This window comes from Mesoplodon densirostris, chromosome 3 (genome assembly GCF_025265405.1).
Source record: "Mesoplodon densirostris isolate mMesDen1 chromosome 3, mMesDen1 primary haplotype, whole genome shotgun sequence".
NCBI lineage: Eukaryota > Metazoa > Chordata > Mammalia > Artiodactyla > Ziphiidae > Mesoplodon > Mesoplodon densirostris.
This window is the reverse complement of record NC_082663.1, coordinates 176,896,254-177,040,432: the sequence shown is the minus strand read 5'-3', so window position 1 is coordinate 177,040,432 and position 144,179 is coordinate 176,896,254. Positions and strand designations below refer to the sequence as shown.

The window sequence follows — 144,179 nt, the reverse complement described above, 5'->3', positions numbered from 1 at the left end:
ACAAATTCCTGCAGAACGAGTTTTTTATTCTTTTATAGTCTGAAATCAGTCACTGTTTATTAACTGACCAGATTACAAAAATAATCATGGTAGACACACCTCAGTTCATCCATCTAACAAGCCTGTTAGATCTGTTGATCTGGGCTCCTGGAGAAGATAATTTGAAGGGCCACAGGAAGCTGTATTTTCCAACAGTATGGATCTCATCAATAAGATCCTCCATGTAGATGATGCCATATTTACCAAGGGATGGAGCAAAGTGTTATCTGTCAGGGCAATTCTCTTCTTGTTGGTTTTGCCATAACAATAATTGTAGATGCATTCATTTTCTGACTTCAGGTTCTGGTACCCCCATGAAATATGGTTCCACAATCCTCAAGTGTTAACTGAAGCCTTGCTGAGCTTAACAAAGGTGCCGTTGAAGATGCAGCGAAAACGAAGAAGCTGTAACACCTTTCAGATCTCTGGGCTCACACCATTGATACCTGTGATCCTGATGAGGAATGCCCATGTGGGTCCAGCAGGTACACCAAACTTGCCCACTTTTCTTGTCATCCTTGCCATCTGAATCTCAGTTCTATCTGCCTACATTCCTTGTGACAGTGATTAGCTTTTTCATAGATAAGCTTCTTCCTTGCCTTTTGAAGCATCTTTTGGGCAAACTTCTTTCTCAGGCACTCGATCTCAGGCTCTGTAAAATCCCTCCACTTGTTTCTTAAGGCTTTTCCTTCTCTTCTACACCCACCATGGTTCCAGCTGGAAAAAGGCATAAGATCTTTTCTTGCTAATGCAAAAGGTACTTTGAGGTATTGGAGTATGTCTTTAAGAGAAATAATCATTTTATAATTCTTAGATGTCGAACGTGTGGGAGATTGGGTTGAATGTGTTTTGACCTTAAAATCTGCAAGATGATTTTCAAAATAAATTATTTATATTCATTTAAAAATGCACATATGGGGCCTCCCTGGTGGCGCAGTGGTTAAGAGTCCGCCTGCCGATGCAGGGGATACGGGTTCGTGCCCCGGTCTGGGAGGATCCCATATGCCGCGGAGCGGCTGGGCCCGTGAGCTATGGCCGCTGGGCCTGCGCATCCGGAGCCTGTGCTCCGCAACGGGAGAGGCCACAACAGTGAGAGGCCCACATACCGCAAAAAGAAAAAAAAAAAAAAATGCACATATGGGGACTTCCCTGGTGGTCCAGTGAGTAAGACTCTGCGCTCCCAATGCAGAGGACCTGGGTTCGATCCCTGGCTGGGGAACTAGATCCCGCGTGCATGCGTGCCGCAACTAAGAGTTTGTGTGCTACAACTAAGAGTTCAAATGCTTCAACTAAGAAGCCCGCATGCTGCAACTAAAGATCCTGCATGCTGCAACGAAGATCCTGCGTGCTGCAACTAAGACCCAGAGCAACCAAAATGAATAAATTTTAAAAAAACTTAAAAAAAATAAAAATAAAATAAAAATGCACATATGCTTTGGCCCAGCAATTCTACTCCTGGGAATATATCTGTATCTATATCTAGGTTTGATAGAATATTCACATGATGTACTTGTGTTTAAAAATATACACAGTGATGTGCATTGCAGCACTGTGTGTAGTATCCAAATCCTAGAAACAACCTAACCACCATCATAGAGAACTGGTTAAATAAAATATAGCTCATCCATATAATGGTTCTGCATTGGAAAGCATTCAGTGAACACATATGTGTATAGATATGATTGCCAAGATTTCGTGTTATGTGAAAAAGCACTGAGAAAAGTATGTTTCCTTTCATGTTGCCAAGGGAGCTATATTCTCATGGATATAAGCTTGGACAAACAAGCTTTCTGGAAAGATGCATGAGAAACTGCTAAGAGTGGTTGATGCCCAAGAGGTGGCTAAGACTTTGGAAATGGAAAGGAGATATTTTTATAATGTGTATGTTATTTTTTCAATAAGTAGTCAAATTTCTGCTTTTGTGCTTAGATTTTCAAAAAAGATAGAATATATATTAAAAACCCACCATAGGGCTTCCACCGCAAGCCTAGAGCCCATTCTCCGCAACAAGAGAAGCCACCGCAGTGAGAAGCCTGAGCACTGCAATGAGGAGTAGCCCCCACTCACTGTGACTAGAGAAAGCTCGTGCGCAGCAATGAAGACCCAACACAGCCAAAAATAAATAAATAAAATAAATTTTTTTAAAAAGTAATCTTTTGATGTTCCGACTACCTGGTTTTTGTTGCAAAACCCCCTATATATCTTGATTCCTACCTTACCTCTTTGGAGCAGTCCCTCTGAGCTATATGAGAGGCTATCCCCTGGGCTTAAGTCCTCAGCAAGCCCACCAAATAAAACATAATTCTCAACTTTTAGGTTGTGCAATTTTTTTTTTTTTTCAGTTAACAGACTGCTCTTCAGCCACTGTTGCTGGACCTCCTTGTACCACCTCCTGGGTTCAGATCTCCTGTTTCCTCAACTCCTAGACCCCACATTTTAAAAATTCAACTTTATTGTACAGTTCCATGATTTTGGTAATGTACAGCACATACCATGTAACCACTACATAATGAAGATATAGAACATTTCCATTACCCCATAAGTTTCCTCTGAAGTTCTTTCTTTTCCCCCGACACCAAATATGTGTTCTCTTCTGACACCACTTCTGTCAGTTCAATTCAGTTTTGACACTAACTACCCGGTTAGTCTCAGACACCACAGGTTTAGAGGCTAAGACTGCCCCCACATCAGATGCCCAGCTGCAAATGAGGTGCACAGGCTACCCACATGTCTGCTTGACCAGCTACAAATTTGGTGGTTCCCATGACCCCTCCCTTCAGGTTCAGTAATTCAAGAGAATAACTCACAGAACTCAGGAGAGTGCTTTACTTGCTATCACAGGTTTACTAAAAAAGCTACAACTCAGGAACAAATGGAAAAATGCATAGGGCAAGGTATGGGTGTGTATGTGTGTGAATGTGCAGACCTTCAGTACTCTCGCTGGGCATGCAACCTCCCAGCACCTGCATGTGTTGACCAAGCTGCAAGCTTTCTGAACACCATTATTTAGGAGTTTTTTATGGAGGTTCCATTAGTAGGCACGATTGATAAATCGTTGACCATTGGTGATTGTACTCAATCTCCAGTCCCTCTCCCCTTCCTAAAGGTCAGAAGTGGAGCTGAAAATCCTACTCCTCTAAATCACTTGTTTTGGTTTCTCTAGCACCCTTATCCTGAATTGATCAAGGGGCCCAGCAATAATCACCTGATTAGCATAAACTCAGGTGTTGTTGGAAGGGGACATCATCATAATGATATGATGATATGATATTCATAATGATATGAAAAACAAAAGGCACTCATCACTCAGGAAATGCCAAGGGTTTTAGAAGCTCTGTGCCAGGAACCCAGAATAAAGACCAAATGTATATTTTATTATACCACAGTTTCCTCATATCCATTCCCATTCCGTCCCCACCACCAGCATCAGGCAAAAAATTGATCTGCTTTCTGTTACTGTAGAAAAGACTGGTCATTTCTAGAGCTTAATATAAATGCAATTATATAGTATATAGTGTTTTGTATCTGGCTTATTTCACTCATATTGTTTTGAGATCCTCATCTGTGTTGTAAAATGTATCAGTAATTTGTTGCTTTTAATTGCTGAGTAGTAGTCTATTGTACAACTATGCCACAGTTTATTTATCCATTAACCAGGTAATAAGACAACTGGGCTGTTCTCAATTTTTGGCTATATGATATACAACTGCTATGGACATGGTGTACCACTCTTTGTATAGACATATATTTTATTTTTCCCTTAAAACCCAACATTTTCACTTTTTCTTGGTTTACTACCTCAATTAATAGTTACATCTATCCCAAGAAAGACTGTGTAGTAATTTTTTTTGAAATCTTGCACATCTAAAAGTGTCTTTCTTCTACCCTCACATAGTTTTTTTAACTTTATTGAAATATAATTTACATCCCATAAAGTTTTCCCACTGTAAGTGAATGATTCGTTGATTTTTAGTAAATTTATAGAATTGTGCAACCATTACCACAATCCAATTTTAGAATAACTCCACCACCGAACTTCCCTGGTGGTGCAGTGGTTGAGAATCTGCCCGCCAATGCAGGGGACATGGGTTCGAGCCCTGGTCCGGGAAGATCCCACATGCCGCGAAGCAACTAAGCCCATGCGCCACAACTACTGAGCCTGTGCTCTAGAGCCCGTGAGCCACAACTACTGAGCCCGTGTGCCACAACTACTGAAGCCCACGCACCTAGAGCCCGTGCTCCACAACAAGAGAAGCCACTGCAATGAGAAGCCCGTGCACCGCAACGAAAAGTAGCCCCGGCTTGCTGCAACTAGAGAAAGCCTGCGCACAGCAATGAATACCCTATGCAGCCTAATTAATTAATTTTTTTTTAAAAGTATAACTCCACCACCAAAAAGTTCCTTTGTGCCTATTTGTAGTCAATTCCCAACCAACCCAAGGCAACCATAGAACTGCTTTCTCCCGCTATTGATCTCCCTTTTCTAGATATTTCACATAAATGGAATCATTATCTGACTTCTTTCACTTAGCATAATGTTTTTGCACTTCATTCATGTTGTAGCATGTATCAAGAATTGATTCTTTTTCCATTATTGAATAATATTACATTGCATAGGTATACATTTTGTTTATCCATGGCCACGCCGTGCAGCTTCCAGGGATTGAACCCAGGCCAGGGCAGTGAAAGCGCCAAATCCTAACTACTGGACCACCAGGGAACTCCCTGTATACAAGTCTTCATATGGACATGTTTCCATTTGAGTAGTACATAGGAATAGAATTGCTGACTTGTATGCTAAGTTTATGTTTAACTGTTTGACACTACTAAATTGTCTTCCAAATTGGCTGCTGATTTTACATTTCCCATGTAGGAGGATTTCAGTTTCTCCACATCATCGCCAATAGCCATTTTAGTAGATATAGAGTAGTATCTCACTGTGGTTTGCTTCAGATTCAGTGAGCCCCCTCTGGCAGTGAAGCTGTTGGTTTGTGCAGCCTCCCCAGGTCTGGGACAGCTAGCTTGCTGACCAAGCTGGGGGAATGTTAGCAGCCTCAGACAAGAATGCCACAGACTGTCACTGTTCTAACCAGAGTTCAGAAGTTTTTCATGGATAAATGCTTCTCAATTTCTCATTTACTTTTGGTCAATTTCCAGAGCCCTGAATCTTTAAAAAAATCTTTTTTTCCAGTTTCATAATTGTTTTCTGGGGAGAAAATTTGCTGACTACTTTTGGTTGAAGATTTTTTTCTCTGTATGTTTTCGCTGTTTCCTGTTTGCTTGCCTTGGTCTCTATGTTTTACATTGCAAGGGTTTTTTTGTTTTGTTTTTGTTGTTTTTGTTTTTTGCCTTGTCTGCACATTGGAATTACCTGGAAGGCTTTTAAAATCCTAGTGCCCAAGCTGTACCCCCAGAACATTACATCAGAATCTCTGGGGGAGGGCCCAGCCATCTGAGAATCAAAATAATTAAATGAACTATAAACCACTGAAAAAGAGAACTGTAAACAAATTTTAAAAAGGAGAAGAAAAATAGAATTAATAAGTCTATACCTGTAAAGAAAAAACTTACACTCCTCTTGTGTTTCTTTTTTTAAAATAAATTTATTTATTTTTTATTTATTTATTTTTGGCTGTGTTGGGTCTTCATCGCTGCACGTGGGCTTTTCTTTAGTTGCAGCGAGTAGGGGCTACTCGTGGTTGTGGTGCGCAGGCTTCTCATTGCGGTGGCTTCTCTTGTTGCAGAGCACAGGCTCTAGGCACGTGGGCTTCAGTAGTTGTGGCTCACAGGCTCTAGAGCGCAGGCTCAATAGTTGTGGCGCACGGGCTTAGTTGCTCCGCGGCATGTGGGCTCTTCCCGGACTAGGGCTCGAACCTGTGTGACCTGTATTGACAGGCAGATTCTTAACCACTGCACCACCAGGGAAGTCCCCCTCCTGTGTTTCTTCTTTACTGTCACACTACTACCACATTCACATCACTTCGTACACCAGATGTGTGGGAGTTTTCCCCATGCCAAGCAATTCTGTGACACCAGCTGGGTGTCCTACAACTTAATTCTGACACTAGCTACCTGGAGATAGCTAGTGTCAGATCCCACAGGTTAAGGGCTTAGTTGTGTAAGACTGACCCCACTTCAGATGCTAATCGCAAGAATTGGATCCTCAGCTTACCCGCAATTTCTGTCCAACTTGGCTATAAATCAGAGGTTTCCATGACTTCCTCCCCCTTGGCTTCGATTATTTGCTAGAACAGCTCACAGAATTCAGAGAAACACTTACATGTATCAGTTTATTAAAGGATATGATAAAGGATACTGATGAGCAGCGAGATGAAGAGATACACAAGGCGAGGTCCGGGAGGGTCCCAAGCACGAACTTCTGTCCCCGTGGAGCTGGATGTGTCGCCCTCCCAGTACATGGCTGTGTTCACCAATCTGGAAACTTTTTGAAACCAGTACTTAGGGGATTTTTATGGAAGCAGGATCAATCATTAACTCCATTTCCAACCCCTCTCCCCTTTGGAGAATGGGGGAGGGGAGGAGGGCCTGAAAGTCCCAAGTGTCCAATCATGGCTCTGTCTTTCTGGTGAACAGCTCCTGTCCAGGAGCCCACCATGAGTCACTTCATTAGACCAAAAGACACTGCTATAACGCAGGAAATTGAGGGATTTAGAAACTGTCAGGAACCGGGGTCAAAGACCAAATATTAGAACAAAAGATGTGCCTAGTGCTCTTAACACCTAGGAAATTACAAGGGTTTTAGGAACTCTGTGCCAGGAACTGGGGGCGGAGATATATATATATATATATATTTTTTTTTTTCTCTCTCTCTCTCTCTCTCTATTATCTCACCATACCAGCAGAGGAGAAAGAAGATCTCTTGCTTAGAGTAGACTGCTGAGGGCCAACTGATACGTATGTGCTAGTGTTGGAAAAGCATGATTTGGCAATCATAAAGATTGGATCAGGCAAGAGTCACCAGTGGATGCTAACTTTAGTGGGAATTTTGAGGAACAGGACATTTAAATGGTCTTAAAAGTGTCTTCCCACAGTAGGGAAGGTTCCTTTGCAACACTTAAATGCAATACCTATCCCTAGATGGGATTCTGTACTAGAGGGAAAAAATGCTATAAAGGACATTCTTAGTAAACTGACAAAATTGAAATATGGATGTTGTATTATATCAACGTAAATTCATAAGGTTGATAACTGTACCTGTGGTTACATAAGAGAATACACATTGAAGTATTTAGGGCAAAGGACTATGATGTATGTAAAAGGTTCATAAATGATCAAGGAAATAGGGTAAAATGCTGAGTGTAGGGGAATCTAGATAAAGGGTATAATGGTGTTCCTTGAACAATTTTTATTAAAAAAAAATTTTTTTTCCTTGCACAATTTTTAAATTTACAACTTAAAAAAGAAAAAAAAAAGTTCCCTGGTGGTCTAGTAGTTAGGATTCGGCGCTTTCACTGCGGTGGCCAGGGTTCAATCTCTGGTCGGGGGACTGAACTGAGATCCTGCAAGCCATGCAGCGAGCGTGGCAAAAAAAAAAAAAAAAAGGTCAGGCTCTCACAATTCAAGACAATTGTTCAGAGTTGTTCAGATCCTATAGAGCCTATTTTGGAAGTTAGAAGCCCCCAAATAATTCTGTTTTCTGCAGAAAGCCTCAGATTTTCATTTAAATGATAACAGGTACCTGTATAAAAAGGAATATTCAGGACAACTATATATGGGCTAATCAAAATATTAACCCACCACACATTCTTGTTTAAATGTCTATAAACATAAGCCAACCTATTTACAGCTGTTATACAAATATAAAACCACAGTAAATTTATAAATTACCTATAAAGCATTTAAATTAACATTTCAATAGGACAACAAAAAATGTTTTTCTGCTGAAAATAAGTGCTATTTGACCTGTGATCTGCTCCCAGTGCCCTGAAGCAGATGTTTCCAAATTCAGCTGGCACACACTCTGTACTGTGCCATGACGCACATTCCAAGTCCACTTTTCACTCTTCAGAAGACTGAAATCTTCCATTCTCAGGGGAACTCGGTGCTCTCATGCCTGTCTGCTTACCTTCCCTTCTGGTTAGCCACCACCACTCAAACCCAAGTGCGGACTCTCAGGTTCCAGGGCGCTTCCTGGTGGTTATCTAGAGCAGATAGAACATCATCAACACTTTTTTTCAGTTATTTTTTAAAACAAAATTTAAACATTTTCTATAGAGTATTGCAGATTCCAAAGAACATGCATGTAACTAATTTTAAGGCAAAATGGCTTGGGAACAGCATGGGTATGAGAGAGGAAGCAATAGCAACCCTTAGACCACCACTGTGGTTACCCCTCATGCTGCATCCCACCCCTGCTGAAACCACCAAGCCCAAGAGGAAGGCTGAAGGAGAGCTAAAGAAGAAAAAGCCCAAGGGAAGGATGAACCACATAGGGGATGGGCATCCTTTCATGCATCCTAAAAAGGCACTGTGCAGAAAATGGAAGTACCGGGTGAAGCGTGTGCATTTTGTATAACTATGTTCTTCTTGTGTTCCGTGCTACTTGAATTACTGTTTTTATCAGGTCTTATACAAATGCAAATATCTGTTTTTTTTAAAAAAACTATGTTAGCACAGAGAACCCCTCATTGTTTCAAGGAAGGTTAAATATCACTAACAGATTACCTTACAAGCTGGATTGAAATGGTCATGAGGGTAAACAAGATTTTGCTTCCTTGGTTTTGGAACTATTCCTCTTGGTTGCCAAGAGAAGGGATCCACTGACATTTACAGCCACTATGGCTGTAAAGAAATGAAAATTCTTTTTAAAGTCCTCTCTCCTTTCCTCTGTGCCATCAGAATGAGCTCTACATCCTTAAACTCAGACCTGTTGGGACCTGGCGCTCCTTTCCTCACAGGCTCCAAATCTGGTCTTTTCAGTGACATTTAGATGGAGTCCCTCAAAGGAGCCAGGAACCATTGTTATTGACTGTGCATTTTTAAATTCTACAGTTTTCAGGACTTCCCTGGCAGTCCAGTGGTTGGGACTCCGCGCTTCCACTTCAGGGGTCATGGGTTTGATCACTGTTAGGGGAACTGGGATCCCGCATGCTGCACCGTGCAGCAAAAAAAACAAACAAAACTAGTTTTCATTAAATTTCTTCAAAATCAAGGTCCGTTTGTGAAAGGAGTTAACATGTTAAGTGGGAGTTATTCCTCCTTAAACTTTCCCTTTTCAAATCATCAGAAAAGACTTCCTCGGGTTTTGTATCTTTTCCTCTTTTGTAGACCATGGAAATAGGGAAATTGAAAGTTGCTGAATACCATTCCTGATGATCACTCAGGACCTTCCTGAAATATCATGAGTGTTAATGAAAAGTAGATTTAATAACATAGACACAATTGGGGGGGGTGGAAGAGGGAGTGAGGGAGAGAAGGAGAATGTGTGATTGGCTGGGTTAAAATATTCCTGGGCTCTGATTCCATGTCCATTAGACAACCTGCTGAGGGCTGATTCAAGCTTATCCTGATGATAAGAGAGAGCTTTGAACAGTGAGCATAAAGGTTTATTTGCGAAAACTGACATTCTAATTCTAAAATTAGGATAGAAATTCAATTACATGGAATTGAAATTATATGAAAATTCCAAGGACCTAGAAAACCAAAGCAGTCTTAAAAAAATTGTTTGAAGATTTACATTACCAGATAAAGACTTACTGTAAGCTACAATAATTAAGAAAATATGGTATTGGTACAAGAATAAAAACAATAAAGAGAATAGAGAGCCCAGAAACAGTCATACATACACAGTCACATGATGAACAATAAAGACATAACGGCAAATAGTGGGGAAAGGCTAGTCTTTATAAATTGACAACCATATGAAAAGAACACTATCAACAAAAATTAACTCAAAATGGAACACAAAATGTAAAGCTAAAATGGTGAAACTTTTAGTTTGGCAAAGTGTTCTTTAATATGACATGAAAAGCATGACCTTTTGAGGGTCAAAGTAAAAATTGATAAATTGGACTTTATTAAAAACTTTTGCTTTAATAGGCAAGCCATAGACTGGGAAAAAAATATTTGCAAAACATATCTGACAAAGGACTTTTATCTAGCATTAAAGAACTTACACTCAACAAGACTAACAATCCAGTTTAAAAAAGGTCAAAAGACAAGAACAACTTCAGCAACAAGGGTAACAAATAAGCACATGAAAAGACACTCAACATTATTAGCCAACAGAGAAATGAAATCAAAATCACAATTTAGACACACCCACTAGAATAACTACACTTTTTTAAATAAACTTATTTATTTATTGGCTGCGTTGGGTCTTCGTTGCTGTGCGCAGGCCTCCTCTAGTTGCAGGGAGTGGGGGCTACTCTTCGTTGCGTTGTGCGCAGTCTTCTCGTTGCGGTGACTTCGTTTGTTGCAGAGCACAGGCTCTAGGCGCGCGGGCTTCAGTAGTTGTGGTGCACGGGCTTAGTAGTTGTGGCTCGCGGGCTCTAGAGCACAGGCTCAGTAGTTGTGGCGCACGGGCTTAGTTGCTCCGCGGCATGTGGGATCTTCCCGGACCAGGGCTCGAACCTGTGTCCCCTGCATTGGCAGGTGGATTCTTAACCACTGCGCCATCAGGGAAGCCCATAGAATAACTAAAATTAAAAGGGTTTACCATACTAAGTGTTGGCAAGTATGTGGAGGAACAGGAACAGAAACTCTTTCAATGATGGTAGGGATATGGTACAACCATTTTGGAAAAACCTTGGTAACTTCATAAAAAGGTAAATACACCTACCATATTACCCAGCCATTCTACTCCTAGGTATTTATTCAAGAGAAATTAAAGCACGTGGCCACACAACGAGTAGTACACAGATGTTTATAGCAGCTGTATTTGTAATAGCCCCCCAAATGGAAACAACCCAAATTTCCATCAACAGGTGGATGGAAAAACAAATTGTGGTATTTCCATATAATGGACTACTACTCACCAAAAAAGGAATGAATTGTTAATAAATGCGACAACATGAATGAATTTCAACTTAAAATAATTATGCTGCAAGAAGCCAGTGCAGGGACTTCCCTGGTGGCGCAGTGGTTAAGAATCTGCCTGCCAATGCAGGGAACACGGGTCCGAGCCTCGGTCCGAGAAGATCCCACATGCTGCGGAGCAACTAAGCCCGTGAGCCACAACTACTGAGCCTGTGCTCTAGAGCCCACGAACCGCAACTACTGAGGCCGCGTGCCACAACTACCGAAGCCCACGTGCCTAGAGCCCGTGCTCCGCAACGAGAAGCCACCACAATGGGAAGCCCACGCACCGCAACAAATAGTAGCCCCCGCTCACCACAACTAGAGAAAAGAGCCCACGTGCAGCAACGAAGACCCAACGCAGCCAAAAATAAATATATTTTTTAAAAAAGCCAGTGCAAAAATAAAAGTACATACTAAATAATTCTATTTATATAAAATTCAAACTAATCTATATAGTGATGGGAGCAGAGGAAACTTCTGAAGGTAATGTGTATCTTCATTATCTTGATTTTGGTTATGATTTCTTACATCAAATTATCCAAACATATCAAAGTGTACATTATAAATATTGAATATATGTAGTTTATTGTGTCAATTATACCTCAATAAAACTGTTACAGAAAAAGGTTTCCCAGAAGGTGGCACTACCACTTGGCTCTGCCCTATGTTGTGAGCTCCCTGGAGCTGGGTGACCCCTTCTAGAGCCATCAGGATGCTGGACTAACTGGGAGGCCCCTGCAAGAGACCCTTGCGGTCAGGAAAGCCAAGTAAACGTGATGGCAATTGATTGGGTGTGGCTGGCGAGTAGGGCTGACTTCATTTCCTTCCACAGCTCAACACAGCACTTGTCCTTCCAACAAGCCCAACTCCTTTGTACCTCTAGCCCCTGTCTTCATGTAGCTAGTCTCTCATCATTCAGGTCTTAGTATGAATATCAAGTGCCTTCATCGAGTTCCAGGTCTAAATTGGTTCGTACACCTCATTTTGTCCTAAAGTCACTTTCTGTATTTCTCTATTTTCTTCATGGCATGTATCACAATCATATATTCTTATTCATTTAGTTATTTCCTTTCATTTAAAAAATTATTTATTTTTATTTCTGGCTGATTTGGGTCTTCGTTGCCGCGCGTGGGCTTTCTCTAGTTGCGGTGAGCGGAGGTTACTCTTCGTTGTGGTGCGCAGGCTTCTCATTGTGGTGGCTTCTCTTGTTACGGAGCACAGGCTCTAGGCACGCGGGCTCACCAGTTGTGGCTTGCGGGCTCTAGAGCACAGGTACAGTAGTTGTGGCACACGGGCTTAGTTGCTCTGCGGCATGTGGGATCTTCCCGGACCAGGGCTCCAACCCGTGTCCCCTGAATTGGCAGGCGGATTCTTAACCACTGTGCCACCAGGGAAGCCCCATTTCCTTTCATTTTTATTATCTATTCTCTTCCTCCCCCTTTTATGCTGCTGACATCCTACAAATCCCTTTACTGGGGGTGCACCCACCCCATAGGTGCCTTAAGTGTTGGCTGACAACTCACAGTTGCCCCTGACAATGACTGACTGAGGGCTGGGTAGGGGAGAAGAAAGGCACAGAAGATTGGCTCCCTTGCAGTAAGGAGACCTAACTCTGTGGCACAATTTCTACAGTTCCCCGTGGGATCTGGCTAGAGCTAGTCTCCACTTGAGGCCACATTCCTGCCTAGCTTTAGCTCTTTTCCCTGCCCTGTCCTGCTTCCCTTACTCTCTTCTCCCAAGAACACTCCCCCAGTAAATCCCTCAATAATTGTCATCTGAGGCTCTGCTTCTAGGAAACCTGACCCATGACACCCTTGGTTAGCTTCATGAGGGACTATTTTGTTCAATCCCCTAGAACAAATTCCTATCTTAGGCTCTGCTTATGACCTTCTCCCCCTTAAGAATGATAGCTTGATGACGGAAGATCTTCCTCACGTTGGAAGAACAGTGTCTGGAATACAGAAGGCACTCAATAAGTGTGCTGAATGAATACAGGGGAGAGCCCAGGGGTCTGTTTTATAGCTTAGCTGATCTGGCCTAGAGGCATTGTTGAGTCATAGCCGGTAGACAGCAACTGAGTGGTTCAGGGATGCGGCCAGGCCTGGGACAGCAGCTTGGCACCTCCAAAACATCCTCCAGGTGAGGTACAACATGTGAGGATTATCGGGGAAGGATCCTCTGGAAAGATGCAACCTCAAGGGTGGGTTGGGTTCTAGCCTTGGGCTTCCAAGAGACATGTCCCTGAGCCAGGTCTAGGGGGTAGTACTGCCCAGCTATGTGTGAGGAGTAAGTGTGTGTTGAATTAATGAGGGCATGACAGAGGGAACCCTGCCCCAGGGTTCCTTCTCTTTTCACTTTCCATTGGGAGGAGAGGAATTCAAAAGAAAGCATACAGTCTTCTTTCTCACACAACAGAATCAGCACGTACAGGAATGGGGGGAGAAGGAGTATGGGACATGTCTGTTATCTAGACTTTAGTTTCCTTGAGCATGTAGTCTGCTTGGGATAAAAGTCACATCCAGTCTGCGCAACGCCTGTTGGCTCAAGCCCTAAGCATAGGTCCTAGCCCATGGCACATGCCCCTACTGGACTGACCACACCAGACTGTGATCTACACGCACACATCTGGCTTCCCAGCTGGACCAGGAGCATCTTGAGGGCAGGGACAGGCTGTGCTGGCACCGTCTACCCAGACCAGAGCCTGGCACAAAGCAGATGCCAGTCAGTTCAAGGTTGTAAAATAACCGAATGACGAAGGCAGTAATGCTGTTGGGTATGCTAGACATCCACCAGATACTTTTCAGAATGTAGATCCAGCCCTGGCTTCGCAATGCTTCAGCAGCGCCCTCTAACCCACAGAAGGAAGTCTAAACTTTTAAGCCGGCCTGTACAGCACCCTCATATAGTGCCCTGGTCCCCCTTTCCAGCTTCCTCTTCTGCTATTTCCAGCTCAATACCCTACACCAATTCTACCCCAAGCTCTTTCTCACATGTGCAACATTCGAGCCTTGCCTAGTTCTTCACTCTGCCTAGAGGCTCTCCCTTATCCACCCCCAATCTACTGTCCAATTCCTGTGCATCTTTTAAGTACCTACTTGTTTCTGCTATCATTCCTTCCTCCCTTAAGGGCCTATTAACCCCTTCCAGCAGCCACCCAGCACTCAGAGAGCAGGGTTCTGGTCCTTCACCTGCCTATCTATCACCAAAGCCTGACAGAGTAACCTTCGGGGAAGGGGGTTTCGGGGAGACTTCTGCTAGTGCGAGTGTGCAGGGATGGACTCCTCAGTGGCCAGCAGCTGGCTAACCCTGAGCGCCAGCTGCGGGCCTGAGCCCTGCCCACCAGGCCTCGCGGTTTGAGGGGGCAGCTCGTCCAAGCCGGTTGCTCACCCAGACTCTTGCTCCCCAGCAGTGCCCCTGGCTCGCCTTTTCATTCTGGACATCGAGGCTTGCGAGGCAAGGGAGCAGCTTGGGTCGCCCGCGTCCTCAAGGCTCTGCTCCGGGTATCCGTACGCCCAACGAGGCCCACACGGCCCTTGCCCTGGAGGCCTTCGGGTGCCCGGCCTCGTGCCACACGAGCCGCCTGTGGGAGCAGCTGCGGCAGTTCTGGGCCCACCATTTCTCGCGGCGCTTCTCGCCGCGTCGCCCTCCGCTGCGCCGCATCTCCTCCATGTCCACCTTCTACCTGCTGGACCACCCGACGCGCCAGGCAGAGCTAGGCCTCAGCTACGGCACGCCGCGCACGCGCCTCAGCGACAAGACCTTCGTGTTCCGCGGCGGCCGGTGGACCGCAGAGCGCCAGCCGGTGCGGTCGCGGCCGCAACTGCCCTCGCCAACCACCTCTGGCTGGAAGGCGCAGGTGCAGCGGATCAAGACCCAGGTGCTGCTGGAGGAGAACAACTTCCTGAAGCTACAGCAGGAACTGCTCATGGACATGCTGACGGAGACCACAGAACGCATGCACCTGTTGGAAAAAAAGATAGACGAGGCAAGCACTGCCGCTGCGGCGCGCGCATGAGAGAGGAAGATGCGCAAGCGCGAAGGCGCGTGCGGCGTGCTCCTGATCGAGCCGCTTGCCCCAGAGTCGCAGTGACGCAATAAAACCCGTGCGGCGCATGCGCACCTCGCTCCTCACCTTCGGCCCCGGCGCGTTCCTGTGGCCCCTCGAGTTCCCGGCCAGGAGAGGGCTCCGGGTGCGCGGGGGGTCCGCTGCGCGCCTTCAGGGACCATCACTCCGGGCCTGGTGTGGAGACTCAGCCAGCAGCCCGTCTCGGGAGGGTGCGATAGGGCGGTGGAGGAAGATGTTTGCAGCCCGTTGGGAACGCGGAGTGGGAGCCAGGCTTGCAACAGTGCAGCAGGGGGCGGGGATGTCAGGCGATGAGAGGTAGTGGCAGCAATGGCTTTCTTGGCCCAAGAGACGGAGGGCAAAGTCCGGGAGGCAGGGAAACCTGGGCTCAGGGATGGAGGGTGCGGTTGGGCGGGCGGGTGGGGTCGGTGACCTTACAGTTGGCCTTTCCCTCCCTGAGGCGCTCCCGGGAGGGGTTTCAGCCTGAGTCCAGGATAAAAGTGTATTTTACGACCTGGAAACTGTTTCCCGAAAGAATCCCTCGAAACTTTGAGCTCTGCCTCCCCCTCCTGGCTGTGTGGCTTTTGGCGAGTCGCTTCTTCGTTGCGGCTTTCCTTTTCCTCTCTCTAGAATTATGGGTCGGGGATACAAACAAGCACTGTCCAGAGCTAGTCCAGCGCACAGATAGGAGTTGCTCGACCCACTTTATTTTACAATTTTGCATGAGTTGCCAACATTTAAGAGTTTGGAGATTTCACATTAAAAATCCAGATTTCCCGTGTTCTCCTGAAAACCCGGAAGACTCAGCTATGCTGGACCTTGGTTTTGCCCAGCAGCAGTTGCCTGAATTGTGGCTGTCAGCTCCTGCTCAGCTTCACTCCTTTCCTCCTATAGGTGTCTGATTTTGGATCTCCTTCTATATCCGTTCTAGATCGATGCTCTCTCCTGGGGCATAGGGAGCCCTGTGCCCAAGGTATCATATAAAGTGCTTTTGGTGAGGGTGTTGTGAGTGATGTGGCTGCACAACAAAGGTGATGACACTGGTCCTTGCAATCTGTAACCATTCCTTTCCTTGGAATGTAGACAGACCCTTTCAGCACCCAGTGAAACTTAAGTCCGGTAGGATTCCAACACATTTTCCTAGAGCCATGTGAAAACTTGGAGAGAAGTGGGTGTCCTTCTTCAGCCTAACTTGCTTTCAGGAGAAAGACTAGGGATTACTAAACCACTACTTAAAATGTGGCCTGATTAAATCAGCAAAACAACACAAAACGTCATTAGGCACTATGCTTAAAAACATTTCTTTTGAGCAGTGCTCTTTTGTATTTTAATAATTCTATATTTATATTAACATGGATTAAAATATTTTTAAATAGTTGTAAAATATAATTTCCTTTTAGAATAACTTAGAAAATAAAAAATGTATAGATAAGGAAATGAGAAGGGAATCAAAACAATACCTAGAAAAAAACACAAAATAAGGCACTGATGGAGACATTATACTAAGTGAAAGAAGCCAGATGCAAAGGACCACATATTGTATGATTTTGTTTATATAAAATATCCAGAATAGACAAATCCACAGCCAGGGAATGTGGGGAGGAAGGAGTGACTACTTAACAGGAGCAGGGTTTCCTTTTGGGTTGATGAAAAATGTTTCGGAGCTATAGTGGTAATGGTCGTACAACATTGTGAATGTTCTAAAAGCCACTGAATAGCACACTTTAAAATAGTGAGTTTTATGTGAATTTTACCACAATAAAAAAGATTTTTTTAAATGAGGAAAGTGCTTTACATTAAAACATGAGATAAAAACTATGTGGTATGGGGAAATAGCAAAAATCATAAAGGTGATCCAAGAGTACCTAAAGTTTAGGGAATATTGCTTTGGCCAGAGCACCTGCAAACAAATAATTTATTTTCTAGAACAGAGAAAAGTATCTGCTCTGACAGGTCAGCAGCAGATGGGGAGCCCCATGTTTAGGGAGGGGTATCCAAGTGGATAAAGGACCCAGATCAAATGGGGCAGAATGATATTTTAAGATATCTGACTTTGTTCTCTCTGCTCTGGAACTTCACCCCCTGACTGAGGCAGCAAGCTCATTGCCCCGGGGGTGGGGGTGGGGCTGTGTGTGTGCGACAGAGCAGAAAGCAGGAGCAAAGAACTCTGTGTGGCTTTTACCTTCTACAGCTCAGAACCCTCTGGGGAACAGAGCTTTGAAAACATATTTTTTGGGCTTGAGGAAGGAGGTCAAAAAGGCTGTAGATTTGTCTCCAGCAAGAGGAAAGATGAAGGGAAATGGAAGTAGAGATCCTGGTAGGTCTTCCATCTTGGAGAGAAGTCCTTTCTTGACCCTACATTACTTTCCAGCTACTGCCCCATTTCTCTGCTTCCCTGTATAACTAAGCTCCAAAAAGTTGCTTATATTCACTGTCTTCAATTCCTCCCCTCCCTCTTTGCTCTTAGTTCCCCTCAGCTTTGGATTTCTCACCTCCAAGCCTCCCCAGTCTGCTCTTGTCAAGGATGACATTGACTCCAGTGTTAAGTCCTTTGGCTAATTCTCCATCCTCATCTTGGCCCATCAGCAGCATTTCATGCAGTTGACGCCTCCTCATCTTCACTTGTCTCCTAGGACACTACACTCTTCTGATTTCTCTCCTACCTCACAGTTGCTCCTTCTCAGTGTCTTGCTGATTTTACTTCCTTCAGGTGTCTACTTAAATGTCACCTTTTCAGTGAAGTTTTCCCTGATGATTTTATTTAAAAGAGCATGCATTCTCCCCACACCCAACCAAACCAGCACAACTTCTCCTCCTTTCCTGCTTTGTTTTCTAGCATCTGTCACCATCTGACATGCTATGTATTTTGCCAGTCTCCCTCCACCCCCTCTGCCCCAACTAGAGTGTAAGTTCCATAGGGGTTTTTTTCTGTTTTTATTTTTTTCTGTATCTTAGTTAGAAAAGTGCTTAACACTTACTAGGCTCTCTCCAGAGATTTCTAGAATGAACAAAGGCCTATAAGAGACAGGCACCTGAATCCCAGGAGCAGATGGTGTTAGGCCTTTGGTATTGTCATAGGTATCTAATCCTCTAGGAGGCAGGGAAGGTGTATCAGATGCCTTTGGAACTTTTGGTTGCGTCTGATAAGCCCACCTCTGATTTTAGCCGCAACTATGGTGGACGGCTCTGCGTATACCGTCAGTGCCCCATTTCAAGTGTCTACTGTGGGTTTCTCGGCCTTTCTGCTTCAGGGCTTTCTCCTAAGCCTCAGGAGCTCTCTCAACCCACAGACATAGCCTGGGAGTGCAGGAGAGTCAATGCCTTCTGGGGCAACCTCCAGTAGAGGACAGAAACCCAAACACACTTTGTTGAATTTTCCTTCTACCATTTTCCTCACTCCCCCTCTCTCAGTTCGAGGAATCATCTACCAGATAAACTGCACCCAAGTTCTAAGCTCAGGCTCTGATTTTATGGGGATTCAAGCTAAGGCAGTTAGTAGGAAGTAGCACTAGAAGGCAGGCCATAGGGAAAGGAATCTAGAACTAGATCACCCCCCGTTCAGAAGGCAACAAAGACCTCTCACCACTGTTGGTGAGAAGGATGGTAGTAACCCCTAGTGTCCTGAAGCATAAGACCCTTACCTTTGGTGGATTGGAATGAGATAGAAATTGAAGGGGAAGTTTGGCTCATGTAGTAGCTTTGGCACTCCACAGATATGGAGGCGGCTGTAATGACAAGGATTATGGAGGTGGTTAACTTTTCTAAACTGTCTTAGAAGCTTTGAGGAAGAATGAAAGGCTCTTCTTAGCCCACTCAACTGGGGGCATGATGTGAAAGCTGGAAAGTCTCCCAAGGCAACATGTAAAGAACTGCTCACTTCTGCTGCCAGGAAGCAGAGTGTGCTGAAAATAAGGCTCAAGATTCAATCTAGGGCAGTAGAGCTGCAGATTAGACCCGTGCATCCTTAACAATTTTCCTGTACTAAAGTCAAGCGTTTTAAGGGGAAGGAACGGGACCCTAAGGCCTGGCATGGGGATGTTTGGGTGGATACACCTAAGAACCTTGAGCCCCCAGAGCCCCTGAACCCTTCTGGCCAGTAGCAGCTGCTCCTTCCCTTGATAGAGAAGAACAGCTTTATTTTTCCTGGAGACAATGCAGCGATCTCACCTGAGGTAGATGTCATAAAATGATGCTAATCCTTCTGAAGCTCCACCTCTCATTGCCTCTAGACCAATAACTAGGATCGAGTCTCAGCATAGCCCAAGCCTTGAAGCACAGTCCCTACTCTAGAAGGAAATAGATTGATCATCCAAAAGGTTGCAGGACATGTCTAACCGCAGGACCTCTGGGGGAACAGACATGGGAGTGGATCTAGAGGGTGGGGGTGTATATAAGACTGGGTAGGAAGTTGATTGCAATGGAACATTTCCCATGACTCAAGACTAGAGTTCTGCCAAGGACACGTGGAGCTTGTCCTAATGTGCTACTAGATGACTCTGGAAAACTGGACACGATGGTGGCCTAAGGTCAATGAGGTGGAGACGACAGAATTGCCTTGGCTGAGTTTAAAGAAGGTTCTGAAGGCTACAGGGAAGTGGGAATATTAGAATGGGTTTATTACATGAGACCAGAAGATTCACCATTTGATTCTGTTCTCTGGGAGATGCCCAGAGGATGCTCCTTTGGCTAAAGCAGTAGGGAATATGACAGTGAGGGGGGGCATTGCATCATTGAGAAGGTGTTCATGGCTGTCCCCGGTATGCCAGGGTTGACAGCAGGACATGCTGCCATGGAACTGGGCTCCCTAGTGTCATTGGGGATGATGGGATTCGGGAATGGCATTTAACCATTCTGGATGGTGACATTTACAGATCAGAAGCCAGGAGGGCATTCTTATCGTACTTTGCAGCAAGAGTGGAATGGCAACTTGGGGGGCCTTGCTTCTCAGAGACCTGTGGTAGTGATGATAATAGGCCACAGTGTTGTTAGGGGCAAAATAAATGGGCAGCCAATGGAGGCAGAGAATAAGTGATAGAAAAGGTTGGGGAACAAGGATGAGAGACATGCCAGCAAAGACAATCTTGCTATTAAAATGCCTTACTTAGTATTAGGTTAGCATTTAGATACATCCTAGGAAAGGTAGGTGAGGAATGCTCCAAATAGACTGAAGTTAAGTTTCCACCACTGCAGCAGAGTGGCAGGTTTGACATACAAATTGAGTTATTGAAAAGCAGTTAAAAACCATGTTTCTTGAACACCCAAGAACATGGAGCAAGATCTGTACCAGCCACAAATACCAACAAGGAGACAAGGCAGTGTGAGATGCTGTTGTACGGCATGCAGAGAAGTGAATGTGACAGTGACTAACCAAATTCAGACCTTTTGTGGATGTCTTAGTTCAGGCTACTGTAACAAAACATCATAGACTGGAGGACTTATAAACAACCGAAATTAGTTCCTCACAGTTTTAGAGGGTGGAAATCTTAGGTCAGGATGCCAGCATGGTCAAGTGAGGGCCCTCCTGCCGATGGCTAACTTCTTGTGTCCTCACATGGCAGAGAGCAGAGGTGGGAAGCCAGCTCTCTGTGACTCTTATAAAGGCACTAATCCCATCATGAGGTCTCCACGTCATGATCTATTCTAATCCTAATAATCTCCCAAGGCCCCACCTCCTAATACCATCACACTGCAGGGTAGGGTTTTGACATATGTTGTGGACACATTCAGTCCATAACAGGAGGCAAATCCCAGAACTGGAATCAAGCTCAGCAGGTAGCAGGGATGAGACCAGGACCTCTACCTGCAGCCACAGGGCTCTGCACTTAACTCACCCCACCAGTCCAGGTGATAAATGGCAGCAGGGACAGTAACATGGGCCAGTAAAAATGGTCAGTGGTTTCACTTTTGCAAGATGAAGAGAGTTATGGGGATGGATGATGGTGATGATTGTACAACAATGTGAATGTGTTTAATACCACTAAACAGTACACTGAAAAATGATTAAGATAGCAAATGTTATGTCATGTATATTTTACCATAATAAAAAAAAAGAAAAAAATGATTAGTGGTGACTGTGTAGAGATTGGGGTCTAGAATAGAATATTAGCCAGAGGAGCATAAGAAGCAGCACAACTCTTAAGAGGAAAAACAGACTGTATCTGAAAAACAGTATGTGTCCACAAAACAACCTGCAAATCCCAGGACAGAAGTGCTTTCGAAAATACATGTAGGATAAAAGGGGAGAGGAACAGGATGTGACTGCCGAGCGGGTGTAGACAATGGTCATGTGTCCAGGAGAGCCAATGCATTGGCCTTGCGTTGGTTAGGTTGGGGCTGTGCCCTCTTGCCTTTTGTAGGGGACCCAGCCGTCTGGTGGTAGCTCATCTGGGGTATCTCCCAGAAAATCACCTGCTTCCCCTGTGTCTGGCCAGGAAGACAGTGCTCACAGCTCCGCCCCATTTCTCTACTTTCCTGTCTCCATCTAGCTTAGCTCTGAACAGCTTCCTGCTGACACTTACCGTTGCTCCTGCCTCACCTGCCAGTTCCAACACATGTGTGTCTCCTCCCTCGTACTCCTGGGGCCACTCCTACCAGGACCGACCTCCTCACCTGGTCAGTCTGGGAGGCTGTCTGTGCATGGCCTTGCCTGCTTTGATTCTCAGACATGTCTAGCACAGGGACCAGATCACTCGGAAGCCTGTGCCCATGGTGTTCCGTGTGCATCTGCACACACGTGGGATGGGATCACCACAGAAGTCCGTGGCGACCAGAGAGGATGGGCAAGGACCAAAGGCCCACAGAGCCTGCTTGGTCACCAAGAACAGTGCTGACAGGGGAGGAAGGGGGCCTTGCATGGGATCCTGGGAGCAGGAGTGGCCTAGGGCTGGACCAGCACCAGCTGCCTCTGGAGCACAGTTCGGGAGCTCTGGCTCCTGCCCCCTTGGGAGCCAGCGCCAGTGGTGTGTCTGCTGCTTTCTGTCCTCTCCTTATATATTGCACCTACAAAAGTTTAATAAAACTGTAGTACCGATATCTTCAAATACTCAGTCTGTTTTCCACTGGTCTATGTCCAACCTAGCTCTAATCAGCCAGGGCTGACATGATGTAAGGGAAGCAGGGTCATGGGGCTTCTGTGCGTTCAACAGGGTCTGGGGATGGGTTTGGACTCTTGAGATCCATGTCCTGGGGTCATACCAGTGGTCCCACAGCTCTCCAGAGAGAAAGCACAAGGCCAGTCAATGGCTTGGGGTGTGGCCTGTGTGTAAGCCTAAGAAGTAAAAGGCAGGTGGGAGAGTGGAGCCTAACCCTCGAGCCGTGTGCAGACCTATTAAGAGACTTAAGAGATATATAGGCTAGTTACAATGCATGGACATTATATGGCCCCTGATTTTCAAGCAAACAAACTACAAACAAAACAACAATAGGACTTTCCTGGTGGTGCAGTGGCTAAGAATCCACCTGCCAATGCAGGGGGCACGGGTTCGAGCCCTGGTCCAGGAAGATCCCACACGCCGTGGGACAACTAAGCCTGTGTGCCACAACTACTGAAGCCCGCACTCCTAAAAGCCTGTGCTCCAAGACAAGAGAGGCCACTGCAGTGAGAAGCCCGCGCACCGCAGCCAAGAGTAGCCCCCGCTCACCGCAACTTAGAGAAAGCCTGTTGCGCAGCAATGAAGACCCAATGCAGCCAAAAATAAATAAAATAAATAAATAAATTTTAAAAAAGAAAGAAATTTCTAATTAGATAGATGTCCTCCAAACACAACATCCATTGTTTTTAGGTATTGTTTATTATCTCATCCATTTTTTGTAAACAATTAACTGCACATATTTAAAGTGTATAATTGGATGAGTTTTGACTTATGTATATACCCATGAAACCAACAACACAATCAAGTAATGAACATACTCATCACCCCCAAAAGTTCCTTGTGTTCCTTAGTAATTCTTCCCTCCTACCCCTGCCCCAGGACAACACTGATCTACTTTTTGTCATTATAGATTAGTTTTCATTTTTTAGAAATTTCTACAAAATGAATTATTCAGTATGTACTAAAAAACAAAAACAAAACCCTAGTTTCTTTTGCTCTGCATTATTATTTTGAGATTCATCTATGTTGTTGTATACATCATTTCCATTGTATGGAAACACCACAATTTGTTTATCTACTCGCCTTTCGGTAGAAATTTGGGTTGTTCCTAGTTTTTGGCTATTATAAATAAAGCTGCTATGAACATTTGTGTACAAGCCTTTGTGTGGATGTGTGTTTTCATTTCTCTTGGATATGCTAATTCTGTGTTTACATTTTTGACGAAGTCAGGCTATTTTCCAAAGCAGTCATTTTACATTCCCACCAGTAGTGTATGAGTTCCAATTTCTCCACGTTCTCATCAATACTTGTTATTTTCTGTGTTTTTTTTTATACCCACCCTAGTGGAAGAAATCTCAAAAATTACCATCCATACCCCTCTCATGTTATGCTTACTAAGACTGCAGAGAAATCAATTCAACTAACTCTATATTGATTAAATTAAAAAAAATTGTGCACACTTTTACATGTTTCCAGAGAAAAAACCATGAAGCAAGGTGTATACAGATATGTCTAGCTACACCCCTGTGCCTTCTACCTTGATCATTCCTCCCCATCTAGGTAAATGTTTATATTAAATTTTTAAATTTAAATTGTTTCTATTGAAAAATATAAAGCACATATATTTGCATTTCAAGGCCAGTTGCATTGACAAGTCCAGTCAATGGCTTGGAGTGCGGCCCGTGTATAGCCTAAGAGGTTCTGTGTGCAGTAACCTTTCTTGGTTACTGCAGCATACAGTAAAACCTGTAAACCCTTTTGTATGGTCAGGCCACTCAAGATGGCTGTTCTCTTGCTCTCTGTACATTCCCTCCTCGACCAGTCCCTGCTTCACATACATCCTACTCACATGACTATCCAATCCTCTTAATCATAGGGCTTAATTAATAACCGCCTAGTGTTTGCCCCTTGCCCCATCCACTGGTTTCCCTGGTAACTGATGTGCCAACCTAATGTCAACTCCCCCTTATAAATGGTATCCTCCTCCCCCCGCCCAGGAGTGAAGATTGCTGCCCTGCCTTGCCTGCCATCTGCCACCCACAGTGGGGTGCCACTCCAGGACTCTGCTTCAGACTTGTAAGATTCCCTATCCAATAAATTGTTGATGTCTCTGGGCTCTTTCTTTAGTCTCACAGCTGGGCAATTACAAGGCTTGGAGTCCTGTGGGTTACAGTCAAACACCCTTACTTTCTTCACTGAGTGACATATCCTGCAGGTCGCACCTCAGCAGGACATAGAGATACTCCTTATTCCTTTTTATAGCTGCAATGTATCCCACTGGGTGAGTGTAGCACAATCTATTTCACTATGTATTCAGTGTTTGGATTGTTTCTTGTCCCTTTTAAAATTGTGATGAAATACATGTAAAATTTATCATCTTAACCAATTTTAAGTGTACAGTTCAGTGGCATGAAGTACATTCACCTTCCTGTGCAACCGTAACCACCATCCATTCCCAGAACTCTTTTCATCTTGCAAAACTGAAATTCTGTACCCATTAGATGACTTTCCATTTCTCCCTCCCCCCGATCCCCAGCCCTTGGTACTTCTACTTTCTGTTTCTATGAATTTCACTAAGTACTTCATATATAGTATTTGTCCTTTCATGACTGGCTGATTTCACGCAGCACGATATCCTCAAGATTCATCTATGTTGTAGCATGTGTAAGAATTTCCTTGCTTTTTAAGGTTGAATAATATTCCATTGTATGGCTGCACCACATTTTGTTTATCCATTCATCTGTCAGTGGATATGTGGGTTGCTTCCACCTTTCGGCTATTGTGGATAATGCTGCTGTGAACATGGGTGTGCAAATATCTCTTTGAAACTCTGCTTCTAATTCTTTAGGGTGCGTTCCCAGTGGAACTGCTGGATTATATGGTAATCCCATGCTAAATTTTTAAAGGAACCACCATACTGTTTTCCACAGTGGTTGTATGATTTTACATGCCCACCAACACTGTACAAGGGCTCCAACTTCTCCACATCCTCACCAATACTTGCTATTTTCTGTTTTTGCTCCGTTTAATAGTCATTATCCTAATGGGTGTGAGGTGATCTCTCATTGTGGTTTTGTATTTCCTGTAATTAGCTAATGTAATTAATATTGCAGTGAAGAGCCTAGTGCCATGAATATCCTTTTGCATAAGCTGGGTGCTCAATCTTGCTCATAATAACAGAAATACAAAATGAAAGTGTACTAAGATGTCATTTCTCACCTGTCAGATCAGCAAAAACCCAAGTTTTTCCAACATATTTCATTGGCAAGGCTGTGGGGAATCTGGCACTCACATGAATTGTTGGGGAAAATGCAAAAATGGTACAACCTGCTGGGTTTGAAGATTTGACATGTGCCTTTACCCTTTAGCCAGGCAATCCCACTTCCCGGAATCTACTCCAAACTCACACCAACTTCCCCCTAGTATAAAGGGCCCTGAGATGAAGGGCTTGGTAGTTATTGTGAGTGGTTCCCTTAGGGGAACCTTGCTTCCTTTAGGTCCCTTTCTCAGGCGGGGTTCTGAGCGCATGTGCACCTCTTCAGACTCTCTTACCCTCGCTCACCTTTATTCCAGGCCCCACTGGGAAAACTTCCTGGGCAGGCTTTACACAGGTACAACTGGACAGAAGCTCCCTTTAGACCTGTGCTGGAAGAGGGGGTCAGGAGCCAATGGATAAATTCCTTTTCTCCTTCCCAGCAGGATGGTTTAGAGACATTTCATGATGTGCCCTAGAATGTCCTGGGGGACTGAGTAATGAGGGGCTATTTTGGTGCTCACATTCCTTATGGTCACCTGCTAAATCAATACCCCATAGGCTCTGCTTTCAGGGGCACCCAGGCCAGTCAGATAAAGAACATACACTCTATCAAAATGATACAAGCTTATAAATGTGTCAAACAGTATGTTTAGTATTTAAGGAGCAGGGGTCCTTATCCTAACCCAGTGCAATTCCACAATGGTAACAAGGGATAATAGTTTCCAACCACTTTCAATGCACTAACAGGGAAAGGACTTCCCTGGGCTGAATCAAGTCCCCAGGCCCAACCTAGCTTCAGGCTTCGGGTGGGAGCGTGGGGATGGGGCACCCCCTGCTGGTTACATGGAGTCTGGAGTGGCTTTGCCTCCTAGAGGGGCGGCACCTTTCTGGCTCTGGGTAGGGCTCTGGATTGGTTTGCACGTTGCTGCTCCTGAAACTTCTTTGAGATTCTGGGCGACTCCTCCTCCTGGGGTCCACCAGAGGCCTGAGGCTTCTCTCTCACAGCAGTCCTGGAGTGTAGTCGCACCTTCTTCTCAGGAGCTCGCAGCTCCTCAAGTGTTCCTTTTGGCCAGGTGCCCTTGGCTCTCCCACTGCTTGGAGTGGAGGAAGTGGCACAGGCTTTGGACGTGTCCTGGAGTCTAGTTCCACTCCGCCCACTCACTGGATCTCTGACTGCACATCTCTGAGCCTGTTTCTTGAAGACTTGGGATTGTAGAGAGGCCCCAGGGAGACAGAGATAGTGAAGTACCCAGCAATGAGGTCTGGCCCTGAAATAGTCATTGAACCCAATGGCCTGAACTTTCATAACCTCCCTCTAGTCTTTCCCAACCCTGGCCCCCCAGCTTGTGACCAGCCCTCAAACATTGGTTCCTCTGCTCAACTGGAAACGCCCGACCCACTCCCTGTCATACCACTCCAAGTGACTTTGCGTAGCCCTTGGGCCTGACCATGGGCTTCGCTTTTCTTTTATAGTAGCCCAGGGTCGTAGGGAAGTCTTACATTTCTCAGACTCATGTGACTCAGAAGTAACTCAACACTAAAATAATGATTTATCAAATTCTAGGCCAAAACACTAGAGTCTTATCAGTTGGGAGACTTAGCCCTGAATGGGGAAAACCCAGTGGGGAGGGTATGGAAAGTGAGAAACACAAGGGCTTTAGTGTAAGTGGCTGTTATTGACAAGGCCATGCTCTCTGGGGATGCTGCCCTGTCTCCTGACTGATTGATTGATTGGGACAGGGTATTCACTGAGGTGAATGGTTCAAAGGCTAAATGAAGCTTAGCAATGCCACAAAGCACATGCTCTGTTTTTACTGCAAGAGGCATTTCCTCTTCCATGCGTGTTTATAAACACTCACCTAGGGTGGTCATACTAATTGTTCACTGATACTTCTGGTTCTTCTCTTTCCAGGCTCATAAGATTTCATTCCTGGTGTCAACTGGGAAAAAAAAAACCCACCATACAAAAACAGTGAGTTTCAGTTTTATTTAGGGACCCTTACTGAGGACTATAGCCTGGGAGATAGCCTCTCAGACAGCTCTGAGGAACTTCTCAGAAGAGGTAGGGGAGGAACTAGTATATATGTGAAATTTTTGACTGGGAAATATAGTCATGCATACATCTTTTTAAAAAAAACTTATTTATTTATTTATTTGGCTGCACCAGGTCTTAGTTGTGGCATGCGGGATATTTAGTTGCATCATGTGGGCTCTTAGCTGTGGCATTTGAACTCTTAGTTGTGGCATGCATGTGGGATCTAGTTCCTTGACCAGGGATTGAACCCGGGCCCCCTGCATTGGGAGTGGGGGAGTCTTAACTACTGGACAACCAGGGAAGTTCTCAAGTTAAAAATTTTAGTGCTTTTCTATGTATGGGAAGATGCAAGAATCCGGGGTCATTGAAATTCTTCCTTAGATCTGCATCTTAACTGTCTAGGAGCCATATATCCAAGACACAGAATTCTTCACCCTGTTTTTCTCCATACTGAATTCTCCTCAGTGCACACTGTTGGTGGGCGACTGCAGTGGGTTGTGACTTAACCCTTTTTTTTATAAGTGGATGTTGGGCAAGATTCTTTGTTCTTTTATGTTTACATTGGCCTCCTGAGGAAAGGTTTGTCCATGTGACTTATTTGGTTAATGAACTGTTGGTAGAAGTATACGTGTCATTTCTGGGCAGAAGACTCTAAGGGCCAGAGTGGTGGTTCTGGATGGTGGAGGATTCCCTCAGCCTAAGTCCTTGAAAGAGGCAAAATGGAGCAGACCCCCGATCTAAGATGGACATGTAGTATGAGCAATGAGAAATCAACTTTTCTGTGTTGAGCCACTGATATTTTGGGTTGTTATTGCAGGATAACCTAGCACATCTTGACTAATGCATTCTAAATCCTTTCTGAAACAGAACAGTACAAACTAGAAAGCCAGGAGATTATTTCCCTTGAGATTGTGAGCCCTGAGAATACAGAATTTATTCTTGAACAATGGATGGCAGGTCAAAGTATCCTCAAATCCAAGCACATCTTTTTCTGAGCCCCATTCCTACTAAAGGGAAGCCGAGCAAACTTGCTCTTTAATGGTGACAGTCTCTCTGGATTTAATTTAGTCTTTGGGGTAATTCCTCAGTCTTTCAATTTTTCTTCCTTTCCCCCTTCTTATTCTGTAGCAGACACTGGGTTGCCTGCATTATCTCTATTCCCTGATTCTTTGCCTACAGAATTGTGACGGTTTGGGTTCCACCCTTGGAGAAGGTACCTGTTATCGTGGTTCAGGGATAAATCCTGACTTGTCTAAGCCAATTATGGCAGCGCCATCTTCCCGCCCTTGGTGGGTTGGGGCTGAGAATGTGACCAAGTTCTGACTATGGAGAGAGACAGGGGAGGTATTTGCCTTGGGGCTTGTTTTTTTTGTTTGTTTGTTTTTTTTGCGGTATGCGGGCCTCTCACTGCCGTGGCCTCAGGCTCCGGACGCGCAGGCTCATCGGCCATGGCTCACTGGGCCCAGCCACTCCGTGGCACGTGGGATCCTCCTGGACCGGGGCACGAACCCACGTCCCCTGCATCGGCAGGCGGACTCCCAACCACTGCGCCACCAAGGAAGCCTGGGGCTTGTTTTTAAAAAGAGACACAGGTTAAGAAACTGATTTTGTTATCCAAACATTCTCCCAAAGGAAAATCCAGGCTCAGATGATTTCACTGGTCAATTTTATTAAAGTAGAAATAAACCCCAATCTCATACAAACACTTGCAGAAAATAGAGTAGTGAGGAACACTGAAGAAACTCTTTTTCTGAGGCCAGTATTACCTAGGACAGAAACCTATGAAGTCATTACAAAAAGAAAATTGCAGACCAATAGCCCTCATGAATACAGACTTAAATATCCTTATAAAATATTAGCAAATCAAATCCAACATTATATAAAAATATAACACATTATGACCAAGTAGGATTTATCTCAGGGATGCAGGGTTGTTTTAATATTTGAAAATCAGTCAGTTCATGCTTCTCTCACTCTGCATCCTTGCCAGCCCTGGAGATTACAGATCTATAAGCTCTTATTCAAAATCCTCACATATGTTTCAGAATGCAGAATTTTTTGGATTTTAGGAAATTCTATGACACTCCCAGCAGGCTCTGAATCAGTATTTCCTAATCAAACTCATTAATGGTTTTGTAGCAGAATATAAGAAATATTCTCACCAAGCAAGATGAGTCAATGCTGCAAAGAGCCTCATATTAGCTCAGGTTAAGTCTTGCTGCTAAATGAACTGGCCTCAAACTTACCATCTTTCTGGTTTCCAGGACTTTATGAATTTTGGATTGGGGATAAGGGATTGTGGACACAAATCGTTCTTTAATTTTAGCCCATCCTGCTGCTGCTTTACTTTGCATTTATCTGACCACTTGTTAGGTTGAACCCCTATTCGTAAGCTTTAGACCATTTACATATCCTGTTTTCTTATTGGTCTGTTAGAAATTGTAGGTACTTTTGACTTAGGGCTTTTGAATTTTTGTCTTTCACGTATTTTATAAATATTTCCTCGGCCTATCATTTGTTTATATATTTTATCTTCTACTAGGAAAACTAAAAATTTGCGTGCAGTCAAATGTATCTTTTTTTTTTTTTTTTTTTGGCTTTTTGGTTTCCAGACTTAGGGAGGATTTTCCACGCCAAAGTATTATAAATATGCTTGTTTTTTTCTTCTGCTATCTGGTTTTATATTTAAATATTTAGTATGAAATCTTTAACGCGTCAGAAAAGTATTTTGGTGTTTTGTGTTATTTCAGAGCAAGGTTTCTAAACCAGGGCACTACTGACATTTGGAGTCAGTTCTTTGGTGTGGGGGACTATCCTGTGCATTGTAGGATGCTTAGCAGCATCTCTGGCCTCTACTCACTACATGCAATAGCACCCCCCAGTTGTGACAACCAAAATGTCACCAGACATTGCCAAATGTCTGTTGGGGGTAAAGTCCCCCCTAGTTGAGAAAGACTGGATTGGAGCCCAGCTTTTGTTTCTTTTCCCCATAATCATGGCCAATAATATCAGCACCAGTCATCAAATTAATCACCCCTTTTTCCATCCAACATGTATCTGCAGCTATTTCTGAATTCTTCTTGTCCTTTTCTTGGCCAGTTCCACTCCACTACCATTCTTCTATTCACAGTATTCTGGGATCTACTCAGGCATTTGTTCTTCCAATTGAACTTTAAAATTATTTAAACCAGCTCTAATCACACGGTATAGCTAGACTCTCTTAACACAGTCTTAAGAAGTAGTGGGCATACTTGTCTTGATCTGGATTTTAGTGGAAACGACTTTGATATTTCCTTTTAGTTTGCTTTATATTTTTGGTTTTTGATAAATAGTATTTTCATATTTAAGTATTTTACTTCTATTCCTATTTGACTTATGATTTTATTAGGGATAGAGATCTATCCATCAATTCTATCTAGTGAGTGTTTATGGATTTTGGTAATCATATGATTTTTCTTCTTAATTTGCAAGAAAATGAACGATCCTTTTTATTTCCTGGACTAAACCCTGTATTAGTTTCCTGATACTGCTATAAAAAATGACCACAAATTTAGTGGCTTAAATCGACACACGTTTATTATATTAGTTTCTAAGAAGTGTAGGCTGGTATTGCATTTGCCCTCAATCTTCTCTGCATTTCTAGTCTTGTTTCCACCCTTTCTGCTCAACCTAAACTGCTCTTGCTAAAGGCACCAGAGACTTAAATTCTGGGGCCTCCGTTCCTCTATCTTCTGAGTCCTCTCACCATAATTTGATGCTGTTGACCACACTGTTTCACCTGAAACCCTGTCCTTTTTTCCCTTTGTTACCCTAATGATTCCCAGGTTTGCCCATCTTTCTGGCCACCCCCTTTCAGCCTCCTTTGTTGTTTTCTCCCATTCATTCACTCATTCTTTCATTGTCACAAACTCCCAATCTGTCATGTGTGTGATACCTTGTGTTGGAATCTCTAAGATCCTCTTCTCAAAGGTCAGCCCCTTTATTCATTCCTAAGGTTTTCAATATCATCTGTATCCTGTGACATCCAGATTTTACATCCAGCTTAGATTACTCTTTTTAGCTCTAAACTCATAAAAACGCCAGCTGCTTATATGACATCTCCACTTGGATATCTTGGAGGCATTTCAAATTTAACATGTTTAAAACGGATCTGACATGCCCCTTCCTTTCTGCCTGCCTGCAGCTCTCCCCATCCTCACCCACTCCAGTGCACTGACCTTCACATGTCCTTCTACCTCCTCTCCCTAACCCATCTCTCATCCAACACTTACTTGTTCATGCCTACTACAGGCCAGGCACTCCATCCAGTGTTAGCAATATAACCAACATTCTAGTGTGGGGAACAGGCAACAAAAAGTAATTACATAGGGCTTCCCTGGTGGCGCAGTGGTTGGGAGTCCGCCTGCTGGTGCAGGGGAGGTGGGTTCGTGCCGCGGTCCGGGAGAATCCCGCGTGCCGCGGAGCGGCTGGGTCCGTGAGCCATGGCCGCTGGGCCTGCGCGTCCGGAGCCTGTGCTCCGCAACTGGAGAGGCCACAACAGTGAGAGGCCCGCGTACCGCAAAAAAACCCCCCAAAACCCAAGTAATTACATAAATAAATAAGTTAATCACAGAGTGCAGAAACACTGTGAAGGAAATGAATAGAGGAATTTGATAGAGAAAGACCTGAAGAAGGAGCTAGTGAGGATGAGCATTTGGGGAGAGAGCTCCAGGCAGAGGAGACACCATCTGCAAAGGCCTACAGGTGGAAAAGAGCAGAAAGGAGGTCAGTGTGGCTGGGGAGTAAAAAAGGGGGAGGAAAAGTAATGAGGTGCTGGAGAGGTACACAGCATCACATCATGCAGGACCCTGAAGACCACAGCAAAGAAAGGACTTAACTTGAAGTGCAGTGAGAGCCACCGAGGATTTAAAGCAGGGGAGTTACATGATATGATTTGCAGTTTTGAAAGATGACTCTGGATAATGGTTATGGGGTTTCTTTATGGGGTGATGAAAATGTTCTAAACTTAGAATGTGATGGTTGGACAACTCTGTGAATATACTAAAAAAAAATTGTATGGTATGTGAATTATATCTCAGAAAAGCTGTTGGCAGGGAAAAAAAATCATTCTGACTGTGGTGAGGGTGACCAGACAAATGCCAAGAGTATAGCCAGGGAGATCAAATGCATTCATCAGATGACAGAGGGATGATGGCCATGGGTACAAGGCAGGGTGTGGTGAATGTCATATGGGGTGGGGGGAGGAAGGAGGATTCCTTATGAAACTATTCCCAGCACAGAAGCAAGAATAATCTTTGAAGGATATAAATTGGATCGTGCCACTGTGCACCTTGACCATTCAGTGGTTTCCTTCTGCAGGTAGAAGCAACCCCTCCCTGCCCATCTGGCCTTGGGGCTGCCACTCCTGCCTTGGAGTCTCCCAGCCTCAAAGCCTCCCCTCTGCCAAATCATTCTCTTCTAACCAGGCCCTGTCACCTGTCAAATCCCAGTTTAAGTGCCACTTTCCAGAAACTTTCTCATCCCCCAAATTACATTAGGGGCTCCTGCACAGCACTTGCCAAAATCTGTAGTCATGGACTGAATTGCATATTTCTTAATTTTTTGTTCATCTCCCCCTCTAGATTGGAAGTTCCTAGGGTAGGGATATTTTCTCCTGTGATCATGCCTCTAGGGCTCATCCCAGAGCATGGCGTAGGAATTCTACTGGAACATTTGTTGGGTGAGTGAATTCATGAATAGAATGCATATGTGAAAGTTAGTAAGCAGTGGGTGAAGGAAGCTTCCGAAAGGAGAATGAAATTAAAGACTCAAAAATGTAAGGGGCAACCCACAGTGAGAAAAAATATTTGTAAATCATATATCTGATAGGGGATTAATATCCAGAGTATATAAAGAACCCCTAAAACTCAACAACAAAAAAAACAAACAACCCAATTCAAATATAGACAAAGGACATGAATAGACATTCTCCAAATGAGATATGCAAATGGCCAATAAGCACATGAAAAAAAATGCTCAGTGTCTCTAATCATTAGGGAAATGCAAATCAAAACCACAGTGAGATACTGTTTCACACTTTTTAGGACAGCTACTGTCAAAAAACAAAAACAAAGCCAGAAAATAGCAAGTGTTGGTGAGGATGAGGAAAGACTTGGAAGCAGCGTGAATTGCTGGGAGGAATGTAAAATAGTTAAGGTACATATCTAGGAATGGAATTGCTGAATCATATGGTAATTCTATGTTTAACTTTTTGAAGAACTGCCAAAATGTTTTCCTTACAGGCTGAAAGAATGGAAAGCAGGAAATCAAACAGATAGTTGCACACCAAAGTTCAAAGCAGCACTATTTACAATAGCTAAAAGGTGGAACCAACCCATTAATGAATTAATGGGTAAGCAAAATGTATTATATACATACAACAGAATGTTATTCAGCTTTAAAAGGAAGGAAACTGAGGACATGGATAGACCTTGAAAACATTATGTTACGTTAAATAAACCATACACAAAAGGATAATTATTGTATGATTCCACTTATATCAGGTACTAGAATAGGCAAATTCCTAGAGACAGATAGTAGAATAGAGGTTACCAGGGTCTGGGGGAGCAGGACTGGGGAGTTAAGTGTTTAAATGGTACAGAGTTTCAGTTGGAGAAGATGAAAAAGTTCTAGAGATGGAGAGTGGAAATATTCACGCAACATTGTAAATGTACTTAATACCACTGAACTGTACGCTTAAAAATGGTTAAAATGGGGCTTCCCTGGTGGCGCAGTGGTTAAGAATCTGCCTGCCAATGCAGGGGACACGGGTTCGATCCCTACTCTGGGAAGATCCCACATGCCGCGGAGCAACTAAGCCCGTGTGCCACAACTACTGAGGCCCACGCGCCTAGAGCCCATGCTCCTCAACAAGAAAAGCCACTGCAATGAGAAGCCCGCTGCACCTCAACAGAGTAGGCCCTGCTCAACGCAACTAGAGAAAGCCCACGCACAGCAACGAAGACCCAACAGATCCAAAAATAAATAAAACATTTTAAAAGGTAAGTAATGACACTAGTCATCAGTACATTTTGAACACATGGTCGAAGGATTCAACCACAGTGAGTGTCCCAGCTGAAGCTTTGGGAAATCAGGGCCAATACCCTGAAGGTTGAAAACCAATGGTTGTCACATTCTGCCTAAAGGAGATGCGCTGAGAGAACCGAAGAGGGCGTGTTAGGATCCCCTTTCCAGGTCACCCCAGCAGCTGACCTCACTCCATCAGGAGCGCCAGCCCCTCCCCTCAGCCGCGTCGCCGGGCTGGCTGTGGGGACGCCTTTGTTTTTCTATCTCACTTCGGAAAAGTACGTATCAGAATTCACACTGAGCGGTTTAAATGGTTTCGGAGCCCTCACCAGGTGTTAGAGGAGCTCTTATTTAAGACAACCATGATTATGCAGCTGAAAGGGCCGAGCCATGCTGCACCGGGTTGGGATGGGCTTGGGACTCTGTACCCAGGTTCTAACCACTGAGCCACCGTCGCTGTGCTTCCAGTCTCCAGCTTCAAAGTGGGGTTCCTCGGTCCTCAGCACGATCTGGAGGCAGCTGATGCCGCGGTGCTAGGAGGTTGGGAGGAAACCCACATTCAAACGTTCTCAATCCTTACTACTCGGAAAATTTTAAAGTTTTATAGCTACAAGTAATGTGTTCAGCATTAAAACAATTTAAAATACAGGGGAGAGTGAGTTCCCTGGCAGTCCAGGGCTTAAGAACCCACACTTACACTGCAGGGCACAGGGGCCCAATCCCTGGATGGGGAACTAAGATCCCGAGAGTGGTGTGTGGCCAAAAAAAAAAAAAAAAAAAAGAAAGAAAGAAAGAAAAAGAAGAGAAAATAGAGAAGAAAAAAAATTTTTTATATATGTATAAGATTATACATATATCTTTTCCATATATGTATAATTTTTCTTTATGTATGTGTGTAATTATATTATATTTCCAGGAGGTTGAACCATACCGTATTATTGCTTCATAATAATGCATAATAATTATTGTTTCATTTTTTTTCCTCAATGAATATTGTAAACATCTTTCCAAAAATATAATTCTAGTCACCATTTTTAAAAACTGCAAAGTATTGTATTATATAGATCAGTTTTTCTCAACTTTTTTTTCCTATGATTGTCACCCAAAGGAACCTTTTTAGACAATTTGTTTCCTAATTCCCACGTGAAATGTTAATAGCATAGATATACTGTATATCTTTTTAGGTACCATGGCCAAAAACCAATGTAATAGCCTAGATGTATTCATTCTTCTCCCCACAATCAAGAACCAATTTTGCCCCCTTGGGAGGCTATATTGACCCCGGTGACAATGTATGATAAAGTTGTACTATAATTTATTCAATACACCATTAGACATTTAAGTTGCTTTTAAAATTTACCTATTTCACGCTGTGATGAACATTCTTACAAATTTAAATCTGTGCAAAAGTAGATGTGGAATGTATGGGTCCAAGGTAATGCATATTTTTAAGACCTTGAATATACATTGCAAGTAGCCCTCTAGTGTACCGATTTACAGTCCAATGGGCATGGCACTTCCCTGCATTCTTTCCAGCTCTATTATGACTCTTTTTAGTGGTCATTACTTTTTTTGTGTCAGAGCCACGTGGCTTGTTGGATCTTTGTTCCCTAGTTGTGGTGTGCAGGCTTAGCTGCCCCGTGGCTTGGGGGATCTTAGTTCCCTGACCAGGGATCAAACCCGCGTCCCCTGCATTGGAAGGTGGATTCTTTACCACTGGACCACGAGGGATGTCCCGAGGTCATCAATTTTAAGACACACCATGTTTTCTGTACCACTTATAAAAAAATTCCGCCAATTAAACTAGGACGCGCCACTGGTTCTTAAGGCACATCTCTATTTTGAGAGGTTAAACTGAAAAAAATGTGCTTCAGAATTGGTGAAAAAGATAATGAATAAATGTGCTTCATCTCTGTATAGGAAAGGGCTTGCTAAGCTTAAAGACAAACTCAAAGTATCCATGGCTTTGACTTCACCAAAATGAAATCCTCTGTATGTCTAAACATTAAAAACAACAATTAAAAGGTAATCAAACAGAAAAATGTTTGGGGCAATTATGGCCAAGGCAATAGTCTTAATAAAGACCAAAAGAGCACTGGAGAAAGAAGATGAACTGACAATTTATATGAGGGAATCAGCATTAATTGTATATAATTTATTCTATTTTACTAATAATCAAACATGCAAATTAGAGATATGGTTTTTCTCAGTATTAAATTAGCAAAGATTAGAGGAAAGGAAAATTTCAACGCCAGCAAAACAAAGGGATACGGAACCCTCACGTGCTGCTGAGAGTGTTGTCAAGTGCGATAACCTTTTACTCTAAGTAGCCCTAAAAATATTCAGATTCTTTCGTTGAATAATTTTACTCCTAGAAATCTATCCTGAGGAAATTATCTAATATTTCTATGATGATTATACATTATATCTACTTATTATGGAAGAAAATCCTAGAAAACTTTAGGAAAAATAAACATCTTAGGGACCTCCCTGGCGGTCTGGTGGTTAGGACTCTGCGCTTTCACTGCTGAGGGCACGGGTTCGATCCCTGGTCGGGGAACTAAGATCCCGCAAGCCAGGCTGCCAAAAAACAAACAAATCTTAGAAGTGTAGCCGTGTTGTTAAAGGGCGAAAACATGATATACTGTGTATCTTTTTAGGGTTTTTTTGGCCACGCAGCTTGCGGGATCTCAGTTCCAGGACCAGGGATTCAACCCAGGCCACGGCAGCGAAAGCGCCAAGTCCTAACCGCTGGACCACAAGGGAATTCCCGAAAACATGATTTTATAATGCACTACCAAGGGGATCAGGGTTTTTCCCTCATCTAATCAGAAACTAGTGTTCTTAGGTCATTTATTTTTTTTTGCCCTCGCCCTGCAGTTTCCGGAATCCTAGTTCCCTGAACAGGGATGGAACTCAGGCCCTCGGCGTGGTGTCCCAACCACTGGACCTCCAGGGAACTCCCTTCTTAGGTCATTTAATTAGACCAGAGCTCTCAAATGCTGTAACCTATTAAGAAACCTTGAGAGATATCTTTGTGATGTCCTGGAGAGATAGCACCCAAGAGCAAAAACTGTTTTTGCTTTTGAATCACTCAGAGATAGACCTTCAATCTGGAAGACTTGGGAATTCCCACATCTTGGTGACTTCAGCCAAAATGCCCTCTATTTCCTCTAGCTCTTTTTGCAATTGAGGGCAAGGAGCATCATTCACCATGCTTGTCCCGTCTGAGTCCCCTTCACACCCAGCAACAGAGTTTTCCTTTTCAAACAGGTCCTATTGCGCCCTGCTGAAGACCTGCCAAAGCCTTCTCGTGTGCTTTGAATTATCACACTTGCCAAGGCCTAAATGGCCTTTCAGGATCGGGCCTCGCCTACCTCTGGGACCTTATCTTGGATCATCTTCTCCCTGTTCCATTGATGTCCTCTCCAGTTTTCTCAAACCTGTTAAAACCGGATACGACTTCCAAACAATTGTAGGGGCGAAAACGTGCTTTACTTGCATCTTCCCGTGGTGGCACTCAGAGAGGCCTTCGCTGTGGTACCCCTGTGTTTATTGCATGTGTCCACCAGGCCGAGGTGGGGAGGACAGCCGGCATCAGACAAGGGGAGGACTGGAAGGCTATGGGAATGGTCCCAGTTTCCGCAGTGCTGCCGGAAATCACGAACATCACTAGTCTCGGGCCATATGCATACGTGGGGTGACCCTGGAGTCTTGCCGAACTGAACGCCTCCACCTGGGGAATGGACATAACGGTATCTACTTAGCTTTGGGAGAATTAAGGGGGAACCTGCTTGGGAGAGCGAAGTCCGGCGTGCACCGGCGGCTCACCCTGCGCTCACGAGGCGCGACGGGACGCGCATCCGGCGCCCCCGTCTCGTGCGAGCGCCCAGCCGGCCGACCCCGGGGCGAGGCAGCGGGGGTCGCAGGGTGGGAGTTCGTTAGGGCAAAAGCGGGGTACGGGACTGGGGTCCGGGCCCCAGGCCCAACGGCGTTAGGTAAGGGGCAGTGGCAGCACGAAGGACTTGGACATGCTCACGGCGCCGCGGGGGGTGGCTTCGGGTGCAGGAAGTATGCAGTCCCGCAGCCCCCAGTTTGTCACGGGATGGCTCTAGGGAGAAAAGGAGTATAGGCGGCGCGAGGGAGGGGAGCGCTTGTACTTTCAGGTCTGCTAGGACTGCGGATAATAGGCTAGGGACACCTCATCACAACCCAGAGCCCGGTACGGTTCCTGTATGGAACTAATTGCCGCCATACCCTTCCCCCTTCTGGCGGGTAAGTCGAGCGAACGGTTTGAAGGAAGACGCATGCGCGTGAAACTCAAACCGCTAAGGCTCGCATAATCGCGGTAAGGCGCAGGCGCAAAAAAGCCCGGCGGGTTTAAGGAGGGGGCGGGACTGACCCAAATACGCATGCGTATAATAATTTACTGGCGGGAGGTGGGCCGCCTCACGATATTACGCATGCGCCCGAGCTCCGTGTGACGCAAGGGGGCGGTGCGGGAACCTAGCTGCGCGTGCGCAGAGCTTGTTCAAAGGGCCTTATTTAGGTTGCGCAGGCGCCCGCTAGCCATTTCTTTTCAGCCGCGCCGAAGTTGTGTGTGCGGGTGAGTGTTTGGTGTTCCGTATTTACCACCTAGCGGCCCCCGACGATGCCAGTTTTGCGAGGATTGCTTGTCCCAAGGTCTCTGTAGAGGCTGCGGGGGCTTTAGCAAGGTGCGGGCTGCCGTTAGACACCAGGAGTGGTTCGCCGAGTCGTGGCAGGGCCGCTGAGGCCTGCAGGCCGCGCCGACTCTATTGTGTGAGATGTCGGAGGAGGCGGAGCGGAAGCGGTCGCCGCCATTTCCTTGCCTCCACGCTGGCGCTAGGCCGGGTGCCCCCTCGGCTTGGGGCACTGGTACCTGGTGCGCAGAGCGGCTTCGGGGACCCGGCCGGTGGCCAACTGGGCGTTCGGTGTTGGAGTCGCCTGGGTCGGAACGTCCGCACGGGCTCGACCTTTACGGAGGCGCCGCCGGCCGGCAGGGCGTTTCGAGATCGGAGGGCTGTTTAATTTTAACATTTCTCAGTTCTGACCCTCATCCCCGTCTTGCAGGCTGTTTCGACGCCAGGACCCCCTAAGACGATGATGTTGGGCACCGAAGGCGGCGAGGGATTCGTGGTGAAGGTCCGGGGCTTGCCTTGGTCTTGCTCGGCCGACGAAGTGCAGCGGTTTTTTTCTGGTGAGTCTGAAGCGGAGGCGGGAGTTCAGCCCGGGCTGCAGGGCGGGCGGGGAGGCGGCGGCGGCTGGGTGGGGGGTGGGGGTGGGCCGAGCCCAGGGCGCCCCCTGGTGGGGCGCGGGCGGCAGCGGTTCCCGCTGTCCCGCTCGCGCCTGGCCGGCCGCTGTTACGCAATGGAAATTGCGAAAGCCCCGCCCGCCCGGCCCTCTTCGGGGAATGCGGCCTCTCTGGCGGATTTTTTTTTTCTTTACTTTAAGTAAGTACTAGTCATTCTGTGGATGGCTTTTAGAAAGGATAAATGGGGTTAGATGGGATTTCCCCTTCAATCTTGAGAACTTTGCCCAGCAGCTGAACAAATACAACACCTTTCCAGTTTTGGCGTTTATTTGAAAAGGGGCATTCTGCTTTGGAAAGATAAAATGTCATTTCTTAATTTCAGAGAATTTTCCTAATCAAGATTTTGTAACTGAAGAGCTCTTTCTCATAGTTCTTGATCTGGCTCACTTTACAGTTGAGGACACTGAAGCCCAGGAAAGTTTTCTTGCCTGTGTAGTTTTTTACCCAGTGTGTAGGTTTCCTGAATGACGTCTGCCAAATGTCGTTGTTCTCATTATTAGTGTAAGATTAGATTGAAAGACATATTTGGGAGAAATTTACAGGTTTTGGAAGGATATTTGTAGTATTGACTTACTATCTGAATTTAGCGTGTGTAACGGAAAACGACCTGTAAAACAAGAACCAAGTACACTGGAAGCCACCTTGCAGTGGGCAAGACTGGGTTTGGCTTCAGCTGTGCAACTTGGAGCATTTTAGCTTGGTAACATTGATCCCCTTTGAGGTGAGTATTGGCCCTGCAATTCGGATTCGAGCAAGAAATTGTAATGTTGCTGCTAGTAAGGTAAAACTGTCAAATACCCCAAATCAAAACTCCAAACCACGTTTATTCAGAAAATGTCATAAAATCACAAGGTCCAGACTTAAAAGTTTACTGAGGAGTTATAAAAAGGATGTTTAATGGACACTTGAGTAGTGAGGACTTGGAGATAACTTCATTAAGAAAGTGCTTTGAATATTGGATTTTCTTGATGGATTGGGAATATATTTAGGGAATAAGAAAGTTTGGTCATGAGAAGAAAACTGCTTAATTACTGAAAGAGACACCCTAGGAGTTAGTAATACCTTGCTTATTTTAGGCTTTGCAAATGCTCTGCTTTGTAGTGGGGGTGTGTATAGGCATTTCATCACCCAGAGGTGGTTTTTAGTTTTAAATTCTGTATTAACGGTTGTTTTCTTTCCAGACTGCAAAATTCAAAATGGGGCTCAAGGTATTCGTTTCATCTACACCAGAGAAGGCAGACCGAGTGGCGAGGCTTTTGTTGAACTTGAATCAGAAGATGAAGTCAAATTGGCCCTGAAAAAAGACAGAGAAACTATGGGACACAGATATGTTGAAGGTTTGATTTACATTGCCCTAGTAACAGTAAATAAAACATTAAACAAATAGAAATCTATCTTACCCCTTCTGAATTTTAGGTATTTGACCGCATGGAAATGGTCATCTAAGAGTTTATGGCAGCTCTACCTAGATTATCTAAAGACCCAGGAAGTCTGAACTTGGTTTTCTAACTTTCCAAAGTTGACTAATTCTAAGCACCTCTTTCAGTATTCAAGTCAAACAACGTTGAAATGGATTGGGTGTTGAAGCATACTGGTCCAAATAGTCCTGACACGGCCAATGATGGCTTTGTGCGGCTTAGAGGACTCCCCTTTGGATGTAGCAAGGAAGAAATTGTTCAGTTCTTCTCAGGTATGTAGTCCTGTTTGTTGCTGAGCAGTGAGTTCTGGCTAGCCTCTGGCAACGTGATTGAATAGACCTTAAGTTGAGTAGCTTAGATATTTAAACAGGTTGTGAGTATATGAAGATGAATTAATGTTTTCTTTTTCCTGGAGACCTTCAAATAATTTAAGCCCATCTTAAAGGTGGATTGATTAAGTACTTCCAAAATGCTAACTGCCTATATTTAGTATTGTAGTTCAGAGTAGATCTTTGAGGATTGTCCTCAACAACTTAACTACTTTTCTCACATTGCTGTACAGCTAAGTACTTCAAGTTAAAGGTAAGATCCCTTAACATTAGATTAGTATGTTAGGTTGTTGTAATTTATGGCAAGTGTCTATATTGTAAGAGACACTGGGTCATGGGACCAGAAATTCTCTAATGATCTCATTCTGTTTATACAAAAAAAACTTACGGAAACAATTGGTTTAGCTAGGGAATTAAACTTACTGAAAGTCAATCTAATACAAGTGTAGGTTGAATGTAGTCTTAGTATCTGAAGTACAGAAAGTGTTTTGAAATTGTTTTGGGCCTAAAGTATTTGAATGTTTAGCAGAATGTTAGAGCATATGTTTTAAATATTGTTGCTTAATATTCATGTTGTGATAAACTGGAATTAAGAACAAGAAATCCTTTCATGGTTTAGTGTAGTATGTGTTAAAATCTTGACTTAACTAGATACATATCAAGTCCTAATATTTTGCCAGAATTTTTGCAATCAAGTCTGTTTTTATTGTTTTTGTCTAAATTGGTGAGAATTGAATGCTATCTGTCAACATCGTTAAATATGAACATAATTTCATATCTTCTAGGAAAGTGCTTTAAGTCCTTTTTGTAAGCTTGGGAATGTTTCCACGGAAAGGATTTTTCATAGACGGAATTTCCAGAAGTGAATCTTACTACTGTTAGAGCATAAGAGTGCATGATTGTGCTGTGTTAGATCAGTTGTTTGTTGAAAGCTTTAGATTGTATGTTTGTCAATTATATGACTAAACTATGTTTCAATTTGTATATTAAATGTTTAAATATGTAATTTCTTAAAACTGAAGTTCCACTAACTTTAAAACATTGCAATATGAAATGAGGTAAAAGGTGTATCTTGAATTTAGTAAAACTGTTGTCTTTAATGCTTGAAAATTTGTTAAATTCTTGTATAATTTTCAACATTAAGTTGCATAGATAAATAAGTGTTCTTAATTGTTGAATTCTTAATGCATCCTGTGTTCAGCAAGTTTTTTCTTACATACCATGTCATGGGGTGTGTTAAGAATTGAGTTAATAGTTTGTTATAATGGAACTTCATATTACTGCAATGAATTTTTAAAGAGTACTTGTTGAAAGCATACCGTTCACCTAAAGTTAAAATTCTGGTGTATTTAAAGCTATAAGAAGAATCATTTCTGGGCTTGTGATGTTAATATTGCCCCCCTACTGGGGTTATTTGTCCTTGGGTTGAAGGGTTGGAAATCGTGCCAAATGGGATAACATTGCCGGTGGACTTCCAGGGGAGGAGTACGGGGGAGGCCTTCGTGCAGTTTGCTTCACAGGAAATAGCTGAAAAGGCTCTAAAGAAACACAAGGAAAGAATAGGGCACAGGTGGGGATGGATGGTTGGTTGGATTTGTCACTTTTCTTATGGTAAACAATTAAATCCATATTCTCTCTGCTTAGAATCAAGGAAGAAAATCTGATTCCTAGTCCCAATTACTTGATATTTTGCTATAATTTTCAAAGTTCTCCTATGTCAAAGTCCCATAGTGCTTTCAGATTAAATTATAGGTTTGAAATTGTCCCCAGTTAATTTGGTCTACTTTACAATTTTGTAGGATTCCTAATTAACCCCAGTCACTGGAGTTGAGAGACTATGGTTTTAAAAATGTTAATGCAAACCTGGCTTTAGCTGTAATAACTCCACCTAGTAAATTAATATTACCATAAGAAAATGTGATACTTTCTGATCTTGTTTTTAAAGTTGAAATGCAACAAACTTTTCTTGCTGTATAAATGTTTTCTGCATATGTATTAATAAGCATAGCTTTCAAGAAATTGTCACAAAAGGTTTTATTCTCTTTGCTTGTGACTATTTTTCATTGAAGCATGCGCTTACCTATGCTGATTCCTACTAAAAGCATAGGCTGGGGTATTTATTGGCAGAAGGAAATGTGCAGTGTGGGCTAGACTGTTGGTGGAGGCTGGCTTTTTAGCTCACTTGCTATACATGATGCCAATGGATTTAAGACATGAAATGTTGAAAGTTGAGTGGAATTCTTTCCCTCCTAAGACATTTATTTACAGTACTCCTCTCTACCCCTAAGGTTGGGCTTTCTGCCTCAGAGGAGTGAATTTTTTTTTTCTATAAAGTTTACATTAAATCTTAAAATTGAGTGAATTTCTGGTCATTGCCTATACAAATATAAGAAATCTGGCTTTAAATATTAGTCAGTTTCATGGCTATGACTACATTGTTTTCTTGTGTAACTGAATACCTGTATGAAATGAACTAATGTTTTCTCTCCCTTCCCCACTCCCTTTCCTCTTGAACAATGCTTTAGGTATATCGAAATCTTTAAGAGCAGTCGAGCTGAAGTTAGAACTCACTATGATCCACCACGAAAACTTATGGCCATGCAGCGGCCAGGTCCCTATGACAGACCTGGGGCTGGCAGAGGGTATAACAGCATTGGAAGAGGAGCTGGCTTTGAAAGGATGAGGCGTGGTGCTTATGGTGGAGGTATGTGTATTGCGCAGGTGTCACGAGGTCTGTTCTTTATGTGGCTTATCATTTAGTGATTGTACTTCTTGCCTTTCAGGTTATGGAGGCTATGATGATTATAATGGCTATAATGATGGCTATGGATTTGGGTCAGATAGATTTGGAAGAGGTAAGGTAAGAATTGAATTTCTCATCTGAGGGATACTTAACTCTTGTTCATCTAGACCTCAATTATTGTTTTTCAGGAATGTCAGATCACAGATACGGGGATGGTGGCTCTACTTTCCAGAGCACAACAGGACACTGTGTACACATGCGGGGATTACCTTACAGAGCTACTGAGAACGACATTTATAATGTAAGTGTAGGATAAATTCATAAGTTGTATGTCTCAGTATAACAGTAAAAACATGGTTCTTATTCTACTTAAGTGAAGCAGCATGTTAAAGTTTTGCTTCCTGTAACAGTATTTGACGTGATTCATTCTCTGAAATACCTTATATTTAGTTTTTTTCACCACTCAACCCTGTGAGAGTACATATTGAAATTGGTCCCGATGGCAGAGTAACTGGTGAAGCAGATGTCGAGTTTGCAACTCATGAAGATGCTGTGGCAGCTATGTCAAAAGACAAAGCAAATATGCGTAAGTGTGATTTAAGGATCTTCAGGTTTCTTATAGGTAGCTGTGTGACTAATGATTACGATAAAGGAATAGTAAGGATGAGAAAAGTTTGTAATCCAATAATAGGGTTCTATGGGATGTTTAAAAAGTGCGTGGGTTTTTAAAGTTAGTATGATTAAAAATTTTGTGATAACACTAAGGTATATGCTTAATTGACAAACTTAAAGCAATTTAGGTGAATGTTTAAGACTGCTTTTTGAAACTTGCATAAAGTAAATCACCTGAGAGAAGCAGCTAGAATTTTTTTTTTTACTGAAAGTATTTATAGTTCACAGATCTACTTAAAAGAACTAAAAGTGCTTATCTTTTTCTTTCACCAACAAACATTTTCAACTTTTTTTTTCTCATTTCAGAACACAGATATGTAGAACTCTTCTTGAATTCTACAGCAGGAGCAAGCGGTGGTGCTTACGGTAGCCAAATGCTAGGAGGCATGGGTTTGTGTAAATATCACTTTAGTGTCCTTTTTTTAAAGCTAATCTTGTATGCCTTTTCTCTCATTTCAGAACACAGATATGTAGAACTCTTCTTGAATTCTACAGCAGGAGCAAGCGGTGGTGCTTATGGTAGCCAAATGATGGGAGGCATGGGCTTGTGTAAATATCGTTAGTTTTTTTAAAAACCAAAACCTTTATATCTGTATAAGTTAATTGTATAAGTTAAGTTAATTTATATATAAGGAGTTTAGCATAATTTAGGCAAAGAAAAGTTTTGATGTGAATAGTATGTGTGCCTTAAATCGTTTACATAAAACTGTTAGATAACAAATTAGTTTGAAGTACTTTGGGGGAGGGAACTACAGAAAGAAACTAGTTGAATTGTCTATAAGTATGAAGTATAAATCTAAAAGTAATATTTAGCAAAAAGCACAGGATCAAAATTTTGGGGCATAATCAGGTGTTTAGTGATACCTGTGTATTGACCTACCCTTAATATATCGAATTATGGGGGAAATCCCACTAAATCCAATTAAGCATTTTCATAAGGTCTTGTCAAAATGCCTCTGCTTACGGAAACGTGGATTCAGTCCTGCTGATGTGTATTCTGTTGGCCTTGTGGTTTATAAGTGTTTGACTAGCTCAAATGATGGATAGAAAGGTAGTCTGGTCATAGACAATAGGCAGAAGGAGGGCACAGAGGGTTATATATAGTGATGTAAGATCAAGACTGGAAAATAATAGATTTAGAATTACAAGCCCGGTACCACCAGGTACCACATTACACAAGGAACAAGGTTCTAACGTTCTCTTAACTTAACAGCAAACCAGTCCAGTTATGGCGGCCCAGCCAGCCAGCAGCTGAGTGGTGGTTATGGAGGCGGCTATGGTGGCCAGAGCAGCATGAGTGGATATGGTAAGTGTGTTTTTTCATATACTTGAGTAAGTTTCAGGCAGGTTTCTTTAGTTGGGAATATTCAGGCTCCTTTTTGGAGAAATGGGGTTATTAAATGTATGCTCTTGATCCTAATTGTTCAAATAGCTTAACTTTCAGAATCATTGGGAGGGGGAAGTATTCTATGAATGCAAAATAGTCATTATTGCAACTTTGAATAATGTCGAGCCAGAAAACATCTGCCTCCATTTGTTAAAACATTAAGTAAAATTGTTCACTTTTTCTATCTTTTTGTTAGCAATAAATCCATTTTAGATGGAGGGAGAATTTTAAATAATAGAATGGTGGTTGGGTTTAGGACCGTATTTACTAGTCAGTTAACCTAGGATTGGTTTTATTAACTAATTTTTTCAATTGGTCTAAAGAATGGTGATTTTGGTATTATAGTCTTACCCTACAAAATCCTTTTGCAGACCAAGTTTTACAGGAAAACTCCAGTGATTTTCAATCAAACATTGCATAGGTAAATATTTTCTCAAAAAGTATAATTTAAATTCCCAATAGCAAATACTGATATGTTGTAGTAACACTTTCTATAGCAGTCAATGGCTCTGATTTAACTACATGGAGGCTGCCATTTTGGGCACAGTGAGTTGCCTTTAGTCCAACTTCCGTCGTCTCACTTCCTGCCCGCCATGAATAGGAAAAGCAAGAGATTGCCCCTGTGCTCCCTATTCATATATGCCATTCGATGGACACATTGTGAATGTTTATGGTAAATTTTTTTTAAATGCTTTGTTTAGCTTTAAAAACAACATGAAGTAATTTTGCAATTTTTGAAAAACACTAGTTTTCCTTTAAACTTAATTTTCCACGTTGATCCTGAAGCATCCAATTAAATGGTAGCACAAGAGTCTGGCAAGTTGGTACTGCAGAGAAAAGGGGTTAATTGAGATTTGTTTGGAGTCGGGAGTCCCTTTTCCCAAACATGCTTCTCGCCACTTGGACAGCAGCCATTTGTACTCGTATACTTTTTAAACTTTTTCTTGGAATGCTATATTTTAGTTGACTGATAATCTGATACTTATCCTGACTTGTCAAATTGATCTCTTTGCAGGCAGCCAAGGAGCAGTGAACAGCAGCTACTACAGTAGTGGAAGCCGAGCATCTATGGGAGTGAACGGAATGGGAGGGATGTCTAGCATGTCCAGTATGAGTGGTGGATGGGGAATGTAATTGATCCTGATCACTGACTCTTGGTCAACATTTTTTAAAAGAAAAACAAAACTTAAGTTTTAACAGTTTTGCAATACAAACTTGTGATTTATGCTTACTCTAAGTGGAAACCAGGATTGTTTTAAAGACTTAAGGTTCAGTATTTTTGAACACAAACATTCATTTAGGATGTAACTAGGTTGAGTAATCTGTTACTGTTAATTTTCAGCTTTTCTCAAGTTAGTTATATTGTAGGATGTACTTAAGCAGTAGGTGTATTTAGGTTAAAGCAGTTGAATTATGTTAAATGTTGCTTACACCACATTACATTGAACACTGCTTGGATGCGTTGTTGAAAGACATGCTTTTTTGTAAAACTCTATAGGAGCTGTGTCTACAATTAAAAGTGAAACATTTGGCATGTTTGTTAATTCTAGTTTCATTTAATAATCTCTATGGCACGTAAGTTTAAGCTTTTTTTAAGTTAATGGGGAAAATTTGAGACGCAATACCAATACTTTAGGATTTTGGTCTTGGTGTTTGTATGAAATTCTGAGGCCTTGATTTAAATCTCTTCATTGTATTGTGATTTTCCTTTTAGGTGTATTGCGCTAAGTGAAACTTGTTGAATAAATCTTCCTTTTAAAAACTGCACTTTGTCTTATTTGTGCTTCAGTGTCATGTGGACTGTTTCTTGGTGATCTATTCCTGCCTGGGGCGTAGGTGAACAGTGGCCCACGTCTCTGGCTGTGGCAGACAGGCTCGGCAGTTGTGGCCGTTTTGTAGATGTCTTCAGACCTCTCTTCCCTCCAGTGCAACTGAAGGTAAACGTAGCTCTGGGGCCCTGTGGAAGAGCTTGTATGTCTGGCCTGGCTGCACAGGATCTGATCTGAATTGCCTTTGACTTGCTAAGCACTTGCACAAAGCCAAGGGGGAGGCAGAAGTCTCCTCACTGCATGCGATGCATGTCCATGGAAGCCTTTGAGCATGGCTGAGGGAAGTGCCGGGGGCAGGGGGTGGCTGACTAGAGCCGCCCCTTCCTAGTCTGATGGCACCTTTTGAATTTTGCTTAGATGTGGTATCTTCTAGAAGGAGCTATATCATAGAGAACTTCCACATTGAGGTTTCAACCTTTATTTTTGCCTCATTCCTCAAGATCAAAACTACTTAAGTGTGACATTATTCCATTTATTTACAAAGCTTCTGAAGTAGAATACCAAGTTGTACTTCAGGAGAACAAATGATTCGTTTATATCAGTAATTGAAACTATTATTGTAGGTAAGAACTCAATGACATTTGCTAGGAAAGTAGTAAGCAGTTCTTAAAAGTGTAGTTTTAGGATTCCCTTCAGATACTTAACACTGGTTTGGGAATTGCCACTCGTTCATCATCCCTCTAATAGAAGAAGTTCGCTGTACTGAGGTTAGAATTAAGAATCGGAGCTGTGAATGTAGGCTTGTGCCGTTTGAAGCCACATGTGTACATTTTTACTTGCTGTGACTGCTGAAGGTTTCCTCTTGGATGAGGTGAGTATGGGGAGTGCACTCTGAAAAATGGCTTGGAATGACAGTCGTTATTTACAGACTGTAGCTGGCAGCACTGCGCGAAGGGCCCTGCAGTCTGCCCTGCCACAGGCTCTCGGAAGGCTGGGTGCGTACCTTCGGTTGGGCTGGGGGTACAGGAGTGTTGGACTTGGTAATTTTCTGGGGAGGCGCTGTTGAGCATTGGTGTTCAGCTACTGCCCCCGAGATCTTTACTGAGTTACTCCATGTCTGGGGAATTGGACACGGGAGGGTTCCTTCCCCTGGTCCTCTCGTTTTTCGCGAGGAACATCTTTGTTGAAAAACATGCCTTATTGGAGGAGGAAAAGGGACTAGAATTAGAAACTTGAAAGAACCTAGAAACATTGTGGTTCTTTGGAACCTTGTGAAAATCTGTAGTTTGAAATGAATGCAGCTTTGGAGCTGGGCACACAGTTTTGGAGGCTGGCCATACAGATTCGTGTTTTTCTGTAAGATGTTAGGAAAAACTCGAGCAAACTTTTTGGCCAGCCCAAATATATAAGGGAACAACTTTTGGGCTTTGGTGACAGGTACTTTCTCTGTGCGTGTTGGACTTAATGGCCCAACTTGTCCTTGGCTCAACTGGGCAGAGCAGTCTGCACCCCAGAACACAACAGGCTCAGGTCTTCACCTCGAATGCAGCCGCCCTCACCAAGGGCCTCTAGTCCTGAAATGGGGGTTGCTCTGGGTATCCTGTGAAGCTGACACAGCTCCTTCATTTTCTGCACCAGCATGAAAAATAAATGATTTTATTGCAGGGCTAATGATGGGTATTCACGAGTGTGAAACAGCAAATTTCTTGACTCTATGAAAAATGATTTTACTACAGGGCTAATGATGGATATTCATTCACAAGAGTGTGAAACAGCAAATTTCTTGACTATGAAAAATAAATGATTTTATTGCAGGGCTAATGATGGATATTCACAAGGGTGTGAAATCGATTTCTTGACTCTGAAGCAGGGAAGGCATGCTGGGGCAGCGGGAGGGAAAGGAATTGATGACTCACTACACTAGTGGGTCTGCTACAAAATAGGTTAATTCTTTGGAAACTGAAAAATGACAATAGCAAAATCATGAAGTTCTATCTGAACCAAAGCCAGTGGTGTCAAAGGAGAAGAATTTCAATCCAGAGGAGCTGAATCCATACAATTTGGAAAGCAGAGGCGTGCAGCTTCTAGTCCCGCGTGTGGTGTTCCAGAGTGCCCGCAGCCTAGGCGAGGCTCTTGTTCTCTTGGGAAACTAACCTCCCAAGCCCCTGGCCACCTCGAGACCCAGAGAGTTTGGCACTGCTCTGAGGCTGCCCATGCCCATGGAGACAGGCTGGCAACTGGTCCACCTTAGGAGCCGGTGGAGGAGGAGCAGCGCTGGAGGAGCAGCGTGTGGCAGCCGTCGCACACACGCACTGGCTTGGGGTAGGAGGGCAGGGCCAGCTCATTACTGGAGCATGTGTTGCAGAAGATGTGGCCACAGTTTCGGCAGTGGTGCTAGAGGATGGAAAAGAACTCACGCTCAGAACATGCTGAGCTGCCTGGGTCTGCCCACCCGCTCGAGTTCATCGACGTTTAAAAAAGTTTAATGCTTTAAAACCCCTCCCTCGTGTATCAGTGAGGCTTGTACCAATTCGGAATGGGTTCTTGTAGACCTCTTGTTTCTACATTTATGTTCCTGTAAAATCCACGGAGTTGTGGAGGGGTGAGTTAAGGCTCTTTTCCTTTGTGTTTTATTGGACTTGACAGCTCTTAACTCACTGAGCTGGTAGTCCGTGGTACTTAAAAAAGAGCCCAGGTTCATTCTCTGCAATTGCTACATTCCATGGTGGTGACCCAAGGTTTCTTTAGCCAGCCCCTCATGAGAAGGGCATCTTGCTTTTGTAAACAGGGCTGCTATTTGAACCTTGGGCACATGGCAGACGCCAAGACAAGGACCTGTGTGTCCCTCTATAGATCACTTCTGCCAGCTGCCCCCCACTCCCCCAGTCAGGCTAGACAATGGACCTTGAACTGGGCCATTCAGTGTGGGGAGCCTTAGTAAAGGCTCTATTTTGTGTGAGATCTATATCCTACCCCTGTCCTGCCCAACTGGTCAATAAAGGCCCTGTCAACCCTGGACCAAAGACTCTGGGCCCCAAAGACCTAGACCTTCTGTTCCCGGAACCTGAAGGCAGGCTACACAGGCATTCACTGGGGGCAAGTGCCCTGCCCAGATTGCCAGTTACCTTTTGGTGCCACCTGGATGCCTGTCCTGAGACTTAAATTGCCCATAGGTTCCCCATAGATTCTGTTTTTGCCTAACTTAGATTTTGGTCCTATTGCTTCCAGAGAATTTTCAGTTGATATACACACGTAGACCATTTCTGCAAACAAGCAGCCCCACCTCCCAAACGATTGAGAGGACTGTGATGGAGACAAGGCCTGTAACTTACCGGCTGGGGTCCCTGAAAGGGGGCAGGCTGGAAGGTCGTCTGCATGGGCCAGCAGACCAGTGAGCATGAACACAATGCAGTGGGCCTAGTCCCACAGGCCAGAACCAGAGGAAGGAGAGCCCAGGCAGGGCACGAACTCAGCCCCTGGGTGAGTGAGTGGAGGGCTACCCCACATACCTTTCTCCGGGAAATGGAAAACTCCTTTTCACACTGCTTACAGTGCGTGGCTTCATCGTCTTTCAGCCAAGTATGGCCCTGAGGAGGAAAGAACACCACAGAATCCCACTTCACGGCCTGGTTCCTGATGAACCTTTAGCCGTGTTCATCCTTCAGCCCAGCATCTGCTGTCCCTTCCTAAGAGCACCTGGTCTGCTTTTGCGGGACTGCCTCTTCTCCACTAGAAGGGGCCTCACAGGACTGTCCCCCACCCTGACCACAGCTGGAGCTCATGTCCTGCAGCCTGCCTGCCCTCTGGCTTCCTCGTCTCCACAGGTTGCCCCCAGTCCTCAAGCCAGATTCTCCAGCTTTCCGTTAACCTGAGGCTCACCCACCCCCTTTCCATAAACGCCCTGTGGCTGAGGTAACCAGAATCAGGATCTGGTTAACTCCAACCCTGGCTGAGACATTATCCAAGGTGCCTCCTGAACTGGCAGGAGGAGGAAGGGCCAACCCTGTCAGCCAGACTAGAAAATCTGTGACAACGGTCCCCACCGTGAGACAGGAGGCAACGTGCTGTGGAGACAGGAAGCCCTTCTCCACACACACTGACCCCCAGTCCTCAGGGCATCGTGGGAGGCAGATGTCTGCATTCTGCCCAGGAGCCAACTGAGGCTTAGAGAGATGCCTTTTTGGAGGTCTTCTAAGGGAAAGCTAGGATACGCGATTTATTCCGCCTCAGGGACTGAGGTGGCCAGGGGTCAAGGGCCCTGTGTACTTTCATGGCTCCTTGGCTTTTGTTGGCCATCACTTTCCTGATGACACGATCTTATGGTTGGGAGCTGCAGCACCGCACCCAGGGCTTTCAGCCTTGCGTTCACTAGTCCATGCAGCTCGAGTCCCATTTTATGATTTTTATCCTCCCTCTGGCACTGTCAGCTGACGTTTTGTGCACACTTTTGTGCAGTGCAGGGGATACAAAGATAAACAGCTCACAGCAATGACATCCAAGGAACTTTCAGTCTACAAGGGAGGGTACAGTAAACCGATGTGAACTGCAAGTCCAGGCTGCTGTCAGTTGCTGTGACAATTTGCTGCTTCTGACCCGAGGTGCCCTGGTAGAGACATTAGGATCTCGGCTCTAGCATCCGCTGGAGGGTGCCTTGTGAAGAGGGTGTTTGTGCTCTGCTGCCACAGCAGAGCTGAGGCTGAAGGCTAGGAGCTCCTGCACCCTCCTCTCCACTCTCTCAGCCCCAGCAGGCCAGCTTGGTACTGCACGGGGTCACCGGGACCACATGTTCCTGCTCTCCTTAAGCTGTGTGTGCCACTCTGCCCTCCCCAAAATGGTCCAGAAACTTGGCCCAGCTCAGGGCTCAGGTGGTTCCCAGAAATGGCACAGGGCACCTTAGTGGGCCAGTGTGGCCTCTGGCCCCTCACTTGGAGGGAAAGGTCTTACTCTCACTACTTAAAAAAAAAAATACCTGTATCTCTTTCTGCCACTTTTCATTTCCTTCATTAGGGTACCTATGATCTAGGTCTAATGTCAAACTATAGCTGACAGCAGAGAAACCAGAACCAGAGAACCTTGGTTCCAGCTTGGGCCCTGCCACTTGCAGCATCGTCATCTCAGCCAAGTTACAAGGCTCTGAGCAGCATTTTCTTATCTATAAATAAGTGACAATAACCACCAATCAACCACACATTCTCACCTGATTTTTGTGAGAAAACCTAAGAGCACGCTAGGATATTAGCACGAGCTGACTAATAGCTACGAGTAGTGATTCTTATGTTAATAACATTAATAATCCAGTACCTTCAGTGCCTTATTTACTTCTTTGATGTCTTCCATCTTCAGCTTTGACCTTAAAAAAAAAAGAGAGCAAGAAAGAGAGAGATTCATTGCCTCACTAGAGGGGCTTTCAAACTCGAAGTAAACCCACAAAACCTTTTTGGCTTTGTGAAGTCAACAAGACTTGTAAGAGAGGAGTGTGATAACGCGAGTTCTTGTAAAATTATTTCTTTCCACCTTTTTATAATCCCAGAGTCATCTCACTATTGGCTCAAGTCTGGCGCAGTCTGCAGCTGAGCCTGTGGACTGAATCTGGCCTAAGAACAAACTGTTGAATTGGCAAGGATTTAAAAAGACTTTGAAACAGCTGCAAGCATTTAAAAATTGAGAATTATCTCATAAAAGCCCATGTTTCTGGCTTCTCTGGGCAACTATTCCTGAGTGTGACACGTGCTTTAAGTTGGGGTGGGGGAGGGGGGGGCGCCCGTATCAGGCGTGGGCTCCCCCATGGCAGGAACCTGAATCTGTAGGCCTCTCACCAGCCCCTTTCCCGCTGCCTGCTCTGTCTAGAAAGGCCAGGCTCAGGGGGCATGATTGTTTGTTCTTGTTCCATTCTTTTAAAAAATATTTATTTATTTATTTGGTTGCAGTGGATCTTAGTTGCGGCATGTGGGCTCCTTAGTTGCAGCTTGCAGGGTCCTTAGTTGTGGCATGCGAACTCTTAGTTGTGGCATGCATACCGGATCTAGTTCCCTGACCAGGGATTGAACCCAGGCTCCCGGCATTGCGAGTCCTAACAACTGTGCCACCAGGGAAGTCCCCTTGTTCCATTCTTGTTAGTGCAAGAATAATTCCTTAGTTCTCCACATAAAAGACAGGACTGAACATTGTCTAAACTGGAAGAATTAAACCAGATAAAACGAAACATATGTATTTGTCAAAGCCTTTTTAAAAAAGCTGAGATTAGCCTAAACTGTCACTGGATTAGCCTAATCTAAGTGCCAGAGAGGCAGGCCTCGGAGACACAGGCTAGACTTCTAGGGAAGGATTAGGAAACCAAACATCAAGGCCTTTTAAAGAAAAAACCCTGTGGCCTTCAGGAATGCTTGGAGGTGCTCCTTCCGTCCCCTGACTGGCTGCAGAAATAGGCCAGTGGGCTGACAGGGCCAGAGGCTGTCTGGGATGGACAAGGTCAAGATGGCAGCCTCAACATATAAGAACTTGCCTGGGAAATACAATTCGAAAAGAATCCAGATGTTCCTGAGATAAACTGGGCAGCTGTGCCTGTAGTTGGTGGAGGCATGTGAGAACAGGCTTCTCTGTCATCTGGTGTTGGCTTTGCCAAAAGAAGGGAGGAGGGGAGAAAGCCGCAGCCTTGCCGTGGTATGTACCCCTGACACGGCAACACTACACAACCGGCTGTGAAGGACGTTCTGAGGCTGGGTCAGGCAGCAGTGCTGGGAGGCTGCCAAGTGCAGGGGTGCGTGTTCAAGACCAGGCCTGTGGCCTACTAGGAGTGTGTCTCTGACTCTGTTTGCTGCCTGTCCAACATGAAGAGGACAGGCAGGAGAAAAAGTGGGGCTAGCCACCCGAGAAGGGGGGAGGGCACCCCGAGGACACCTCCCTCTCCATCTGTCTAAACGCCACTGCAAATCCAAGAAGCCAGCACCACGCCAGCCTCCGTATCTGGTTCTCATTAGTCTCAGGGACGCCCTCAGACCTGGCCTGTGCCCTGAGTGTGGGGTTGACACCTGGCCTTGCCCACTCGCCGGGAGCTCTCCCCACGGTGCGGGTAGCAGCGGCCCAGGGCACTCGGCCTGAGAGGTGGCAGGCAGCCCCCAGGGCACAAGGGACCAGCAGCCCTGAGCTGACCCAGAAAGATATGGTGAGTGGGAGAGGATGGCGGATGGGCAGCATCGTCATGTCAAACTACTGAAAAGACCACATTCCCACCAGAGTCATAACATTGTCCTTTCTTGTTCTTCTTCATACTTTTGTGGGCCAGCTCAGAGCACTGCTTGAAACCTTCCAACTTCCCAGACAGAAAAATCCTAAGGTTGTGCGCATGTGTGGACTACTTTAGTGTGTTTCTGGCTTATCCTCACGTTAGTTCCTATCTCTGGACCTTTTCTGGTCACAGTGTCTTCTGCACTGGGCCTGAGCCCGGGCTGTGCTGCTCACTGTGCCTGCATCAGGACTCAGGTGGGAGCAGTGAGTCAACCTGGGGTCTCTGTGTGAGTGATGGGGAAAGAGGAACTTTCGTTTCTCTGATGGACAGCTCTGCTGGGTGCCACACTGCCCCCGTGGGGGCCAGACCCACCTGTGAGGTAAGTGACAGACAGAGCTGGGAGGTAGAGACTGATTCCTGATGACTTTTTTTTTGCTTAAGCAAGCCAGTGTGAGTTGGGTATCTGTCACTGGCAACCAAGAGTCCTGACTCGAAGAGAAAAAGCTACACACTGGGTTTAAAAATGCAATCATCACACCAACGGGCAAGTTCCACAATCTGCAGTGTGACCTACCAGACTGTCCAGAGCAACCTGGCAGGACTGGCACACCAGGGAGGACAGCTGTCCAGTCGAAGGGGAGACAGAACCAGCAGGGTCTGCACTCCTTCAGCATCACCCATTGGAGACAGACAGACTCTGCTAGATGTGAGTATCCAGTCTCAAGAGAGGTTCAGTGGTCACCATACTTGCACTGTGGCAGGCTTACATTCTCAAGCCATAGTCCTCCCTCTGGAGCTAAACACATAACCCTCTCATCACCCATCTTGTTCCCTTGGGACACAGATACTAAGTTTGTGAACATGAGGGTTCCAAGTCACTAGCAAAGGATATTCTTGATGAATCAATTAACCCAAACCAGTGCTGTGTCCCTGGGGCCTGACTTCCTGGGTTTGGTGGGGGTGGGGGTGGGGGGTGTCACCCTTGAATAGCTGGCAGGCCTCCTTGACTGGCCTTCCCTCCTCTGACAAGAGGACACAGGTTTGGGACTTGAGTGATGCAGTGGGCAGGCTGGTGTGACTCTCCAGGGGGAGGGAGGCCTAGTGGCCCTAATGGAGGCGGCAGACAAGGGGAGTGGGGTTCTTACTGGCTGAGATGCAGACCCATTTCCTGGAGGGCTTGTTCCTGCTCGTCACAAACCTTCTGTAACTCTGTCTTCTCATCCTGGAGCTCCCGCAGCTCCTAAAGTGAACAAACCAGGTGCTTGACACAGACTTGAAAGTCTTTTTTTTTTTTTTTTTTTTTAAGGTTTAGTAATCATAGTGACAAGCAGGTTGGAATGTTTTTCTTTTTTTTTTTCTGTTGTGTTTTTTCTTTTCTGGCCACTCCGCGAGGCATGGAGGATCTTCATTCCCTGACCAGGGATCGAACCTGTGGCCCCTGCAGTGGAAGTGCCAAGTCTTAATCACTGGACCGCTAGGGAAGTCCCTGGAATGATTTTCAAGAGCAAGAAACAGTTTTGTTGTATTAACCTTCTTCAAGACAGGGTTATTTCATAGGTTCCCTCATGTTTCACCAGAATGGGCAACTGGAAGGTGAGCGCTTCAGGAGTGGCTCTGCAGTGCAGACAGTGACGCGGGGCGAGAAACGTTCAAAACAGACCCTCACAGTGCAAAAAAGGCTTTGTCTATCTGAGTTTCTATGAAAAGACAGATTTGCATCAGGGCAAGCTAGTTTAGGAATAAACTTTTTCGGAAAGGGCTGGTCAAAATTTCCTGAGAATGAATGAGCAAGGCTGATGAAGGCCAAGATCTGGGATCTCTTTCATGGCCCCGAGAGTGGCAAGCCCTTCTGGAGGCCCCGAGCCATGGAGTGAAACTCGCTGGGGATGATGCTGATGACTGTTTGTAATCTGGGGCCAGCACACCTTGAGGACACAGGCTGGCAAGGGCAGAGACAAAGACCCAGAAAAGTAACTTGGGTTTTCAGGGCTGACCCCGGGGCAGCAGCAGGGCTTAGGCCTGAGGGGTGGCAGTTCCCCCTTAGCCGGTCCTGGGCCCTGTGCTCCAGAGCCTATTAACACAGGCTCACAAGGGCATGCTGAGGCTTCCCAGTGATGTTAGACACATTGTTTTGTTTCTTTTGCAGGGGTGTGTAATTCAAATCTTAGATCAAAGTATTTTGAAGTAAAGGGAGCATGTTCCATCATGCGGCAGAACTTTCTAGAAGTCCTCTCCTCCCACCTCTGAGCCGGAGTGGCTCTTGAGGAAGCTCTCCCCTCCCTAGCAATCCCCACACTGGGCCTAGCAGGCTCTCTCATGAGGGGCTCTAGGTACTTTCCAATGGAAATCAAAGGGCATTTCTCTCAAATTGCAGTGGTACACATTACCGTGCTCAACAAGACAAAATCTAGGTCTGGAACGGCCCCTGCTGCAGGGATCTTCCTCCAGGGATGGTGTGGTGCCGGACGGCCGCCTGAGGCCTCTGCTCAAGCCCTCCTTCCTCTGCTATCACACCTCAGCCACACAGCCCTTCTTTCTGCTCCTTTGCTGCGACAGACCCTCACACGTCCTGGTGGCTCTGCATGGCTGGCCCTTGTTCAGCATTCAGTTGTCTGCTTAACTGTCACTCTCTTCCCAGGCCACCCGCCACGCCAGTGTGGGGACATTTTCCTGTTTTACTCTCTTCACTGTCCTCATTACCGAGTCTCTCTGGTTTGCTCACTGGATTATGATGCATCTTTGCCTTTTCCTCCTAGAGCCGATGTGGGAACAGTCTCCCAGGCCTGGAGCAGGCTGGCACACAGCGGGGACCGGCCCTGCAGCTGCGGAGTCACGAGTCACGCGTGTGGCTCACTTGCCCACTGGGAAACTCTGAAGCAGGAGTTTCTGCAGACGCTAGAAGCTCTTTTTCTCCCCAAGACAGTCTGCCTTACCTTTTTTTTTTTTTTTTTTGCGGTACGCGGGCCTCTCACTGTTGTGGCCTCTCCCGTTGCGGAGCACAGGCTCTGGACGCGCAGGCTCAGCGGCCATGGCTCACGGGCCCAGCCGCTCCGCGGCACGCGGGATCCTCCCGGACCGGGGCATGAACCCGTGTCCCCTGCATCGGCAGGCGGACTCCCAACAACCGCGCCACCAGGGAAGCCCTGCCTTACCTTTTTTAATCCTTCTACTTGCTGTAGCTCTGCTCGGAGGAGAGAGGAAGTGTCTTTCTCATGCTGTAATTCTCGCTGAAGAGCCTGTCTTTGCTCTTTTTCCGATTTCAACTCTTTCTCTAGACTTGAGCTGTTTTCGCAAAATGAACTTGAGTTAGTCTCACTGAGAGATTTTCATGGAGGTCCACAATCCACAACTCAGGTCACCACTCAAGAAACGGGGGATTCACAGGAATCTGAATTGCCACGTGAGCATCTAGACCTTTCAACGAAGCATGGAAATAAGGCTCCCTCTCCCACAGGGCCATCTGCACCGCCATAGGAAAGACCAGGAACATGTCGTGGAAAGCAGGCACAGGCACACACTTGACAGTTATGCGAATGGAGAGGGAGGAAAAGAGCTCTAACACTTGGGGTCACACACACAGAACCCTCTACTGAGATGGAGACCTGAGGAAAAGAGACGTTTATTCTGCAACACGTATCCTGCTTTTTCCAACCCAGAGCCAGCTGACAATGGAGGATATTGGGGGGTTGGGGGCAAAGAGAAAGCTACAGAGGGGTAGGAAGTGAACCGCAGCTAAATCCTGACACCCTTCTCACCAGCTGAGTAGCCCTGGGGACTATACTGAACCCCCTGCAATCGTTTTTCTCATCCGTGAAACAGGGAATAGACATCTCTTCTCTCATCTGAATCCTAGCCTTGCAGGGACCGCCTCTGAAGTGGACACGGGGAGACTGTCTGCCCCAGTTGGGAGATGGCCTTCCCAGTCCTTCCCGCACCGCTCAGCCACCTGCTGCCTCCAGGGCTCCTACCACTGCTCGAGCAGCTGGGAGAGCTGCTGCTGCAGAGCGCTGCTCCTCCCGCCGAGCTCCTGCTGCAGCTCGTGGCTCCGCTCCTCGGCCCCCTGCCTCGCCCGCTCTGAGTGCTGTAACCTAGACCAAATGAACCAAGTCTTTGTCAGGAAAGGATCATTCCTCACATTTACCATATAATTTTTGCATATTCTTGCTGGCTTTCTTTTACATTTAAAAATTAATATACGGTAAAATTGACTCCTTTTTGTGAATAGTTCCTGGAGTTTCAGCATAGGCATAAGTTCATGTAACCATGACCACAATCCATCCTACCAGGTGATACAGAATAGTTCCATCACTCCACAAAACACCTTGGCACTGGCCCTCTGAGTCACACCTTCTCTCCACCCCTAATGTCATATACATGAAATTATACTTCATATAACCTTTTGAGACTGGCTTCTTTTTAGCATATCTTTGCAATCAATCCAAGTTTTTGTGTGTATCAGTGGTCATTCCTTTTTATGGCTGAGTAGAATTTCATTGCATTGATGTATCAGTTTATCCATTCATTTGATGAAAGATATCTGAGCTGCTTTTAGTTTTTGGCAATTATGAACAGAGCTGCAATAAGCATTTGTGTACAGGTTTTTGGGTGAACATGAGTTTTCATTTCTTTTGGGCAAACAGCCAGGAGTGGGATTATTGGGTCATATGGTAAGAGTATGTTTGGCTTTTTAAGAAACTGTTTTCCAAAGTGGTTGTACCATTCTGCATTCCCACTGGTAATGTATGACTGTTCCAGTTGCTTTGTAGCCTCTCCAGCACCTGGTACTGTCATTATAAAAATATGTAGCTGTTCTAATAGGTGTGCAGTGGCATCTCATTGTGATTTTAACATGCACTGCCCTAATGGCTAATGATGCTGAACATCTTTTTTTTTTTTTAAACTCAAGTATTGTTGATTTACAATATTGTGTTAGTTTCAGGTGTACAGTAATTTGGTTATACAATACATATGTATGTATACATCTATATTCTTTTTTTTCCAATTCTTTTCCATTATAGGTTATTACAAGATATTGAATATAGTTGCCTGTGCTACACAGTAAATCTCTGTTGTTTATCTAGTTTATATATAGTGGCGTATATCTGTTAATCCCATACTCCCAATTTATTCCTCCTCCCCTTCCCCTTTGGTAACCATAAGTCTGTTTTCTAAGTCTGTGAGTCTCTTTCTGTGCTGTAAATAAGTTCATTTGTATCATTTTTAGATTCCACATGTAAGTGATATCATGTATTTGTCTTTCTCTGCCTGACTCACTTACACTTAGTATGATAATCTCTAGGTTCATCCATGTTGCTGCAAATGGCATTATTTCATTCTTTTTTATTGCTGAGTAATATTCCATTGTGTGTGTGTGTGTGTGTGTGTGTGTGTGTGTGTGTGTGTGTATGTATCTCACATCTTCTTTATCCATTCATTTACTGATGGACATTTAGGTTGCTTCCATGTCTCGGCTACTGTAAATAGTAGTATTGATTTCAACATTGGGGTGCACATATCTTTTGAAATTAGAGCTTTCATCTTTTCTGGATATATGTCCAGAAGTGGGACTGCTGGGTCATATGGCAACTCTATTTTTAGTTTTTTAAGGAACCATCATATTGTTTTCCATAATGGCTGCACCAAGTTATATTCCCACCAACAGTGTACGAGGGTTCCCATTTCTTCACACCCGCTCCTGCATTTATTTGTAGACTTTTGATGATGGCCATTCTGACCGGTGTGAGGTAATACTTCATTGTAGTTTCAATTTGCATTTCTCTAATAACTAGTCATGTTGAGCATCTTTACATGTGTCTATTGGCCAACTGTATGTCTTCTTTGGGGACATGCTTATTTAGGTGTTCTGCCCATTTTTTTTAGTATTGTATTGTATTTATTTATTTATGGCTGTGTTGGGTATTTGTAGCTGCACACGGGCTTTCTCTAGTTGCGGTGAGTGGGGGCTACTCTTTGTTGCGGTGTGCGGGCTTCTCATCATGGTGGCTTCTCTTGTTGCGGAGCATGGGCTCTAGGTGCGTGGGCTTCAGTAGTTGTGGCTCCCAGGCTCTAGAGTGCAGGCTCAGCAGTTGTGGCGCACAGGCTTAGTTGCTCTGCAGCATGTGGGATCTTCCTGGACCAGGGATCAAACCCATGTCCCTTGTATTGGCAGGCAGATTCTTAACTACCAGGGAAGTCCCTTCTGCCCATTTTTTGATTGTGTTGTTTCTCTGTTATTGAGTCATTTGAGGTGTTAGTATGTTTTGGAAATTAAGCCCTTGTCAGTTGCATCATTTTGCAAATATTTTCTCCCAGTCTGTAGGTTGTCTTTTCATTTTTTTATGGTTTCCTTTGCTGTGCAAAAGTTTGTAAGTTTGATTAGGTCCCATTTGTTAATTTTTGCTTTTATTTCTTTTGCCTTGGGAGACTGACCTAAGAAACCATTGCTACAATTTATGTCAGAGAATGTTTTGCCTATGTTCTAAGAGTTTTATGATGTCACGTCTTATATTTAAATCTTTAAGCCACTTTGAGTTATTTCTGTGTATGATGTGAGGGAGTGTTCTAACTTCAATGATTTACATGAGGCTGTCCAGCTTTCCCAACACCACTTGCTGAAGAGACTTTGTTTTCTCCATTGTACATCCTTGCCTCCTCTGTCAAAGATTAATTGATGTAGGTGTGTGGATTTATTTCTGGGCTCTCTATTCCAATGATCCATATGTCTGTTTTTGTGCCAATACCATGTTGTTTTGACTACTATAGCTTTGTAGTATCATTTGAAGTCTGGAAGGGTTATGCGTCCAGCTTTGTTCTTTTTCCTCAGGATTGCTTTGGCAATTCAGGGTCTTCTGTGGTTCCACATAAATTTTAGGATTATATGTTGAAGTTTTGTGAAAAATGTCATGGGTAATTTGATAGTGATCACATTAAATCTGTAGATTGCTTTGGGTAGTATGGTCATTTTAACTATATAAATTCTTCCAATCCAAGAGCACAGGATATCTTTATATTTCGTTGAATCATCTTCGATTTTCAATTTCTTTTATCAATGTTTTGTAGTTCTCTGCATATAAGTTTTTCACCTCCTTGGTTAGGTTTATTCCTAGGTTTTTTGGTTTTTTTTTTGCAGTATGTGGGCCTCCCACTGCTGTGGCCCCTCCCGTTGCAGAGCACAGGCTCCAGACGTGCAGGCTCAGTGGCCATGGCTCACGGGCCCAGCCACTCCACGGCACGTGGGATCCTCCCGGACTGGGGTGCGAACACGTGTTCCCTGCATTGGCAGGCGGACCCCCAACCACCGCGCCACCAGGGAAGCCCTTTTTTTTTTTTTTTTGATGCAATTTTCAACAGCATTTTTTTTTTTTTACTTTCTCTTTCTGACATTTCTGAAATACAACAGGTTTCTGTATATTAATCTTGTATCCTGCTACCTTGACAATCTTTTCATGTGCTTATTTGCCATCCATATGTCCTGTTTGGTGAAGGGTCTGTTTAAGTCTTTGGTCCATTTAAAATTTTTATTTATTTATTTATTTAAGGCTGCACTGAATTTTAGTTGTGGCATGCAGGATCTTTTAGCTGCGGAATGCGGGCTCATAGTTGTGGCATGCAGGCTTCTTAGTTGCGGCATGCATGTGGGATCTAGTTGCCCAATCGATCCCTGGATCCCCAGTTCAATTCCTGGATTGAAACCAGGCCCCCTGCATTGGGATCGTGGAGTCTCACCCACTGGACCACCAGGGAAGTCCTTCGTCCATTTTAGATTGGATTGTTTGTGGAGTTCTGAGAGTTCTTTATATATTCTGGGTATAAGTCCTTTGTCAGATATGTGATTCTCAAATTTTCTCCAAATCTATAACTTGTCTTTTTATTCTCTTAAGTGTGTCTTCCACAGAACAAAGTTTTAAATTTTGATAAAGTCCAATTTATCAAGTTTTCTCTTATGGATTGTGCTTTTATGTCATGTCTAAGAGCTCTCTGTCTAACCCAAGGCCACAAAGATTTTCTCCTATTTTTTCTTCTAAAAGTTTACAGTTTTAAGTTTTACATGTAGATTTATGATCCATTTTGAGTTCACTTTTGTATAAAGGTGTGAGGTCTAAATTGAGGTTCATCTTTTGGTGTATGGATATCCAATTGTTCCAATATCATTCATTGAAAAGATTATCCTTTCTCCATTGAACTACCTTGGCACCTTTGTAAAAAAATCAGCCACCTGTATTTGTGTGAGTCTATTTTTTTTTTTTTTTTTTTTTTTGTAGTACACGGGCCTCTCACTGTTGTGGCCTCTCCCATTGCAGAGCACAGGCTCCGGACGCACAGGCTCAGCGGCCACGGCCCAAGGGCCCAGCCACTCCGCGGCATGTGGGATCCTCCAGGACCGGGGCACGAACCCGTGTCCCCTGCATCGGCAGGCAGACTCTCAACCACTGCGCCACCAGGGAAGCCCTGTGCGAGTCTATTTTTTGACCCTATTCTGATCCCCTACTGACCTGACATTTACTTATTTATTTTTAAAATTTTTATTTTTTGGTGCGGCATGCGGGATCTTACTTCCTCAACCAGGGATTGAACCTGTACCCACTGCAGTGGAAGCACAGAGTCTTAACCACTGGACCACCAGGGAAGTCTCTGACCTGATATTTGTTTATCTATTTAAATTTATTTATTTATTTTTTAAAAACTTATTTATTTATTTATTCTTTTGGCTGTGTTTGGTCTTCATTGCTGTGTGCAGGCTTTCTCTAGTTGTGGGGAGCAGGGGCTATTCTCTGTTGCAGTGAGCAGGCTTCTCATTGTTGTGGCTACTCACGTTGCGGAGCACAGGCTCTAGGCGCACAGGCTCAGTAGTTGTGGCTTGCGGGCTCTAGAGTGCAGGCTCAGTAGTTGTGGCACATGGGCTTAGTTGCTCCACGGCATGTGGGATCTTCCTGGGCCAGGGCTCGAACCTGTGTCCCCTGCATTGGCAGGCGGATTCTTAACCACTGCGCCACCAGGGAAGTCCTAACCTGATATTTAAATCTGAGCTCACTGGATAGTTCTAATCCCCTGAGAGGACAATGTGATGTAGCCCTAAGGTTGATTAAATGAATACATGCTTAGGCAAAGCTGGGGAATCCAGTCCCCTTGCTGGGCAAGACTACAGACCTGAAGGACAGTCATCCTAACTTGTCTGTACTTTTGAGAGACTCTGAGTAAGTCCCCAGGCCCAGATAATACCCAGCACCTTCTAGGGAATATCTGCCGAGGGAAGTGTTTACCTTTCTTCCATTTGTTTCATGCTGGACATAACTTGATTGGTTTTTTCTTCAAAAGATGTGATGGCTTCATTCTTCTGTTGTAAACTGCTCTCCGCATTCTATAAAAGCAAGGAAAGAGGGTTATTTTCTCCTTCTCCCTCACCCCACTGCCTGCTCTGGATTACAAGTGGGTTCAACTATTCTTGTACTTTTTTTATAATACTTTCAAGAGCGTTTCATTAATTGCTGCTCCTCCCCAGAGCCCTGGAAGACAAACTGGGCCAAGGCTCCCATGTCATCAACATAAAGAAAGGCAGAGGGGGAATTTCCTGGAGTTCCAGTGGTTAGGATTCAGTGTTTTCACTGCTGTGGTGAAGGTTCAATCCCTGGTTGGGGAATTAAGATTCTGCAAGCCAGCCGGCCAAAAAAAGAAAAAAAGAAAAAAAAAAAAGGCAGAGAGGGAGATACTGAAGCCTTCTGTTTGAACAGTCCAGGCCCCTTTTTGAAGAGGAACTTCAGAGTCAGATCTGATTCAATGTTACTGAGTCTTCTCATGTGTCAGGCACATCCATGAGTTCACCTGACTCTTGCAGAGTTCTCATGGTGGGCGTTGTTAGCCCCCACTTCTCTGAGCAAGAGAGGGAGGCTCAGAAAAAGAAAGCACCTGGGAAAAGGTTAGAGCACAAATATGGTGCAGCTGGGTTCTTACAACCATGTGACTTTATGAGTCCAGGCTTTTAACCATGGCAGATGCTGAGTGACTAGAAGGCAGCAAAAGAGCAACATGTTTCTGTGTGCCTACAAGAGACACTCTTAAAATACAAGGATACAGAAAGGCTGAAGACAGAAAGAAGTCCTGATAAATTCTTAAGAATATATAGACTTTAGTGTCTGGCTTTAAAGTAAAAAAACTAGACATAAGGAACAAAAGAATAGCTAAACACCTCATAACTGGAAATGGAATAGCATATTACTAAAAACTATTGAGGTAAAAAAAAAAAAGAATTAAAAAAACCAGAAGAGAGATTATGAAATACTTAGAGCTGAAAGACAATGAAAACACTCTGCAATATTTTACTATATTGAAGATGCACCCTAATTTTATATACCACTATGAAGGAAAAGACTGCTACTTGAAACATGTCATGCCATTGACTATAAGATGCATCTTGATTTCAGAGATGACAAATGTGAAAAACATGCTTTTTAGGTGAAATACTTCTGTCAAAATTTGAGGGCCATAGCTAAAGCAGTACTTTAAATAAAATGTTTAATGAAATTAAAAAAGATAAAACAGATGAGCTAAGCATGTATTTCAGAAGTTGAAAATGAGCCACAGAGCAAACCCAAAGAATTAAGAAAGAAAATAATAAAAGTGAGGGTAGAAATCAATGAAAAAGAAATCATAACAATACATAATAAAGAATATTAGAAAAAAAAGCTGGTTCTCTGAAAAGATTATGAGAACAGACACACCTCTGGCAAGACCGGATAAGGAAGAAAGACAGAAAATGCAAAAAGAAAATGCTGAATAAAAGAGATTTAAAAATTCTGCAAAAGAATGTTATAAACAACTATGAACTAAAACATTTGAAAACCTAAACAAAATAAGATACATTTTGGAAAAAAATATAAAAATGTACCAAAATTGGTCTGAGAAGAAATGGAAAATATGAATAAGCCAGTAAACATTCAATAAAGAGAAATGGTAGTCATAGTCTCCCTGCCCAAAAAGCCCAGCCCAGATGAATCCTACAACATGGGTGGGTTCTCAAAACTTTTGGAGAATAGACACTTTCTATCTTATAAGCGTTATTTCAGAGAAAGAGAACAGGAAACCTTATTTTATAGTACCAGTCCAACCATGATTCTGAAGCCAAATAAGGCTAGTAAAAGGAAAGAAAGAGGTCTGTCTCATATATAAACACACAGATTATATATAACATATTAGCTAACTGAGTCAAGAGTATATTTAAATATATCACAATCAAGCAGGAATCCAGGAACGTAAATGTATAAGTTGCCACATAAATAAGGGAGAAAAAGAACAGGACTATCACAACAGATGAAATGCAAAGAAGCCCAAAACATTTAATAAGGTTCAATATTTATTTACGAGAAAAACTCTGAGCAAACAATAGAAAAGAACTTCCTTAACTAAGTAAAGATTATACATCAACCATCTATTATTATTATTATTTATTTATTTTTTGGGGGGGCAATACGCGGGCCTCTCACTGCCGTGGCCTCTCCCATTGCGGAGCACAGGCTCCGGACGCGCAGGCTCAGCGGCCATGGCTCACGGGCCTAGCTGCTTTGCGGCATGTGGGATCTTCCCGGACCGGGGCACGAACCTGCGTCCCCTGCATCGGCAGGTGGACTCTCAACCACTGCGCCACCAGGGAAGCCCCCGTAAGCATTATTCTTGATGAAGAAATTTTTACACGCTTTACTTTTAAGATCAGGACCACAAGTCTGCTTACTATTCCTACTACTGTTTAATGTAGTCATGGAGGTCCTGGCCAATACTAAAAGAAACAAAAAAGAATGAGGAGTACAAAACCTGAGAGTGAAGAAATTAAACTGTCTTTATTTGCCTATGATATGATCAATTACATCTAAAACCAACAGGATTAATAGACAAACTATTAGAACTAGGTGGTGAACAAGGCTGTCAAACACAAGATCAACCTATAAAGCACAAAAGCACTTCTCTACATCAGCAAGACCTCACTAGGGGATGCAGCCAAAATATGGCACCCAGCACACTAGCAACAAGAACTAGACAGAATTGAGTTCACCTAGAGAAAATGCAACTCTTAGGGAATAAAAAGGACAAAAAGAGAGTAAACTATAAATTCAATGCAATTTCCATTTAAGAAATTCAGCTGGATTTTTTAAAAAGGAAATGTATACCTTATTCTAAAATTTTTATCAAGAATCAGACTATACTGGGCTTCCCTGGTGGCGCAGTGGTTGGGAGTCCGCCTGCCAATGCAGGGGACACGGGTTCGTGCCCCGGTCTGGGAGGATCCCACATGCCGCGGAGCGGCTGGGCCCGTGAGCCATGGCCGCTGAGCCTGCGCGTCCGGAGCCTGTGCTCCGCAATGGGAGAGGCCACGACGGTGAGAGGCCCGCGTACTGCAAAAAAAAAAAAAAAAAAAAAAAAAAAAGAATCAGACTATACTACAAAGCTACAGTAACCAAAACAGCATGATACTGGCACAAAAACAGCACATAGATCAATGGAACAGGATAGAAAGCCCAGAAATAAACCCAAGCACTTATGGTCAATTAACCTACAGCAAAGGAGGAAAGAATATACAATGGAGAAAAGACAGTCTCTCCAGTAAGTGGTGCTGGGAAAAGTGCACAGCTACATGTAAAAGAATGAAATTAGAACATTTTCTAACACCATATACAGAAATAAACTTGAAATGGATTAAAGACCTAAATGTAATACTGGATACTATATGACTCCTAGAGGAAAACATAGGCAGAGCGCTCTTTGACATAAATCAGAGCAATATTTTTTTGGATCTGTCTCCTAGAGAAATGGAAACAAAAGGAAAAATAAACAAATGGGACCTAATTAAACTTATAAGCTTTTGCACAGTAAAGGAAACCATAAACAAAATGAAAAGACAACCTATGTAATGGGAGAAAACATTTGCAAATGATGTGACTGACAAGGGATTAATTTTGAAAATATACAAACAGCTTATACAGCTCAATATAAAAAAAAACCAAACAACCCGGGCTTCCCTGGTGGCGCAGTGGTTGAGAGTCCGCCTGCCGATGCAGGGGACACGGGTTCGTGCCCTGGTCTGGGAGGATCCCACATGCCGTGGAGCAACTAGGCCCGTGAGCCATGGCCACTGAGCCTGCGCGTCCGGAGCCTGTGCTCCGCAGCGGGAGAGGCCACAGCAGTGAGAGGCCCACGTACCGCAAAAAAAACCCAAACAAACGACCCAATCAAAAAAGGGGCAGAAGACCTAAACAGACATTTCTCCAAAGAAAACATACAGATGGCCAAGAGGCACATGACAAGATGCTCAATTTGCCTAATTAGTAGAGAAATGCAAATGAAAACTACAATGAGGTGTCACCTCACACCAGTCAGAATGGTAATCATCAAAAAGTCTGCAAATAATAAATCCTACACTGTTGGTGGGAATGTAAATTGGTGCAGCCACTGTGGAAGACAGTATGGAGGTTCCTTAAAAAACTAAAAATGGAATTACCATATGATCCAGCAGTCCCACTCCTGGGCATATATCCGGAAAAGACGAAAGCTCTAATTCAAAAAGATACATGCACCTCAATGTTCACAGCAATACTATTTACAATAACCGAGACATGGAAGCAACCTAAATGTCCATCAACAGATGAATGCATAGGGGCTTCCCTGGTGGCACAGTGGTTAAGAATCTGCCTGCCAATGCAGGGGACATGGGTTCGAGTCCTGGTCCAGGAAGATCCCACATGCTGCGGAGCAACTAAGCCCATTCGCCACAAATACTGAGCCTGAGCTCTAGAGCTTGCGTGCCACAACTACTGAGCCCGTGTGCCACAACTACTGAAGCCCGCGTGCCTACAGCCCATGCTCCGCAACAAGAGAAGCCACTGCAATGGGAAGCCTGTGCACCTCAACGAAGAGTAGCCCCCACTCGCCTCAAACAGAGAAAGCCCACGCACGGCAACAAAGACCCAACACGGCCAAAAATAAAAATAAAAAATAAATAAATTTATATAAAAAAACAGATGAAGGATAAAGAAAATATGGTATTATATACATTGGAATATTATTCAGCCATAAGAAAGGAAATAATGCCATTTGCAGCAATATGGATGGACCTAGAGATTATCATACTAAAGTGAAGTCAGACAGACAAAGACAAATATCATATATCACACACAGAATCTAAAAAAATGATAAAATGAACTTATTTACAACACAGAAACAGACTCACAGACTTAGAAAAGAAACTTATGGTTACCAAAGGGGAAAGGGGTGAGGAGAGATAAATCAGAAATTTGGGATTAACAGATACACACCACTATATATAAAATAGATAAATAAGGACCTACTGTATAGCACAGGGAACTATATTCAGTATTTTGTAATAACCTATAATAGAAAAGAATCTGAAAAAGAATCACTTTGCTGTACACCTGAAACTAACACAACACTGTAAATTAATTATACTTCAATTAAAAAAAAGAAAAAAGGATAAACGTTTACAAATAGATAAGTCAATCAAAAAAAGAAGAGGGAAAAAAGGGGGAAAGGTGGGCAGGCTTGACCTACGTTATGGGTCGAGTGTGTCCGTCCCAAATCCATTATGTTTAAGTCCTAACCCCCAGTACCACCCAGGATCTTATTTGGAAAACGGGTCACTCACTGCAGACATAATTAGTTAAGATGAGGTCACACTGGAGTAGGGTGGGCTCCTAATCCAATATGACTGGTGTCCTTATACAAAGGGGAAATGTGGACACAGGCATGCACACACAGGGAGAAAGCTGTGAAGATGAGGGCAGAGATGGAGGTGATAACTTCTCCAAGTGAAGGAAACCCAAATATTGCCAGCAACCACCAGAATCTAGGAGAGACGGATGGGACTGACTTCCTCACAGAAATGAGGCCTAGAGGCCTAGAGGCAAGAGGATGGGAGTAGGGGTGGGGGATAAAAGGAAATAAGAAAACAGGAAGGGTGTCTTATTTTAGTGCCCCAAACAGAGGGATATGACTGACTCAACCTTCTGCATCTGAAGCCCAGAGGGAGAAAAGGGTATGAAGCCAGAATTCCAGCAGCACCAGAGACGGACTTGTGTGTGGTGCTTCCCCAGGGAACCCAACGTATGCTGTGCTGACTCAGCAGCCAGGGGTTTGGCGCTGTCAAAGCAGATGTTGTGACCCGTTAGTTACGGCAAACATTTAGTCAAACTGTCGCTTGCCCAAACTTGGAAGATGGAATCCACGCAACTGTGCCAGGGCTCCAGAATGCTAGGATGTGCAGTGGGGCTTGCCATGTGAACAGGTGCTATAAGCAAGGGGTTTGCAGGGAGAGATGGACAGGGATACAGAGGCCAAAGGTAGGGGCCTCACAGGTTAGAAAAGTCAACTGCTTCTGGACTCAGAAGGAAGAGAGAGGACTGAAGAGTGAGCCATATGGCCCTGTGACATCCTGCAGCGAAGATCGGAGTAGGCTGCTTTCCTCATGCCTCAAGCTGTTGTTCCAGATGACTGGTCACTGACATGAGAAAGACTGACAGAGCAAAGAAACGGAGCAGGTGTGGGAACTGTGTTTACTCATAACAAACTACGGTCACTGACACACGGATCAAGTGGATGCAAGCAGACCAGAGGCTGTGACAGAGGGAACTGGATTGTCCAAGAAGCCACCAGTCTGGTCTGAAAAATATCTGACTGTTGGATCCCTTATACAACCTCCAGGCCAGTAGACTGACACTGGCAAGAAGCTGGCCGTCAAAGCTGTGTAGCCCACTCCACGAGAGCCCACTTCCCATCAGCCATTGAAGATGGTGGCCTCAGGGGCCACGGAGGTCAGCAGACATGCTCTCTAGAAGGCAGAAGCGGTAGCCAGACATGCTAAGAAATGGAGTCCTCAGTCCCCCGGGCAGCCTTCACGGTTCCTGCCCATAGGACACAATGACCACCAAGGGCCAGGGACTGCCAGGTGTGTCCCTTGTTTCCTCTTTCCCAATAGGCATTTCATCATGGTTATCCTGTTTCTGCTCTACCAGTTCGTCCTGGGCAGGACAGGCTAACGTGACTGACAGATAGTCTTCTAGTTGGAACACAGGCCCTGTGGGCTTGAGGGAGAGTGCTGCCCATCACCCAGGCTTGTGGACTCTGAGGAAGCAGGGCTTGTCGGTAGCTCTGTGGGGTCGACTGTGGTAGTGACGACTACATCTCCCCACACCTGCTTTCCCCTTCACCTGGCCTGCAGTCCAGAAACAACAGCCCCGGGCTCCCCCTGCAGCCAAGCCTGGCCGTGCTGACTAGCCCTTTCCTATGTGATCGGAAGAAATGGTGGGTGCAGCTGCTCTCTCGCTGTTTGAGGACGAATGCCTGGCCCTGGACTTTGGCTCTTCTCCCCACTTCTGCTGGCAAGAATGGTGACAACTCAGGTGGCTTGGAGAGCTGGAGCTGCTACTAGTCTGAATCCCTGAAGGACCGTGGGGAGCAAAACTGCTGGTCTGCAACGCTTTAAGCTGTTATAGTAGTTTGGTTTCCCCTAACGTGTATTAACAATATGTCTATATGCCGACCAAAACCAGAAGAAAACATGAAAAAATTAAAACAGATAATTTGTTGGGAGGGTAAAACTATTTTCTTCCTTTTCTCTTTTTGCTTCAATTTTCATTGTTGCAAAAATATGAATTACGTAATAATTTAAAAAAGACGGACAAAATAGCACCGTTTATTTGTACCGTCTGCTCTCACATGACCTTTGCCATAGATGTTACTACTAGTGAGACTGAAACCACTCTATGGAAAAGGAAGTGGGGCTCTTCCGGCAATAAAATAGGAAAGAGAACTTCAAAAAAGGAAAAGTTTTGAGGACACAGAATGGTATCCTTCTGGGTAGCTTCTGGGCAACAAAGTGTTGCAGTGTTTAGATGCTGTCTTTCAACCTCTGGCGTGACCAGTGCTTTCTGGGCTAGCTCCCCTTGACCACTCTGAAATGACGAGGGAGGTGATCTTGGAGACTCAGCAAGATTAACTTATTGGCAAAGCCTGAAAAGGCAATACTAACTAATATCCTAAATCCACTTCTCCATTTCTTGGGGCAAACAATTAGTACCTGAAGTAGACAGAAACAGACAGCAGGGGGACAGTGAATGTATGACAGGCAAAGTTCAGGTTTAGATTCAAGAGACACAGTTCAGTTTTCAGCTCTATTTATTAGCTGTGCCACCAGGGACATGTGACTCAGACATTTGACTTTGCCTTGTCACTTATATTTCCCCCCATTTCATAAACTTTTGTCAGGGATTGCCGGGAGACTCAAATAAAATAAATGCAATAACATGTAAGATGGCCTAGGACCAGATTTGCAAATACTAGGCCCTCACAGATGTGTCTATTCTCTCCTTCTGCGGAAAGAATGACCCAAGACTGGAAAGGCAGCACGTGACAAGCTCTACCACTGTAGACAAGCAGCAGGAAACCGGGTTGTGATGTGGACATAAAGCCAAGTCCCACCTGAACTTTGTGAAACATCTGTAAGTTAATTGCTTTGACTTCCTCCAGCTGCTGGCGCAGGGCAACCAGAGTGTCCTGCTTCTCGTGGGTGTCCTTTTCTAGTAACTTCATTGCGATTTCCATCTCGGTTTTCATTCCAATTTGCAGCTCCAGTTCTTTTTCTAGTTCCTTAAAAGGATATTAATAAGGAAAATATTATTAAAGTAGATCACAGAAATGAACTTAACTGATGTTGTATCTTGGGCAGTGCTGAAAATACACGGAAGGTCAGAATAGGTTAGGGAGATGTAGACAAGTCTGTCTGGAGCGTAACTAGATTAAGTTTTTCCCCTTTCCTCATTTTACAACGAACACTGGCTCTGCATCAAGTCAACAGAAAGCGGGTAGGTGGCAATGAGGAATACTGCACGAGTGTTTTTTTTCACACGTTAACAACTTCACTTGCATAAAAACTCACTTGTTTTTAAAAGCAGGTTGAAGCATGTGTGTGCAAAGTGCTGACGGAAGTAACACAGAGGGAATAAACTGAGGAATCTTTCTGGTAACTCTCAGGCTCGCAAACTCACCAAACGGGCTCTCTTCTCCTCCTTCAGCTGCTTCCACACATCATTGTACATTTCATCCAGACCTTGCCGAGTCTGCTTGTAAGTCTCCAGCTCAACTTTTGTATCCTGTTTTGTTATCTGTGATCAAACAAGAGCACCAGAGGAATGGTTTGCTTACAGAAGCAAGCTAACTACAAAGTATTTAAAAATATAACATATATTTTTTTAAACAGTAGCATAATTTCTATTTTTTTAAGCATAATAGAGAAAGGCTAAAATTTTAAAGGTATTTTGAAATATCTTTGAACATGAAGGATGAGAGCAAGCCAATAGATTTTTGAAAAGGTAGGTGCAGAAAACAATTTAACTTTCTTTAAAATAGAATAGTCGTTCTGAGTGGGAAAGGTCCCCATTCAGTACTTATCTAGCACATTTTTAGCACTGGGTGAATTTCGAGCTGAATCAGATATGGTCTCTACTCTCAAGTCATCAGGTGAGACGCCAGCAATTCTACACAACAGTAAGAGGATGCTATAATGGAGGGAGGTGCAAAGAGCTATGGAAACACAGGAGAAGAAGGGTCCAGGCCTACCGATGGGTGCCAGGGGCAGCATCCCAGGGGACCGGGCTCATAAGAGAAGCTGAAGAGGGAACAGGGACTGTCACTCGCAAAGGTCCAGAGGCAAGGGACCAGTGCACTTGGGAAACCCAAGTGGTCCAGGTGGCCTGAGAGTGACACGGAAGGGCCCTGCGGCAGGATGTTCTGGTGTCAAACAGGGCATCTTTGCACGTTCTGAGCTTGAGGTCTCTGATGGACATGTCTGAGTGAGGAACGTGCCGCCCAGCTGCAAGGGCTACTTCTCACCTCTACGCTTTTTTCGCTTTTCTCACGAATTAATTCATTTTGTTCTCTTAATTGTTGCTGTTCTTCTTGAAGTGAACAAATTCGGTCTGTTGCAGCTGAAAGCTGATTAAGAAAGATTTTTAGATTTCTTAACATCAAAATGAATCTTACTGTTCAAATTAAAAGCTAACATGTGGCATCTTCACAATTGACAGTGTATTTTCACGTATGTGATATTTTATTTTTTATCCTTGTTTTGAATAGGTAATACATTCACATGGTTCAAAATTCCAAAGATATAAAAACATAAACAGTAAAATCTCTCTTACCCCTGCCCCTAGCCATCTCTGCCCTCCCTATTCTTCTTTTACAAAAATGATAGCACACTACTTCATGTGGGCAAAGATTTATGGACACAAAATATTACAAACAGCTTAATGTCCAATACTAGAAATGGTCGAACAAATCACAGTAAAAGCATAAAACAGAAATATGTAGTTATTAAATACTTAAAAAAGCTTTTAATGACTTGAGAACATACTTATGATATAATAAAAATAAAAAAGCAGGTTATACAGTATGTTCTCACGTCCAGTTTAAAGAAAAAGACTTAACTATGTTAAAAATCCTTAAGAAGAAAAACAAAAGCAAACAAACAAAAAAAGCTTAAGAAAAGATGGGGACTCTATATACAGCTGTCACTTAGCCAAGGGATTATGGGCTTTTTCCCCCGATTCTTCATTCTTTTTAGTTTTTCTAGCCAATGAGCAAAAGGATATCTTATCACTAGAGAGAGAATTAAAGAATCTGGGAGAGGAATCACAACCAAACCATTAAGATGTGCCTGAGGAAAACATCTTCCTTGCCCTGAACGAGTTAACGTAGTTTAGGGAAAAGTGTATAGGAGCAGGTGCCTTCATGTACCTGCTGAGGAGAGGCTAGCAGGAGAGATGAGTTAATACCCCAACCAACCTGTCCTTTCCCAGCCTCTGAGCCAGCCTGGAGAGAGAAGGTGAGGCTGGAGAAGGAGAAAGAAGCCAGACATTTGCCCTCGATACTTGGCTGTGCTCTTTAGCATCATTCACTAACAGGGGGCCCTGAAGCACTGAACTCCTCACCTCCTCTTGATCAACAGCATCTAGGTCCACCCAGACTCAGAACCCAGAACTGGGCTTTCTAAACATAACTGCTGTGCCCAAGTAAGAAACTTTAAGGCTTGAAAAGAGGTGCTAGTTGCTGCAACGGAAGAAGCAGGCAAAAACCATAAGCTAATTCCCATCCTACTTTCTGAAGACATAGAGAGCACACCCTGAAGTGAGAGATATACTTTTCTCTGAAGTGCATTTTCTATTACATCTGTTTGCCTTTGAAGGAAAAATAAGCCAGTTGTTCAGTTTCAAAAGCTAAACTAGACTTTCATTCAAAGCATGCCACCTCCCCTCAGAATGGGAGAAAATATTTACAGATGAAGCAACTGACCAGGGATTAATCTCCAAAATATACAAACAGCTCATGCAGCTCAATAGCAAAAACATAACCCAGTTGAAAAATGGGCAGAAGATCTAAATAGACATTTCTCCAAAGAAGACATACAGATGGCCAAAAAGCACATGAAAAGATGGTCAACATCACTAATTATTAGAGAAATGCAAAACTACAATGAGGTATCACCTTACACCGGTCAGAATGGCCATCATGAAAAAATCTACAAACAGGGCTTCCCTGGTGGCGCAGTGGTGGAGAGTCCGCCTGCCGATGCAGGGGACGCGGGTTCCTGACCTGGTTCGGGAAGATCCCACATGCCACGGAGCGGCTGGGCCCGTGAGCCATGGCCGCTGAGCCTGCGCGTCCGGAGCCTGTGCTCCACAGTGGGAGAGGCCACAACAGTGAGAGGCCCACGTAATGCAAAAAAAAAAAAAAAAAAAAAAAAAAAAATCTACAAACAATAATTGCTGGAGAGGGTGTGGAGAAAAGGCAACCCTCCTATACTGCTTGTGGGAATGTAAATTGGTACAGCCACTATGGAGAACAGTATGGAGGGTCCTTAAAAAAGTAAAAATAGAGCTATCATATGATCCAGTAATCCCACTCCTGGACATATATCCAGAGAAAACCATAATTCTAAAAGATATATGTACCCCAATGTTCATTGCAGCATTACTTACAGTAGCCAGGACATGGAAGCAACCTAAATGTCCATCAACAGAGGAATGGATAAAGAAGATGTAGTACATATACACAGTGGAATATTACTCAGCCATAAAAAGAATGAAATAATGCCATGGATTGACCTAGAGATTGTCACACTGAGTGAAGTAAGTCAGACAGAGAAAGACAAATATCATACAATATTGCTTATACGTGGAACCTAAAAAAGGGTATAAATAAACTTATCTACAAAACAGAAATAGAGTTACAGATGTAGAAAACAAACTTATGGTTACCAGGGGGTAAAGGGCGGGGAGGGATAAATTGGAAGATTGGGATTGACATATACAAACTACTATATATAAAACAGATAACTAGTAAGGACCTTCTGTATAGCACAGGGAACTCTACTCATTACTATGTAATGGCCTATATGGGAAAAGAATCTAAAAAAGAGTGGAGATATGTATATGTTTAACTGATTCGCTTTGTTGTACACCTGAAACTAACACAACATTATAAATCAACTATACTCCAATAAGAATTATAAAAACAACAACAACAACAAAGCATGCCACCTCATCTGGGAGAACAAAGAGTGAATCCGCTTGTTCTAAAATCAACTAAGGGGACTTCCCTGGTGGTGCAGTGCTTAAGAATCCGCCTGTCAATGCAGGGGACACAGGTTCGAGCCCTGGTCCAGGAAGATCCCACATGCTGCGGAGCAACTAAGCCCATGCGCCACACCTACTGAGCCCGCGCACCACAACTACTGGAGCCCACACGCCTAGAGCCCGTGCTCCACAACAAGAGAAGCCACTGCAATGAGAAGCCCCTGCATCACAACGAAGAGTAGCCCCCGCTCGCCGCAACTAGAGAAAGCCCGTGTGCAGCAACGATGACCCAACACAGCTAAAAATAAATAAATTAAATAAAATAAATAAATTTAAAAAAAATAAAATAAAATCAATTAAGGTCTCCTTGAGTGCCTCCACATGCTAAGTGTCGGGCAAGGCACATTTATGTGGTATTAACCTAATTTAATCTTTACAATACTATTGTAAGTGTGTTGAATTATCACCCAATTCAGAGATGAGGAAAGTGAGGCCCAAAGGCCCTCTCCACCCCCCAGGTGAATTCGAGTCCTTCAGCTCTAAGTGCGATGAAGTCTCTCCCACGATGCCCATCTTTGAGTTTCTTTGTCCTGTTACAAATCTGAGCTCCTCTCCTGAAAGCTGTTCAGGCCTGGCCCCTCAGGAGGGTGCAGGAAGTGTAAAGTGAGCCTTGCACTGGGTCTTCCATTACCAAGGGGTGCTCTGCGACTCTCCTTTCGGCTGTAACCTGCCTCCACACCGTGGGGGGGGTCACTCTCTGGCCGCCCTCACAGCCCTCTTCCTTCCCAGTGAGACTTGGTGGGGAGGGTCGAGCAGCCAGGGACCGCTACCTGTGGAAAGCCTCAGAAAGGCTGAGCAACCCCCCTCCTGCTAACAGGAGACAAGATGGGTCCACCAAGGAGACTGCCGGGCAGCTGGCAGCAAGCTTTCTTCCTCGGCCTCAGCCCTCCTTCTTCCTGTCCTTTCATCCTCTCTCTTCCTAGTGAGAAAGCAGAGAAAGACCACACTGTGGGGAGACTGGTTCCAAGCTCCTGAGAGGCCGAGACACGGAAGGAGGGGGCAAGGGTACTTTTACCCCATAAAAGAGCCTGTGCCTTCTGGGCAGCCGGGAGACACACGACATCATAGGAAAGGTGGGAAAAGAGGAAGAGGATAGCACGTTCACAAAAGGGGTGGGGCTTTTCCAACTAGGACTTGTCTTCTACTGGACCACTGTGAGGTGATAAAACCTAAGTCACTTAGAACTGGCTCATGATCCATTGCACTGGCTCATGGGAGCCCCGGCCAGGGCAGAACACGGACATTCTGAGGATGTGAAATTCTGAGAATGTCTGTCCCGTGTGCAGCTCAACCCAAGGTTAGCACTTCCCATTCCTACCAGTGAGAAGCTCTGGTCAGATATACCAACCATACCATTTCTCTTCTTGGGTCATTCTGCTTTAAGAATTTCAATAAGTTACAAACCTCTTCTTGAAGCTTTGAATTAGTCTTTTCCAACCCTTCTATCTTGGTTTGAAGATCCCCAACTGTGCAGCTGTATAAAAGAAAATATTAAGTAAATGTGAACTTATAAAAGCTGACTGTTTTCCCAATCTGTAAACAATGAGAATAGAGATTCCTAGATTTCCTATATGAAATGGAGAGTCAAAGGGTCTCCAATTAACTCATAGATGAGAATTCTAAATATATATGTATGCAGTGTGTGTGTGTGTATTTTTTTTACTGAAAAGTTTTTAATGTTTTCTCCAAATATGCTACCCATTTCTTGTTTAGCCAACTGGAAAGAAAACACCATTTCCCCCAACTCAATATATGGGAACCAAAACGCACTGGCAGTCATATATCTAAAGTAATATTCATAACAAGATATTGGTACTTTTGGGTAGTAGGATCAAAGGTGATTTTTAAATCTTTTTTATACTTTGTCCCATTTTTCACAATTCTTTAAGTATATGCACGACTTTCATACCGAAAAATACATAAAAAGCTAATGTAGACTTGACACACAACAATAATAACCACAACAATAATAGTAGTAGTTTTCTTTTTGGACAATGTGTCAGGCCCTGTTTGTTCTAAGCACTTTAAATGCATCAACTCCCCACAATTCTGTGATGCAAATCTTATTGTTAATCTGTTTTACAGATGAGGAAACCATAACTTTATATTGAGAAACTCACTTAACTTCATACCCCTATGAACCCAGGTGGTCTGGCTCCAGAGCCTGCACTTTCAGGCAACAGACCCTACTGCCAAAAACTGGGGCTTTTTGCCGGTGGGGGGGGGTGGTACCAAGAAACAAACCTGACAAGGCTAATGAGCCAAGGTTCAAGAATTGGGTGGGAGGGCTTCCCTGGTGGCGCAATGGTTGACAGTCCGCCTGCCGATGCAGGGGACACGGGTTTGTGCCCCGGTCCGGGAAGATCCCACATGCCTCAGGGCGGCTGGGCCCGTGAGCCATGGCCGCTGAGCCTGCGCGTCCGGAGCCTGTGCTCCGCAACGGGAGAGGCCACAACGGTGAGAAGCCCGCATACCGCAAAAAAAAAAAAAAAAAAAAAAAGAATTGGGTGGGAGAAAAATAAAAACACAAATTGACACAAAATGAAAAAGTCAACAAAACAAAACATATGGAAGGAATTACAAGTTTTAAGAGTATGCCATTTTCAATTCTGTACCAACTACATAACTCAGAAAATATCAATAAAATTTCTATTTTTCCTTAGAAAACATAAATTACCAAAAAAGATATATCCTCATGAGGAGAAAAGCTAGATGAATTAACAGTTAAGGAAAAACTGAAAAGCTGGCAAAGTACTGCCTCCATACAGACTTTGAGCTTCAAATTTTCAAGGAGCAAATAATGCTCACGAACTAGAAGGTGTTCTCAGGCACAGAAACAAGGCAAAGCTTCCTGATTCATTTTGTGAAGCTGCATAACCCTGATACCATGCCAGAGGGGAAACTATGGAACAACTATGTTAGGTTACATGTTAAGAGAATGACTAAATTATTAAAGCTATGATCAAGTAGAGTTTATCCTTACGAAGAAATCCATTAATAAACTATATTACATCAATAGATTAAGGGATAAAAGTCATGATTAACTTAATGGATGCTAAAAGGCATTTGATAAAATTCAACATCTATTCCTTATAATGGCTCTCAATAAACTAAGCATGGATTAAGAATCTCACTCTCAAAATAATAGCCAGCGTCACAGCTCAGGAAAGCTCAGAGCAGCACTACCCTAGGTATGTTCTTCAAACACACTAGCTCCTTTGCCTGTTTCCTTGGCTTTGGGGGCCAGAGAGGCTGCTCCCGCAGAGAACTGCTAATGTGCACAGTGTACTCTCTAAAGAGGGTTCAGAGAGAGAATTATATTTCCCAAACACGTCAGGCTGAGAATCTCCATCCATTCTCCATCAACACCCATAACGACTAGTGTTTCATGAAACACAGGAGCAGCTTTCCAATTAAAATGAAAATTCAAGATAAAGATACCTGCTATCACTATTGAATTGCTCTCAAAGGTCTAGCCCAGTGGTTTTCAACCCCTTTCTCCTGCCCAGAACGTTGGAGGGATGTGTGTTGATTCCCAGCAGCAATAATGCTTCCCATGCAGTGATTTCCAACTAAGTTGCGGTGGGCTAAGGGGTGGAGAGGTTTCATTTATTACTCTCTAATTTGCATAACTACACAGAACAAAAGATCAAAGGATTCCCCAAAGCTCTTTATCAAGAAATCATACTTCTACAGTCTGTACACATGAGCACTGAACCTTTTTTCTTGGTTTGGAAAAAAGTTAGATATAAATATATGGCAACTCAAAACGGTTCCATGAAGCAGTTATCGGGCACTGAGAATGAACTGCAACACTGGAAAAAGGAGGGAGTCCTACCTTAAGTGCCGGTTAAGTTCTTCCACATAATTTTTTTGATCAAGGACATCAGTAATTCTTTCATGCCTTTTAAAAAGAACATAAAAAGAGAGAAATTCTTTTTACTCAGGGTTAATACTTTGTAATTGTCCCCCAACCTTCCAGTCACCTTGTAGGAGTACCAATGTCATCAGGAAACCAAGAGATGGTCAGAGCTTAGTAATGTCTGCACGGTCCTAAGTGAACTAGCAAGGCGGGCTAGGAAGACATGGGACACACTGGAAACAGGCTGCCTGGAGAGGAGCCTCCCTGCAGACGCTCCTCCCACCTCTCCCCTAGCATTTGAGAAAGCCACTGGCATGCAAGGTAGAAACACCAAAAGCCAGATGTAAATGGCTCTCCAGTTAGGAGATGAAGCAGCCCTTGTTATACTGAAGGAAAAGAAGCTGCCTCAGAAAAGAAGACCACAAGACTCTTCAAAACACAAAGCTGATCAGTCTAGGTTTAAAAAAAGACTCTGGGAACTCTTTGGCGGTCCAGTGGGTAGGACTCCGCGCTTTCACTGCCAGCGGGGTAGGTTCAATCCCTGGCCAGGGAACTAAGATCCTGCAAGCTGTGCAGCATGGCCAAAAAAAAAAAAAAAAAAAAAAAAAAGCAAAAACACAACACAACAAAACAAAACTTCATACATCTTTATGCAAAAAAGACTATCATTTTAAAGTTAGGCTCCCCCCACCAATTTCTTTACGTACATATGTACATAAATGGGATCATGTGACCCAGGTTCATGCCACAGGTGCTGGATTTGCTGGTCAGTGCAGTCATTTTTTTTCTTTTACCTTTCTGCCCTTTACATAGCTCTCCCAGGTAACACGTACTGATAGCTTGTTGAGTATCCTATGTGTATCTAATCATAATATCTATCTATATTTTTACATATAGTATATGCAATTAAAATATAAAATATATATTAGAGAATTTGGAGGCTTTAAAAAATGGGATATATATACTTCTCAGTATTATACTTTTCTCACTCAATAATACCTGGGGAAATTCCTCTGAATCTACTATACAGTAGGTCAAATTTGTTTTTCTTTCATGTCTGTATAATACACAGTGTGGAATACTTCAGATGTTCTGCAATTCATTCAATTGCAGATGTCCCTAGGTATCCACGGGGGACTAGTTCCAGAACCTCTGTGGATACCAAAATCTGCAGATGCTCAAGTCCCTTATACAAATGGCATAGCACAGCTGACCCTCTATATCTGTGGGTTCCACATCTGCAGGTTGAAAGACTGACTGTATTCCCTTAATAGTGGATAATCAGTTTATTTCCAGTTCTTTTTGACATTAAGAATGTATTTTAAATTTCAAGTGAGTAAATCCTGGTACTGTGGGTGCATGAAGCATTAATGGGATTCCCGCTGGTCCCTTCCTTGGTAAGGTGCACTGCCAAGGCACTGAGAAGGAAGAGTTCTCATTACAAAGACGTGTGAAAGACAGGTAACAGATGTACGTGGTAAAATATTCAAACACAGCGCCAGGGTTTACAGTGAAACTCCCTCCCATGCCTGTCTCCTGACCTCTTCTCCACAGGCGGCTGTGTTTTCAGGTCGATGTGCCTCTCTAGAAATGATCCATGTATATGGAAGTACAACATATAAATATGGGTGTATGGCTTTTTTGTTACAGCATAAATGGTAGCATGTTATATATATTGTTTGCTTTTTTTTCTTTTCTTTTTTTTTTCCAGGATAACTTCTTTCAATGCTCTTGTTAACAAGGATGAGGTAGAACTACAATGTGGCATGAAAAGACACCCAAGACACAGTAGGATCAACGAATAAGTCTAGTGGCAACTTAACTATATAATAGTACCTTTCCATTTACATCCAAACCATAAAGCAAATTACACTACCAACAAACATATACCTGCAAGGCAGTAAAGAAAGGCTTGGAAGGAGTCATGCATGAGTAGCTTCCTCTGAAGAAGCAGGGGGAGTGGGACTGAGATGGAGACGAGGGGATAGTGTTAATGGGGAAATCTGCCTTGTACTCTCTATTCTTCCACAGATCCTACTTCCTTAAACAATGGGAATAGGAATGTATTACCACTGTAATTAAAAATAGCTAAATAAAAAATAAAAATTCAAACAACACAAAAACAAAAGTAGCATTCTTTGTCAACAGTTACATGAAAAGATGCAACATCACTAATCATCAGGGGAATGCAAATCAAAAACCACAATATGCTGTCAGGTCATACCCGTTAGAATGGCTATCACCGAAAAGACAAGAAGTAATAAGTGTAGGCCAGGATGCAGAGAAAAGGGAACACTTGTGCACTATTGGTGGGAATGTAAATTGGTGCAGCCACTATGGAAAACAGTAGGGCAATTCCTCAAAAAATTAAAAAATAGAATTACTAAATGATCCAGCAATTCCACTTCTGGGTATTTATCCAAAGAAAATGAAAACTAACTTGAAAATGTATATGCACCCCCATGTTCACTGCAGCATTATTTTTAACAGCCAAGATAAGGAAACAACCCAACTGTCCATCAATGGATGTGGTATATTCATATAATAAAATACTATTCATCCATAAAAAAGAAGGAAATCCTACCATTTCTGACAACATGAGTAGACTTTGAGGGCATTATGCTAAGTGAAGTAAGTAAAACAGTGAAAGACAAATACCTTATGATCTTACTTATATGTGGAATCTAAAATAAACACAAAACTAAACCCACAGATACAAGGACTGGTGGTTGCCAGAGTTGGGGGGGTGGGGGAGTGGGTGAATGGGGCCATAAGGCACAAACTTCCAGTTATAAAATAAGTAAGTCCCGGGGATGTAATGTACAGCACGGTGACTTTAGTTAATAATACTGTATTGCATATTTGAAAGTTGCTAAGAGAGTGGATCCTAGAAATTCTTATCACAAGAAAAGAAATTTTTTGTAACTATGTATGGTGATGGATGTTAACTAGACTTATTGTGGTGATCATTTTGCAATATACACAAATATCAGATCATTACGTTGTATACTTGAAACTAATATAATGTTATATGTCATTATACCTCAATTTTAAAAAAGGAGCATTCTTTGCCAGAATTTCATTAAAAACGTGAAGAACAGCATACAATACAGAACTTACTCTTTGCCACCATCAAGATCCTGCACATCCTTAATGTAGAGAGAAAAATCGATCACTCCAACCTGATCGAAATAAAATGTACCAGTTTAAGTGAAAAATAACTTTTCGCACTTTCCACAAACCTTAGTCTTTAAAATTCAGGGTATTTACCTTCCTATCTCAGGATAAAACAATAGGATTGTTAGGATAACCTGATAATCAGTTAGGTTAACCAGCTTAAAGCAGCAATCAGTCAAACAAACAAACCAAAAGAAAAATAACCCCATTACCTTCTAGAAGAAAAACTTACAAAAAATCAGAATTTAAGGGAACAGTCTGAAGTTTTACCACCTAGTTATGATTGTTTCTTGCATTTATTCAACAATCAAATTGTTGACAAAGATCAACAAAGTTCTTTGGGTACAAAGTAATAAAAAAAAAAAAGAGACCTGGATCTCTAAAGTGGTGACCTTAACTGATAACTCTGACTTCTTCCCCCAAACTGGGGTGAAAAGGTCCAGTCAGTATTTCAGGGAAAATTCTCTGCTGCTGTGGGGAACTAGGGGCTCCAAGACCCCTCAAAATCTCAAAGTCAGGGGCTTTGTCCAGAAATAAAGCACTTCAGAGAGAGTGAATGAGAGCCCTAGTCTGCCACCATCTACTCTAGTGTTAAGTGCAGCCATTCCTTTGAAATATAGGAAAATTGGGTCCATCAATAGAGAAATATTTAAATCAGTCACGTTATAGCCATATTGCAGAACCCTATGCAACCATAACAAAGAATGCAGAGAATGAATATGTAATGAAATGAAGAAAGCTCCAGGATAAAATTTTAACTCAAAGAATACTATGTACGGCATTGACTCCTTATAGTAACCTCCCTTATGTTAAAACCAAAGCTATACATGATGTTTTCTGCAACTCCTCTGTTGCGCCTCCCACCAATCTATATTCCTGACACTTGAACCTGGGTGGCCAGTAAGGCCTGTCTTTATGAGCAGAAAGCAGCAGAAAGGATGCTGTGACTTCTGCAGCTAGGTTCACAAAGGCAGTACTAGCTTCCTCCTGGCTCTTTCCCTTGGGCATATACCTTTGAAGTTCTGAGCTTCCATGGGAGAAGTCTGGCTAACCTTGAGGCACCACGCTGGAGACCATGTGGAGAGAGCACGTGTAGACAGAGATGCCCAAGAAGCCCCTGCTGCTCCAGCCTCAGTTCCCTGAGCCTTCTCAGCCCAGAGGACAGACAGTGAGAGTGCATATGCCTTCAGCCACTCCAGCCCCAGCCACCAACTACCCGTGATCACAGGCGTGCTTAAGAGTCACCTCAAATATGAGGGACTGCAATCATTTATGTGACTGCTAATTTGTTACACTGCAACAGAAAACCAGAAAAGATTTAATTAAAAACAAAACCTATGTATACGTAAATGCATAGGAAAAGTAGAAACAGTCCCTCAAATTTTTACCATTGTCTGTGGGGACAAGACTGGGACTGAATGGGGAGAGGAGAAGGGGAGTTTGAATTTCACTTTTCACTTTACATTCTTCTGTAATTGCTTAACTTTTTTACAACAAGCATGCATTTCTTTTGTGATACAAAAATAATTTAAAAAGAAAGATATATTTGACTGGAAAAAAAGCAACAACAGAAGGAATGAGAAAGAATACCCAAAGTAGAAATTAATGGACTAGGAAACAAAGCTCTCCTCTCAAAGCAGAAGTGATGTGTAAAAGCAAGGCCTGGTTCTTCGAGCTCAACACAGTAGACAAATCTCTACCAAGTATTACAATTTAGAAAAGTGAGATTTTAAAAAGCTGTAAGAAAATACTCTCATGCAACTAATAGGTCTGAATGAAACAAATGATTTCTGGAAAACTATAAATGACTAAAAATTTTTCTAAGACTTAGGAAACCAATAAATTGACCAAAGCTATGCAAAAAATTAAAGTGGTCAAAGCATGAGGACCATAAAGCTTTTGCATAAAGCTGAAACTGTCATACCAGCAAGTTTTAACAAACCTTTAAAGAAAAATAATTCCTGCTCTAATACACTGTTGTGGAAAACAAGAAAGAAAAGAATATCATCCAGTTTATTTTATGAGGTTATACAATCCTGACACTGAAAAGTGACAAAGACAGTAGAGAAAAGGAAAATTCAGACCAGTGTCACTTTTAAGGAGAAATACAAAATTTCCAAATAAACCACAGACATATTAAATCTAGGAGTATACTAAAAGAATAACGCACGATGACCAAGTAAGGTTTATTTTATGATATCACAATAGGAAACCTAAGAATCAATTCAATTATAATTATGGGTTAAAAATGGATATGACATCTCAATAGATGCCAAAAAAGGTATTTGACAGCATTCAATATTCATTTTTAAATAAAAAATATAAAGTAAGTTAGAATAGAACAGTGCTTTCTAAACATGAGAAAGAGGATCCCTCAGGGTGCAATAGCAAATACTCATACTTTATGGTGACATACAAGAGGTATTAAAGATAAGAATAGGCCAGGGGGCTCAATCACATCTATTATTTAATAAAAGTTCTAATTAAATTTTTATTTTGGAATCTGACAAAATGATGTTCAAGGTCACCTGGCAGAATGGACAGCCTCAACTATATCTGAGAAAGAAGTACAACAAAGTAGGCAGGAGGTGAACTGCCAGAGCATAAAACACACTATGTGGCTTTGGTAATTAAAAGACTACGTTAGGGCTTCCCTGGTGGCACAGTGGTTGAGAGTCTGCCTGCCAATGCAGGGGACACGGGTTCGCGCCCCGGTCCGGGAAGATCCCACATGTCGTGGAGCGGCTGGGCCCGTGAGCCATGGCCGCTGAGCCTGTGCTCTGCAACGGGAGAGGCCACAACAGTGAGAGGCCCGCGTACCGGAAAAAAAAAAAAAAAAAAGACTACGTTACTGGCATAGAAATAAAAAGATCCAGAGACTAAATAGAGAGTCCAGAAATAAGCCTCAGAGCATAATGGATATTTCAACACATGATAAAGGTGGAATTTCAAATTAGTAGGGAAATAATATTTGATACATGATATTGAGAAAACGTTACTAGTACTGTCGTAGTAGTTTACTACTGTACTTATATAAGAAACCTAGACTTCTACTTCACACTATGTCAAAACGAATAACAGGCAGATCGTTTAAATGTAAAAAATATACATGTGATTTAAAAAATTAGGTTAATTTTTAGACGTTGAAGGACCTTCTAAGCACAATACCTTAGAAGGTATAAAGGAAAAGTCCATTAAATATGACTGCCAAAAAAAAAAAAAAAAAAAAAAGTCTACAGGGAAAACAAGCCCCAAGACAGCAGAAAAAAAAATTTATAACAAATATTCTGACAAATGGTAAATATCCTTAATCAATAATAAAGGAGTGGAAAAAGGTGGAAAACTCAAAAAAATAGGCAAAGAATATGAACAGGTGAACCACCAATGGCAAATAAAACATGAAAAAAATACTTTATCTTCCTAGTTCTCAAAAATATAAATTTGAGATGAAGAGTTATTTTTCTCTCAGATTAAAAAAGACCAAGAATGCTCACATGTCATCACAACACTCATGCAGAATGTGTACACTCTGACACAGCAATCTCAAAACTTATCCTAAGAAAATAAACAGACAAGAGTAAAAAGAAGTATGAGGATGTTTATAACACTATTGTTATAACATGGAAACAACTTACATTAATAAGTATTGGTTAAATAAATTATGGTACATTCACAAAATGGATTACTATGCAGTTGTTTAAAATGGTTTATATCTCTTGACATCAAGAGCTATGTGGAACATATTATTAAATAAAAAAATTGCAAAATGGTGTGCTTGGAATAATCATATTTTGGTTTAATGAAAAAAGAGAACTCCAAACATCTGTCTCTGAAATATAAATACACACATACACCTTTCTTCATGTGCTTCAAGGATGTATCCTGAAATGTAACACTGAATTAGCTCTTTCTGTGTAATGGGATTATAAGTGATATTTCAAAAAAACTTCTTTGTATGTTTTGAAAAATATTTAACAGGCAAAAACAAGAAAACTACTAGGAAAAAAAAGAAAAAAAAAAGAGAGAAAGGAGAGGTTACAATGAAAAAAGCTGACCTGGTCACGGAGGGATTGGGGAAGCTTTAGATTCATGTCCAAACATGTAGTGGGAAGAAGCCTGGGCCACTGCCCAGTTACAGATGCCCTGAAGAGGTGGAGGTGAGGGTGGGGCAGGGTGTCCTGATTTACAGTCCCTGCCACCACGAGTTTAGGCCTCAGCCCTGGTCAAGAGGGCTGTCCCACCCCATGGGGCACTCTGCATCTTACTGCCTACTTTCATTTGTGCTCCATTTTACCATCTGACTCCCCAAATCTCTCCTGAGTCTATTTTCCCACTCCCCATGCAGCCTGGGGCTTCCAGACTTGTCTGCTCAATGTTTTTGCTTTCCCTCTTCTTGGCTGCTTCTAACTCATGAACTGGATGGTAGCTAGCTTGATCTTTTTCAATCCCAGGCCTGATCATTTCAGTGTACTGCTTAAATACCTCCAAAGGTTTTTAAGTTCCAAAGTTTCAGGGACAAAAACTAAAGCCTCTAACATGGCACTGATGGCCTAACAACTGGGCCAGCCTCCACCTTCACTCCACTCATCGAGCATCCTGTGTCCTAGCCATGGAGAACTGTTTCCCGTTCCCAAACACGCCATGCCCTCTGTGTGTGCCTCTGTGCCTTTGCCCAAGCTATTTTTCACCCTACCCCAAGACCTTCGCCAGCTGCTCTCCACTCCGGTCCAGCACAGCACCTTGCACAGCCCTGTGCCAGATGCCCCTTCCTTAGGTTCAGCATGTGTCTGCAGATCCTGTGTAAAATCTCTGGCCCAAACAAGGCATTCGATCTGGAGTCAAAATTCCCATTTTACCTGAGAATCCAAGTCTTCTCCTTTTAAACAGAGGTTGGCATCAAGCACATTGAGTCCCACCAGCAGACCAACAATCACCATCCCTTCTTCCTCCATCATTAATGCCTCAGGCTCATAGAACTCACTGAAAGAGATTGATACAACAGGAACACCTTCACCACCCTTCTCTGGGACCTACTCTGCCTTCTCACCTCTTAGCTCATGGCCTGGCTGCCAACGTCATCAGGAGCCAGAGGCTCCCTTGTGTGAATTCCCTTCTTCCTTCTATTTCTTCTCTCACTTTAAGTGCTGCTATCTCTTCTCTGGCCTCTCCTCTCTTCCTGTGGATTAAAATGGACTCCTCCTACCTCTGGTCTAGGGTTAACTCCTCTGTTTGGACCCTGGAGCCCAGTCCTCCTCATCTCTTGGCTCCTGTGTTCCTGAACATAACTCTGCCCCTCTTGGCCACCCTGGCTCCTTCTTTCGTGTTGCTTTGAACTACTTCTACACTTACATTCATGTCAACATAAAGTGGAATCCCAAAGCCTCCCCCACCACCCATCCAAGGATAAAACTCTTCCCTCTTCCCTGTGTCCCATGGAACAACACCGGCTGGTTTTACTTCCTTACCTCCAAGTCACCTCAGCCATCACAGTGAGGCTCCATCCATTACTGCTCTGGTCACCAGCGATTAGCTAATTTACCATCGTGTGTGTGAGTACATGAGAACTTATTATCCTAAGAATTAGTTGTTTAGAACAAAATCTGTACCTCAGAGTTACTCAGAATAACGGTACTCAAAGAAGAGCACAAAGTACATGAACTATTTGAAACCAGTATTTATCATGAAAAGACATGTTCAATAATAAGCCATGACTTGAAAACAATGGAAAATTTTGGGAGACTGTAAAAGACATTTTTATTTCAGTTAGATAAGAGAATTATCTCTGGAGAGATTTGTTCCTTGTAAATGATCATATCCTGGAGAAAATTCCTCTTATAATGGTTACTTTTGTTTATAGAGTTATAAATATAAAAAATGAACCCAGTCATAAATTTCAGAGATAGACAGTTCGTCTTTACTGATGCCAAGAGATATAAAAGTTTACAAACTGAATGTGGAATCCTAGAACAGGTAATCTAGATATGTTCCCTTACAAAAAGCAGGGTTTTATACTTTAAAATTGCCCACTGAATCTAGTTCAAGCCATTTTTCCCCTATTATCATCCAGTTAAATACCATTTTGTTGAAACTTAATGGAGTACGCTGTCAGGGTGCCTAATCTTAGGTATTTTTGAAGAACTATCTTCGAAATGACTTCTCAAAATGAAAATATACATCTTCATTCATAGAGACTTTCAGAAATCAGTGCTCAAATAGTAAAACACTGCTATTTTAAAACTAAGCCACAGAATAGTTACACTTAATAATTTGAATAAAAACTGTACATTATACATTCTTGTTTTAATTCCGAATGATCTACAGAACTGTGTTCTAATTACGAAGCAAAAGCTAAGCAAAGATAGGTGATGAAATACCTTAAGAGATGTTTATTGTCTATAAGCACTTTCAGATAATCTGCCAGTTTCTTCTGCATGAGTGCAAGATAAAGCCAAGCTCGGCCCCTTCCCACAGCTGTCCTGGAATTCAAACAGAGAATCAAACTATTATGACATAACAATAATAACAACAAAAAACAAAGGGAAAAGAACCAACTTAGCCAAGGAGAAACACATGTTCACGCACACACATGCTTGTGAATGCAGAGAACGCTGTAATAGAGCTGCCCTGGGGGCTGGGGGAGCGCACTGTCTGGTAAGGCTGAGGAAATGGCTCACTGCATTCTTTTGGGTACTGTTTGAAGTCTGTATCATGGGCATGTATTCTGCATCCCCCCCCAAAAAAAATAGGAAAAAAAATTTAAGCCACAAACATCTGATTTCTGGAACAAATACAATTAGACAAAACTTTGCATGTATTCATAAAATTTCACAGGGAGTCAGGAAATACCAGGTTAGATTGTATAATGGATAAATTTTCTTTCAGAAGACGAATATAGAACGTAGTTATTAAAGGGTTGAAGTCTCACAAGATTTCTAGGGCATTAGCTCAAAGGTACAATTTTATTTCTCATGTGGTAAAATACACATAACATAAAGTTTACCACCTTACCCATTTTTAACTGTACTGTTCAGTACTGTTAGGTACATTCACGTTGCTGTGCAACCAATCTCAAAGGTGTGATTTTGAAAAGATCTGTTTTAAACATTATAAGAAAAAGAAAGGCCTCCCAATTGTGGACCTAACATTATTTAAGGAAAAAAAGATCCTGTTCTAAGCAGAGTAACTGCATTTGTAACACCCAAGAGAGTACTAGAGGTACTGCTGTAATCAATATCAGCCTCAAAGGGTCAGAGGGCGCCCAACTTAATCAATACAAAAGACTGGATTCCCCCCTTCTCCCTTCAGTAAATGATGTAAAGCCAGAGTAAAAAAGAAAGAAAATAAAGTAGGAAAAAAAAAGATATCTGATGTTGGCATGATAGGAAAAATGGACACCAACATGTACTGCTTGGTGGGAGTGCAAACTGGTACAATTTTTCTAGCTGGCAATTTAATGACAGCAGGTTATCAAAATTCTACATCTAGTAACATAAGGAAATAATTTAGGAGGTACACAAAGACGTATGTTTGGGGGTGGTCACCACTGCACTGTTTGGAAAATGAGAATTTGAAGACAAGCACAAAGAGCAAAGTGGGAGGAGCTATACAAAAATGATGTGGATGACTATTATGGCAAAAGGTTTAAAATATAATATTAAATGGGAAAAAAAGCCACAAAACAGTATGTACAGTTTAGTACTTGATTTTTTTTCCCAGTTCCCCACCTCTGTACAATATACTGCTCTTAGTTTAGGTTCACTTCCAAAACATTTTTATGCATATGAAAATAAATATAAGTTCTATTTTTCTCTCCTTTTTACAAAAAAATTAGTATGCTATGTATGCCATTCTGCAACTTGCTTATTTCACTGAATATCTGTCATTTTGAAATTCTTTCCAGACACAGGGAATTTTTCGTTCATTTTTTCATAGCTTTAGAGCATTTCAGTATTGGACTGCCCTATAATTTATTTAGCTGGTTTTTATCTAGGCTGTTTCTAATCTTCCGCTGTTACAAATAATGCTGCAACAGGTATTTCTGTACATGTGTCATTTTCATGTACGAGATAAAACTCCTAGAAGTGGAATTGCTAGGTCAAAGGGTAGATGTATTGGTGGTTTTTGTGGATAGTGCCAAACTGTCTTCCATGAGAAACCGTGCAATAATGAAGCCACTGGGGGAGGTGGAGGGGAATAAAATCTTATTTATTTGTCTGTCCGACTATGCACTGAAAGGATCTAGAAGGATACTGACCACGATATTAATTGTAGTCTTTTTTCTGAGTAGTAAGCTAACAGAAGCGCCTTTTTTGTTTCTTAATTAAAAGTTGTCATAAGAAAAAAGGGTTGTTTTTTTGGTTATTTTGTTTTTTTAGAATTTATTTATTTAATTTATTTATTTTGGGCTGTGTTGGGTCCTTGTTGCTGCACGCGGGCTTTCTCTAGTTGCGGTGAAGGGGGGTTACTCTTGGTTGCGGTGCGCGTGCTTCTCATTGAGGTGGCTTCTCTTGTTGCAGAGCACAGGCTCTAGGCATGTGCGCTTCAGTAGTTGTGGCGCATGGGCTCTAGAGCACAGGCTCAGTAGTTGTAGCGCACAGGCTTCGTTGCTCCGCGGCAGGTGGGATCTTCCCAGACCAGGGATCGAACCCGTGTCCCCTGCATTGGCAGGCAGATTCTTAACCACTGTGCCACAACTGCTGAGCCTGCGCTCTAGAACCCGCGAGCCACAATTACTGAAGCCTACGTGCCTAGAGCCCGTGCTCTGCAACAAGAGAAGCCACTGCAGTGAGAAGCGCGCACACTGCAATGAAGACCCAATGCCGCCAAAAACAAACAAACAAACAAATAAACAAACAAACAAATCAAAAAGAAGAACGGAAGAAACAAGGCAGAAGACGTAGGAGGCTCATGAGGGGGTCACCAAATAAATATATGAAAGGTTGTCGCCTGCTAAAGGTTTTCACCTTAGGTGGTATAGGCCCAGAGGGATGAACCAGGGACAGAGACAGAAGGCTTAAGTCCGATGAATGCACAGGGCTCAGCAACGATGGAGTTTAGTGGGATTTAGAGGGTTTCAGAGACCAGCACACCTGTGTTTTCTTCCTGGTTCCACCACTCCCTTGTCGAGGGACATTGAGCAAGTTACTTAACTACTCTGAGTCTCAGTTTCTGCACTTGTAGTTGGGGACACCAACAGCTTAGTCCCTAGGGATTTGTGGAGGATAAAACGAGCTAATGAAATGTCCTTAGCACAGTGCCTGGCACACGGCAGGCCCTTAGTTAATGGTGGTGGCTATTATTATTATCTAAAAATGGAATCAGCTGGCTCTGCAGGAGAAGGTCAAACAGAGGCTAGACAGTTGAGTCCCCTGTGAAAGACTCTGCCGGGAGAACTTTTGCATTGGCCTAAGGATCTCCAGGGCCCCTTCTCAATGCAGACTCCACGATACACCTTTTCATGTTCCATTCAGTTTTTGATTTTGAGCCTATACGTAGGGATCCCAAGGGCAAACCCAGATAAGGCAAATGATTCATTAGTGCCAGCCTTTCCAGAAATGTGTCTTGTCCTGGAATCTAAAATCTGTTCCAAACTGTATTATTCAGAAAACTGCCCAGGTGCAACTGTGAGTCTTTTTTTTTTTTTTTTTTTAAAACATCTTTATTGGAGTATAGTTGCTTTTTAATGGTGTGTTATTTTCTGCCTTGTAACAGAGTGAATCAGCTATACATATACATATATCCCCATATCTCCTCCCTCTTGCGTCTCCCTCCCACCCTCCCTATCCCACCCCTCTAGGTGGTCACAAAGCACCCAGGTGCATCTGAAGCAGCAATTCCAGGAGTGTAACGACTCTTTTTCCTCCTGTAACTGCTCTTTGGGTGACAACACCTTTTCACTATTTGACCTTGTACGACACGCAGAAATCACCGTCCCCATTTTAGAGAAAAGGAAACTGAGGCTCAGAGAGGGGCAAATTTTCTCAAGCTTATGTGGAGAATGAGCAGCAGAGCTGGGACTAAAGTCTAAGTAGAGTGTAGCTTTTGCTACAATTTGTTCTAAATTAGAAAACGCTTTATCAGCAAGGAATAGAGAAATTGATAAATACAAGGAAGTTTTCTTAAAACATCACATTGATGTAACTACTTCTCACTCACTTTAATTCTGGCAGATTTCTGACACTAGTGGCTATATCTGATGCTTCTGGACAAAGTTTCTCCACCAGCTCCAAAGGACCAAAGAAAGATTTATTTTGGCCAATAAAACTCTTCTTAACTAAAAGGGAAAACAGAAGTGTTATTCATAAGAACAGGTTGCAAAATGTCTTCAGGGTCCCACAGTCTCTCTCCCAAAAGCCAACTGAATGCTGTGGAGCTGCACTGCTTACTCCTTCTGATTCAGTCTTGGGGACTGGGAGAGGCCGGGTACCAAATGAGGTCTCCCTTCCTCTAATGAAAGGGTTTCTCTGATATACCCACTAGGCTCTTTCTTTCAAGTATTTATTGACCATGAAATAAAACAAATGCTCAAATGATCACCTGTGAAATCCTTGCCCTTTCTCCCTCCTATGCCAAAGTCAATTCTTGATTTCAAATCATCACCACCATCCCTCATCTGAACTGCTGCAATAATCTCCTAATGGGTTTCCCTGCTCCTAATACTGTCACCTCCCCACCTTTCTAATCTGTCCTCCACATAGCTGGAAGTTCTTTTACAAATGTAAGTTAGATCTTGTTGTTCCCTTGCTGAAAATCTTCTGAATACTCTTAAGAATAAAATCCAGCTCCTCACTTGACCTATAAAGGCCTACGTGATCCAGCCCATCCCAACTGCCCTGACCTCACCTCCTCTTTCCCAGCATGCCTCAGTTACTTGGTGTCTTCCTGAAACCAAGGTTGGTCCCACTCAAGACTTCGCACCTGTTTTGTTCTGTCTTTCTGGGAAGGCTCTTGCCCCAAACATTTGCAAGGTTGACTCCTTCTTCTCTTTTAGGTCTCAGCTCACATTTCACCTCCCCAGAAAGACCTTTGCCTCTCACCCTAGTTGAAAGGTTTTTCCCTTGATTCTCTATCATTTAACCTATTTTGCATCCCTGAATTTGTAGCATTTTGTAATTATGTTTGCTTCTGAGTTTGTTGTCTGTCTCCTCTTCTAGAACTGTGCTGTCCAAGGTAGTCACTAGCCACAAGTGCTACTGAAATGTAGCCAGTGCAATTGAGATGTGCTGTAAGTATAAAACACACGGTGGATCTTTAAGCCTCAGTGTAAAAAAGAATGCAAAATATCTCATTAGTAAGGTTTATACTGATTATATGTGTCAAAATGATAATATTTTGGCTATATTGGGATAAATTACTACAAGTAATTTCATCTGTTTCTTTTCCGTTTTTTTAAACGTGTCTACTAGAACATTAGAAATACACATGTGGCTTGCACGGCATTTCTATTGGACAGCGCTGCTCTAGAATGTCGCGTCTTATGCGTAGGGACCTTGTTTCTCTTGTGCACTGTTTGTCCTGTGTGCACAAGAACAACACCAGCACCCAGAACAACGTTTGGCATTGATGATGCTGGGAAACAGCTAGCCCGAATTTTTCAAGCCCCCGAACCCCCCCTCAGGCTCACCTTTCAGCCCATGTTTGAGGCAGTGCTCCATCACTACAAAGAACTGCTGCAAGGGGGCATGGTCTGCATCCAGACTGCGGCCCAGGCTCAGGGCGGACTGGAGCAAGACCTTGATGCTGAGTTTCATCATGTGCATCAGGTTGACACGCTCCTCCATCATCTGGCACTTGGAAACTGGAGGACAGAAGCGGGGACAGCTTCGTTAGTGGACTGAGTGTAGCCCAGGGTGAGGAGGCTGGACGCGGAACAATGGAGGGAAGACCGGCCAGGCGGTCTGCTCGGAACGCGGACGTGCGGGTTAACCGGAGATCGCAGCCAGCCGGGCCCTGACCCCGGGAGGTCACAGCCGCATGTGGGCGGCGGGGGACGTGGGTCAGACTCTAGAGGACTCTCCCAGGTAGCTCAGCGCGTTGCTACGGCGACGAACCTACTAAGACTCACCGCGAATGGTTTCTCCCACAGCCCCATTCCATTTTTGACTAATGAAAGGGCGCAAACTCCAGGAAGCCCTGCCCCAAGCAAGAAGGCTTGCTGGGAAAGTGCTCCTCCCCCTCTCGTTCCTATTGGAGGAGTCCAGCTCGAGGCCACGCCCATGGAGCTCACGGGCGCCATTTTGACTTTTCAGCCGTCCGGACGGAGGTAGTGGCTTCCGGGGTTGATTGTGTTGGTCCGCACACCCGCCACAGGGCTTTCTGAGCCGGTTGTTTTGCCTGATAGTGCCAGCCGGAGCCTTCGGGGAAGCATCAGTTCCTCAGTAATGGACTCAAATTTTCGTTGTTACCCATCTTTCGTCCACAATTAGTGGACAATTACGAGTTTTACACTTCTTTTGTAAATAAAACCGTTAGAATAAAATGAACTCAGCTGCTTTTCAACTCCATTAACCTTGTCACTTTGAGAGTAAAAGTTTGTAGTCAATATCAGATATCCATGACAAATTCTTACCAGGTGTCATCGCAAGCCCAGGAAACTGTCACTCGAGAAATTAATAATATAGACCCCAAACTATAACCTACTCCCGGAAGGAAAAATATCCCGGGCCAACGCGCCCCTCCCTCCGCACCTGCGCCATCGTTCGGTCTTTTAAATGGATTGGGCGTGGGGTGGGGTGGGGATCTTATTGTTTTAGTTTGCAGTTGTTCATTACAGATGTTAAGCAGCTTTTCATGTTTGTCTCCTATTATTCCTTCTATGAATTGCCTGTTAAATCTTTTAACTTTCTTTATTTGTTTGCCTTTGTTTTATTGGTCCGTATATTCTGGATATTAATCCTTTGTCTACCTGCTTTATTTCATGGGCAGTAAATAATATGGACATATAAATAGTTAAAAGAGCATATATATGTGTAGGTAAATCGAAAAGAATGATATTATGACTGTGAATTTATAATACAGGTATTAAGTAAATATGGTTGAGACTAGAGACAGCCTGGGACTGAAAATTCTAAATTCTCATCAAAACCCAAGAGGACAGCTGCTGGGAAAGAAAAATCGGTCTAAACCTTTCATCATGGTGTGGAAAAAGAAAAGTGGACTTTAAGTAAAGCATCTGGGTGGGAGTGGTATAATTATTTTTAAATTTTGAGAGAATCTTATGTATTACATTTATAAATTTGAAAAGTTTAATGAAATGGATGACAGGCAAAGGGAATAGAAATTGTAAAACCCCAACAAGAAGAGGGAGAAGTCCTGAATAGACCAATAACCACAGAAGCAATTTGTAAAGATCTATTCGTAAAGAAGATACCAATCCCCGGTCTAAAAAGGAAGTCTAGTGTTGTTCGAATGGGAATACGTACGCAGGAAGTCCTACGGAGGGCTAGGCAGGCCCAGATATTTTAAGGAAGTCGATTTCTAGATCCTCAAGTTTCACAGGCACTCTTTCTTCTTCCACTCTACAGAAGAACCACAATTCACTCCTTGTCCCATATCTTCCTCTTTTTAAAAAAAATAAAAGTATTTATTTATTCATTTATTTAATTTTTGGCTGCATTGGGTCTTCGCTGCTGCACGCGGGTTTTCTCTAGCTGCTGAGAGTGGGGGCTACTCTTTGTTGCGGTGCGCAGGCTTCTCATTGCAGTGGCTTCTCTTGTTGCAGAGCACGGGCTCTAGGCACGCGGGCTTCAGTAGTTGTGGCTCATGGGCTCTAGAGCACAGGCTCAGTAGTTGTGGCGCATGGGCTTAGTTGCTTCACGGCATGTGGGATCTTCCCGGACCAGGGCGCAAACCCGTGTCCCCTGCAGTGGCAGGCGGATTCTTAACCACTGCACCACCAGGGAAGCCCCCATATCTTCCTCTTGATGCACTGACCTGGGGTGCAGAAAGTCTCACACCAAATGGAGGTGAAACCTCCTTTGATGATTAATCAAGTCACCCAAAACATGAAGAGCTTCCAGTCTCTCATTGCTTTGTTGAACTTAAACTTGGTCTTGGGAGAGAGGGTTGGTCTCCAGCCCTCTGCTGGGTATCCTGAATTTAGAGAGTTAAAAAAAAAATTTCCCCCACAAATATGAATATATATAATTGTTTTCAGTCAGTCTCAATACTCATCGCTTGGATGTGCCATTAACTTGATGGACACGTTCAATAAATTAAATGAGCCAAACTGCAGCTCCAAGTTTTTGATGAAAATGGATTTCAAGTACATGTAAACTAACTTTTAATTAATTAATTAATTAATTAATTTTGGCCATATGGGACTTAGTTCCCTGACTAGGGATCAAACCCGTGTCCCCTGCAGTGGAAGTATGCAGTCCCAACCACTGGACAGCCAGGGAATTCCCTAAACTAACTCTTTTTGTCAAAAAATATTGTATTGGCAAGGTGTAATGAAATAAGCAATGTTTAGATATCCCCAACCATTTTGAGTGTTCTGAGTTAAACAAAGTGAAAGAATTATAAGGCATAATTATCATCTGATAAGTCTTGATAAAGCCTTTTTTGGGAACTTCCCAGAGGTAGAGAAATTTCTTTAATGTGACTAGGTTGCATCCTTTTGCAAGTAAGGTGATTTTCATTTGAACAAAATGAATATTTCAACAAAAATGAACAAAATTTTGACATTAGATCAATGTGAGTTGGGGCATATAACTTAGAAGGAGTTCAAAGATTGAACAACATTACTATAACAAAACTGTCCATTTCACACCTGAGTCACTTTGCTGTACAGCAGAAATTAACACAACATCGTAAATCAACTATACTTCAATAAAACTTAAAAAAATGTTTGGTAGAATTTACCAATGGGGAAAAAAAACCCTGTCCATTTCTATTTCTTATTTATATGAGCCAGATTTCTCAAGGATCACATCTATAAAAAATCAAAATATAGGAATAAAATTGATTCCGAGTCCTATCACATTTTATCAGTAAATATATATTTATTCATCTACAAGTACATGCTAATGAAAAAACCAACACCAGCTCATGAAGAGAAGTAATTCCAAGAAAAATTTATGTATAATTACTTATAAAATTATATTTATATTCCTTTAATTAACTTAGCATTACTAATAATTCTAATGGTAATTTGTTCCAGAAGAAAAAGAAATTTTTAAAAATTAATTAATTTTATTTATTTATTTTTGGCTGCATTGGGTCTTTGTTGCTGAGCACAGGCTTTCTCTAGTTGTGCCGAGAGGGGGCTACTCTTCGTTGCGATGTGTGAGCTTCTCATTGTGGTGGCTTCTCTTGTTGCAGAGCATGGGGTCTAGGCGCGTGGGCTTCAGTAGTTGTGGCTCGCGGGCTCTAGAGTGCAGGCTCAGTAGTTGTGGTGCATGGGCTTAGTTGCTCGTGGCACGTGGGATATTCCCGGACCAGGGCTTGAACTCGTGTCCCCTGCATTGGCAGGCGGAGTCTTAACCATTGCACCACCAGGGAAGCCCAAGAAAAAAATATTTTATACACTCAGCTTTAGTCACAAGAAAAGTTTATTACATCTTAATTAATTTACATATTTTTTTCTGAGATGTATGATAGGATGACCAATAAAAAAATTTTAAACATATGTAAGTGGATTGGAAATTCAAGTCCAAGGAATAAAGGGGAAAAATGTAAAAATTTCAAATATTAATTAACTTGTTATTTATTTTTAAGATGGATGGTAGTGTTATCAAATCATTAAGGTATTTATATACCACTTGATACACTTAAAAGAATGATATCATGGTTTTATTTTAAAAAGTCAATTTTACAATAAACCAGAAAATGTATTCTAAACTTTAAAATTATGATGAAGAATTTTATGTATCAACTTTAAAAGCCGAAGATTTTTTTTAAGGGGTCATGTGAACAAAAAACGTGAAGACTAGTGCTTAAGGCAGTGGCTCCTACCATCGTTCCTGGGAACACAGCAGTGTTCTGCAGTCATCTTATCCATCCCCTGGTTGGGTTGGTCACCTATTCCCATTTGAGCTCAATTTAGGGTCATGGAAAATTGGAGCTGGAAGGATCTTTAAGCTGTTTCATCTCTCAATTTTATTAGCTTTGTGACCTTGGCTAAGCTGTTCACATCTCTAAGCTTTGTTAATAATAGTTCAACACAACACACAGTATGTCACAAAATTCTACACTTATTGAATTGCCAAGTAAATGGTCTGATCAGGGATCTCGACCTTGACTGTTGTAGAGGGGCTGGGCCTGTAACATAAAAGAGTGACCCAGTGAGAGGACAAGCTGGAGAGAACGTGCAGCCACCTTCTTGCTGGAGGAATGCTGATTGATCATATGTGCTAGATGGGAGTTTTCAGGAGAAGCTGGTGATCTGGATTTTTATGGAAAACCTGGTAATTGGCTAAAAAAATTTTAAATGCTTATAAAAGCATTTAAGTATAAACTATGCAGGATAGAAAAAAATGCAACTACCAGCCACAAACATCTCAAAGGGCTGCTCTATACCTTTGGTGTAGAGAATAAGTATTCACTTCAGGGAGTGGATTCTACAGATGTTTTTTTTTTGTTTTTTGATCGGGTTCTGAATTATAGAGAATTAACTAGATTCTTTATAAATCTGAGTTTTAGTTTTGATTAGCCCTTTGGTGTCTTGAAAGATCTTATAATACAGTATGGTGTTACCCTGTACTGACAATGAAGAAAACCACTTTACAGTTTCCTAATTTTCCAGAATTTTCACTTATCTCAATGGCTAACTTAAGGAGTTCAGCAATGTGAAATGAAACAGTCATTGTACTTCATTTCGGAAGGAGCAATATCACTTGTGCAGAAGTGCTCTGACGCATGGAAAAAAAATGTGCCATGGAAGACAACAGAGAAAGGTATAACACATATCACCTACCTAATGCCAAATATATATCTAAATACTTTTAAAATTAAAGAATGACTTCTTCAGTGCATTTTGTTATTCATCCTTTAGGACAGGGGTCCCTATCCACCGGGCCACGGACCGGTACTGGTCTGTGGCCTGTTAGGAAGTGGGCCACACAGCAGGAGGTGAGTGGCGGGTGAGTGAGCGAAGTTTCACCTGTATTTACAGCTGCTCCCCATCACTCGCGTTACCACCTGTGTCCTGCCTCCTGTCAGATCAGCGGCGGCATTGGATTCTCATAGGAGCACGAACCCTACTGTGAACTGTGTATGCGAGGGATCTAGGTTGCATGCTCCTTATGAGAATCTAATGCCTGATGATCTGAGGCAGTGATGCTAGTGCTGGGAAGCAGCTGCAAATACAGATCATCATTAGCAGAGAGGTTTGACTGCACAGAGACCATAATAAATCAATTGTTTGCAGACTCATATCAAAACCCTATCAGTGAGTGGCAAGTGAAGACAAGCTCAGGGCTCCCACTGATTCTGCATTATCGTGAATTGTATAATTATTTCACTGTATACTACAATGTAATAATAATAGAAATAAAGTGCCCAATAAATGTAATGTGCTTGAATCATCTGGAAACCATTCCCCCCACCAAGTCTGTGGAAAAATTGTCTTCCATGAAACTGGTCCCTGGTGCCAAAAAGGTTGGGGACCACTGCTTTAGGAGGAGGCATTACTTTAAAAAGCATGATGTAGAACCCTGTGTGTGTATACTGTGGTTTGTGTGAAAACTGTGTGTATAGAGATGAAAGCACATGTTACATGCACAGACACTCTGAAATACAGTAGGATTGGGGACAGTTTCTGGGAAGGAGGACTTATTCTACACTGAGTGTCCTTTAGTACAGTTTGATTTTTGTTTTTGTTTTACCATGTGTATTACCTTTAGAAAAAATACCAAAAAACCAAACAAGATAACTACAGAGAATGCAATCATTGTGGCAAGTTGTGCTACCAGACCCCACGTGGGATAAGATTTTAAAACAAGTATTCAAGGCGTTCCACATTCCATGACATTCCACAGCTTTTTCCTTAAACCTGTATCACCAAAAAAATTTTATCTGGCAAGAGTGCTGCTCACATTCAGTCTCCGCTCCTTCACCACTCCCTCTGAATAATCTCTGTTCTCACTGCTTTTGTAAGCAGATAAGCAGATCAATGGAAAAGAGATGAAATGAGCCAGCCCTGACTGGAGTGGTGGCCGCCATCTTCTCCTGACCTGCTTTTCTGAGGCCTCTGCAGTGCATGCTACCTTTTCCCCATCCCCACTCCTGTCCTACCTGATGGCTTCAAATCTGTGTTACTCTCGGAGACCAGCCACATAGCTCATCCCAGGTGTTCCCCACACTTCTGCCCTCAGTAAGCCATGTTTACAATTTTCGCCAGATTTGAGTGGCAGTTATTTACTTAATATTTTCTTTAAATTGACTAATTAAAAATCCATATGTATATATTACAGCATTTTACTTATAAAATTATTTAAAGGCATCAAGGCATTGAGGTGATGTGACTAAGAGCACAGGCTTGAGAGGCAGCCTGGCTTGGTTCAAGTCCTGGCTCTGCCATTTCTAAGTAACTCTGTCAAATTACTTCTCTTTAATGCAGTTTCCCTCTTTATAAATAGGGGATAATAACGGTACCTACCACGTGGGGCAGGCTATGTGGGAGGAGGCATGAAGTCAACCTCTCCCTCCCATGGCCTTAAGTGACAGCAATTTCCTGCAGGGTTAGTCCCTATCTGGTTGGGTGGGTGAGAGGCTGCTGCCCAGTGCCTGCCTAATGTGCTGTGGCGCTGGCAGCCCGGGGCAGGCCAGTGCATACCTGGCCCCACCCTGAAAGTCAGACAGCATAACTCCAACCCTCCCTGCGGCAGCACTGATCGTGCGGTGTGGTCAGGGAGGGGTGGGGAGAAGCCCCAGGGCAGTTCAAATGGACCAGCGCAGCCGAGAAGCTGTCCCAGGAAGACAGTGGAAGATGGGACCACACAAAAGCCCGGCTCCAAGGCCCCCACACATGCTCCTTTGTCCCATCAGACTTCACTTAATACAAATTCAAAGATAACATTCGTAAGAATTTCTATCATGGGGCACTTCTGAGTACCTGGCCCTGCACAATCACACTGATTAAAGCCTGCATTGATTGCACATCATGAAGCCAGTTCAGCGATCACCTAGGATTATTGTGAAGATTAAATGAACTAATGTATGTACAGACCTAAGACTAATATCTGGCACCTAGGAAGCACAATATAAGTGCTAGGTATTATTTATAGCATTACCATAAATAGAAAACAAATATGTTTCAAATATGCATTTGTTCAACAAATATTTATTATTCTGTGCTAGGCACAGTTCTAGGCACTGGCACATTTTACTTATCACCAAACAGTTAACATGTATTATTTGCTTACTAAGAAGCCTCCAGAAGACCCCATGCCTTGACTCTCAGGACTGACCACCAATGGTGGGTATACAGTCAAACACCCATTGATGTGTGTAAAGGTAGCGAGCTAGTGGCAACTAGATTCCTGAGTCAAACAGGCTCCTTCGTTACCTCCTAGTCCTACTTTCTATCGCCAAAGAAATATTGTTTTCTATCTCAAGTCAGATTTTAAACTTTACTCATTAATCTTTCTTAACCAATGAAACTGTCACAATTCACTATCCTGGTGCCAGTGCTGACTTCTACATCAAATATACATTGGACAGGATGGAATGAAGAAACCTCAAAGGCAGGGACTTCCCTGGTGGTCCAGTGGTAAAGAATCCGCCTTCCAATGCAGGGGACGCTGGTTGGATCCCTGGCTGGGGAACTAAGATCCCACATGCTGCGGGGCAACTAAGCCCGCACGCTTCAATGAGAGAGCCCTCATACAGCAAACCACAAAGCCCAGGCGCCCTGGAGCCTGCGCGCCACAACTAGAGAGAATCGTGTGCGCCTCAATGAAGATCCCAAGTGCTGCAACTAAGACCTGACGCAGCCAAAAAAATAAAATAAAATAAATATTAAAAAAGAGTACTTGTGAAAAAAAAAAGGAACCTCAAAGGCACACTATAATGCTTCTTAGAGAGCACGCCACAGTCTTTACTGAACTCTGCCCCACAGCACTTCGTGTGATGAAAATCTTCTCACTGCACAATCCAATACAGTAGCCACTAGCCACGTGTAGACTACTGAGCACTTCAAATGTGGCTGTTGTGACTGAGGAACTGAATTTTTAACATTTAAACATCACATGTGGGTAGTGGCTACTGTATTGGTTGGCACAGCTCTAAATATTTGGCTTTACAGGGCTAAGTCACACTCTAAATATCATAATCATTTAATGTTTCCATTCTTACTCATTTGCTGAAACTCTGTTATAGATGACAAAGGCTTAAAAGGACTATAAGAGATCATTGGGTGAACCACAAAATTCCTATTTAACAGGCTGGGATATGTGATGACTTTTCTGCATGACACAGCTAGTTGGCTGTAGAGCTCACCTGGAACCCTCAACCCCTTAATTCCGCCTTGGTGCTTTGACTCCCCGGTGAGTCGGGATGCGCCGTCAACAACTGGAGGTGTGAGCCAGGATGGCATTTTGAGATTTAAAGCAGAGAACAGTACTGTTTCATTTCTTAAGTAAGTCCTTTAAAAATTAATAAGGACTACCTAAGTTTAAACTCGTACATTTTAAAGTGTAAAGTTCACCAGTGAGAATAAGAATGCTGCCTGGGGAACACAACTAGAAGTGAAGTCGCCCCAATCTCAGGCCACCCACGCCCACGTATTTATCTCGGCATGGACACACTGTATAAAGAAAACAGACGAGTAGTTAGGAGAGTTAACAGGATGCTTTTTTAACAACCTGTCTAACAGGATGAGTCGGTTAAGCAGCCTTGCCAGCCTCGGTCCCACCAACAGTCCCACAGAAAGCTCGTGGATCGCGCCCAGCCGGAGCCTACCTGCGCGCGCCGCGCCGTCCGCGCCGCCGTCCGCGCCGCCCAGCCCAGCGGCCGCGCGCAGCGCGCTTCCGCAGCTCGCCGACAGGTTGCCAGTGGCCTTCCGCGCCAGGGTCAGGATGGGCGCCGACCAGCCTTCCGCCGCCGCACGCGGCTTCGCCACCCTCCGCAGTTCGCCTGGGCCCGGCAGCTGGCTCCGGTCCACGATCTCAAACTCTTCTCCCGGCTCCGGCCCCGGCTCCTGCCCCGCCCGGCACCGGTCTTCCCCGTCGGCCATCTTGGTCTTGTCACGTGGCCCCGTCAGGCAGCGGACTCGGCGCGGGCGGGCGCTTTGCCCTTGCTGCTAGTTTTTCGTGTTCGCGACGGGCCTTCCTCTTTATCGCCCTCCTTTCTTTTCTATCATTTTAAAAAAGCTCGGGAAAGTGCAAATCATAAGAAGCACCCACGTTCTCATCACCTGGGAGGACTTGTTTTCGTGGATGTTATTCTTGGGCTTTCTCCTTTTGTTGTGGTGCATCCAACCTGGCTTGGGCACAGCCCACATGGCCGTAGTTTTTTTTGTGACACTATTTCCTCTTTTTCATTTTCATTTCATACTTTACTTTTACTTAGTGATTTTTCTGCAGCAGTTTTCAGAACAAGCCCTAAAAGAGCGGGTAAGGAAACTGTGGGACAGGTGAGGAAGGAAAACAGGACTTTTTTTTTTTAATAGCTAAAATCTACAACTTGGCAGGAAAGAGCACCCTGTGGTGGACTGGGAATCAGAAGATCCGGACTCTGCTATTAATTAGTTAAATGGTGATAATAATAATAAAACCAATTAAATAAGGAGCACATGGCAGACGAGAGTAATTGTGATGACTATCTGTTACTCAACTATATGGCTTGGGCCAGACGCTCGCAGCAACTAGAGAAAGCCTGCGTGCAGCAGTGAGGACCCAACACAGCCAAAAAAAAAAAAAAAAAAAATTTAAGTTGCAGATTTTAGAAATCAAAAAATTTTTACATTAAAATTTGGATATTGGCCTTCTCTTGAGACATGAGTCTTTTGCAACTCAGTATATTCTCTGATGGCAACAAACTGGTGGATTGGATGTTGGCTGCCCTTTTTTAAAATTTTTTTAATTAAAAAAATTTTTTATCAGAGTGTAGTTGATTTACAATGTGTTAGTTTTAAGTGGACAACAAAGTGATTTCGTTATACATATATGTATTCTTTTTCAGATTCTTTTCCAATTTAGGTTATTACAGAGTATTGAGTAGACTTCCCGGTGCTATACAGTAGGTGCTTATTGATTATCTATTTTATATATAGCATTGTGTATATATGTTAATCCCAACCTACTAACTTATTCCCCCCCCCCCTTACCCTTTGGTAACCATACTTTTTTTTTTGTTTGTTTTTTTAAATTTATTTTGGCTGCGTTGTGTCTTTGTTGCTGCATGTGGGCTTTCTCTAGCTGCAGCGAGTGGAGGATACTCTTCGTTGTGGTGTGTGGGCTTCACATTGCGGTGGCTTCTCTTGTTGCGGAGCACCTCTCGGCACGCAGGGCTTCAGTGGTCACAGCACGCCGGCTCAGTAGTTGTGGCTCATGGGCTTAGTTGCTCCGTGGCATATGGGATCTTCCTGGCCCAGGGGTCGAACCTGTGTCCCCTGCATTGGCAGGCAGAGTCTTAACCATTGCGCCACCAGGGAAGTCCCCATAAGTTTGTTTTCTGAGTCTGTGAGTCTGTTTCTATTTCGTAAATAAGTTCATTTGTATCACTTTTTTAGATTTCACATATAAGTGATATCATACGATATTTGTCTTTGTCTTACTTCAATTAGTATGATAATCTCTAGGTCCATCCATGTTGCTGCAAATGGCATTATTTTATTTTTATGGCTGAGTAATATTCCATTGTATATATGTACCACATCTTCTTTATCCATTCATCTGTTGATGGACATTTAGGTTGCTTCTATGTCTTGGCTGTTGTAAGTAGTGCTGCAATGAACATTGGGGTACATGTATCTTTTTGAAGTATGGTTTTCTCCAGGTATATGCCCAGGAGTGTGATTGCTGGATAATATGGTATTGGGTTGGCCAAAAAGTGCCTTCGGTTTTTAAGTAAAAATAAAAGACACTTTTTCATTTTCACCAAGAACTTTATTGAACAACATACTCACCCGTTTGTTCCACTACCCTCTGCCATTTTTCAGGCAACTTTGTAATTCCATCTTCCCAAAACTTTTATCTTTTTGAGCAAAGAACTGTTCCAGGTACCGTTTACAGTCTTCCAGGGAATTGAAATTTTTTCCATTAAGAGAATTTTGTAAAGACCGAAATAAATGTAAATCCGAAGGTGCAATTTCTGGTGAATACAGCAGAGGAATCAGAACTTCCCAGCCAAAATGTGACAGTTTTTGCCTGGTCATCAAAGAAACGTGTGGTCTTCCGTTATCCTGATGGAAGATTATGAGTTTTCTGTTGACTGATCCTGGATGCTTTTCGTCGAGTGCTGCTTTCCGTTGGTCTAATTGGGAGCAGTACTTGTTGGAATTAATCGTTTGGTTTTCCAGAAGGAGCTTATAATAGAGGACTCCCTTCCAATCCCACCATATAAAAAACATCACTGGGCTTCCCTGGTGGCGCAGTGGTTGAGAGTCCACCTGCCGATGCAGGGGACACGGGTTCGTGCCCTGGTCCGGGAAGATCCCACATGCCGCGGAGCGGCTGGGCCCGTGAGCCATGGCCGCTGAGCCTGCGCGTCCGGAGCCTGTGCTCCGAAACGGGAGAAGCCACAACAGTGAGAGGCCCGTGTACCGCAAAAAAAACCCCAAAAAACCACACACAAAAAACACGTCACCTTCTTTGGATGAAGACCGGCCTTTGGTGTGGTTGGTGGTAGTTTATTTCACTTGCCCCACGATCTCTTCCAATCCACATTATTGTACAGTATCCACTTTTCATCGCCCTTCACAATTTGTTTTAAAAAACAGAACTTTTCCATTATGTTTAAGTAGAGAATCGCATGCGGAAATATGGTCAAGAAGGTTTTTTTCACTTAACTTCTGTGGAACCTAAACATCAAAGCGATTAACATAACCAAGCTGGTGCAAATGATTTTCAATGCTTGATTTGGATATTTTGAGTAGGTAGGCTATCTCCTGCATGGTATAATGTTGATCTCAATTAATGTCTCGATTTGATCGCTATCAACTTCAACTGGTCTACCTGACCGTGGAGCATCGTCCAGTGAGAAATCTCCATCATGAAACTTCGCAAACCACTTTTGACATGTTCGATTGTTTGGAATGAAGTTAAAGACAACTAAGTGCTACTAGAGCCATCTTATAGGAAAAACCGAAAGAACATTTTGGCCAACCCAATAGCTCTACTTCTAGTTTTTTAAGGAACCTCCATACTGTTCTCCGTAGTGGCTGTACCAATTTACATTCCCACCAACAGTGTAGGAGGGGGTTCCCTTTTCTCCACACTCTCTCCAGCATTTACTGTTTGTAGATGGCTGCCCTTTTAGAAGCCAGGTTCTTCTGGCATCTTGGTCTAGCTCCTTTAACTAGTTTTTATGATCTGTCTGGTCCCTGGAGGCCAGTTATTTTCTGTGGGGAGAGTGGGGTGGGGAGTGACTGAGGAATTTGTGGGCTTGCTGTTTGAATTTTCACAATGTTTGAGGGGATGCTACTAGTCTTTACTGGAATAGGGTAGACGGGGTATTAGGTAGTCTGGAAGAACTGTCTGGATCCTTCATTACTTTCCAGTGTCAATCATGTAGGTGAAAAGCTTGTTTATAATGATCAGAGGCTGGAACCTAATTCCATTTTGCATAAAAACGTAAACTTTTTCGGGGGAGTAGTTTTAATATTCTGTCGGGCTAGGTTATGCTGCAGTAACAAATAACCCCCAAATCTTCGTGGTTTAACATAACAGAAGTCTTTTTCTTACCGAGATATTGAATATAGTTTGCTGTGCTATACAGTAAATCATTGTTATTTATCTGTTTTATACATAGCAGTGTGTATCTGTTAATCCCATACTCCTAATTTATCCCTCCTCCCCTGCTTCTCCTGTGGTAACCATAAGTTTGTTTTATATGTCTGTGAGTCTGTATTTGTTTGTACATAAGTTCATTTGTACTATTTTTTAGATCCCACATATAAGTGGTATCATATAATATTTGTCTTTGTCTGACTTACTTCACTTAGTATGATAATCTCTGGGTCCATCCATGTTGCTGCAAATGGCAATATTTCACTCATTTTTATGACTGCAAATGGCAATATTTCACTCATTTTTATGGCTGAGTAATATTCTATCTCATATATATATATATATAGATATAGATATAGATATAGATATAGATATCACATCTTCTTTACCCATTCATCTGTTGATGGACACTTAGGTTGCTTCCATGACTTGCCTATTGTAAACAGTCCTGCTATGAATATGGGGTACACGTATCTTGTCAAATTAGAGTTTTTGTCTGTTCTGGATATATGCCCAGAAGAGCACTTTAACAAATGTCTTCTGTGTGGTTGGACCTAGTCCTTTTCTCCTCTCTTCTCAGACTTGTTTCTCGTGTCTTGGATTTCATTGTTCTGCTGCCTCCTGCTGAGTGTGATTCCTTCTTCTGCCCATTGCCATCACTCTCACTTAAAAAAAAGTCTTTTGGAGGATTCTCAGACTCCATCTCTCAAATCAGGCCCTGCCCGTCTATGCCCAGTACCACTGCCTGAATGGATTCTTGCCTGGTTTGTAGTCACTCTCCAGGACACCTCCTTGTGCCTTGCAGCTTTACTTCCTCCATCTGTTCTAGACCCCTCAGCCAAGCACTTCCAAGACCCAGGGCTGATCCTTTCACCTTCCTGCTTTCAAATCTCCCTTTGCTTCCCTGTGGCAGGAGGCTTTGTCTTATCTATGTGCTGCAGTTGCAGATTGCTCATTTTCTCCTTGGTGTGGACTAGAGATTGAGTTTTGCAGCATCCCAGGATGTTTGGGTGACTTGATTGAGACCAAAGTGGTAGCCAAAGAGATGGATCCTTGTGGCTTCATTGGGATTGTGAGTTGGCCTATCAGTAGGGAGCACTTTACTAATTTTGTCTCATATATATATATATATTTTGTACACTTTGATTTGCATTTCATAATCTAGGAGAGTTTCACTATCTGGACATAATTGGTACCCTGGAGCCAAGAATGGCCAATTAAGGTCAAATCATTTTTCTGAACAATGCAATATGAAGCACACACCATTGGCTATGGTCTTCTGCCATAAGTGTTTACCTACAAACAAAACAAGCTTTTAGAACAGCACTGTCTGATAGAACCCTTGGATGTAAATGTTCTAGATCTGTGCTGTTCTGTACGGTGGCCAGGAGCCACAGGTGGCCACTGAGCACTTGCAGTGAAGCTCGTGTGACGGGGTTTTAGGAAACCTAGGGGAGAGAGGAAGAAGGGAGACAGCATCTGTAGTAAACAGTGAGACACTCGTAGAAGGCGCAGCATCCCCTGGACCAGGTGGAACGGGCAACCCTGCTGAGACTGGAACTGCCTGCTGGAAAGACTTCGTTTTGTCAGTTGGGAACATCTGAATATGGATTGCATATTAGATATTATGGAATTCTTGTTCATTTTGTTCAGTGTGATAATGGGTTGTGGGTATGCCTGAAAACGCCTTTATTTTTTAGAACTGATTTAGAGTATCAAGTGGTAACACCTCATGACGTCTGTAATTAACGTTAAAATACTTCAGCACAAGAAAATATGTGGTGCAAACATGGCAAGATCTTGACAGTTTTGAAATCTACGTAATGAGTATAGGAGAGTTATTATGTATTCTACTTTTCTGAATGTCTGACGTTTCATAATAAAAAGTAAAAAGATATATAAAAAAGTGAATCCATATGAAATAGAAGCCAGTGTTTCATCCAGACTGAAAAATCCTAGGGAGTTCCCTGGTGGTCCAGTGGTTAGGACTCAGCGCTTTCACTGCCGTGGAGCCGGGTTCAATCCCTGGTCGGGGAACTAAGATCCCGCAAGCTGCACAGTGTGGCCACAAAACAAAAGGACTGAAAAATCCTCACAAAAGCCTTGATTGAGGTTTTATTTTGAATAATGAAAACAAAAATAAGTTACCTTTATCATATATTTATCAAAATTTAGAATGTGTTTGCAACCATGTGCTATTTTTATAATGAGTAAAGAATGAATAAGTGCTAATTTTTTTTTGCACAATTTTTCTGAAGAAAATCACATTATATAGCTTTATTCATTTCACATCTGACTCACAGTGGAGTCAGAAAGAGGGTCCAAAAATATTTAGGCTTCATATTTTTTCTCAAGGCCTCTTTAATCCTGTGATAGATAAACCATACCTTATTTTGGCTACCTTTTCATTTTATTTGTATCTCTTTTCATGTAGCTAGTACTCAAGCTAGTTGGCCCAAAGTGGAAAAGTAATTATCCCATTCACCATGCTATCGTCCTTCTAGATATTTTTGTGGGATGTCTCATATGAAAAAACAAGCTATTTTGCAATATTATTACTCTATGTTTGAGCCCATCTAAGCTCACTCTTCCCTTTTAATATGTTCTAAATTTACTATTTTTTTCAACCATTCTGTTTTGAAGCTCCTGTTGGATCAGCAGCATTGGTTTTCTTTTCTGCCGATCTTATGTGTCAGTGGCTTTCTGTGGGATTGGGTGGGACTTGAGCATCACTTTTGTTTACTCTGTGAAATCTTGCGTCGTGTGCAGATTTACAGCTTCACTGTACAATTGATTTGCATTGTAGACATCTGACACTCAGCTAGAGGCTGGCTAGCCATTGGCCCACTACATGAGGTATGATGCTTTGGGGTTCAGCAGGAAATGAGCTTTGAGTAGGGATGGATTTTATAAGTGATAATATTAATATACTCATTAGTGAATATTTTAACATTATCAAGACTTATGCTTCTCTGAATGGCCTTGTAACTGCAGGGACTTGGGTAAAATATCCTCAGGTGATGAGTTTAGAACTGTAGAACTTGTTGCGATGGTTGGTTATAACTGAATGAGATGTAGGTGCTGTTGCTGAGATGGCATCAAAGTATGGCAGTTGAATGGGTAACCAGCTGAAAGGAAAACTCAGTATTCCTACGCACAGTACTTCTGACACTAACTGCCCAGAGTTAATGCAGATCCCACAGGGTAAGGGCTCAGTCCTACAGGACTGTTCCCTCAATTCAGATGCCAATCTAGGCCTCCGGTGAACTGAGTCCCCCTAAGACTGATATCATCATTAATGTACAAACTCAGGTTGTCTCTCCAGGGCAAGATAAGCTAACAGACCCCCAAGCCATGGACCACCTGGCTAGAGAATTTCCAACTGGAGACATCCTGACCCCTGAAATTACGATTAAGAAATGTCACAAGACGATGATTAATCCCAGCTTCTTTGTCTTCCCCTTCAAAAACACCCCCAACTCAAAGATCAGGTTGGAGTGGATCTGAGGCTTGTCTCCCACTCCCTTGCTTGATGCCCTGCAAATAAACCCTAACTTTGCTGCAAACACCTGCTGTCGGAGTTTGGCTTTCTGTGTTCTGGGCATAAGAGCCCTTGCTTAGTGACACAGGTGCTTCTGACTGACCAGCTATAAATAGGCAGTTCCCACAACCCCCTCCTCAGGTTTCATAACTTGCTAGAATGACGGAACTGAGGAAAATGCCTAACTTAACTGTTACTGTTTATGGTAAAGATATAACTCAGAAACAGCCAAATGGAAGAGATGCATAGGGCAAGGTATGTGGAAAGGGGTTTGGAGCTTCCATGCCCTCTCTGGGTGCATTACCCTGTCAGCACCTTGGTGTGAACCCTATTATTTAGGGTTTTAATGAAGGTTCAATTACATGATTGATTATTGACCATAGGTGATTGAACTCAATCTCTAGCTCCTTCCCCCTCCCAGGAGGCGGTGGGGGTGGGGTGGGCATGAAAGTTCCAACTCTCTAACCACAGGGTTGGTTCTTCGGGCAACCAGCCCTTATCCTCTAAGGCTCACCTCATTAGCATGAACTCAGGTATGTTTGAAAGGGGCTTATTAGGAATAACAAAAGATGCTCCCATCTCTCTTTCATTCAGGAGATTACAAGAGTTTTAAGAGCTCTGTGCTGGGAACCAGGAGCAGAGACCAAATATAACTTTCTTATTATGTGTCACAGTTATTTTATGAAAATAATCTTGTATTAATTAAAAATAGATAGCTCACTTATAAAAAAGTTAACCTGAGCATTTGCATAATGAATTTGCATAATGTGTCCCTAAGGGAGAGAGCCCTCCTTATGTCAATGAGTGACCTGTCCTTTCCCTGCTTGGCACCTTGCAGTCACCATGGAACAGTGGAGAGAATCTTGAGTGCAGCCCAGCTCATGCTTTCAGAGGAAATACCAAGGGCCAGAAAGGTGGGCTTTAAAGCCCCTGCCAGGTACTTCAAAAACAATGGACTTTCTGTTTTGTTAACATTTTTCCATAACAGATCATATAAATTTACCTAGTACTCTCCCCTGCCCCACATTTTATTATGAAAAAATTTAAACATAGAGTACATATAACACCATTTCTATGTATTTATCCCTGTGTCCATCCATTAATCCAGCTTATTTTTTGATGTACTTCAAAGGAGATTCCAGACCCTAATACTTAAAAAACCTTTTTATCTAGAAATAATTTCCATCTTAAGAAAAGTTGCAAAGAATAAAGAGAGCACAGAGTACAACTGTATATCCTTTACCCAGATTCACCTGTGGTTCACCTTTCACTCTATATGCGGTATCATCTGCATGTGCTGTCTATCTGTATTTATATACGTCCATTTTTACCCTCAACTTTTTGGAGGGTATATTACATACATTATGACCTGTTACACTTAAATCCTTCAGGATATGTTTCTTAAGAACTGGGATATTCTCTTACATAACCATGGTAAAGTTATCATATTTAACACTGAACATTTATATCAATTCCTAACTTAAAAAAAATGATTGTACAGGGACTTCCCTGGTGGTCCAGTGGTTAAGAGTCCACCTTCCAATGCAGGGGGCGTGGGTTCGATCCCTGGTTGGGGAACTAAGATCCCACATGCTGCGTGGCAACTAAGCACTTGCACGGCAATGAAGAGTCCGTGTGCAGCAACAAAAAAAGATCCCACATGCCGGCAACCTGATGTAGCCAAATTAATTAATTAATTAAAAAAATTGATCACACAACATGGTATGGGTGTTATTGAATGAAAGTTTGTGTGCCCGATGCACAGTGAGGCCAAACAAACTGAAATGTTGGAGTTTGCAGCAGAGAAAGGTTTATTGCAGGGCTGAGCAAGGAGAACGGGTGACTCAAACTCCTCAGAGTGTTTCAGCAAAGCATTTTTTAAAATTAATTAATTTTATTTTATTTATTTATTTTTGGCTGCGCTGGGTCTTTGTTGCTGAGCGCAGGCTTCTTCTAGTTGCAGCGAGCGGGGGCTACTCTTCCTTGTGGTGCACGGGCTTCTCATTGCGGTGGCTTCTCCTGTTGCAGAGCATGGGCCCTAGGTGCATGGGCTTCAGTAGTTGTGGCTCCCAGGCTCTAGAGCGCAGCCTTAGTAGTTGTGGCGCATGGTCTTAGTTGCTCCGCGGCCTGTGGGATCTTTCCTGACCAGGGCTCGAGCCAGTGACCCCTGCATGGGCAGGCGGATTCTTAGCCACTGCGCCACGAGGGAAGTCCTCAGCAAAGCATTTTTAAAGGCAAGGTGAGGGAGGGGCATCCCAGGGTATGTGATCAGATCGTGTGCAGTCCTCTGATTGGTTGATGTAACAAGGTGGTTGATGTTATCAGTCCTTAGGCTCCTGAAGTTCTGGGGACTGCTGTGTGCCCATGGTCATTAAGTAATTAATTGCTTCCATTCCCTGGTGGCTTTAACATCTGAAACACTAAGGAAATATTCATCATGTGCATCAGATACTATTATCTGGATACTTCAGAGAGGAGCTAAAGCAGAGGATGTGGGGGAGGGGTCTGTCCCCCTAAGTTCCAGCTCAGTTACATGGAGGTATCTTCATTTATTTTATCAATTCCCTGTTGTTGGATATGTGTATAGTTTCCTAATTTTCAATATTTAAATACCACTCTATCTTTGTGTACTTATCTCCTAGATAACTTTCTGGGAATGGAATTCTGGGTCAAAATATTAACATTAAAAAAAATCTTGATTTGCAGTAGATTGTCAAATGAAGATTGTACACTTCTACCAAGGAGTTATGAAAATGTTCACTTTCCTCCATCTTTCTGATACTAGATATTTATCAACCTTTAGAAAAGTGGGCCAATTTGATAAATGAGAAAGATGTCTCATTTTAAGTTGCATTTCTTTGATTATTAAGTATAGATGCACTGTTAATGGCATCCCCAATATCAATTCCCTCTTCTTTTTTGCTAATTGAATGCTGATTTTGTTAGTAGGCTAAGCCCTACAGGGGATACTCATGTTTATTACCTCCCTGGTAGCCAGGGGTGCCATGCGGCATAGTTCTGACCACCGAGCTGTAACTAATGTGTTGGGGCTTTTGGGAAGTCTTTTGCTTTTTCTGATAAGTGGGAAAACCTATAACATTTACCATGTCTGTCTATGTATTCATCAGCTGATGATCCACTTCCTTTTTCTTTCCTGCCTTGAATGTAGACATGATGCCTGGAGCTATGGCAGCTATTTTGGCATCATAATGTGACAAGCATGAGGGAATAGTCAAGTAAATAACTATTTGTTTAAGCCACAGTAAATGTCTTACTTGCAGCTGCAAGTATTTCTAAGTGATGTATAACTAGTGAACCTGAACTTCATTTTGTGTGCTAGTTGTACAGTTTGTTTACTGCTGTATGATAATCCTTGGTTTGCCTGTCTGGCTCCTCTCTATAGTGGGAGCTCCTTGAGAAAAGGGACCACCTGACAATAACACTCACTTCTGTATGGCAGAGCAGACACAACTTGAGTGCTTATGAAGTGTGTCTTGAAGGAATGAATGATATCATTTAATTCCATATGCAAATTATCTTTATTTATTTATTTATTTAATTTTTGCAGTACGCGGGCCTCTCACTGTTGTGGCCTCTCCCATTACAGAGCACAGGCTCAGCGGCCATGGCTCACGGGCCCAGCCGCTCCGCGGCATGCATGTGGGATCTTCCCGGACTGGGGCACGAACCCGTGTCCCTTGCATCGGCAGGCGTGCTCTCAACCACTGTGCCACCAGGGAAGCCCTATTTTTATTTTTTAAAATTATTTTTTATTTATTTGGCTGCAGTGGGTCTTACTTGCAGCATGCAGGATCTTCATTGTGGCATGTGGGATCTTTCGTTGTGGTGTGCAGGCTCTCTAGTTGTGACACATGGGCTCTAGAGCACGCGGGCTTAGTAGTTGCAGTGCATGGGCTTAGTTGCCCTGCAGCATGTGGGATCTTAGTTCCCCGACCAGGGATTGAACCCCTGTCCCCTGCATTGGAAGGCAGATTCTTAACCACTGGACCACCAGGGAAGTCCCCCATATGCAAATTATTTTAAAAATGGATAGTCCAGGATGGATATTTACTTGTTAGGGTAGATGGCTCCTCCAGGTCATTTCCTGAACCAGTATTCTCAAACTCTTGGGTCTTTTTACGCCTTTATCAGTATGAGAGATTCTCATTCTCTAAGGCTGTGCCTCCTAATCTTTTTCATATCATGACTCACGTAGAACATGATAATGTTTATTGTACAACACAGCATTGTAAATGGATGGAGGGCTTTTTGCTGCAGAGTAGCACTTGGGGAGTCTGGCTTCTCCAGATGTCACTGGGTCACCCCTGGGCCAAAAGCATCAGCATCTCTGAACAACTAATTGCCCAATAGCTTCACTAGTCTGGAAGCTCTGCTCTGCTCTAAGGAGAGGTGAAGGCTTTTCTACTTCCCAGTGAGAAATATCATGAATACTTTAAAATTTATGCCAAAGGAAAGACACACACGACTCTGTAACAAATATCAATGTTTGGCTCCATCTAGAGGTCTAAAATGGATTTGGGTTTCTAACAGTCCAGGATTTGACAGTTTGCATCCATCCATCCATTCTTACCCACCCACTTATCTTTATCCATCCTCCAATTCATCCATATCCATCCTCCCATCCATCCATCCATTCATCCTCCCATCCAACCTTCAATCCATTCATATCCATTTTTCCATCCATGTAGCCACCACAGTCTACAAGGGCCCTATGTGATCTGATACTTGAAAATCTTTCTGATCCCATTTTGTGTCATTATATGTGGATTTGTTAAGTTATACATGATTTTTTTGTTCCTTAAACACATCAAGCTTATTCTTTGCATATGCTTTTCTCCCTCTGCTTGGAATGATTTTTCTCCCAGGCTTAGCCTTACTGACTTTTGATCATCATCCTTCGTATCCAAGCTCAACTCAACTTTTCAGAGAGACCTTCCCTAATCACCCTAAAATATATACCCCTTCCAGCCTCCAGTCCTTTGTCACTTCACACAGTTTAACTTCCTTCATAATATTAATACTTATGACGTTTTCAGAGATTTTCCTGTTTTTTCGGTATTTTTTTTTTTTGGTATTGTTTCCTCCCCTCACTGGAATGTAGCTCCAAGGGAAGCTTATTTCTCTTGTTCACTGCTGTATCCCCAGTGCTCAGAACAAACTACCCCCATATGTTAGTGATTTTAAACAACAAAAGTTATTGTTATTTCATGCTCACATCACACAGCCACCTTGATTGGCAGAGTTGTCCTCTGTTCTTCTCACTTAGAGTTCTCCCATTTGGCTGAGAGCCCCTGACTCTGGAACTTCCTTTATTACCTCCGCAGGAGGAAGGGAACAGAGAGAAAAGTAACCAAGTGACCTGCTCCTAAAGGCTTCCTCACAGAAGTGACCCATGCTCTCTTGCTCATATTTCATCTGTGAGAGTGGGTGCATGGCCATGCCTAAATTCAGGGGGGTGGGAACAATCCCATCATGCGCCTAGAAGAACCAGAACTGGAGGTGACCAAGACTGATTTCCACCTTAGTGAGACAGACAAACAAGAAGTGCCATGAGGGGCTCTGCTAGAAGGGGTAACAGAGCACAATACCTCCTGATCCACAGAGGAGCCCCTGGTCACCCTCTTGGGCCGTGGTGAGGAAGTGCCAAAAAGGATGCACAGGGAGCTAATATGGCCTGCGTCTTGAAAGACGAGCAGTTGCTCACCTCCGTCAGAGCTGGGGGTAGGCAGAGGAAGCAGTCAGAGTAAAGCACAGAGGCCTGTAATAGCTCTAAGACCTGCAACTTGTGAAGAATGGGATGTGGGCTTTGACTGATGGAATGGGTAACAGTGGGTCTGGGAAAATGCCTGAGTGCAGACCTTGGAGGATGCTGATGTTATCCTGTGAGTAACAGGGACAGTGATGCTTGTAAAACAGGGGAGTGACTTGTTCAGAATTGTGCTCTAGAAATTAAAGTATGATGTCACGCAGCGTGGTTTGAGGGCATATGAGATCAAAGACAGGTAGGCCAGTTGGAAGACCATTCATGGTCATCCAGGTGAGAGATGAGGAGATCTGAAATGAGACAGAAACAGTGGGGATTACAAAAAGCGGTCTAATGTCAGAGATGTTTGAGAAGGAGGGTCTAGAGGAATTGGATATTGGTGAGACATGGGTGTGAGGGGGAGGGAGAATTGAAGGATATGCTCAGCTTTCTGACCCAGGTGGTGGATGTGTGGTGGAGTGGGGGGAGAAGAAATTTTCAGTGTGGACATCCAGGTGGAGCAGTCCAGAATGGCGTAGGACGTGTGGACCCAGAGCTCAGGAGAGCCTGGCCGAGTGTGTCTCCTGCCATGTGAATAGTAGTGAAGGAATGCTGGTGTTAAATGTTAACTCCAGCTACTTGTGAAGGGGTGGGGCTGTGGGAGATGTGATGAACCCACTTGAGGCCTTTCCATCAAGGTCTCTTTACCTGCGGGGTCACAGGACCGGGTTCTCGTTCCTGATCTCCAGTCTCTCTGGGAACCTTGCATGGACCACTACATCCATCTAGCCCTAGATTTGCTCTTCTGTGCCAGAATGATACCTGCAATGTGAGTTTATGGAAAACTCACATGGTGATTTTTTTCTTAAAAAAATTACACATGGTTACATGTCTATATGTTCACTGTAAAAAATCAAGACACGAAAAAGCAAAAGTTCCACTTTTTGTCTCCCCCATCCTTCCCTTCTCCAGCAATAACCACTCTTAAAAGCTTTCTCGGGGCTCCCCTTTCCCCCTTGCCGGGCAAGAGGTGTCTTGCCGCCACTGGGTGCTGTCTCTATGGCGAGGAGGAGGAGGAGCGCGAGCTCAGCGACACAAGTACATAAATAAAGGATAAAGTATTTTACGAAACAAATCTTCAATCAAGTATAACATTTTGATGCTTGGCAGCTAGACTCCTTGTGCCCTCACTATGCCAGGAGCGACTGTAGATCATAGCCAAAGAATTTGTGAAGTTTGGGCTTGCAACCTGGATGAAGAGATGAAGAAAATTTGTCAAGTTATCCGAAAATATAATTAACATTGCTATGGACACCGAGTTTCCAGGTGTGGTTGCAAGACCCCTTGGAGAATTCAGGAGCAATGCTGACTATCAGTACCAACTATTGCTGTGTAATGTGGACTTGTTAAAGATAATTCAGCTAGGACTGACATTTATGAATGAGCAAGGAGAATACCCTCCTGGAACTTCAACTTGGCAGTTTAATTTTAAATTTAATTTGACTGAGGACATGTATGCCCAAGACTCTATAGAGGTACTAACAACATCTGGTATCCAGTTTTAAAAACATGAGGAGGAAGGAATTGAGACCCAGTACTTTGCAGAACTTCTTATGACATCAGGAGTAGTCCTCTGTGAAGGGGTCAAATGGTTATCATTTCATAGTGGTTATGACTTTGGCTGCTTAATCAAAATCCTGACCAATTCTAACTTGCCTGAAGAAGAACTTGACTTTTTTGAGATCCTTCGATTGTTTTTTCCTGTTATTTATGATGTGAAGTACCTCATGAAGAGCTGCAAAAATCTCAAAGGTGGTTTACAAGAAGTTGCTGAACAGTTGGAGCTGGAACGGGTAGGACCACAGCATCAGGCAGGATCTGACTCATTGCTCACAGGAATGGCCTTTTTCAAAGTGAGAGAAATGTTCTTTGAAGATCATATTGATAATGCCAAATATTGTGGTCATTTGTATGGCCTTGGTTCTGGTTCATCCTATGTACAGAATGGCACAGGGAATGCATATGAAGAGGAAGCCAACAAGCAGTCATGATATGAAATAGTTCTTTTATTTTTATTTTATTTGAGCTATACACATGCTTGTATATAGGTTTTATCTCTGGTTGAATCCCTTGAACAATAGACATTACTTTTTTTTCTTTCATAGCTCATTTTATTTTCTGCCTGTCAGTACTAAGTATGACCATTCCTATCTCAGATCTTAATAAATAGAAAAGCATTCAGGTTAAATCTGGCCTTAATATACTTGTTAGTAGGCGTGTGTGACAGAGAGTGGGGAAAGCTATTCAGTACATCATATTGAATACTTTGATAAACGTTACTTACTTGAGCTTGGTTTGTTTTTTCCCTTTCCTAAATTAACTAGCACTGACTGTAATTTATTTCCCTGTTTCATGTCTCCCTTCCATTCTGCAGGAGTTTTAGCTATTTGAGATTGTGGACCATCAATTTTGCACTTTAGAGAGTGATTCTGACTCAAATCCTCTGTTTTATCAGCAGTTTTGGCTTTTCTTGCTCTTAGCTGGAAAAATGACCATCTGCGAACTTTATACGGTATTTACTTGCTTTTGACCCACAGAGTATAGAACATGCATTGTGCAGATGGTTGATTCAGCAAGACTACAAAAAAAAAAAAAAAAAAAAAAAGACAAGAAAACTACTGAGGAGCTTAGTAACTGCTGTTTCTGTACGTAGTACTTAATCTCCCAAGCACATCTAGTGTCTGTCAGTTTCTAATTGGCATGTGTAGGCTGCTCTGTGACTGACGAATTTTTCAAACCAGCTTTACACCCTTCAGGAAAAATCCTTTGTGATTGGATGTTTAAGTGTCTGCCCGGAAACTGGTATCCAAGATGTTGAAGCTGCGGTTATTTTATGATAGCACACTTTCCTCGATCGACTTCTTTTTATTCCATCGCTATTTACCCTTATTTTTAATTTTTAAAAATTTTATAGCCATACTTAATGATGCTCTTGATTTGTTGACTACACAAATCAATTTCATTAAAATCCAAAGATTGCAAGTCTTTAGGTATATTTTGTACCAGATTAAATTAGAAGACAAAAAATTTGTGCTTTCATATTTGCTACAAAGATAAATAATGGAGAGATTTGGTGCAAAACAACAAAATACAAAAAATAGAAATTTATTAGCTATATACAGTGTAGCTAATAAAATTACCTGAGGAGTGTAATGCTTGTTTATTTTTTGTGTATATCTTTGCAATCTATTTTATATATATTGACAAAAGAGACTGTGAAATATTTAGCCATGCAGAATATGTGACCAGATCAGAGCATGTGTAGGAAGACACTTTGGTAATCATTAACTCTGCACTGAAATGATGGATTACAAGTTATGATGTGTGTTATCTGCACTTCAGTCAGTAGTAGTAGCAGATCTCCAAATGTTAGCCACATTGGTTTGTTTCCCTTGTACATTCTTTATTCATGATACTTCAATGCTGTAACTGGGTGTTCCTTTTTAAACAAAACATTTGTGAAACAGAGGGATTATTTGGTTTTAAAGCTTTGTAAATAAAGGCTTCAGAAATGTTTCCTTAAAAAAAAAAGCTTTCTGGGTGTCCATATAGACTGTCTCCTTTGCATTTACTTATATATGTATAGACTGAGATACACAAATAGTTTTGTTTTTGGTGTTTCCTCCCAACATTTTATTATGAAAAATTTCAAGTGTACAGAAAAGTTGAAAGAGTTATAGAACCAACACCCTCAAACCACCTAGATTCTGGAATTCACATTTTGCTCTATCACTTTATCACATGTTGATCCATTTATCCTTATTTCCCCATATTCATCCATCAATTCATCTCTTTTTAAAAAGTATATTTTAAAGTAAATTTTTGATATCAGGACCCTTCATTCGTAAACACTTTAGCATACAGTGAATTGCACCAATCTAGAGTTTCCATTCTGAAAGTTTTGACAAATGAATATACTCATGTAACCTAAACCTGTATCAAGAACATTATCATCACCTTCATGCCCCTTTCTGGTCAATCTCTGTCCCCACACTCCAGGGGCAGGCAACCATTCTCTCCTCCTCCTTCTTATTAGTATAGATCAGTTTTTGTTTTTAGGCTGTGTTGGGTCTTCGTTGCTCTGCGCAGGCTTTCTCTAGTTGCACTGAACGAGGGCTACTCTTAGTTGCAGTGTGCAAACTTCTCATTGCAGTGGCGATCTTCTTGAACCAGGGATCGAACCTGTGTCCCCTGCATTGGCAGGCAGATTCTTAACCACTGCACCACCAGGGAGGTCCTATAGATCAGTTTTTCCTGTTCTAGAATGTTATGTAAATGGAATCATACAGCATGTATTCTTTTATGTGTGGCTTCTTTGACTCAGCATGATATTTTTGAGATTCATCCATATGAATGAATTAGTAATTACTTTAAAAAACAGCTTTATTGGGCCTCCCTGGTGGCGCAGTGGTTGAGAGTCCGCCTGCCGATGCAGGGGATACGGGTTCGTGCCCCGGTCTGGGAGGATCCCATATGCCGCGGAGCGGCTGGGCCCGTGAGCCATGGCCGCTGGGCCTGCGCATCCGGAGCCTGTGCTCCGCAACGGGAGAGGCCACAACAGTGAGAGGCCCGCATACCGCAAAAAAAAAAAAAAAAAAAAAAAAAAAAACAGCTTTATTGAGGTATAATTGACATACAATAAACTATATATGTTTAAATTGTACAATATAAATTTTGACATAATGCAAATACCTTTGAAACTATCACCATGATCAAGATAATGCACATCACCCCCACCCCATATTTTCCCCATGCCTCATTACAATCCCTTTCTCCAGTCATTCCTGCATAATCCTCCCAGCCCTGGCTTTCTGTCACTATAGGTAGCTTGCATTTTCTAGAGTTTTATATAAATGGAATCATACATTATGTACACTTTTATGTCTGGCTTTTTTCACTTGGCATAATTATTCTGAGATTTATCTTTGTTGTTGTGTGCATCAACAGTTCCTTCCTTATTATTGCTGAGCAGTTTTCCATTGTATGAATACACCAGAATTTACCTATTCACCCTGTTGATGGACACTTGGATTATTTCCAGTTTTTGCAAATAGACCTGCTATAAGAAATTCCAGTCATTTGGATAATTGTTTCCCTTTACATTGTGTGTCTTTTTTATGGCTGCTTTACATTTTTTTGTCTTTGATTTTTAGCAGTTTGATTATTATATTTCTGAGCATGGATTTCTTTGGGTTTATCCAGCTTGGGTGTTCACTGAGGTTCCTGAATCTGTAGATTTAGGTCTTTCACCAAATTTGGGAAATTTTCAATCATTATTTTTTCAAATATTTTTTCAGTAGTTCATCCTTTTGCCTCTCCTGTAATTCCAATGACATGGATTTTAGACCATTAGGTATTGTCTTATTGTCTCACAGGTCCCTGAGGCTCTGTTCATTTATATCAATCTTTTTTAGTTTCTGCTCTTCAGATTGGGTAACATCTACTGGTCTGTCATTAAGTTCACTCATTCTTTCCACTTTCTTCTACAGTCTGCTCTTGAGCTCATCCAGTAAACTTTCATCTCAGTGATTATATTTTTTCGTTATAAAAATTTTCCTTGACTTCTTTTCTTTAAGCTTCTGTTTATCTGCTGAGATAGTCTGCCTTCTATTTGTTTCAAGAGTGCTTGCCCTTACATCTTGGAACCTGGTTATAATAACTGTTTTAAGATCTGGTAATTCCAACACCTGGGTCATCATGAATTGGTGTGTTAATTGCCCTTTTTTTGGGAAAATTGATCACAATTTGCTGGTTCTTTGCATATTAAACAATTTTGGATTGTGTCCTGGGTATTTTGAGTATAATATCCTATGACACTCTGAGTATTATTTAAATCTTGTGGAGATTTTTTTTTCTTAGCAGGCAATTCACTTGGTTAGGTTTAGACTACAAGTTCCAACCTGCCCTCTGTGGGTTCTGATGTCTGTTCAGTTTTCATAGCTGACTTGAGCCCTGGTCACTGACCTAACTTGTAATTCAGTTCTCAAAGCCTTTGGTGTCCTGTTTGGGGTCAGATCCACGCATGTGCACCTTGGGGGGTGAGCCTAGGTGTTCATATAACACTTTAGGGGACCCCTATTCACAATCTCCTCTACACTCTCTCACTCCTAGGAGCCCCCTTCCTTGTCCTCTGGCTAGAATACCAGGACTGTAGTCTCCCTTCTCTGCACACTTTCTGTGAAGAAGTCTGCCTTCATGGTTAAGTGGTGGAAGGAGAGAGAGGAATAAAAAAGCACAGGGCTGCAGCTTCAAGACTGAAATCACTTGGGGTCAGGGCCATGATAGAAAACCAACCAACCAACCTGGGCGTACTCTCCATTCTCTCTTTCCATTAGGGGTTCCGTTCCTGCTTCTCAGACAAGAAAGGGAGGGCTTTTCTTGGAGCAATTTCTGTTGGTGCCCAGTATCCAGTTCCAGGATTTGTGCTGCCTTTGAATCCAGACCAGGAGCTATGGAGGCCAAGAACCCCAGGCAATCCACCTCCAGATCATTTGTACTTGAGTTCTGGATTCTTCCATCTGTCCATCACCACTTATTTTTCAGACCCTCAGAGAGCCGCCCCACAGATTGTATCCAGAGTTTTTAGCTTCATTCAGTGGGAGAGACAGAGAGGGCTGTGCTGGCTCTATCTTACTTGGAATCAGAATCTCTTAATTGTTTTAAAGAAGATTTAAGAAACATTTGAAGTTGCATTATAATTTTTCCTGGTGGGAAGCTTTGTTTGAATAAACTGCCATTACTAGTATCAAAATATTTCAGAGTAAGTTTAAGTTCTGTAATAAATTCAACTGCAATTATAATGGAGTTGCATTAACTTTATAGATTAATATGAAGGAGACGTTGGTGTGTTTCTTCATTTCTTCAGATGATCTTTTATGTCTTTTAAAAGAGTGTTTAAATTTCCTTCATAGTGGTCTTGTACATACTTGTGCCACTTGGTTAATTTATAAATAATTTTTATACCCACATATATCTTTGCCATTGTGTGTGATATCTTATTTACATTAATTTTGTGTTGGTTTAAGCTAGTGTGAACAAATGTAATTAATTTGTATATTTTTATAAGAAATACCTGTATTTAGATTTCATAAATTTATAATTGAAAAAGTAGATCCACATACCTGAGTTATTTCAAACGTCTGTTAAAGCTTTCTAATAGGTACATCCATAGGTTACATGCTTATTATTCCACTTACAGGACATTCTGGAAGAGGCAAAACTATGAGAACAGAGAACAGATTAGTGGTTGCCGGAGGTGAGGGGTGGAGGAAGGGTTTAACTAAAAAGGAGATGTATGAGGGACAGTTTTGGGGCAAGAGAACTGTTTTGTATCAGAATTGTGGTGTTGGTTATACTGCTGTGTGCATGTATCAGAACTCACAGAACTGTACACCAAAAGCAGTAAATTTTAATTAACTTCATGTAAATTAAAAAAAGCAAAAAAGACTCCACAACTGAATAAGTTTAATAAATGCTGAACTTAACAACTTAAAAAAAAGTTTTCTGATATTGGAATTGAGTATCAGTTGTTCAGTTTGAACTTAAAGTTAATTAAAGTGAAATAAAACTAAAAAATTCAGTTCCCCAGTTATCCTAGCCACCCCATAACCACAAGTGGCTAGTGGCTACTGTATTAGAAATGCAGTTCTAGAACAACGAGTATAAAGAGAAGAACCAGTTCTGCCTTGCAAATTTGGAAGGACTTACCTATAAAACAGGTGGTTTTTTTTGGTCTAGTCTTGAGTTGGAGGAGGTCTTTGATGACCATTTTAATTAAAAAATAATTACTAATTTATTCAAATTATCTTTCCTCTTGTGCAGTTTTGGTATCTTAAATTTTGTCTCTGGATTTATCCATTTTGTTTAGGTTTAAACATTATTAGCATTTTATAAGTTATAAATATCTGTTCCTTTACTAATCTTTCCTATTATCTTTTAATCTACAATTATCTCTATTGTATTCCCCCTCTCATTTCTTTGGATTTGGTCTATTGTTCTTTTCCCAACTTTTTGAGTGGAATGCTCATCTCATTTATTTTTAACATTACTTGTTTCCCAATAAATGTATCTATATATATATATTTTCCTTCAAGTACTGTGTAAGTTGAGTCCCACAAATTTTAACATCTCTATGGTTCAGTTTTTTTTTTTTTTTTTTTTTTTCCGGTACGCGGGCCTCTCACCGCTGTGGCCTCTCCCGTTGCGGAGCACAGGCTCCGGACGCGCAGGCTCAGCGGCCATGGCTCACGGGCCCAGCCGCTCTGCGGCATGTAGGATCTTCCCGGACCGGGGCACGAACCCATGTCCCTTGCATTGGCAGGCGGACTCTCAACCCCTGTGCCACCAGGGAAGCCCCATATGGTTCAGTTTTAAATATTTCTTAGTTTGCTTTCTGCTAAGAGTTATTTAGTAATACATTATTTACTTTCTTTCTTTCTTTGTTTTTCCTTTTCTTTTTTCCCTCCCAGCTCCCCTCCTCCTCCTTCCCTCTCTCCCTTCCTTCTTCTCTCTCTTTCTTTCTTTCCATTTCCATTAGGGTTGGAGAACACAGTTGGTATGATATTGAATTTTTAGAATTATTAAAGTGTCCTTTACAGTGCAATCATATGTTTACTTCTTATAAATGTTCTGAATGTGCTTGAAAATGATAAGATTCTGTTTATTGTGGCTATAGACACATACACACATATACATTTAAAAAGCATTGTGCAGGTCTTTCATATCTCTGCTTATTTTTTTTATCTGCTGGGTTTATTGGTTTCTGAGAGAGGTGTGTTAAAATTATGGATTCTATTACTTCCTACCATTCTCTCAGTTTCTGAGAATGTATGTTAACATTATTGACTTATTATTTCTCTTAAAAATTCTTCCAGTTGTGGCTTTCCATAACTCAAGATTCTAAGTTTTGGGCCAAATATGCCTGTGTGGATATATTTTTTTCTATTAGGGTAAATGTATATGTAATTTTGCTAGTTATTGTCAGTTTCTGCTCCACAGGGTTATAAAATGTGGGCTTCCTACCCAAAGTATATAAGAGTGACAGTTTCCCAAAAACCTTGCCAATAGGGTGTATGGTTAAGTTTTTAGATTTTTGTTACCGTGATGGTTGAGAAATTATATCTTAATGCAGTTTTAACTTGCACTCCTCCTGTTGTAAGCTGAGTTGAGTTTTTTTCATAGATTTGAATGGCATTTCCATTTCTTTTTCTGTGATCTGTCTCTCCATTTCTTTTGTCCATTTCTCTATTGGGTTGTTGATTTTTTTCTTTTCAACATTTAGAAGATCCTCATATATTAACCATAATAATCCCTTGTATTATAAGTTTCAATTTTTTTTCTCATTTATCTTTTCACTTTGTGGTGGTTTTTGCCATGCAATTCATACTTTAACGTAATCAAATATATACGTCTTGTCCTTATTGGTTTTGGATTTTGAGTCATATTTAGGAAATCAGAATTTTGTTTCAGATGGGAATCATTGTGTGAGAAAACCTCTGAGGACCTTTGCCTGAAATGATTTCTTTTTTTATTACTCTGTCGTATTGGAGTAAAATTTGCCTGGATATTTGTCTAGGTTCAAGTTTCTTTTACTTTGAAAAATTTGACTTGCTCATTTTGTGTCATTCAGTGTTCTACTGAAAAGTCTGATGTCAATCAGATTCTTATTCAGTAATAGGCGAACTGTTCTTTTGTTTAGAAGTTTTCAAATATTCTCATTGTCTTTGATCTGCTTAAATGTCATTATACTGTATCTAGCATGGTGTTTTTCCTTACATCTCCTCTGTGTCACCCTGTGACTTTTTCAATTCAAGAACTTCCATCTTGCTTTGATTCTGGGAAATTTATATCCATTTTTGTTTTCAGGAATTTCTTCTGATTCCTTCTTATCTTTCTTTTTATCTTTCTTTTTATGGCTGAGTAATATTCCATTGTACCTATGTGCCACATCTTCTTTATCAATTCATCCGATGATGGACACTGAGGTTGCTTCCATCTCCTGGCTATTGTAAATAGAGCTGCAATGAACATTTTGGTCCATGACTCTTTTTGAATTATGGTTTTCTCAGGGTATAGGCCCAGTAGTGGGATTGCTGGGTCATGTGGTAGTTCTACTTGTAGTTCTTTAAGGAACCTCCATACTGTTCTCCATAGTGGCTGTACCAATTCACATTCCCACCAGCAGTGCAGGAGTGTTCCCTTTTATCCACACCCTCTCCAGCATTTATTGTTTCTAGATTTTTTGATGATGGCCATTCTGACCGATGTGAGATGATATCTCATTGTAGTTTTGATTTGCATTTCTCTAATGATTAGTGATGTTGAGCATTCTTTCATGTGTTTGTTGGTAATCTGTATATCTTCTTTGGAGAAATGTCTATTTAGGTCTTCTGCCCATTTCTGGATTGGGTTGTTTGTTTTTTTGCTATTGAGCTGCATGAGCTGCTTGTAAATTTTGGAGATTAATCCTTTGTCAGTTGCTTCATTTGCAAATATTTTCTCCCATTCTGAGGGTTGTCTTTTGGTCTTGTTTATGGTTTCCTTTGCTGTGGAAAAGCTTTGAAGTTTCATTAGGTCCCACTTGTTTATTTTTGTTTTTATTTCCATTTCTCTAGGAAGTGGGTCAAAAAGGATCTTGCTGTGATTTATATCATAGAGTGTTCTGCCTATGTTTTCCTCTAAGAGTTTGATAGTTTCTGGCCTTACATTTAGGTCTTTAATCCATTTTGAGCTTTCTTTTGTGTATGGTGTTAGGGAGTGTTCTAATCTCATACTTTTACATGTAGCTGTCCAGTTTTCCTAGCACCACTTATTGAAGAGGCTGTCCTTTCTCCACTGTACATTCCTGCCTCCTTTATCAAAGATAAGGTGACCAGATGTGCGTGGGTTGGGCGTTTATGTATTTACTTAACAAACATTTTTGAGCACCTCCTCTTTGCCCAAATTCAGGCACTTGGGTTATATCATGAACAATACCTTCATGGAACTTACATTTTAGTGGGAAGAGACAGATTATAAGTAAAGAAGTAGATTCCATAATATATTCAATATTTGAAGATGATGAGTACTAAGGAAGAAAGAGACAAGTAGGGTAAGGTAAGGAGGGTTGGGAGTGGTGATATAGGGATGATCTGCAATTTAAAATGGGGTGTTCAGGGTAGGCCTCTTGAGAAGGTGAGAGTTAATAAAACAAGATGAGGGAATGAGCCTTGCAGGACCTGGGGGCAGAACATTCTACGAGGCAGCTAGTGCAAAGGCCCTAAGAAGGGAGTGTACCTTGTGTGTTGGGTGAAGAGCAAGGATGCTGGTGTGACTGATACAGAGTGGGTATGGGGGTTCTGATGGGTAACAGAACCTGTAGGGTCTTGTAGGCCACAGTAAAGACTTTGCATTTACTCTGGCTAAAATGAGAAGCCATTGTAGTGTTTTGAGAGAGAAGAATAACTTGATATGACTTATTATAAAAGGGGGAGGAGATTAGGGGTGGGATGGAGTGGGAGGTTGGGGTTAGCAGATGTAAGCTATTATATATAGAATGGATAAACAACAAGGTCCTACTGTATAGCACAGAGAACTATATTCAGTATCCTATGATAAACAATAATGGAAAAGAATATAAAAAAAGAATGCATATATGTGTATAACTGAGTCACTTTGCTGTACAGCAGAAATTAACACAACATTGTAAATCAACTACACTTCAGTAAAAAAAACTTTGTAGTATAGTTTCATAAAAAAATCAGAGGATCTCTCTGGCTAACATATTAGGCATAGACTGTACAGGTATAGATTGTATAGGTATAGATTGTAAAGGTAGAAGCAGGAGACCTAATAGGAGGTGCTTCTTTAACGATAGGTGATAGTGGCTGGGATCAGGGTGGTAGCTGTGGAGGTTGGTAGCAGTGGACTCTAATGGTTAGTAGAGTTGCCACCAGCTGAAATGAGGAATGCTATGAGAGTAAATCAATAATTAAAAAGAAAATAAATTTATTTATTTTATTTTTGGCTGCGTTGGGTCTTTGTTGCTGTGTGCGGGCTTCCTCTAGTTGCAGCGTGCGGGGGTTACTCTTTGCTGCAGTGCATGTGCTTCTCATTACGGTGGCTTCTCTTGTCGTGGAGCATGGGCTCTAGGCATGCAGGCTTCAGTAGTTGTGGCACGTGGGCTCAGTAGTTGTGGCTTGTGGGCTCCAGAGTGCAGGCTCAGTAGTTGTGGCACATGGGCTTAGTTGTTCAAAGGCATGTGGGATCGTCCTGGACCAGGGCTCGACCCTATGTTCCCTGTGTTGGCAGGTGGATTCTTAACCACAGCGCCACCAGGGAAGCCCAAGAATTTGGTTTTGAATATGTTAAGTTTGAGAAGTCTAACATCCCAAGTGGAGATGTTGAGTAGGTAGTTGGATATTTGAGTCTAGAATCCAGGAGACAAATTTGGCTGAATCTACAAATTTGGGAGTTATTGGCATAGAGATAGTATTTAAAGCTATAAAACTGGATGAGGTAACTTTATTGGTCAGGATAGGCTAGGCTTCTGCCTTGGTAACAAATAGCTCCCAAATCCCAGTGGCTGACACACAGATGTTTATTGCTCAATGATATGAAGCTTGATGCAGGTCTGTGCTCATTTCCAGGACACCTGTCTTATAGAGTGACTCAGTGATCAGGCTGCTTTGGTTTTTTGGTCCCACACATCAACCTGAGGATTTCTCTATATAGCTGCAGCAGGAGAAAAGACAGCTGGAGAGTTGTATGCCAGGCTTTGCTGGGAAGTGACCCATCTCTTCTGCTCAGTCTATTGGCCAGAACCAGTCCCATATGGTCTTCTAGTTGCTGGGAAGGCATAGAAGGATATGTAAATGTCCCCAGGGAAGGCAAGTAGATAGAGGGAAAAGAAGGTCATGGAGAGGAAGAGGAAGCAGCAAAGGAGACAGAGAAGAAATGTTCAGGGGGTGGAAGGAGTTCCAGGAGATGGTATCCTGGAACCCAAGGATGAAAATGTTACAAGGAGGAGGGGGTGACCAAGATGGGACAGTCAGATGAGGACAGGCCATTGGATCTAGGTGGAAATGATCTGTAACCTTGAGGAGAGAAATTTATTACTGCGGTGTGCAAAAGCCTGGTTGAAGTGAGTTAAAGAGAGATGGTGGGTGGGGAGGAGTTTGAGACAAGTATAGACAAGAAATGGGACAGATGTTGGCAGTGGAAGTAAGTTCAAGACCAGGGTGTTTTGGGGACTTCCCTGGTGGTCCAGTGGTTAAGGATCCTTGCTTCCACTGCAGTGGGTGTGGGTTCGATCCCTGGTCGGGGAACTAAGATCCCTCATGCTGTGCTGCGTGGCCAAAAAAAAACCCCCCAAAACAAAACAAAACAAACAAAAAAGACTAGGGTGTTTTTGCTGGTTCTTTTCAGCTGGGAGAGGTAACAGCATTTTTATATACTGTTGAAGAAGATCTAGTAGAATGAAAGAATGAGAACTGATGATGTAGCAGAGAGAGAGCAATGTTGTTGGAACAGGGCACTTGAATAGGTAAGGAGGGACTGGCTGTGGGTGGCAGCCTGGACAGTCCATCTCAGGGAGTGGGTGGAAGGTAGAAAAGGTGGACAGACTCTGGTGGAAGGGGGCTGGCAAAGGCAGAATATTGGGGGTTTGGCAAGAGAGGGGAAAGTGTGAAACCGTCTCTGGAGACTGGGGATTGGGCAGACCAGGGAAATGCAGCGTGACCTGGGCAGGACAAATTGCCTCTTGAGGTTCACGGTCTGGAATTGGAGTGAAGCCTGTCAGGTCCATGTGGCTTGTGATTTTCCCAGCCATCTTCTGCTGGAGAGTTGGATTTAACATGGTTAAGGTTTCATCAAAAGAGTTCAAGGAAGTGAGGAGGGGCAAGAGTTTGGGATGTGTGCAAGGGAGTGATAATCATGATAATGTTAGCTCTTCTTTTCGACCTTTGGATCATGAATTATGTTGCCAGCAGCATCCATTTTATTTTTCATTACCTCTACTGAATTTTATAATTTGAATATATGTATATATGTTATGTATGTATGTATATAGAATAAAAACTGTATTAAAAATAAAATGTAAAGTATACAAATATATAAAAATGTATAAATAAAGTTAAAATTGTAATAAAAATCTAAAAAATAATTGTAATGAGAACTCTTAAGGAGAGTCAAGGAGATATCACAAAGAAACAATAAGAAAAAACAAAGATTTTGGAATATATCTATTCCAAATTTATATCTAATTTCTGTGTCTATCTCTATCTACCTATATAGACGTAACTATCTTCTTAAGGGTTCTCATTACAGTGTTTCTCGTGTTTCTCTCAAAGCTATTTTGTGTTTCCTCTCTGAAGTCGGCCTCTCCTGGAGCCACCTGCTCTGATGGTGGGCCTCTGTCCCCTTCCCTCAAGCCACTGGGTCCTTTGTATCAGTGCTCTCGCTGTGGTCCTGGACCAGGACATTAGCATCACTTGGGAGCTTGTTGGGAATGCAGATGCTCAGGCTCCACTGGAGACCCCCTGAATTAAATCTCTGGGGGCGGGGCCCAGGAATGTGCATATTTACTAGCTCCCAGGGATTCTGTTGAGAACTGCTGCTTATATCCCTGTGGCCTTTACTCTCCTACTCATGTGAGGGATGTGGGCCCCTCCAGACCTGCACTGGTGAGGATTGGGGGCTCTCACTGGGGAGCTGGCATGACGCATGGAAGCAAGTCCTTCTTTCTCTAGGGGTGTGGGGACAAGAGAATGGTGAGTGAGCTGGCCAACAAAGGTCTGGCTCCCCATTTCTCCACTTCTCCATGTGTATGTTTTGGGTTGAGTTGGCACCCAGCCAGCCCTGTGATGTTAATTACTGTTCTTACCTCACTGTTCTCACTGTGATCCTTGAGGGCTTTCTCAGGCCTCTTCCTGGCCCAACAAAGGTAGGACACTGAGGTCTCAGACCCAGATATAGCACAAAATCAGCTGAGTTTCGAAATGGATTTAAAGAACTTACGGGCTTCCCTGGTGGCACAGTGGTTAAGAATCTACCTGCCAATGTAGGGGACATGGGTTCGAGCCCTGGTCTGGGAAGATCCCACATGCCGCAGAGCAACTAAGCCCATGCGCCACAGCTCCTGAGCCTGCTCTCTAGAGCTCACGAGCCACAACTACTGAGCCGCCTGCCACAACTACTGAAACCCAGGTGCCTAGAGCTCATGCTCCACAACAAGAGAAGCCACCGCAATGAGAAGCCCCCGCACTGCAAAGAAGAGTAACCCCCACTCGCTGCAACTAGAGAAAGCCCACGCGCAACAACGAAGACCCAATGCAGCCAAAATAAATAGATAAAATAAAATAAGTTAAAAAAAAGAAAAGAACTTACAACCGAGGAAAGACTAATTTGAAAATCAAGTTTTTTTTTTAATTTGCTTAGGCTAATCCTGAAGAACTCTTGTCTAAACATTTTTCTGTGTGAAGAACTGAGTGGGGAAGATTGCAGGTTGATGTAGGAGCTGAGAGATAAGTCCACTGCCTGGGAGCCTGGTGGGACTGTATGTGGGCTGTGAGTGTGTGCAAGAAGTGCCATGAACCTGGAAAGCCTGCTGGCTGCAGGGTCCCAGCACTCCAGCACCCCAAGGGCTGGGGACAGGGAGAGGAGTTGAACAGCCTGGGTCTCTTGAGAGAGAACCTCAGGGACGTTCTCAGTGGTGACAAAACACGAAGAGTGCTTCCCCAGCAGGTGGCCGTGGCTGGGGGTGAGCTTCAGTGGATGCAGTGGGCACAGATACCAGTCCATCTTGTGCTGCCTTGGAGGATGCTGGTGGAGCTGGGGCCAGGCATCCATCTCCTTGAAGCCGGGGCTCCACCTGAGGAAAGGGGGACAGAGTGAGGTGAATCTGCCTGAAATGTCTGAGTGACCTTAGATGGGACTGAGTTTTCCTTCAGGGGACTAGATGAGGTGTACAGAAACTGGAATCAGAAATTCAGATTGCATTATGAAAAATAGAGAGTTAGGTTTTGAACATGTAACTTTGAGACTGAGAATTTGTGCTTGTTATATTTATACTTGAATGTGAAAATATCGTGCATACAATTGGTGCCCAGTAGGTACTAGTTAATGTCTTTTCACTTATGCACAGAGCCTAGATATGTGCCCACACATCGATGGAAAGGGTAATAGAGCAGAGAAAATGCCCAGGTGATGCTGTAATACTATTTTTTAAAAATAAATTTATTTATTTTATTATTTTGGCTGCGTTGGGTCTTTTGTTGCTGTGCACAGGCTTTCTCTAGTTGCAGTGAGTGGGGGCCACTCTTGGTTGTGGTGCTTGGGCTTCCCATTGCGATGGCTTCTCTTGTTGCAGAGCACGGGCTCTAGGCATGCGGGCTTCAGTAGTTGTGACACGTGGGCTCAGTAGTTGTGGCTCATGGGCTCTGGAGCACAGACTCAGTAGTTGTGGCGCACGGGCTTAGTTGTTCTGCGGCATGTGGGATCTTCCTGGACCAGGGCTCGAACCTGTGTCCCCTGCATTGGCAGGCAGATTCTTAACCACTGGACCACCAGGGAAGCCCCTGTCATACTATTTTCATTCAGAAATTTGTTTGCCTTTTAGCACATTTTGGCTCATACCGTGTAGATGATTTTTATAACTTAGAGGTAATCATTAGTACAGATGATTAAATTCCTAGTTGATCAGAAGACCTAGGTCTGAATCCTGGGCTCACCACTCAGTAGGTGTGGAACCTTGAGCAAGTACTTTATCTCCAAGACGCTTCCTTGTCAATGGAGATAATGCCTGATTCACGAAGCTGGTGGACAGCAATGAGTGTCTCTCTCTTTTTTTTTTTTTTTGCAGTACGCGGGTCTCTCACTGTTGTGGCCTCTCCCGTTGTGGAGCACAGGCTCTGGATGCGCAGGCCCAGCGGCCATGGCTCACGGGCCCAGCCGCTCCGCGGCATGTGGGATCTTCCCAGACCGGGGCACGAACCCGTGTCCCCTGCATTGGCAGGCGGACTCTCAACCACTGCGCCACCAGGGAAGCCTGCAATGAATGTCTGTTGAGGGCTTATACCTACCTACCTGGAGCTGTGCTAGGCAATTTAATAGGAGTTTTTTTAAACAGTAGAGCAACTAGCATAGGACCAGGCACATGTGTAGAAGACAGTGAACGAGTAATTCTGTTCTCCCATGTACACACACAGCACACAAACCACATACACACAACACGTGCACCCCCGCAATACACACTGCAGGCACACATACCACAAACATGCATACTATAGACACGGTGCATGTGCATACACAGACACTACATACATGCATGCACACACAGACACCTAGATAGACAATACATGCACACACACCACACACGTGCAACACATGCACACATGCCACAACCTCACATATACCACCCACCCACACACTTGTATCACATGCACACACAATACACATCACACATATGACCTATGTGAACACACACACGCACATACTCCACCACGTACACGTACATACACTCCATACACTCCATGCCTACACACAAATGTGGTAAACAGGAATTGCAATAATTAGAGATACCACCAAGTGGCATCATGACACTTTTAATCAGGCATTTTTACTTGTCTGTTTTTATATAGTTGTGATTATACTCTCTTATTCATTCTCAAATGTGGCCAAAACTATTTTCCTAATAACACTAAGATGTCATTTGCCTTTTTTCACTGTTTCTCCCAGGAGTATACAGTGGAATTTTCCAGAGACTCCATTTTGTGTGACATTGCAACAGATTGAAGGCTGAGGCAGATCTGAGAATCCAGCTGTCTTCTACTAAGCCAGACATTAAAGAGGTTTGTAAATGTAAAATAATGCCACCCTTCTCACTACATTTTTAGAAGACAGTTATTTTTCATAAAAGTGTTATTTATATTAACATGTACCGGGTTTATTATTGATGTTTTAAAATAAATAAATAAATATTTCAAAATCTCCTCAGTTTTACTAATACAGTTAAAGTCAATAGATGTAACTCACATAAACAAGTTACTTAGGGGGTCTGAAATATATGTTTTTTAAGAGTATAAATGTATCCTGAGGCAAAAACATTTGACAGTCACTGTTCTATATGTAATCACACCTCCATAGATACATTTCAAGGTTTTTCTTTTATTATAAATTTATAAAGTACCAACACATTACAGAGAAAGGGAAAATCACTTTTAAAAAATACATATTTCATTTTTTATTACCAATCAAAAATAAATTCCATATATTGTCTAGCAAATATTATTATCGTTTTGTGACAAAAGACACAAGGGTTGTAACAACAAAACTCCCTGAGAATCAAACTCATAACAATACCAAAATAAATCACAAAAATACACAAATTAAGATTGTATGCAAAATTAATATGAGTTATTTGCTGTGATGGCTGTGACTTGCCTACCCATTTGGAGGCCACTTGGGAAGGTCTCCTGTTCATGGGAAGACACAGGGGTGGACTGGTTCCAGGGTATGGCCAAGAGATGAGAAACAATTGCTATTGATGTTTTGCCATGTTTTGACCCAGTGTTTCTGCACATATTTCTGCACAGCTGAGGTGTTCTGGATATAAGCTCAGAGTCCCAGGTTGCATCAGCCAAGTCCCATCTTGTTGATGTTGACATGTGCATGTGGCGGCTTGGAGCCTTCACCTGCTCAAGCTGCAGCCCAGGATCCTAGGCGGGCCATGCCCCTCAGTATTTTAATGGCCTTCAATGGGTCTTACTTGAATAACCCTAGTTGCCTCTAGGTTGTTACCTGTGCATTCTGGCTAAGGCATGTCCCCAGGTGGTTTTACCTGCATGCAGCAGCCCTCAGGCCCCCTGCCTTTGTCCCTCTTGGCCTCTGTGGGGTGTGGAGGGTGTCTCCCATCCTGTGAGGGGGCCATGGCCTTGTGGTGTGCTGTTCCTGCTCCTCTGACCTCTGCTCACTCTGCCCTCCCGGGTCAGGGTCCCTGCCATGACCTGCTGCTCCACTGATGCTATTTTCAGGCTCTTTGTGGGCCCCATGGTGTCCACTTCTTTAGCACCTGTGGCAGGGCCAGCTCCCAGGACCTTCCCATGCATCTCTCTCCTATGACAGAGCTGGGAAAAGCCTGCCTGGCCCACGTTCACATCTCAGAGGGTATAGATTGCTGGAACTGCAGAGTTACATAAGACTCTTGGCAAGCCAAGGTAGGAAGGAGGTTCCTTGAACAGAGCAGCCAGTGAAGGGGGACTCCACCCTGCCTCCCCAGGGCCCATGGGACTCCAGGCAGGGCTGCCCAGGAGGGTTCAGGGCCAACCTCCTGCTATTGATACTTCTGCTCGCCAGCACATACCGTTGTTCCCTCTGCTCACCTGCCTTCTTCAGACTCCTTCCTTACCATGCAGCAGACATGTTTCAATGTGACTGTGAGCCCAGTTGAAGTTCTTTCCTATGATTCGTCTGGGCCCTCAGAAAAATTTAGAGATGTGCCCAGACGCTGAGCCCCACGAAAAGTGTTCCAGACTCTTCACAAGAGCACCGAGCTTTGTCTGCCCAGAGCCGCTGAGTGTTGGGGGCTGTCCAGCTCCACAGATGGGCCTATCTGTCCCTCAGCTTCAGCCGGATACCATATCCAACTCCACACATATACATTTTAAAATTGAGGTATAGTTCAGTCAAATGCACAGATCTTAAGTGTATAGATAGATGATTTTTGACAAATATTTATATATGTGTAGCCAACTCCCCAGTCAAGATATAGAACATTGTCATCACTCTAGAAAAATTCCCATCAGCCCCTTTCCAGTGTATGCATCTCCCCCTTGCCCCCATCCTGCTCCCCAAGCAACCACTATTCTGATTTCTATGCCAAAAGATTAGCTTTTATTTTTTTCCTGGTTTGAACTTCATATTAATGTATCATAAAGTATGTACTCTTTTGGATCTGGCTCCTTTAGCTCAAAACACTGGTTTTAAGGTTCTTCCTTGTTTTTGCTTGCATCAGTAAACCATTCCTTTTTAAAATTGTCAAGTAGTATTCCACCGTATGAATATACCACAATTTGTTTATCCATCTTCTTGTTGATGAGCATTTGAGTTGTTTTCAATTTTTTCTATTATGAATAAAGTTGCAATCAACATTCTCGTACAGGATTTGTGTGGACACGTTTTCATTTCCCTTGGGTCAATACCTAGGGGTGGAATTGCTGGGTCATAAGGTAAGAGAATGTTTAACAGTATAAGAAGATGTCAAACTTTTCCACAATACTTGTATCAATTTATACATCTTTTTAATGTGAACATCTTAGTGTGTGTGTAGTAATATCTTATAGTTTTAATTTGCACATATGTTCAATTTTATATATATATATATATATTACTTATTAGTGTATTTAAACTCTGCCTTATTGTAAGAAGGATTTAAGGCAGTTAATTTGCTTTCTATATTTTTTCTATAATATGCTGCCTTATATCATAATGTATTTTCAAAGTATTTAAAAAATGATTGTGTACTTTTTAGAACAGTTTGTACCTCTTAATTCCCTGTAATGCTCCTCCCCCCTTCCCTCTTCCCAATGGTAACCACTAGCTTGTTCTCTATATCTGTGAGTCTACTTCTTTTTTGTCATATTCACTAGGTTATTGTATTTTTTAGATTCCACATATAAGTGATACCATACAGTATTTGTCTTTCTCTGTCTGACTTATTTCACCTAACATAAGAACGTCCAAGTCCATCCATTTTGCTGCAAATGGTAAAATTTCATTCCTTTTTAACAGCTGAGTAGTATTCCATTGTATATATATGCCACATCTTCTTGATCCGTTCATCTGTTGATGGACACTTAGGTTGCTTCCATATCTTTGCAATTGTAAATAATGCTGCTATGAACATTGTGGTGCATGTATCTTTTTGAATTCGTGTTTTTTTTTTCATATATATACCCAGGAGTATAATTGCTGGGTCATATGGTATTTCTATTTTTAGTTTCTTGAGAAACCTCCATACTGTTTTTCACAGTGGCTGCACCACTTTACACTCCCACCAACAGTGTACAAGGGTTCTCTTTTCTCCACATCCTTGTCGACATTTGTTATCTTTGGTCTTTTTGATGATAGCCATTCTGACAGGTGTGAGGTGATATATCATTGTGGTTTTGATTTACATTTCCCTGATGATTAGCAATGTTGAGCATCTTTTCATGTGTCTGTTGGCCATCTGCATTTCCTCTTTGGAAAAATGTCTATTCAGTTCTTCTGTCCATTTTAAAATCAGTTTGTTTTTTTTTTTGATGTTGAGTTTTATGAGCTGTTGTATTAGGGGTTAATATGTTGGATATTAACCCCATATCAGTCATATCATTTGCAAATATTTTTTCCCATTCATTAGGTTATATTTTCATTTTGTTGATGGTTTCCTTTGCTGTGCAAAATCTTTTAAGTTTAATTGGGTCCCATTTGTTTATTTTTGCTTTTATTTCCTTTGCTTTAGGAGACAGATCCAAAAAATATTCCTACAATTTATGTCAAAAAGTGTTCTGCCTATGTTTTCTTCTAGGAATTTTATAGTATTTGGCCTTATATTTAAGTCTTTAATCCATCGTGAGTTCACTTTTTATATGGTGTTAGAGAATGTTCTAATTTTATTCATTTACATGTGGCTGTCCAGTTTTTCCAGCACCACTTATTTTTTTAAAGATTTATTTATTTATTATATTATATATATATATATATATATATATATATTTGTCTGCGTTGGGTCTTTGTTGCTGCACGCAGGCTTTCTCTAGTTGTGGTGAGCAGGGCCTACGCTTCTTTGCAGTGTGCGGGCTTCTTATTGTGGTGGCTTCTCTTGTTGCGGGGCATGGGCTCTAGGTGCGTGGGCTTCAGTGGTTGTGGTGTGCGGGCTCAGTAGTTGAGTCTCACAGGCTCTAGAGCGCAGGCTCAGTAGTTGTGATGCACCGGCTTAGTTGCTCCACAGCATGTGGGATCTTCCCAGACCAGGGCTCAAACCCGTGTCCCCTGCATTGGCAGGTGGATTGTTAACCACTGTGCCACCAGGGAAGTCCCTATTTTTTTTTTTTGATAAATTTATTTATTTATTTAAGCTGCGTTGGGTCTTTGTTGCTGCGTGCGGGCTTTTTCTTGTTGTGGCGAGCGGGGGCTACTCTTCATTGCGGTGCGTGGGCTTCTCATTGCAGTGGCTTCTCTTGTTGCGTAGCACAGGCTCTAGGTGTGCAGGCTTCAGTAGTTGTGGCTCACGGTCTCTAGAGCACAGGCTCAGTAGTTGTGGTGCACGGGCTTAGTTGCTCTGCAGCATGTGGGATCTTCCCGGACCAGGGCTTGAACCCATGTCTCCTTCATTGGCAGGCAGATTCTTAACCATGGCGCCACCAAGGAAGTCCTGAGCACCATTTATTGAAGAGACTGTCTTTTCTCCATTGTATATTTTTGCCTTCTTTGTTGTAGAGTAATTGACCATAAGTGTGTGGATTTATTTCTGGACTCTCTATTCTGTTCCATTGATCTATGGGTCTGTTTTTGTGCCAGTACCATTTTGTTTTGCTTACTGTAGTGTTGTAGTATAGTCTGAAGTCAGGAAGTGTGATTCCTCCAGCTCTGTTCTTCTTTCTCAAGATGTTTTGGTTATTTTGGGTTTATTGTGCTTCCAAACAAATTTTAAAATTATTTGTTCTAGTTTTGTGAAAAATGCCATTGGTATATTGATAGGAATTGTATTGAATTTGTGGATTGCCTTGTGTAGTATGGTCATTTTAACAATATTAATCCTTCTAATCCAAGAACATGGTTTATCTTTCCATCTGTTTGTGTCAATTTATTTAATCAGTGTCTTCTACGTTTCCGAGTACAGGTCCTTTACCTCCTTAGGTAGGTCTATTCTTAGGTATTCCCAGGGATGCAAGGATTTTTTAATATCCACAAGTCAATTAATGTGATACACCACATTAACAAATTGAAGAATAAAAACCATATGATCATCACAATAGATGCAGAAAAAGTTTTTGATTTTGACAAAATTCAAAGTCCATTTATGATAAAAACTCTCCAGAAAGTGAGCATAGAGGAAACACACCTCAACATAATAAAGGCCACAGATAACAAACCCACAGCTAACATCATACTCAGTGGTGAAAAGCTGAAAGCATTTCCTCTAAGATCAGGAATAGGACAACGATGCCTATTCTCACCACTTTTATTCGACATAGATTTGGAAGTCCTAGCCACAGCAATCAGAGAAGAAAAAGAAATAAAAGGAATCTAAATGGGAAAGGAAGAAGCAAAACTGTCACTCTTTGCAGATGACGTGATACGGTACATAGAAAATCGTAAAGGTGCCACCAGAAAACTACTAGAGCTCATCAATAAATTTGGTAAAGTTGCAGGTTACAAAATTAATACACAGAAATTTGTTGCATTTCTATTCACTAACAACGAACTATCAGAAAGAGAAATTAAGGAAACAATCCCATTTACCATTGCATCAAAAAGAACAAAATTATTGTGCATTTTTAAATGGTTGCATAATAATCCAGAATGTGAGTGAATAGTATATATTCTTTTGGCTGTTTTAGGCAGTATGCACGGAGGTTAGAACAATGGGCCCTGGAAACAGCAGTCTGGGTTAGAAGAGAAAGTGACTCAATCTCTCTGAGCCTCTACAGAGAGCATGTAATGAGCATAGAATAAGAAAATGCATGTGAAAACCTTAGTGGAGTAATGTGCAGTAAATTCTTCTTTCTGTTATAAACCACATTACCCTTGTGCACAAAGCTTTTTTCCTTATTTAAGATTACTCCTTTAGGATCAATATTCCAAAGTGAAATTACTGGGTCAGTAGATGTGAGCATTTTTAAGAATCTTGATATCTATGCCCAAATTGCTCTCTAAAAGGAACCCATTTACCCTCCCACCAGCAGCATTTGAGAGTGTCAGCATCACCACAACATTCCTAGAAGTGGTGACTTTTTACCATAGTGGCATGTTCTGTCTACAGTGGGAGAAGTCATGTTAATAGGCAGTGACTCAGGAATTAATCCCTACATCTGCTGCAGTGACACCTGACACCTGTTCAGTGTCAGTTAGCTATTGCCACAGTTATGCTGCTTAACAAAACATCCCCACATGTCAATGACATACAGTCATAAGTATTTCCTACTAATTAGTTTGCACATTGGCTTCTGTGCCTCCGTTTCATTCTTCCTGGGACTCTCACCCTCCTCCTGGGACTAACAGGGACATACTCATCGCAGGCGTCTGAGAGAGGGCACACCTGACCACTCAAACACATTTCAAATTTTGGCTTGTGTCGTAGCTGCTAATATCTCATTGGCTGAGCCCAAAGTCAAGTGGTGGGAAAGTGGATCTCACTCACAAGGAGACTGTGGCAAGGGTGTGGATGCAGGGAGGATGAAGAACTGGGGCCAGTAGCTCCATTTACCACCCCCTGCTTCCTGCTGTTGTAAGTTAGAAGAAACTTCTTTATTGGATTTAAAAGGATAGAGGAGAGATTTCTTTTAAGCTTAATGTGTTGATATGTTAGTAATATATATAATATATATTAGTTATTTTAGAAGTTTTTCATACTTCAGCAATTCAACACTCTCTTTCAGAGAACCTGTCAGGATACAACTTTTCCTGTACAGTTCCTGATCATATATGATCTCTCTTCCATCCCAGGCAGCTCTCCACCTAGCATGATCTGGTTTACTGAAAAGGGTATGTGATAACTTAAATGAATATCTTAGAGGTATTCCCCACCTTACTTCTGGCCTTGAGTGAGTTCAAAGACAAAATTTATAAACACGTTCATTAGCTTAAAAGAGCAAACCTGGTTTACTAGTCCAATGATTTAGTAAATCAGAGCAATTTATTGAAAATCAAAAATTGAGTTATTTTTACAGAGTATGGCAGTTAGAATTGGATGCTTTGTAAAAGATTTGTTCTTGCAGTTGGTCAGTATCATTTGAACTTTGAGAATGATTTCACTTCTTTCCCTCCCATTAACCCTGCAACCAGTTCCCTACCACAGTGAGCTCATTTGAGATTTTAATTCCAGATTGAAATTTAACTTTTTGTTAAACCTAGTGCACCAACTCTAAGTATTTACTTTACTTCCCCCTCCACTATTTATTGGATTCTATATCTTCCACTTCCTTTGATTCTTTGGGGCAAGCTTTAAATAGTATGAACTGACACATGCTTGAAGATGTCTTTATTTAGCATCCCCACTTGAATGCTAGTTTGGCTGGGTATTAGATTCTAGGTTAAAAATGATTTTTCCTTCAGATTATTAGAGAAATTGCCCTACCATCTTCTAGCATTCAGGGTTGATAATGGAGATGTTTAATGTCAAGCAGATTTTCATTCTATTGGGATAACCTATTTTCTCTCTTTGGAAGCTAGTAAGATTTTCCTTCCATCCTTGGTGTTCCAAAATATTACCACAATATGTCTAGATTTTTGAAATTCTATTTTACTTTTCATTCACTCTGCTTAGCACTAAATGAATGCTGTTAGTCTGAAGATCGATGTCTTTCTTCAGCTGTTGAATTGTCACCCATCATCCCATTATTTCTTTGAGTATTTCTTCACTTCCATTTTACCTGTTCTTTCCTTTTGGTACTCCTGTTACACACATACTGCAATTTCTGGGTCTACTATTCATATCTCATGACTTTTAACTCATATTTTCTATTTCTTTGTCCTTCAAACTTAGCTTTAGGAGAATTCC

General features: G+C 42.7%; 4 protein-coding genes across 23 annotated transcripts; 3 read left to right on the top strand and 1 right to left on the bottom strand.

The window, feature by feature from the left end:
* The first annotated feature begins 13,168 nt into the window (after nucleotides 1-13,168).
* Nucleotides 13,169-15,169, top strand: CBY3 (chibby family member 3). The gene is given in 3 exon segments (XM_060094581.1): nucleotides 13,169-13,218; nucleotides 14,489-14,502; nucleotides 14,505-15,169. Coding segments are annotated over 3 exon segments (729 nt in total).
* Nucleotides 15,170-39,128: 23,959 nt separating this feature from the next.
* HNRNPH1 (heterogeneous nuclear ribonucleoprotein H1) lies at nucleotides 39,129-48,235 on the top strand. 14 transcript variants are annotated; one of them, XM_060095038.1, is made up of 14 exons: nucleotides 39,228-39,304; nucleotides 39,681-39,807; nucleotides 41,103-41,258; nucleotides 41,468-41,611; nucleotides 43,100-43,238; nucleotides 44,194-44,372; nucleotides 44,452-44,523; nucleotides 44,600-44,712; nucleotides 44,862-44,997; nucleotides 45,390-45,449; nucleotides 45,543-45,632; nucleotides 46,297-46,389; nucleotides 46,842-46,891; nucleotides 47,486-47,573. In XM_060095038.1, exons 2-13 carry the CDS (start codon nucleotides 39,711-39,713, stop codon nucleotides 46,889-46,891), a joined length of 1,329 nt encoding a protein of 442 aa, XP_059951021.1. In that variant the 5' UTR covers nucleotides 39,228-39,304; nucleotides 39,681-39,710; the 3' UTR covers nucleotides 47,486-47,573. The 14 variants fall into 14 exon arrangements, with proteins under 14 accessions (XP_059951011.1, XP_059951020.1, XP_059951014.1 ...); XM_060095034.1 differs by having other exon boundaries at nucleotides 44,579-44,712; nucleotides 45,543-45,641; XM_060095039.1 differs by having other exon boundaries at nucleotides 39,229-39,304; nucleotides 44,579-44,712; nucleotides 45,543-45,602.
* Nucleotides 48,236-49,101: 866 nt separating this feature from the next.
* Nucleotides 49,102-105,382, bottom strand: RUFY1 (RUN and FYVE domain containing 1). 7 transcript variants are annotated; one of them, XM_060095022.1, is made up of 18 exons: nucleotides 105,091-105,382; nucleotides 95,813-95,986; nucleotides 94,345-94,462; nucleotides 90,564-90,665; nucleotides 89,046-89,169; nucleotides 84,133-84,194; nucleotides 80,989-81,054; nucleotides 78,555-78,624; nucleotides 74,350-74,451; nucleotides 73,506-73,622; nucleotides 72,940-73,107; nucleotides 64,725-64,822; nucleotides 59,433-59,552; nucleotides 58,617-58,746; nucleotides 56,610-56,704; nucleotides 53,541-53,589; nucleotides 51,749-51,826; nucleotides 49,102-49,435 (listed from the first exon to the last, which is right to left on the bottom strand). In XM_060095022.1, exons 1-18 carry the CDS (start codon nucleotides 105,362-105,364, stop codon nucleotides 49,346-49,348), a joined length of 2,037 nt encoding a protein of 678 aa, XP_059951005.1. In that variant the 5' UTR covers nucleotides 105,365-105,382; the 3' UTR covers nucleotides 49,102-49,345. The 7 variants fall into 7 exon arrangements, with proteins under 7 accessions (XP_059951005.1, XP_059951004.1, XP_059951006.1 ...); XM_060095021.1 differs by lacking the exon at nucleotides 49,102-49,435 and adding an exon at nucleotides 50,019-50,633; XM_060095023.1 differs by lacking the exons at nucleotides 49,102-49,435; nucleotides 105,091-105,382 and adding exons at nucleotides 50,019-50,633; nucleotides 96,254-96,315.
* Nucleotides 105,383-119,473: 14,091 nt separating this feature from the next.
* LOC132486011 (CCR4-NOT transcription complex subunit 7-like) lies at nucleotides 119,474-120,730 on the top strand. Its single transcript, XM_060092667.1, is given in 2 exon segments — nucleotides 119,474-119,681; nucleotides 119,683-120,730. Coding segments are annotated over 2 exon segments (858 nt in total). The 5' UTR covers nucleotides 119,474-119,576; the 3' UTR covers nucleotides 120,436-120,730.
* The last annotated feature ends 23,449 nt before the right edge of the window (nucleotides 120,731-144,179 follow it).

What these genes read in the sequence shown, in the direction of transcription:
- HNRNPH1 (XM_060095028.1), top strand. Translation starts at nt 39,711, where the DNA reads ATGATGTTGGGCACCGAAGGCGGCGAGGGATTCGTGGTGAAGGTCCGG. An exon ending in AATTGTTCAGTTCTTCTCAG is followed by an intron (nt 41,612 to 43,099) that starts GTATGTAGTCCT and finishes CTTGGGTTGAAG; the next exon opens with GGTTGGAAATCGTGCCAAAT. An exon ending in AGCAAGCGGTGGTGCTTACG is followed by an intron (nt 45,450 to 45,542) that starts GTAGCCAAATGC and finishes CTCTCATTTCAG; the next exon opens with AACACAGATATGTAGAACTC.
- RUFY1 (XM_060095020.1), bottom strand. Translation starts at nt 105,364, where the DNA reads ATGGCCGACGGGGAAGACCGGTGCCGGGCGGGGCAGGAGCCGGGGCCG. An exon ending in ATTCAAAGCTTCAAGAAGAG is followed by an intron (nt 74,452 to 78,554) that starts GTTTGTAACTTA and finishes TTTCTTAATCAG; the next exon opens with CTTTCAGCTGCAACAGACCG. An exon ending in ATGGGTCTGCATCTCAGCCA is followed by an intron (nt 53,590 to 56,609) that starts GTAAGAACCCCA and finishes TTTTTTTTTAAG; the next exon opens with GTCAAAGCTGAAGATGGAAG.